At 36.2% G+C, this 144,179-nt stretch overlaps 2 protein-coding genes across 4 annotated transcripts; one reads left to right on the plus strand and one right to left on the minus strand.

The window, feature by feature from the left end:
- Positions 1-3,043: 3,043 nt before the first annotated feature.
- CDC73 (cell division cycle 73) lies at positions 3,044-120,175 on the plus strand. Of its 3 annotated transcripts, none has more exons than XR_013529043.1 (17): positions 3,044-3,373; positions 6,101-6,206; positions 10,648-10,717; positions 15,808-15,870; positions 15,949-16,001; positions 19,139-19,227; positions 22,545-22,761; positions 28,380-28,478; positions 28,950-29,028; positions 31,014-31,078; positions 80,429-80,486; positions 87,708-87,743; positions 88,004-88,091; positions 108,408-108,569; positions 108,963-111,704; positions 115,176-115,317; positions 116,112-120,175. XR_013529043.1 is itself a non-coding variant. In XM_002760459.7 (17 exons), the coding sequence occupies exons 1-17, from the start codon at positions 3,243-3,245 to the stop codon at positions 116,146-116,148; spliced, it is 1,596 nt and encodes a 531-aa protein (XP_002760505.2). In that variant the 5' UTR covers positions 3,044-3,242; the 3' UTR covers positions 116,149-120,175. The 3 variants fall into 3 exon arrangements, 2 of the variants coding, with proteins under 2 accessions (XP_002760505.2, XP_078211288.1); XM_002760459.7 differs by having other exon boundaries at positions 111,604-111,704; XM_078355162.1 differs by lacking the exon at positions 3,044-3,373 and adding an exon at positions 3,466-3,601 and having other exon boundaries at positions 111,604-111,704.
- B3GALT2 (beta-1,3-galactosyltransferase 2) lies at positions 54,492-63,725 on the minus strand. The gene is made up of 2 exons (XM_002760460.7): positions 63,129-63,725; positions 54,492-58,811 (listed from the first exon to the last, which is right to left on the minus strand). The coding sequence occupies exon 2, from the start codon at positions 58,689-58,691 to the stop codon at positions 57,423-57,425; it is 1,269 nt and encodes a 422-aa protein (XP_002760506.1). The 5' UTR covers positions 58,692-58,811; positions 63,129-63,725; the 3' UTR covers positions 54,492-57,422.
- Positions 120,176-144,179: the final 24,004 nt, after the last annotated feature.

Consider the following 144,179-nt stretch of genomic DNA (forward strand, 5'->3'; position numbering starts at 1 on the left):
ACCCAACTCTATGTTGTCCATAAGAAACCCCCTTTAAACGTAAATACACATACAGACAAAAAGTAAATGGAGAAAAATACATCTTGCTAACACTAATGAAAAAAAGGAGGAGTAGCTATATTAATCTCAGACCGAGTAGACTTCAAAGCAAGGAGAGTTATCAGGGATAAAGAAGAGAATTACATAACGATAAAGAGGTCAATTTTCCAAGAAGACAGAACCATCCTTAATGTGTACATACTTAGCAACAGAGTCAAATTACATAAGGCAAAAACGGAAGGAACTACAAGGAAAAATAGGTAAATCCACTATTATAGTTGAAGACTTCAACACCCGTGTATCAGATATGAACAGAACCAGAAGGCAGAAAAGCAATAAGGGCATAATTGAACTCAACACCACCATCAGTCATCTGGATATGGTTGACGTCTACAGACTACTTTATTTAACAACAGCAGAATAAACATTCTTCTTAAACACACATGGAGCACTTGCCATGACAGACCACATTTTGGGCCATAAAATACATTTTAACAATTTTAAAATAATAGAAATCATGCAATGTGTACTCTCAATATACTTCTAAATAACACATGGGTCAAAGAAGAAATCCCAAGATAAATTTTAAAATATTTTGAGCTACAAGAAAATGAAAATATAACTTACCAAAATGTATGGGAGGTAGTGTTTAGAGGGAAATTTGTAGCATTGATTGCATATATTAGGAAAAAAAGGAAGACCTAAAAATCAATAATCTAAACTTCTATCTTAGGAAACTAGAAAAAAAGAAGGGCAAATTAAATCTAAAGTAAGCAAAAGAAAATAAATAATAAAAGTTAAAGAATAAGGTGGTAAAACTGAAAGTAAGAAAAACAATAATCACACCAAAAGCTGGTTCTTTGAAAAGATCAATGAATCAATGAACCTCTTAGCCAGGCTAAGAAGAGAGGACACAAATTACTAAAATCAGAAAAAAGAGGGAACATTTCTACAGATCCCACAAACACAAAAAGGGTAATAACAAACGCTGTAAACAACTATATCCCACTAATTTCATAACCTAGATAAATGGAACCCCTTGAAAGACACAATCTGCCAAAACTCACACAAGAAATAGACAATCTGAGTAAGTCTACATAGATTAAAGACATCAAATAAATAATTAACCTTCCTAAAGTACCCAACCCATAATGATTCCCAGGAGTAAACTATGGCTATGTCCATGTTGTTGTTTGCTTATTCGCTGGATGGACTGAGGCTTTTCCTTGCTAGGGAGCTGTAACTCCACACACTGATCTTCCTCAAACTGTTTTTTCAAAACAGGTCAAGGAATTTGGTTATACTAATCACAAAGTTGTCTCTTTTTTCTTCCGATATGGTAAAAGAAAACAATCCCATAGGTTGGCCATAGTATATGAATTTTCCTTTTCTGTCTCTAAACGCATGCCAAGGACACCACTGAGCCTTCTGTGTGCCATTAAAAAAACTGGGTAGTCTGAAAGTGTTCTTAGTTCAGACCATTTGGGGTTTCTGTCAGAGTAACTTTCCCATTTACATCTTGGAACAGAGTCTTTTGTATATAGCTGGTACCAAATTTCCAGGCTGGTATCAAATTCCTGGGCTCAAGCAATCCTTCTGCCTCAGCCTGGGATTACAGGCCTGAGCCACTGCGCCCAGCTGTTCGTGGTTTTTTTTTTTTTTTAGATGGAGTTTCGCTGTTGTTACCCAGACTGGAGTACAATGGCACGATCTCGGCTCAGCGCAACCTCCGCCTTCTGGGTTCAAGCAATTCTCCTGCCTCATCCTCCTGAGTAGCTGGGACTACAGGTGCACACCACCGTGCCCAGCTAAGTTTTGTATTTTTAGTAGAGACGGGGTTTCACCTTTTTGACCAGGATGGTCTCGATCTCTTGACCTCGTGATCCATCCGCCTCGGCCTCCCAAAATGCTTGGATTATAGGCGTGAGCCACCGCGTCCGGTTTGTTCGTGGTTTTAACTGAGCATTTTATACGATTGTATTTTCTTTTTCTTCCTTTAACGTGGAGTTTCACTCTGTCGCCCAGGCTGGAGTGCAGTGCTGTGATCTTGGCTCACGGAGCTTCCATCTCCCAGGTGCCAGCGATTCTCCTGCCTCAGCTTCCTAAGCAGCTGGATTGCAGGTGTGCGCCACCATGCCCACCTAATTGTTTTGTGTTTTTAGTAGAGAGGCCAGGGGATTGGCAGGGTGAAGGGACTGGGATAAAAAAAGTCATCATCCAAAGAATGGAGCAGGAGGATCCAACAGTGAGGATATTTCATTGACCTGCTAGACGCGTTTACCTTATCTTTGTATTAAGCCCATTTTCTTCATTAACTAGTTGATGCTTTGCGAAGCCCTATCACTCGACCAGAGTCAAATAACTAACAAACAGCAGTGCCCAGAATTTTTTTTTTTTTTTTTTTTTTGCTGGACTCGGTCTTTTCCATTCAAAACCAATAAAAACCCCAAACTCGTTATTTTTCACATCAAAAGCAAACAATAAACCCGAACCCAAACCCCAAGGGCCCCACCCTTTCAAAAGGGCTTCTCCGGATCACTAAGCCCTAGAGGTCATTGGCTAGGCCCGGGTCCGATCTAGATAGGAGGGTAATTCCAGTGTTCTGCAAATCCTTGCCAAATGCCAACCCGGCCAAAGCAGGGACGCGGGAGCCTCTGGTCGCACCCGAGGCCGGTGGTTAAATACTCAGTGCACGTGCTGAGGATGAAAGTGCGGACCTGCCACGCAGGTACGCGCGCACCTGTCGCCGCCGGGTGCGCGCCGCGGGGAACTGGGTACGTGCTGCGCGCGCACGCGCCCGACCGTGTTCCCCGTACGTGCGCCGTACGTGGGCGCGGTGCTTCGGCGCTCAGGGTTTCGGCGAGCGAGTGGGCTCCGTGCCGAGGTGAAGTCTGGGAGGGGCCCTTTTCCAGGCGGTCGCGGCTCCCCCTGGCGGCGGACTTGCGGCGCTGGAAGAGCGCAGTCAGGCGTTCTCCGCGGGCAGCCGGCGGCGGGGCCTTGCCTCAGAGCGCGGGGTCCTCGGCGGCCTGGGCGGCTGCTGCCCCTGCTGCTGTCGTAGGCGAGGACGGCTGTTAGTGCTGCTGCTGTTGGTTCGTCGCGGCTGCTAAGGAGGAGGAGGAAGAGGGCGAGGCGACAGGGAAAGAAGGAGGCAGGCGCGGCGGCAGCGGCGGCGCCCCGGGCCGGCGGCGGCGAGGGGGCGGAAGATGGCGGACGTGCTTAGCGTCCTGCGACAGTACAACATCCAGAAGAAGGAGATTGTGGTGAAGGGAGACGAAGTGATCTTCGGGGAGTTCTCCTGGCCCAAGAATGTGAAGACCAACTATGTCGTTTGGGGGTAAGTCCGGCGTGGCTGCGGCCCGCGGGTGGCGGGGCGGACTTGGGCGCCCCCAGGCGACCTCTTTGATAACCCCTCCCCCCGTTTCCCCCGGGGATGGGATGAACGGGTGCTCGGGGAGAGAAAGTTTCTCTCGAGAGCAGAAGTTGTACTTCTAGGGCGAGGAGAGAAGGGGAGGAGCTCTGGAGCCGTCCATCCCTTTAAATGTTTGCGAAGCCCCGAGGAAAGGTACCGTGGGAGTTTCGGACTTTTCACAGTTAATTCTTAGCGGTAGGTGTCGTGGGCCCGCGCAGTGTGGGGCTGGCGCACAGGGATACCTGAGCATAGGTGCACCAGGGGGCAGACCGTCTGCTGCCGTGGGCGGCACTTGTTTTGTTTCCTTTCCCCCTCTCTTCGGGGCTGCCATGTAACTATCTCCTCTGGTCCTGGGAACGCATGGCTTATTTCCTCTCCTTTCGTTGCTAACTGTGGGGAGCCACGGCTGCTTGTTCTTGTAGAGGAGAAAAAAACAATCCACTCTGAAGTTAGGATCGGAAAGAAACTGGGTGAATTTGGGCGAGTCATTAAAATCTGTGTGAGAGAGGTCTTCAGGAATTTCTCAGAGAGTTACTGGGGAAATGGGGTTCGCTTTACAGATCTAAGAAATTGATAGTGTGTGTTTTGGGAAGTGTGTTTTTAAAGGGAAGTGCTTTGCAATGTCGGTCCATGTGAAGTTTTGTCAATTTTAGTCATTCAGAAAAACTTACAGAGATAGGTCTAACAGTCGTTAGGGGCCTTTTTAATGATGTCACATCACTGTCATTGGTGCTTCACTTAGGTAATTAGAACCTTGAGCTGGAACTTAACCTCCTCATTTTGTTTGAATGGAAGCTTTATGAAGAGTCGATGAAAAACTACAGAAATTTAGTTTGTTGGTTGGTATTTATTTATTTTTGAGAGGGAATCTTGCTCTGTCGCCCGGGCTGGAGTGCAGTGGTAGAATCTTGGCTCACTGCAACCTGCGCCTCCTAAATTCAAGTGATTCTCCTGCCTCAGCCTCCGGATTAGCTGAGATTACAGGCGCCTGCCACCATGCCCGGCTAATTTTTGTGTTTGAGACATGGTTTCACCATGTTGGTTAGGCTGGTCTCGAACTCCTGACCTCAAATGATCTGCCCGCCTCGGCTTCCCAAAGTGCTGGGATTACAGGCTTGAGCCACCGCACCCGGCCTGTTGGTTGGTTTTTAATTTTTTTGGTCTTACAATTTAATTAGCTTTATAAAATGTTGATCAAATGACATTCAGAGCTTCTGTGTTTTACCCTTCCAAAGAATTTGCATAGATAGAATTACATGTGGTTGGATTTTTAATGAAAATTTTTTTTCTTTAAACAATGGCTAAGGAGTACCTAGAATGTGAAGTGGTTCAATCTGAGGATTAAAAAAATTTCTAAGTTGTGGTTTCTACCTCAAAGGAGGTTAACTTAATCCGAATACAGGAGTTTAAACAGGTAAGTTGGTGTGAAAGGCTTTCTATAATAGCTTATGAAGACAGCAGTCACTTCTAGTTAGAAGTATTTAGGGAAAGTTCTATAGAGTTGTCTTTGGCAAGTTCACATCCAACAAAGTTTTCTTGAATGAGTGACAAATAAGCTTTAAAGGGTAGATAGGAGTTCTCTGGGTGAAAATGATGGGTTAAGTCTTCCAAGATGAGTGAACTGTATGGTTAAAGGCATGAGAACTAGAAAGTAAATGTATTGACAGCAATTCAGTGAAGCCAGTGAAAAAGGAATGCTTAGCACAGTAGATTTTAAACTTTTTCAACAGTGAATCACATCAAGAAATTATTTTTATTTTCTGTATGTGCACATGCACATGTAAATATATACACATGTAAAATCATTCTTCTTATTGCACGCAGTGCATTTTATTTTTCTCTTCTATTCTGAAAATAGAAAAAATACAGTTGTTAACTGGGTTTCATAGTACAATAATTGATAGTGGTGTGTGGTTCGAAATACACCTGTTTAGAGGAAAAGCGGGACTAAAGCTAGCTAGAAAAGTAGGTTTAGGGCCGATTACTGTGGGCCGTACGCAGATGGATTCAAAGCTATATAGATGGGACAAGTGTAGTTAGGAAGGGTGCGATTGGAATGAGGTAACAGTAGGACCTGCATTAGAGAGCTTGCACCATTAGTATATCACGTTGTTTTATCACAGGTAGAGTAGGATTTTGGTTTTGCATGATTGGTCTAATTTGAGGGATGTCATGACAGTCATATCTCTGAAATCCAGTGCTGTGCTCACTGTAAGAATGTGAAGGGTGTTGTCCAACAGTGTTTTATTTAGCAGGAGCCGTAGGGTAAATTTCTTTCATATTCAGCACTGGTGGTAACTGTGCTTCTTCTGAGCAGTTTGATTGTTTTCTCTTATGGATCCTCTTCAATAAGGATATGGTTGAATTTCTTTATTGATAAAGCCCAGAGCCTAATTTGGGCCCAATTCTATAAAGTGTATAGTACCTTATATGAATTTTTTGTATTTTTACTACTTCTTGCTTTTTCTTATTGCCTTCTTCTTTTGCGATCTTTTGCGATCACGACAGTCTATTCATTATTAGGTTTTATACTTTATTTTTGTTAGCTATGTTAAACCCATTGTTACATAGCAAAGTTGTATAGGTAAATGAATCTAGCTCAAAGAGTTGAATTTGAGTTGTGAGTAAAAAATCTTGCTTTGATTATTTCAGGACTGGAAAGGAAGGCCAACCCAGAGAGTACTACACGTTGGATTCCATTTTATTTCTACTTAATAATGTTCACCTTTCTCATCCAGTTTATGTCCGACGTGCAGCTGTAAGTAGAATTCATTTTGCTTATCCATTTATCAGTTTTATTATTTAAGAGATGGGTTCTGGCCCTTTTGTCCAGGCTAGAGTGCAGTAGTGTGATCATAGCTCATTGCAGCCTTGAACCCTTGGACTCAAGTGATCTTCCCACCTCAGCCTTCAAGTAGCCAGGACTGTAGGCATGGCCACTGTATCTGGCTAATGGTTTTTTTTTTTTAAATAAAGATAGGGGTTCTTGCTGTGTTGCCTAGGTTGGTCTTGAACTCTTAGCCTCAGTGGATATTCCTGCCCAGCCTCCCAAAGTGCTGGGATTACTGTCAAGAATCACTGTGCCTGGCCAATAATTCATTTTAGAACCTTTTTTTTTTTTGAGATAGGGTCTGGCTCTATTGCCCAGGCTGGAGTGCAGTGGTATGATCTTGGCTTACTGCACCCACCCCCTCTCCAGCTTGAGCCAGCCTACTGCCTCAGTCGCCTCAGAAGCTGAGACTACAGGCATGCCCCACCATGCCAGGCTAATTTTTATATGAAAACTTTATTTATTTTATTTTTTGGGTCATGATAGTAGGTATCATTTGATATGGATAGCTTCCTTTATGGGTTTCAAATCAAAAGAACGAAAGGTTTGCATGAATGTCTCCAGGAGAGTCAAAATTAGGCAACTGTGTGACTTACACAGATTTTTGAAAAATCTGTGATATATTTATGTAATGTGTGGGTAATGTTTATAACAGAGGAAGTTTTAAAGAGATTCATAGAGTCAGGCTTGTTAGTGCACATTGGTAATCCCATAGCTACCTGGGAGGCTATGGCAGGAGGGTTGCTTGAGCCTAGGAGATCAAGACCAGCATGGGCAACATAGTGAGATGCCATCTCAAGAAAAAGAAGACCCAGAAACACTGAAGGCATTTATAGAGATGTTTAAACAAACTTTTAAGCCTGTGGAAGGACCTTGTTACTTTAGAGCTCTAGTTTAATCTCAAGAAAAATTTTTTTTGGTTGTAAGGAACAAGATTAGTAGACATTAAAAAAAATATGTTAATAAATCAGTTTTGTGTAACTGTTTTCATACTCCGGAGAAGTTCATTTGTTTTTAGTTTTGCTTGCTTTCTCAGTATTTGAAAATTTATTACTCAGAGCAGATCTCTGGAAGCAACTTGAAAGCAACTGATTTCATAGACTGTGATGATGAGATTTTTCATCTGTAGGGAAGTATGTTATAATCAATAAAATTATAGCAGTTTATTATAATTGATAAGTAAGATTTAGAGTTATTTGGATAGGATAGCTGTATGATGTGGAAAATTGCTATAAACGTCCAAATATAATGGCCTAAAATGATTATTTATTTATTTATTTATTTATTATTTTATTATTATTTTTTTTTTGAGACGGAGTTTCGCTCGTTACCCAGGCTGGAGTGCAATGGCGCGATCTTGGCTCACCGCAGCCTCCGCCTCCTGGGTTCAGGCAATTCTCCTGCCTCAGCCTCCTGAGTAGCTGGGATTACAGGCATGCGCAACCATGCCCAGCTAATTTTTTGTATTTTTAGTAGAGACGGGGTTTCACCATGTTGACCAGGATGGTCTCAATCTCTTGACCTCGTGATCCACCTGCCTTGGCCTCCCAAAGTGCTGGGATTACAGGCTTGAGCCACCGCACCTGGCTGATAATTTAATTTTTTAAATGAGCTTTTCCCTCAGATTATTTTCGGTAGAGTTGAGCATAACATTTTTTTGAAGATATAATTGAAATAATTAAATGTCTGCTTTTAATATTTGTTGCTTTTCCTTACTCACAAGTACATACTTAAAATTAACCATGGAATGTATTTATAAATAACTGCTTTTCCCCGTATCTTTATAGTTCTTAAAACAATTTTCTTAAACTTTTCTTATAGTTCTTAAAATAATTTTCTTAAACATCATTGTGTCTGTCATTACTGGAGCTACTTTTTGAGTTACCTTACACAGTTGCTGGATCACATTAAGCTGTGTGAAACTTAACTTCTATAACCCTAGCCTCCCTCCCAACTAGAAGTAGTTAAGGTTTCTGGCTTAGGTGAGGTATCGTTCAAATAATACCTTGTTATTTAAAGCAACTGAAAGCTGGGTGTGGTGGTGCATGCCAGCACTTTGGGAGGCTGAGGTGGGAGGATCCCTTGAGCTCAGGAGTTCAAGACCAACCTGGGAAACATAGGGAAACCTCATCAAAATTAAAAATTAAAAAAAAAGCCAGGCATGGTAATGTGCACCTATACTCCCAGCTAGCTACTTGAGGGGCTGAAGTGGAAGGATCACTTGGGTCCAGGAGGTTGAGGCTGCAGTGGGCCATGATCGCACCGGTGCATCTAGTGTGAGTGATAGAGCAGGACTCTGTCTCAAGGAAAAAAAAAATATATGTATGTATGTGTGTGTGTGTGTGTGTGTGTGTGTAGCAGTTGAGAAAGTATCCCTTCACTTAGTGGCCTTTGTATTAAGCCATAAGGCTTCTGCTTTCCTGAGCAAGAAATACATATTTATGTTACATATTTAAAAACATAAAATTTGAGTGAGTGAGACTACTTGGGAAATAATGGGAAAAAATAGCATCAGCTCCCTCTTTAAAGGCTATTTTAATTCAGATCTTTAAAAACTAAGGCAGTTCTTACAGAGTTTTGTTGGATATATTCATTTTAGTGTAACAAAGTTTCAGATAGTTGGCTTAGATTTGTAGATTCTGTTACTGGGAAATGATTGTACACATAACTGATGGCTATAATTGTTACTGGGGACCTTGGGACCCTTGGTTGCATAAGATTTAACTCTTATTTTTCTTAAATATTTGTCAAATTGAAAGAGTAGGATTCTAAAATTCCAAAGTTCTATGAATTTGAGGTTGTTGTCTCCTAATTACTTTGTGTTATTTGCTCTTTCCTGTGAGCAGACCACTCTTAAAACACATATTCCTGACCCTTAGCTCCTATTTTAGTGTGAGTAGATGTAATCTTTCTCAGTGGACTGTAATGTATATATAACTCAATAGTGACGAAATCATGATGTAAGTTATTAGAAACAGTAACTTAAAATTAACTCAAATCTTTTAACTGTTTATGTTATTCCATGTAGACTGGTTTATTTTTATTTTTCATTTTTTGAGACAGAACCTTGCTCTGTCACCCAGGCTGGAGTGCAGTGGCAGGATCTTGGCTCACCACAGCCTTGCTCTCCTGGGCTCAAGCTGTCTTCTTATTTCAGCTTCATGAATAGCTGGAGCTATAGCTGGGTCTGCAGACACTTGCCACTGTGCCTGGCTAACTTTTATATTTTTGTTGAGGTGGAGTTTCTTCATGTTGCCCACAGGTCTTGAACTCCTGGGCTCCAGCAGTCTATCCACGATGGCCTCCCAAAGTGTTAGAATTACAGGCGTGAGCCACCATGTCTGGTCTAGGCTGGCTAATACGAGTGCAAAAGAACTCTGCACTCAAACTTTTAAACTCATAAGGAGACTAAAATTTAGCTTCACCTTTTTAAAATAAAAGATTAATTTTTAAGTGATTAAATACAGTTTATGTAAATCATTGAGGAGTCAGTGCAGAATGTTTGGTGCAATGAAATATAATAAGTATTCGATATAAGGTCATTGGCCAAAGATAGTAGCTACTAATTTTTCTTGCACTGTTTGTTTGTGTTTGAAACAGTCTTGCCTCAGCCTCCCCAGTAGCTGGAATTAGAGGCACCTATCACCATGCCCGGCTAATTTTTGTATTTTTGGTAGAGATGGGGTTTCACCATGTTGGCCAGGCTGGTCTTGAATTCCTGACCTCAAGTGATCCTCCTGCCTCGGCCTCCACACAGTACTGGGATTACAGGTGTGGGCCATTGTGCCAGGCCATTGCTTCATTCCTAATAATTATCTTTTGTATAGCTTCCTGGAATTTCAAAAAGAAACGTATTTATTTATTCATTTATCTATTTATTTAGAGATGGAATCTTTCTCTACTGCCCAGGCCGGAGTGTAATGGCACAATCTTGGCTCACTAACACCTCTGCCTCCTGGGTTCCAGCAATTCTCCTGCCTCAGACTCCCAAGTAGCTGGGATTACAGGCGTGTGCCACCACACCCAGTTAATTTTTGTATTTTTAGTAGAGACATGGTTTCACCATGTTAGGCGGGATAGTCTCGAACTCCTGACCTCAGGTTATCTACCCGCATCACCCTCCCAAAGTGCTAGGATTACAGGCATAAGCCTCCATGCTCAGCCAAGAAAATTAATAAAAGTAACATGTTTGATAAATTTTCAGGATTTTTATTAGGTTCTTATAGCCTAGTCATTTTTTACAAATGTGATTTAAAATATATTTTATCAAGATAATGTTGGAATAAAATTCAGACATTACATGTTTATATTTATCAAGTTGTGTATCATTGTTACTCATTTGATACCTTGTTTACAATTTTGGCTTTAGACTGAAAATATTCCTGTGGTTAGAAGACCTGACCGAAAAGATCTACTTGGATATCTCAATGGTGAAGCGTGTGAGTACTTTTTAAATTGTTCCCACCCTTAAACAGGTATTCCCCTGTGAAATAATGATGAGTGGAAGAGAATTTATATTTCCACTGAAAACATTAACCTACCTTCATTTCTGTGTGTGTGCTTATCTTTTTCTTATACGGAGAATACACTGTCTTTGGTTTTAAGGCCAGTCACCCCTTCCTTGTGTGTGAATTCCATCTCCTTTCACAGTCTCAAAGACTTTGTCTTTGTAAATTGTTGTTTCTCTCTTACATGATCAGTTTTCTACGTTTTTCTGGTTCATTCCCTTTTAGAATACCTAAGAAAGATCTCTCATGTTTAAAAAAACGGTTTTGACACCACATTCTTACTGTCTACTGCTTCATTTATCTTCTCCCTGGTATTGTAACTTTCTTTGCAAGAGTTTATGTGGTATCATTGCGTTGTCTTTACCTCTGTTTCTTTCTTGAAGCCACTCTAGTCTGGCTTTCATCCTCAGCATCCCACTAGAATCAGTAAGGTCAACACTGATTTAAGGATTGCTACATTGTTTGGTCTCTTGTACCGTACTTGACCTCTCAACAGCATTTGATACTATTGACCACTTTTTGGAAAGCCTTTCTTCATTCGGCAGACTCTTGGTCCTCTTTGTACTCCTTGTTCACCTTTCAGTTTATATGGTTACTTCCGTACCTGACCTACTTCTTGAAGTTTCCAAGACATGATCTTTTTTTTAATTGTCTCTTTTAACCCTTATTCTGTGAGTGATCGCTTTCAGTTTTATGCCTTAGATATATATATATGCTGATAAAATTCCAAATTTTTTTAAGCATTGACTTGTTCCAGGGCACCAGATTTATAAATTTACTGTCAACATGTTTCCCTGAATGTTGAATAGGCATCTGAAATTTAACATACTGAAAATGGAATGCCCAATTCCCTCTTTCCCTTCTGCCCTCACACAGAAAAAAACCAAGTCTGTTCTTTCCTCAGTGTGCCCACTTTAGTAAGGAGCAGTAGTACCCTATTCCTGCAGTTGCTTAGGCCAAAACTCAGGCGAAATCTTTGTCATATCTCACATCTATTGATAAGTTCTTTTTTTCTGTCTTTAAAATTATGACAACTTCTTAATATCCTACCCATCCTATTTCATCCTTTCTTTTTAGATTATTGCATAGCTTCCTCACAGTCCCCACTCTTTATTTCCTATAGTGTAGGCGTAGTAGAGTGTCTTGTTGAAAAAGTACATAAATTTGATTGTGTCACTCACCTGTGGCTTCCCATCACACTTAGAATAAAACTCATACTTGTTACCCCGGCCATAGCTTGCCTCTGAGTCAATCTCTGTGATTTCTTTTTCTACCACTCTTTCTTCGCTTATAGCAGTCAGTGTTTTTGGTCTTTTAGCTATGCTAATCTTAGCGCCTTTGCACTTTCTCTTTTCTCTGTCTTGAGTTATCTTTCTCTACATTATCACATGGCTCACTTCCTTACTATTTCATTTAGATCTGTGCTCAAGTGTTCTTCCAAATGTTGTTCCATCAAAGACTTCTCTGACCGGTCTATCTAAAATATAGTATTCCTTCTCTCCTTCTGTGGTCTTTATATAGTGCCATCCTGATTTATTTTTCATCATATCCCGTACATTGACCAAAAATTATGATTCTGTTTATGTGTCGAATTAGTACCTAAACAGATAGTACATAGACAGACAGTGTCTGTCTTCTCTGTCAGAAAGTAAACCTACGGGGACAGTCGTTTGTCTTGCCCAGCATTCAGAATAGTGGTACATGGTAGGTTCTTAAATGAATAATTATTAATTTACTCCGAGTACAATACATCACATAGATACATTGATATAATAGAACTATTGGGTGTTACTTTGCTGAGTGTGGAATGTAGTACCTTTAAGTCATTCACAGCTGTCTCGTCATGCATGGCTTTAAGCACTAAGAGCGATTTCAAAGAGAATCCCGTATATAATGGAAAGATCATCATTAGGAATACTGTCTTCCTATGCTATCCTCATTCAGTAAGTAGTTATTAAATGCTTATTTTTAAAGGCATTATGCTGGGTGTTGTGTAAAATGTAAAATCCTTAAGCATGTAAACATGTTTACTGTCATGGAAGGGAGACTGGATAACAAAAGTTTCGAACCCAGGAGGATTGAAGGAGGAGTCTCAGTTCTGTGAAGAGGATGGCATTGCGGAGGATAGAAGAAACTTTTTTTTTTCTTTTAGAGATGGGGTCCCACTGCATTGTTCAGGCTCGTCTTGAACTCTTGGCTCAAGCAGTCCTTCTCCCTTGGCCTCCCAAAGTGTTGAAATTGTAGGCATGAGCCACTGTGCCCAGTCTTTTCTTTTTAAATCAAAGCAAATTTGATTCTTTGGAGCAGTATTTCTCTAATTTTTTAAATGATGAGAATCATGGTTTGAAAATAGTGTGTTTTTCTAAAGTTTTTTTTTTTTTGGCTTCAGAAGATATGTAAAGTCTGAGATTCTCTATTCTTTTTTTTTTTTTTTTTTTTTTGAGGTGGAGTTTTGCTCTTGTTACCCAGGCTGGAGTGCAATGACCCGATCTTGGCTCACCGCAACCTCCACCTCCTGGGTTCAGGCAATTCTCCTGCCTCAGCCTCCTGAGTAGCTGGGATTACAGGCACGCGCCACCACGCCCAGCTAATATTTTGTATTTTTAGTAGAGACGGGGTTTCACCATGTTGACCAGGATGGTCTCGATCTGTTGACCTCGTGATCCACCTGCCTCGGCCTCCCAAAGTGCTGGGATTACAGGCTTGAGCCATCATGCCCGGCTGAGATTCTCTATTCTTATGCATTACAGGCAAGCCTGATAAATAGGCTAGTTTTGGGGAAGTGCTTTAGAACAAGTGACTTTTTTTTTTTATTTTTAAAGAATCTGAAGTAGAGTTGCTCTTTATCCATCTATGTCATTTCCTGTGGTTTCTGTAGGACAAATTTAATCATTAAGCATATTGCTTTGCCACTTTTTAAAAACTTACATAGTTTAATGAAAAGGTTGAGCAAATATTAAGACCGTATTCTTAAGGAGACATAACTGCTTAAAAAAGTTCTTAATTCGTACATTTAACATTGTCTCAATAAGAATCTGCATTTTTTCTTGAGGTAAGAGTAGAACTAAACAGGATGATTCTAAAGTTTATTGGCAAAAGTAAGGGTCCTAAAAATATGTAGAAGATCAATGAAAAAAGACTAGTCATTCTAGAGAACTTATAATAAAACCCCAATATTTAAAAAAAGCTAGATGAATAGATACACTAATAAAACAACTTTATCTGTTAGGTTAGAAATCTATATGTGAATTTAAACGTGTGAGTAAAGAGACATGTCAAGTCAGTGGGAGGAAGGTGGATTTAGTTACCAGCTGATAAAAGTAATGAAGTTCTGTATTACAAAAAACAAAAGATATGTCAAACTGAGAAGAGGCATTAATATTTCAACTCATCACAGATAAAGGACTAAGCTCACTTATATATGAAGGGTCCTGGAAATTATGCATGAAAGACCAAATGGATTATGTCATAAAATTGACAGAAAAGGTGATAAAATCATGAAAAATGCTTAATTTCATTTATCATAAGAGAATTGCAAATTTAAACTATACAGAGATAGGTTTTTGTTTTTTGTTTTTTTTACCTGATGGACAAAAATTTGTAAGTTTGATAATGTCCACTGGTGAAACAATGAGAAAACAGATATTCCACTATATTGTTGGTTATAATGTTAATCAGTACTCCCCCCATTGAAGAATTGGCAGCAATCTAACATTTCAAATTTAATGTAGAAATCCTATGTCTGGAACTTTATCCTGAAGGTATATTTAGTTTTTTACCAGTTGTAAATAACTAAAAATTACATGTGTAGGGTGAATGATAACTTTAAAAAAATCTTGCTATTATATATATACATTTATATGTTTATATATGAGAATGCATGGTGTGACTCTGTATGTGTATTAATATATCATTGTGCCATTGTTTGTAACAACGAAAGACTAAAATTGAACAGCTCATCAACAGGGACCTAGTTAAATAAATTGTAATTAGGCCATATAGTAGAGTACTCGTAGCTTTAAAAAAAGAGTGAAAGAAATGCTCTACTTACTGATATGGAGGAATATAGGAGATAAATTGTTGGGTGAAAAAGAAAGCAGGGTTCAGAACAGCACGTTTAGTATGTTACCTTTTGTATTAAAAAGTAAAAATAATTTTGATTTCTTACATCTACAGAAAACTCTGGAAGGATATATAAGAGACTAGTTGGCTGCATAGGGTGTTGGGGACTAGGTGAATGGGGACTGGTACTCCCCTTTTTGTTGAGCCATTTAAAAATTAAATAATTTAACTAAAAATTGCATGTTTAAGATGAATGCTAACTTTAAAAAAATATTGCCCTTATATATACATGTTTATGCATTTATTTATTTATATTTAGATATACCTTGTTAGGTGTCTGTGTTATGATATTGGAGTATATTCTTTTTTTTTTTTAGATGGAGTTTTGCTCTTGTCCAGGCTGGAGTGTGATGGAGTGATCTTGGCTCACCACAACCTCTGCCTCCAGTGTTCAAGGGATTCTCCTGCCTCAGCCTCCCGAAAAGCGGGATTATAGGCATGGGTCACCACGCCTGGCTAATTTTTGTATTTTTAGTAGAGATAGGGTTTCTCCATGTTGGTCAGGCTGGTCTTGAACTCCTGACCTCAGGTGATCTGCAAGCCTCGGCCTCCCAAAGTGCTGGGATTACAGGAGTGAGCCACCGTGCTGGGTGGAGCACAGTGTTTGAGATGATCGCACTGAAATTAGGAGCATATCCTTTGAAGCAACTAATTTCAGTCACATCATCTCAGTAATTTTTAAGGTAAATTGCTAAAAATTGTCCTCTTAGAGACTTTCTAGTACAGATTAATCTTCTAAATTCTTTTGCAGAGCTGCTTTAAAACTTAATTTTTTACCTAGAGAAGTCACCATACATTTAAATCACCATATATTAAAAAGCTAAAGCATTTCACTTGTAATAATGTCCAGGATGTATGTTCAAATATTAATCTTCACATGAATCTTTTTATGTCTTCAGCAACATCGGCGAGTATAGACAGAAGCGCTCCCTTAGAAATAGGTCTTCAGCGATCTACTCAAGGTATGCTTGTTGCATATTTATATTGACCTTTCAGAAGCCCATTCCAAAACGACACATTCATTGACTTCTCTTTTATAGTCAAACGAGCTGCGGATGAAGTTTTAGCAGAAGCAAAGAAACCACGAATTGAGGTAAAGAAACTTTGACAATGTAAATAATATTGTTTAAAATACTGAAATTCGGGTGTTGTAGAACAAGGATTCTTTGCAGTAACCTGAGAAGCTTTTTTCTTGGAAAAATTTTTGTGGTAGAAAGAACAATTGATTAATAAGTAGCTCAAGCTATAGTTTTTGCCCTCTCACGTGCAAGCTATGTGATGGACACAACATTTTTTTCTTTGCTCTTACAGTCTTAGTGTTGAAAATACTGGCTCAAGGGTCAGAATTCTTTTTCCTGGGTGACAGACATTCTGTCACCCAGGTTGGAGTGCAGTGGTATGATCATAGCTCACTGCAGCCTCGACTGTCGAGGCTCAGGCGATCCTCCCACCTCAGCCTCCCGAGTAGTTGGAACTGCAGGTACCTGCCACCATGCCTGGCTAATTTCTCTCTCTCTCTCTCTCTCTCTCTGTGTGTGTGTGTGTGTGTGTGTGTGTGTGTGTATGTTACTATTTTTTTTTTGGTGGGGGGTTTTCTATGTTGGCCAGGCTGCATAATACTTTATCTGTGAAAGGCCAGATAATAAGTATTTTAGGCTTTATGGGCCATACAGTTTTTGTTGCAACTATTTCACTTTAATATTATAGTGTGAAACCATTCATAGACGATACATAAATGAACAGATGTGGCTATGTTTCTGGTTTTTGTTTTTTTTTTTTTGATCTCAAGTCTCTCCCTTTTGCCCAGGCTGGAGTGCAATGGCTCCATCTCGGTTCACTGCAGCCTCCACTGCCTGGGTTCAAGCAGTTCTTTGCCTCAGCCTCAGCCTCCCAAGTAGCTGGGATTAAAAGCACCCACCTGCTAATTTTTTTTTTTTTTAGTTTTAGTAGAGATGGGGTTTCACCATGTTGGCCAAGCTGGTCTTGAACTCCTGACCTTGTGATCTACCTGCCTTGGCCTCCCAAAATACTGGGATTACAGGCATGAGCCACTGTGCCCAGCCAGATGTGGCTACGTTTTTATAAAAAACTGTAGGAAACAGATGGAGGGCCAGAATTGGTCTTTGGAATGTAGTTTGTCTGCCCTTGAAACAAGGTTTTATGGGGGCTTGCTTTACTGCTTGGAGCTGTGAATATAAAGTACTTACTACTTAAATTTAATTTTAATTAAGCATATTTTGAAACATGGATCTGAAATTTTCAAGAGAGAGTGATAATTGATTCATTGTTACTGCTGTATACTATGTGATATTCTAAGTACTTTATATGTATTAACTCATGTAATCGTATTTGCTCATAAATATATGCATAGTACTTCCAGTCCTCATGAAGCTGGTAGTACTATGCATGTCATCTCTGAGTGAATAGGCTCAGACAGAGTGAGTGACTGAGGTTTAAAGAACCAGTTGGAACCTAGGCAATCTGGTTTCTAGCCATTCCCCTGGGTATAAATTTTGTTGCAGTAAAACTGAATGTTTCACCTTACATGACAGGAGATTGCGACCTGTGGTAAACAGTGTGTGTATTTAGGGGATAACATTTATTTGATCTCAAATTCCTGGTCTCTAGCATTCTGCCCTCCTTGGCCTCCCAAAGTGCTAGGTTTACTGGATGAGCCAGTGCACCCAGACCAAGGGGTACCATTTATTTGAAACAACCTGAACGTAACAGTCTAATTATTTGAAAAAATTCAACATGGCAGAAGTCCTAATTTCCTAGGATTCTAATAACTTGAAAAATAAGCAGGAAATAGCATAATACATATGTTTCTGATCATTTCTAGGGTTGAAATGTGTTATGTAAAAAGCTGTGGATTTCATTTTTGGTTTTCAGTTCAGTGTATATTTTTGAGAACTTATAAGGAATTGTGCTAGGAAAGAGAAACTGAGGGCAGAGTTTCTGATTTGATAAAAATCTAGGCCACAGTTGTTTTTAAAATCAGCAGTTTTGTGAAGAATTTGGGTAATTTGGGCTATATCTTTATTGCAGATGGAAAAAATTGGATGCATTTGCCAAAGTATTTTTGCATTTATTTCAGCTGATGTATTCGTTTTAAGATTTTTACGTGATAGATTAGCAGTAGGACGGACGTAATTGGAACCCAGCATCTTTTTGGGTTTCTGGAGTATGCTGATGCTTTTCATAGAGTTTTGTATTCCATTAGTCAGTCATTGACTCTGGTCTGCAGTTTTGTTATTTGTTGAATGTGAGCATTCAGCTAGATCGGGGTTACCAGATTTTGTTTTGTTTTTAACCATCTGCTTTTCAGACTAAATTTTACCTGACATCATAATACATAAATTAGATAAAAGCTGAGCTACCAGGGTTGAATTTCAGATGAGATCTTGAAGTGGCCCATGAGGCATTTAGTTGGAAGCTTCTAACGTTCTAGGGAGCATCCTTTGAAAGCCTTTTGGGTTTTCTTTGGAACATTCTGATTAGTCCTGTGGATTCAGGACCTGTAGCAACAGATGAAAAAAGATGAAGATGCCAAAATGAAATTTTTGACTAGGTGAAGGCTTGTCCATAACATTTGGTTATTAACTTAAAAATATGACTTTATTTATTGTATGATGTCTTTCTGAAGAAAGGTAGCTATGATAGGGGAATAACACTTAATCATAAAAAAGTGGCTAAGCAAGTTTTTCCTAAGCTTCTGGATGATTCCAGTTTTAAAATTCAACATATATTTATTGTTATTATCTTTCTGTAGCTAAAAGTAGTCTTGAAGTTGACCTAAAGACACTGATAACTAGAATTGTAAAGGTAGGAAATTTGGTAAGAAAAAGTTACATGTAGTGGTTTTGTTGTTGTTGTTTTTGAGATGATGTCTCGCTCTGTCGTCAGGCTGGAGGGCAGTGGTGCAATCTCGGCTCACTGCCCTCCGACTCTCGGGTTCAAGTGATTAACCTACCTCAGCCTCCTGAGTAGCTAGGACTATAGATGTGTGCCACCACGCCTGGCTAATTTTTTTTTTTTTGTATTTCAGTAGAGATGGGATTTCACTGTGTTGGTCAGGATGGTCATGATCTCCTGACCTCTTGATCCACCCGCCTTGGCTTCCCAATGTGCTGGGATTACAGGCGTGAACCACTGCGCCCGGCCATGTGTGTTTTTTTCTTCCTAAATTAAATAAAAATTTAAAATGCACTAACCAGTGGTTATTTCCAGGATGAAGAGTGTGTGCGCCTTGATAAAGAGAGATTGGCTGCTCGTTTGGAGGGTCACAAAGAAGGGATTGTACAGACTGAACAAATCAGGTAAGAATTTTTTTTTAGTAGAAAGTAGATAGTTTAGATATACGTGAATGTATATGGAAAAGTAATATTAAAATAGTCTCTGCCTTTACATTTACCTCTTGGATTCATTGTATGTTTCTGTGCTCTAAGTTCGTAAGAATATGTGTGGGGGTTGGAAGTCATTGTGTCTGTCATGGTTTTTGAAAAGTCTTCTTGATTCTATTACCATATTGATCTTTCTTTTTAGAAATTGCTTTATAAGCTGAGAAATTCATTTTATGTAATCTCATTGATTATGTATAGCAGAGGTCAGCAGGCTTTTTCTAGAAAGTGCCGCATATTAAATATTTTTAGCTTTGCAGGTAATATGGTCTCTTGAAACTACTGAACTTTTGTGGTATAGGGAAAGTAGCTATAGACAATACATAAATGGTTGGGTGTAGTTTCTTCACTTTTTAAAAATGTTTTAATTTTTCTGGATTTCAGCTACTCAAAGTTGTTTGACAGCTTACTTACATTCTTTTTTTGAATTCTTTTCTGTCTGTTTATATTCTTTTATGAATTATTTTTGGATAGTTTCTGTTGTGTTGAACTTGACTAATACTTTTTCTTTAACAGTTCACTTAATTAAAAAAATTTTTTTTGGATTCTTTACCTATCTGTTATATTCTTTTTTGATTTTTTTTTTTTATAGTTTCTGTTGTGTCTTCAATTTTACTTTGTTTTCCCTGTAATCCCATGGATGTTTCATCTCCAATATTGTGGTTTTCATCTCAAGAAGTTTTTTCTTTTGAGATAGAGGTTCACTCTTGTTGCCCTAGCTGGAGTGCAATGGTGCTATCTCAGCTCACTGCAAGCTCTGCCTCCTGCATTCAAGTGATTCTCCTGCCTCAGCCTCCCAAGTAGCTGGGATTACAGGCACATGCCACCATGTCCAGCTAATTTTTCTGTGTTTTGCTCTTTTAAAAAAACAAACAAACAAAAATACTACTTCATCTTTTCATTTAACTTGTAGAAATACAGGATATAGTTCTAGTAATTATTTTCATGACTTGAGATTGATATTTCTCTTATTCTGGGTCATATTTTCATGCTTTATCACATATCAAGTGATCTTTGATCACACACCAAACATTTTGTATACTTTTTGCATTGTTGAGTGCTAGATATTGTTATATTTCCCACATCATCTTTAGCTTTGCTTTGGGACACATTTAAATCACTTGGAAACAGTTTGGTTTTTTTGGGGCGGGGTGCCTTGGTTTTAATTTATTTGAATTGGTCAGCTAGGATTATTATTCCCCACCCACTGAGGCAAGACCATTCTGAGTACTCTACCTAATACCTCATGAATATGAGGTTTCATTCTGGCTAGTGGAACAGGCACTGTTCTTCACCCTGTGTGATCACTGGACGTTACTCTGTTTAATCCACTTGGGTGGTTCTTTATTCAACCTTAGTTTCTTCATATTTATGTGCTAGTGACTATTCTGCTGGGGTACATTAGTGGGATCTCCTGTGCAGTTCTCTCCTCAGGTGTTCTAGCCTATGAATTCTAACGAGCTTGGTCTTGTAATCTGAGCTCAATTTCCTTGTATCAGAGAATCCGCTGAGTTCTACCTGGGTTCTGCTCTTAAGGCCATGTCTTGGAAACTTAGAAGGCAAAAAACTGAGGCAGTTATAGGGCTTACTTTATTTCTCATTTGTTAGGGAGTTACTATCCTTAATTGCTTGATATCTAGTGTCTAGTAAACCATTGTTTTATGTATTCCGACTGGTTGTTTAAAAGCTGGAGGGTTAATCTAGTCTCTGATACTTCATCTTGTCTGTAAGAAAAACTTACATGATTCGAAGTCCATTGCAGGCTTGATTATAGTTTGGAAAAGTACAGTAGTCTCCCAGCCACCCTCTGGGGATATGTTCTAAGACTGCCAGTGGATGCCTGAAACGTTGGATAGTCCTGAACTCTAGCCAAGAAGTACCAAGGTCACCTTTTCATTTAAGGGAAGCACTTTGGCAGAGGTGTATGCGAATTGCTAACATCACTACTCTTGTGTTTTGGGGCCGTTATTAGGTAAAACAAAGGCTACTTGAACATAAGTACTTTGATGCTGCCATAGTTGATTTGAAAACCGAGATAGCTACTAAGCGACTAATGGGCAGGTAGTATGTCCAGTGTGGATACACTGGACAATCCCAGGCAGGTATCCCAGGTAGGAGAGTACAAGATTTCAGCAGGCTACTCGGCATGGCACATAATTTAAAACTTATGAATTATTTATTTCTGGAATTTTCTATTTAATATTTTGGACTGTGGTTGATACCGGGTAACTGAAACTGTGGAAAGCCAAACAGAGGAATAGTGTATTTGAATGTGGCTTACGGTATGCCTGGTGTGCTTTAGATTTTAAGAGAAATTTGCACAGTATTACACAAAATACATCATACGCCGGATGCATATTGAGCACTACTATAAAGTTCCTTCATACCTAAAGTTAGAATAATATGTAATATTACTGTATTTAAACCTGCAGGAATTTTCGTCCTTTTTCCAGATTTTGTGTAACATTTCAAGATTTTCATCTTGTGACTAAAGTAATATTTTTGTCTACTGTTATTAAGGTACCCAAACACTTTTTAATTCCTTTTCTCATTTTACATGCTAAAAATGACATTTTGCTTAAGATTATCATTTTATGACATCTATACTTTCAGTATTAAGTCCTTTTTTTCTATTTCTGCAGACATAGTCTCTTTACTACTTTGGCTATTTGAAAAAGAAAGAGAAGAAAAAGAAAACTGTATAAAACATGGTTTTATCCTCCAGAGATTAAAAGGAGTATGTTTTTGTGGCATATAAAAGCCTAAAGCCTGTCACTTAAAATAATGTTCTGCACTGTGACATACAAGTTTGAAACCTTGAAATCAATTTCAAGGAAAACCTGGGCTTTGAACTTTCTGTACGATGAATTTTCTACCCCCTTGCAAGGTGGCTTCTTTGTGTGTGTGTTATTTCCATAGATACAGAAAATATAAAGGAAAGCACCTGTATTAATAAGTCCTGCTTTTTTGCAGGGAAGAGATGAAAAAATGTGAAGAGTTTTGTTGCATTGATATTTCTAAGACATTACTAATTTGCTCTTAGAATGATACCTTGACATGAATTCTTTCTAAAATTTTATATAATTGCAGAATATTAAGTCAGTCTTACAAATAAGAAAACCTTAATGATTGCCATTAAAGTGTTTTTACCAGAAATTTATAAATGTAACAACATATATTTATGATACATTCCAGGAATCCTTACTGTGAAAATTTAAAAAAGAAATTTTTTTTAGGTCTTTGTCTGAAGCTATGTCAGTGGAAAAAATTGCTGCAATCAAAGCCAAAATTATGGCTAAGAAAAGATCTACTATCAAGACTGATCTAGATGATGACATAACTGCCCTTAAACAGAGGAGTTTTGTGGATGCTGAGGTAGATGTGACCCGAGATATTGTCAGCAGAGAGAGAGTGTGGAGGACACGAACAACTATCTTACAAAGCACAGGAAAGGTAATTAAAATATTTTGTTCATTCATTGAAGTGAGAGAGAGAGAGAAAGAGTGAGAGAGAGGGTGGTAGAGAGAGAAAAAGTAGGAATCAAAATGCAAGCTCCTTCACATATCATTTGTAAATCAAAGAATGGCCCAATTTTCCTGTAGAGTCATTTTTGCCTAAACATGATGAACAGGGAATATTGATGGCAAGTTCTCTGGTTATTAATGCCATTATTATTTTTTTCCCTTCGTGGTAGAGAACTTACGGAAATCTGTTGCAAACGTTCATTGAGACATTTTACACTTTATATTTTGTTGTGTGGGGGTAGCAGTTTTTTCACTAGCTCCTTATTAGTGGAAATTGTTTTCTCTTGTTTTTGCTTCAAAGATTGTGGGATTTTTTTTTTTCCTTTTTTCTGTGTCCTTCCTCTTCTCTCTCTGCCTCCCTCCTCCTTCCTCTTTCTCCTCTTGTTTCCTTCTCTTCCTCTTTCCCTCACTTCCTTTTCTCTATTACGAATAATTCATTAGGAAGCATTCTTATACACATACCTTTGTGTATTTATGTGTATATAGCCAAAGGATTAATTCTTAGAAACAAATTGTTGGTCAAAGGAGACGTGCACTTTAAATTTTAAAAGATAAAAATCTGAAATACTGCATGTCTAGTATTTCATGGATCCCCAAAAAGAGGATGCATTTATCCTGATTTATGTACTTGAATTTTTCTTTTCCTCTTCTGTGCCTCAATTTCTTCTTATAACTGTTTTCTCCACTGTTGCACAGTTAATAGTGATGATCTAGTAACAGTGTTTAAGTGTGCAAGGTTACTAGTGAAACGAAATTTAACCTTGTTTTAGGCAAACTAGTGATGGTTGTAGAATTTTGGGATTTTAGCCTGAAATTTATATTGCCATTTTATCTATCTATCTATCTATCTATCTATCTATCTATCTATCTATTTTTTGAGACAGCGTTTTGCTCTTGTTACCCAGGCTGGAGTGCAATGGCGCAATCTCGGCTCACCGCAACCTCCGCCTCCTGGGTTCAGGCAATTCTCCTGCCTCAGCCTCCTGAGTATCTGGGATTACAGGCACGCGCCCCCATGCCCAGCTAATTTTTTGTATTTTTAGTGGAGACAGGGTTTCACCCTGTTGACCAGGCTGGTCTCGATCTCTTGATCTTGTGATCTGCCTGCCTCGGCCTAAGTGGTGGGATTACAGGCTTGAGCCACTGCACCTGGCCTTACTATATTGCCATTTTAATAGCAATAAAGCTATGAAAAGAGCATATGAAGAATTGTTTCTTTTTCTTTTGTACTTTGACCTGTTTTACAAAGTACCTAAGGTTGAGATTAAGAATCATTCTCCAGAGCTTAGAATTATAGAGAAATCTGAGGATCTTTGAGTGAACTTCCATTTTCGCTATTTACAATGAAATGATTTGTTGATACTGATTTTCACTGTCTAACATGGCTAATACTTGAGTAATATTGTGACTTATGTTGATCTACCAGTTTTCATTAAAATTACCAAAAAATCTGAAACTCAGAGTAGAAGAATAAAAATCGGTGATATACCCTACCTAACTTTTAGACCAAACTCTGCATTTTCGAGTAACTGAGGGGAACAATTTTCTTTGAGCTCTAGGTGGCAGGATTGTACCATCATTTGTAAACTTACTGATTTAATATTGTTGATACAACTATATCTTTTAAAAAATAAGTTAATAAAGAATTGTTTTGTAGCAAGGCTTGCCTAAATGAGTATTATTAGCATTAAAAAAGATAAAAAATATTTTGACTGATAGTCTTTCCGTGTACTGTTTTTATCTGGTAAACTCTAGAAATACTCATAGACAGGTGAGAATAGCAAAATAACCTTAGGAAGTTAAAGCCCTGTGAATTTTAAATAGACCTTCTTTATCACCAGTTATTAGGGCTTTCTTCTTTTTTGAGTTTCAGAAAAAAAAGTCAGGTTGAAGATTTCATGAGAGACCGGGTGCAGGGGCTCACGCCTGTAATCCCAATACTGGGAGACCAAGGTGGGTGGATCACCTGAGGTCAGGAGTTCGAGTCCAGCCTGGCCAACATGTTGAAACCCCATCTCTTACTAAAAGTAAAAAAATTATCTGGGCATGATGGCACATGCTTGTTGTAATCCCAGCTACCTGGGAGGCTAAGGCAGGAGAATTGCTTGAATCTGGGAGATGGAGGTTGCAGTGAGCTGAGATCGTGCCATTGAACTTCAGCCTGGATGACAGAGTGAGACTCTGTTCCCAAAAAAAAAAAAAATTTCGTGAGAAGTATAAATAAGTTGTTAGTTTTGCAAGGACCCCAAATAAAGTGACTTAGTTATATAATGCCATTTAGAAAACACACTTTTAAACTTACGTGAGTTAGTAAAAGGTGAAAGATTTATAGGTTCTGAAGAGAAACGTGTATAAACATATGAATTAGTATATGTTCAATGTTGAAAAATTGGTTTAAAAAAAGGAGATCCCTAGAAGGAAGATGGTAATAGTAGATTTATGATAATGCTCATTCTTTATTTTTAATGTAAGATTTGCTTATCATATATTTTCAACTATTTCTGTAATAAGACAAAGATGTTATGTGCATTTTTCACTGTATTGATCTTTGTAGTGATGGTGGAAAATCAACGGTTGGTATAACTGCTGGCCACGGTGTGAATCAAGGCAGTGGCACTTTACTAGTAACTATTATGTTCTTTACTCACTAATAATGTCCTTGATGGTGTTTTTAAAATTTATGAATTTTGTTAAATCTTGACCCTCAAGTATGTCTTTTTAATATTTTGTGTGATGAAATTGAAATGTAGAAAGCACTTCTGCAAATCTGTTGGTTACTCTCATTAAGAGACTTGTGCCATTGTATGAGGTCTGAGCTGAATCAACATTTTAAATTTTACTAACTGTTATTCAGACTTGGGTATTTGGTAGACTTTTTTTTTTTTTTTTTTTTAATGAAGGAAATAGATTTGTTCCTTCAAGGAAAGCAACTGATAGTATTTTTTGCCAATGATAAAAAAAATACTTTCATGAGAAAATTAGAATTTGGGAAGTTTCTTTTTGCTGCTGTCAACCTTAACAGTTTTCTAATTCTTCTCCCCCTCTCCACCATAAGTAAAGAAAGGCAGTTTTCTAATTCTTAAAGTCTTCTAGTGAGTCTTTTACAAATAACATTAACAAGTGTAATTTGTTGGTTTTCTATAATTATGTTACTATTTGGAAAATGTGCATACTTCAGTGATTGATATTTTGCTGTCAGAAAACCATGCATGGGTAAAAAGTTCATTGAAAGTACAAGAGAGGCTGATGGGCTTTCAGGTACCTGTACAGAAAGTTTATGGATGTGGTTTCCACATTTCATGAACCTTTAAGAAGCATTTATTGCATTTTGGTATGATAGCAAAGAAGACTATCCATAGTTCTGAAAAACTGTTAGAATCGTCTTCTCTTTTCCAAACGTTTGTGTGAGGATAGATTTTTCTCTGTATTCTTTGACCAGATAAGATAGCACAATAAATGTTGAATGTAGAAGCCGATCTGAGAATACAGCTCTCTTCTATTAAGGCAGAGATTAAGGAAATTTGCAAAAATTTAAAACCTACCACTCTTTCTTGTCATTACTTTTATGCATTTTGAAAAGTGATTTTTAATTTTTTTTAGTTTTAATTTTAAATTCAATAGATACTGTAACTCACACAAACTTAAAGCTCTTTGGGGTCCTTAGTAGTTTGTAAGAGTGCAAAGGGGTCCTTACATTTGCTGCTCCAGAGAATTATAGGAACTGGTTGGCACTGCAACTGGTATAGTGATGATAATTATCTTTCAAGCTGCCTCTCATTTTATATACATATTTATTTGTATTGTATTTATTTAACATCTACAAACCAAGCAAGTGCTAGTCACTGACTGGAGGTACATTGGTCCTAGTTCTCACAGAAGTTATATTCTTCAGCAGAAGTCAAAATTAAAAAGTGGTAATTATTGTGAATATTATAGGACAGACACCCAGCAAGGACAGTTAACTTAGGTGAGAATAAAGAGGATTGATACCTAAAGAATAAAAACTAGTGAGGGAAGTGAAATGGGTAAGGTGGGAAGAGTGGTCCAAGCCAAGCAAACAATGCTTTCTTTGAAGAAGAGAAATTATGTTGTATTTGAGGTTCATGAGGGCAGACCATGTCTTTTTTCATCATCATTGCACCCAAGTGCCAAGCAAGGTGTTTGGTTTAGAGGAGATTCTTACCACATATTCCTTCAGATGTTAAGTGACTGATAGGTAGCATAAGAAGAGCCCCAAAGGAGCTGTCAGACATTAGGGGTGAAACCAAGAGACAGTGGCGTCTCAGAGGCCAAGTGTCTCTGTCTGTTCTGCTGCTGTGGATATCACAGACTGGGTAATTTATGAAGACAAGAAATTTATTTCTCATACTTTCTGTAGGTTGGGAAGTCCAAGAACATTGCAGTGGCTTCTAGGTAGGGTCGTTTCATGGCAGAAGGCAGAAGCAAACAAGCAAACAAACAAGACACAGAGAGAAATGGGGCCAAACTTACTGTATCAGGAACCCGAGCCCACTTCTGCAGTAACAGTATTAATCCATTCGTAAGGATGGAGCCCTTATGACCTACCTAATCACCTCATAGACTCCATCTCCTCATACTGTTATAATGAATAAAATTTCAACACCAATTTTAGAGGAGACATTCAATCCATGGCATGAAGGAAGAATATTTAATGAAGGAAAGAGTAGTCAGATTAGTTAGCTGTGTTGACTTTTGATTAGCATGTAATTGCATCGTAAGTTGAAGAGCATTTTTACTTGTACTTTCCACTTATAAATCTTTGAAAAGTATACATTTGGCTGGGCGCGGTGGCTCAAGCCTGTAATCCCAGCACTTTGGGAGGCCGAGGCAGGTGGATCAAGAGGTCAAGAGATCGAGACCATCCTGGTCAACATGGTGAAACCCCGTCTCTACTAAAAATACAAAAAATTAGCTGGGCATGGTGGCGTGTGCCTGTAGTCCCAGCTACTCAGGAGGCTGAGGCAGGAGAATTAATTGCCTGAACCCAGGAGCAGGAGGTTGTGGTGAGCCAAGATCCTGCCATCGCACTCCAGCCTGGGTAACAAGAGCGAAACTTTGTCTCAAAAAAAAAAAAAAGAAAAGTATACATTTACTTCTAATAGTATCTCAGAATTGTGTAATGTGTAACAATCTGAAATTAGCACTGAAGTTTATTTAACAGAGAGGAGGATATAGTAGTTGATTTTTTTTCTCAACTAGAAGCATCTTTAGACAAATGTGTTATATTTTAATTTTATTTATGTTAACTTGTTTTCTGATTATATATTTGAATAGATGTAGAATATGAATACATTTGTAGCAGTTTAAGTAAAGTGAAAATAACGAAATGAATACCATGGGATTTATAATAGTCTCTGGGTCAATATATCAGTAGTGGTTTTTATATATGTGTATAATAATGATACCTTATGATATATATAGTAAAGAAGAACTGAGAGTAAGATAACTGAGTCTTAAATTATTTATCAAGTAACTTTACTATTGTGTGTTTCAGGTGGGCTTAATTAAAATCCATTTATATTTTAGAATTTTTCCAAGAACATTTTTGCAATTCTTCAATCTGTTAAAGCCAGAGAAGAAGGGCGTGCACCTGAACAGCGACCAGCCCCAAATGCAGCACCCGTGGTAAGAATGCTTTACTGCTTTACAGCAATTTTAATGAAGTTGCCACTTATATTGCAGTGTAGTAATGTTGAAGACATCTTTACATTTTAAAATCAGTGGATTATAAACCTTTTGCTGCTTCAGAGTATCTGAAAGATGTGAAAGCCCTCCCCAGTATTAAAAGTTACTTACTTAGGCAATACTTCTTAACTAGAGCAGTAATTCTTAACATACCTCGGTCAGAGTCTGAGACAAAAAAATCTGTTGGGTCAGAGTCTCTTAAAAAAAAATTTTTTTTTAAGTTAGCTGAGTGTGGTGGTACATGTTTGTGGTCCCAGCTACTTGGAAGGCTGAGGTGGGAGGATCACTTGGGCTTAGGAGGTCTTGGCTGCAGTGATCTGTGATCACACTGCTGTACTCCAGCACATTAAATAAGTGATATTTAAAAATATTAACATGTTACTCATAATTAAAAAAAATTTTTTTTAACAGGATCCCACTTTGCGTACCAAACAGCCTATCCCAGCTGCCTATAACAGATATGATCAGGAAAGATTCAAAGGAAAAGAAGGCAAGTTGCTTAATTCTTATCTTCCCCTTAGTGGGGTTGTGTTGAACTTGAGAGGCAGTATGGCCTGATGTTTAAGGGTGAGGGTTGGCAACGTAATGTCTGCAGGCCAGATCTTACCCACTACAGTTTTTTGTAAATAACATTTTGTTGGGACACAGCCACACCCATTCATTTATGCATTTTATGTATGGCTTCTTTGGCTTTGTGACTTCAGTATTGAATTTTCAGCCTACAAAGGCTAAAAATATTATCTGGCCCTTTACAGAAAAAAATTGGCCAGTCCCTGATTAATAGCATGGATTCTGGATCCAACAGCTTATGTTGCAGTAACTTTTTGTGTGAATTTTAATGTTACTTTTAACTGCATTCTGTCTTAGTTTTCTCCTCTGTATAATTAAAATACTATTATAGTACCTGTTTCTTCTGGTTATTCTGAGTATTGGACTGGTTAATAAATATTAAGTTCCCAGAATAGTATCTTATATGTAAGTAAATTATCTATACATATTTGCTGTTATTCATACTGCTTTTGTTTTTAAATAGAGACTCTGTATGTTAAATCGTGTTTCTGAAGTTATAAATGTGCACATTGTGAACTTGGAAACAGATTTTGACCAATGATGGCAGGACTTACTTTGTGATAGCTTACGTGGTATTCTGGCCAATGCAATAATAGACCATTTCTGCAGTTGTTGGGTGAAACTAATGTCAGGGTAACTTCCTCTTGGGATCTTCATTCATTATGACTTGATACATGAAAGTAAGGTTTAGAAGCAATGGAAGTTAATGGTATTTTAAAGCATAATCTGAAGTCTTCCTTTAAATTTTTTTTAAAGTGTATGTAACCTTGATGCAATGAATTTTGTGTGCCAACTTCATTTAGTTGATAAAGGCATGCACCGGATATGTGCCATAAAAAGACAATAGTCCATGCTTTGCTTCACACTTTTATGTTTTTCTTGGGGAATGAATTATATAAAGCAGAGACTGGTAAATTACAGCCCTGAAACTAAATACAAACCTCCATGGGGCAAATTGGGCTGCCCCCAGTTGATCACATATATTGTCTATTCTGCTTTTGCACTGCAACTGCAGAATTGAGTAGTTGTGACAGAGATTTTAAGGCCTACAGTATATAAACCGTTTACTATGTGACCCTTTACAAAAGGCGTATTGGGATTCTGTCCTGTCACTCCAATCATTATTTACAACATTACTTTCTATAGAATATGTAATATGGTTGGTTGCTGTGGCTCATGCCTGTAATTCCAGCAGTTTGGGAGGTGGAGGCAGGACGATTGCTTGAGCTCAGTACTTTGTGACCAACCAGCCCGAGCAACAAGGCAAGACCCCATTGCTACTTAAAAGTACAAAAAAATAGCCGGGTGTGGTGGTACATGCCAGCGGTCCTAGCTACTCAGGAGGTTGAGGTGGGAGGATTGTGTGAGCCTGGGGAGGGGGTTGGGGTTGGTAGTACAGGTTGCAATGAGCTGAGATTGTGCCACTGTACTCCAGACTAGGTGACAGAGACCCTATCTCAAAAGAAAAAAAAAACATATATATAAGGCATATATAAATAAGTATATGCCTTACGATTGAAATTTTGGAACACTACTTTTTATAACTGGGTCTTCTCATGATATTAGGTGCTTTTAGTGGTACTATCATTGAGTGTTAGTAAGTAATTTGGGGTTATAAAGTATTCAGTCTACATTTTGAATGTAATTGCAGAGATAGTCTTAATCAGCTTCTACACGGTAGGCTTGTTGGTCTCTATTTAATATATTAGTATTTTTGAGCCTAGCTTCCTTTTTAAAGTTTTTGTCTTTACAAGTATGTAATTTAATTTTACATAGTAGATTGAAGGCTTTGTTATACTATTGAACCATCAGATACAGTGTAGATTATTACTTTAGATTTGTTACAGATCATAAGATGCATGATCTATAAAATCTTAACAGCAAACCTCTTTTTTTTTTTCATAGAAACGGAAGGCTTCAAAATTGACACTATGGGAACCTACCATGGTATGACACTGAAATCTGTAACGGTAAGTTAATTTGGCTGTAGATGCTCTTTTGTTCCAGGGATTTTATGTGAGTAGCACATGTTGAAGAAAATCTTTATTTCCTCATATTTTTTATTTCAAACATTTTTCTTTATTGATCACTTGTGCTGATTGATCTGTGTGGTGTATTATTTGATTCATAGGTATCCTGTTTCGTTTTTCTTTTCCTTCGAACTAAGTTGAGTATGTGTAAATAAAAGTGATTTGATTAACTTGCAAGTAGGGCAATGCACCTGGTCAGTATTTAAAACTATTGAGTTGCAAAGTCAGTTTGGGAGAGCTTTTTGCCATCATATCATTTGTTTTTAAAAATGTAATATATTACACTCTTTAAAGGGATGGAATATAGTGATTACAATGCTTACAAAGTATGTAATTGGTAGAACTAAATATTTAGGTGTCTGTGAATATAAGCCTTTGGTTCATGTTTAGCAAACTTTATTTTTTAACCTCCAAAAAATGGTTATTTCTGTATATTCTGACAAAGCCATATTTAACACTTTAAATTTATATTTAGTCAGTGATTGGTCTTGGTATTGTAGAACAGGAATTCTCTTAACCTCATTTTTTATATTTATATTCTAGATCATTATACCTTTTGTACTTGTATTTATATTCTAGATCATTATACTTTTAAAATACTATGCATGTATATTAGATAGAGTATGCTTAAGACAGTAATACCAAACTTCTGTCTTTGCTTGTGATCATCAGATCTTTATGGACTCTGTATGACATGGAATCATTATATATTTGCTGTGATTTCTCAGAACTAACATACATCTTTATACCTATGTGGGATTTTTCAGGTTTTATTCACTTATTTCCAAAAGCAAATAAGTACAGAGATCTGATTTTAAGTTTGTTTTTTTCTGAACTTCAAATTGGGATTGGATATTAGATATTTTGTTAATATACTTGTTTTTAAATTGCTATTAGATTTGATTTTGTATTACTAAATTATATGTAGACTAATGAATTCACTCAGCAAGTATTTATTGAGCATTTGTGTCAGAGCCTGTTGTTGCTGGTCATACAGCTGTGGGTAAGACAGATGAGGCTTCCTTAGAGAAGTCAGAGATACTTCTCTGAGGAGGCAGCAGTTGAGCAGACACTTGGAATAGCATTCTTCTCCATCAGAGCGGGAAAAAGACTGAGGTCCATATGGCAACAGCAAGGAGGCCAGTGTTGCTGGAGGTCAGAGAATTAGGGGAAAAGTCAAGCAGGATTAGATACACTCAGCTTATGTGATCTGCCTGGTTCTTCCTGACTTCAATATATGATTCATGGCTGAAGATTCAGTTTAAATTCTTACGTGATTTGATTACTGACATCTTGGGAACAGAACTTGCCTACTTAGGGAATGCCCTAAGTACCACAGAACTTGCCTGCTGATCATTCCCTAAGTGAACTAGTTATGGAATGAAATCACTATCCTTGGGGAGTCATCAAAGTAAGTTTGTGCTATTGTTGTTGTTACTGTTTTTTTACTTTTCTTATCCATCCCTACAGCTCTGAAATGCCATGAAATGGTTTTATTATCTGAGCTTCTTTGCAAATAGTAAAATCTGTGATTATTTTTACGTAGTCTTTGTACAGAGCAGTATTTCTAAAATTTAAGGATAGCCTCTTAATTGATCAGTATGAGAATGATGTGATTCTGCATCATCAGAGACTGTCCCTAAATGTACTTCAAAGAGAGGTGAATTTAAGCAAATTTATGCTGCGTGATTTTAAAGAATAATCATGAAAAAAGCATTGTGTAGGAATGCAACAGAAAGACTAAAAATGGTTAAATTGCTGATAGCTTTATTATATTAATACCAAGTTTGAATCTGTGTTGCTTGTGATCTGATTTATGCAGTTGTTAGAATGAATAAACAGAGAAGTTTGAACTTGAAAGCTTTGAAGTTCTCAGATAATTATTTTTTAGTTGTGTCTCAGACTTACATTTCCAATTTAATATTCTTTTCTCCTCTTTTCTGCTTTGTACTTATTACCTGTTTGTGAGCTTATGAGTTGCACCAACTTTCTACCTTATTCTCCAGTCAGGAAAGTTTCTCCTTTATCATATCCACCCAGACATACAAAGATGTTAAATATGTGTTAGAAGGCTTTGCTGCCCAGATGCAGCTTCCTTTGCAATTTATGTATGGTTCATTTTTGCTGTCATTTTTCTCCAAGGTTTTGATATGCCTAGTTGATAGACATAGTGAATAAAATTAGGATGAATCTATGTATCTTTTAAGTTAAGCATCAGATTTATATTATATGCAAGACTAAATTAGGCAGATGGCCAGAATACTTTATACCAATAGATTATTTCCTATATATATTATGGAGAAGGATATACCTTTTGTTAATCATGTTTCATAAGAATCATGAAGTTAGTAAAATCATGAGTAGAATCATGAGTTAGTAAAAATTTTTATAGAAGTAAAGGCCCAGGGAGGGTGCTTTCCTAATACTTTATGAAAATGAGAGTTATTCAAAATTATTATAGCAACAGAAACCCAGGTATCTTTAAAGTTACAAGTTTGTATAGTTGGGTTTCTGGTAAACTTTTGACTTAGATCAGGAAATATGTTTCATAGTAAAGGTTCCAGAGGCCCAAGCCATGAAATAATTGATTTGCTAGAGAACTTTTCCAAGTTTGGAACCTCTCCCCAAATTTGTTACTTGGGTTCTATAATGTTTAAGAAACACTAGGTTATGTCAGGTGCAGCGACTCAGGCCCGTAATCCCAGCACTATCGGAGGCTAAGGTGGGCAGATCACTTGAGGCCAGAAGTTCAAGACCAGCTTGGTCAACATGGCAAAACCTCATCTACTAAAAATACAAAAATTAGCTAGGGCATGGTGGCACATGCCTGTAATCCCACCTACTCAGGAGGCTGAGGCAGGAGAATCACTTGAACCCAGGAGGCTGCAGTGAGTCAAGGTTGCCCCACTGCACTCCAGTCTGGGTGACACAGCAAGACTCTGTCTCAAAACAAAACAGAACAAACAGAAAAAAACCAGTTGATTAAACAGATTTTGTGGTTCAGGAACCTCATTGTTTTTAATGTAAGAGTATCTAACTTTGAAGAATTTGCATTCTTTGGCAAGCTTATTTAACCTTCCAAGTTTACCTCTACCCTAACACCTAGAGAAGATTCTTGGAAAGAACTAGTGTTGCATAGAATCAGGTTAAGTGAAACTATCTCAGAATTATATGTTGGACGTAGAAACCATTCAGTGGCGGAAATAACAGTATTTTTCATGGGTTCGTTTTGTGAAAGGTTGTATTAGTCAAAGAAAATGTCACTTGAGAAAGTTTTTTCTTGTATGGTAAATAAGAGAATATGATGAAGACCTGTCTTTGTTAGCTGTAGCAAGGAACCTATTTATGGTTCCACTGGAGAAAGAGTTAGAAGATGATGATCACAGTTCACTCTTGTTAATAAGGATTTGGTAGTTGCATTGAGAACCACTTCATTTTAACCTGTCTGGCCTGTTCTGTTTAATTGGAAGGGTTACAAACTCTAACCTCTGTATGTTTTTAGTAGATATCATGGACTCTTGATTACCTTACTGTTCTCATTTTTGAAGAAGCATCTCACATTCTGCAGTTATAGAGATTAAAAGCTTTCCTTTAAGATCTTTACTTGAATTTATTCCAATAGTCATCATAGTTCTTACAGTGAGTATGCTTTGGGTAATGAGTTTTCTGATAGTAAGTAAACTTTGGTAGATTTATATAGAATTTGTTAGAGGTGTAATAATATTACCATCAACTCTCGGGAGATCTAGAATCTCAGTCTGTAAACCGGGTTATATTCTAAAAGCAGGAACACATACATTAGTACCCACCCCACCCCACCACTGTTTTATAAAGCCTTCCTTCATTCTCATTTGGTTGGTTAATTTGTTGTTCATCTCTGCTTGAAGTGTTATGGACGTGCTATAGTGGCAGTAATGTTCTGGAGTTGAGTGTAGAGTTCAGTCCTGCAGATAATGGAAAATTTTTCAAGGCTGTCTTCCTTAGGGCTCTATTTCCTTTAGCAAATATTTGTTTAGTGCATGCCGTGTGCCTTGCACTGTGCTGGGTGCTGGCACATCAAAGATGAACAAAACCAGACATATTCTTATGGACTTTATGATCTGGTTGGGGAGGGACACATTAGTCACACTGTAAAATTGTGACTGTGCCAAGTGTTAGAGGTACATTGTGCAACAGGAGCCTAAAATTGGGGGATTTACCGCAGGAGTCAGAGTACTTCATTGAGGAGGTAATGAAGATCAGAACTTTACGTAGGATTTAACTTGGTGATGACAGGAAAACACATTGTAGGAGCAGTGAACAAAAAGCAGGAGTAAAAGCCCTGTGATGGGGAGAGCATGGGGACTAGAAAGATTTGAAAGGAGACTGGTTATTGTATAGGTTTTAAGGATGCTGGTCAGAAAGTTTCTTCTTTCTTTCTCTTCCTCCTAACTGCTTGTAGGTAAGTTTTTTCTTTCTCTTCCTACTGCCTGCTTGTAGTCAAGTTTCTCTTTCTCCTGCCTGCTTGTAGGAAAGTTTCTTTTTCTTCTTCCTGCCTGTTCAAATGTTAGTGCATTATGGCATTACATTACACTAACATTTATGAACAGGCAGGAAGAAGAAGATGGTAAGGTAGCATGCTTCTGGAGTCATTCATCGTGCCAATCTAAATGTGGCCCCAGATATGTTTTATTTGGCATCCATTGTAACTTAAATTTTTATCTTATTCATCACCATTTAAAAATAAGAGCTTATCACATAAACAGTCTGGATTTCTATCTTCTTTAAAATCTATCTGGTATGACTGGTACGGGGTCTGTAGTCTCACATGGCAATAGCCACATCCACATGAGCAGGAACTCCCTCCTTTAGAAAAGAGGTTTTCTCTAGATTGCCACAGGCCTCACCGCTCTGTTGTCTTTTATATAGCCTTCTTTTCTTATTTCTGCTACATTCCTAGACTGTTTTGGCCAGCCAGTTGGAGCACTCTGTGTTCTAGAGGCAGTGCCAGTTTGTTAAAGATAAGATAATCAGTTGGAATTACAACAAAAATGAGGCTTTGAAGTCAGTCCTGGCTTTGATTCTCAGTTCTACCCCTCATTCTGCTGGTGAAGTGGAGAAGGTTGTTTAACCTTTCTCTCAGTGATCTTGTTTTTATTTTACAATAAATATAATAGAACTTACGTAATAGTGTTGTTGAAGATTGAAGGAGACACTGATAAAATGCTTAGCACAAAGGTTTAACAAATGATAGCTACTTATATTACTAATTTATAATTCTGTAAACTCAGACTTATATGTAAAATGTAGGTAGCTTTATAGTGTTCATAATTTATTGTATTACTATAATATGCATTTAATATTGTTAGTGATACAATTTTCATTCAAAGTTATGAAGACTATATAAATATTATGATAATCTTTTTTCTCTCAAGTAATTGGTATATTTTTACAACAGTTTTGTATTGTTATAGCAGAGATCTTTCACCTTTGAGAGAAAGTAGCTGCAAATAAGTTATATAAGGAGGGTAATAACTAGGTTAGCTTTTTCCGTCCATTAGGACTCATACATAGAAAGAAATGTTATTTCTTTAGTTTTAAGTTACTGACTTTCTGGCCAGGCATGGTGGCTTATACCTGCAATCCTAGCACTTTGGGAGGCTAAGGCAGGAGGGTAGCTTGAGGCTAGGAGAGCCTGTGCACAGCAGCAAGACCCTATCTCTAAAAATAAAAAAAAATTGATTAAGTAACTTTCATCTGGAAAGTATATAAAGTGTTCAGGATTTTAATATGTAGTCAGAATTATAAGTAGGAATATTACTTTTATAAAATGGATTTTTTGTACTCTGTGTTTAGACTGGCATATTTTTCTTTGAGAATATTATATTACACTTGAAATAATTTTCAAAACTTGTTGCTTGTCTTGATATTTCAGGGAACAAAGTGGTTCTGTCATGTGTCCGCCGAAGCAGTATAAAGGTGGTGTACTCCTTAAATGAAGCATTATTTTGTTTTTTATTATGTGTGTAAAAACTGTTTACAAAATGTAAAAATTAAAATAGTAATCCCAGCTGTTAATCCCAGGGACATTATTGTCCATCGTATCCCTCAAGTTTTGAAAGTTTATTTTTTATACTTACTACCTGCTACATAAAGTCATACTTCGGTATTAACATATTGTGTGTTCTGTACAGTTTTTTTGGTTATGCGTTTTCATGGACTTTTCTAAGAAACCATCACTAAAGTGAATAGGGAATTTTTTTTCTCTTTTAGCACAAATAGGTTCAACAAATAGTACTCATAAAAAATCCTTTATATCTCTTTTATAGTAATCTTCCCCCTTGTGATTTTTCCAACTTTTTATGGGGGGAGGGCAGATAATGTTCTGGTTATAGATTTGGACCGAGTCTTACAGTAAGGGCGATACCAGAGAGAACTTTCTATTATGATTTGCTGCAAATCAAGCCCCAGTTTCTCATCAGAAAGATGATGTAACTTCCTTAGGGATTTGTTTTGAGGTTTAAATGTGTCCAGTTATACCTTGTTTAGCATTGTCCCTTTCACTGCTTTTTAAAAAAATTATTTTATTTTATTTTTTGAAACGGAGTCTCCCTGTCTCACCCAGGCTGGAGTGCAATGCTGTGATCTCAGCTCAGTGCAACCTCCTCCTCCCAGGTTCAAGTGATTGTTCTGCCTCAGCCTCCTAAGTAGCTGGGATTACAGGTGTGTACAACCACGCCTGGCTAATTTTTTGTATTTTAAGTAGAGACCGTATTGGCCAGGCTGGTCGCGAACTCCTGACCTCAAGTGATCTGTCTGCCTTGGCCTCCCAAAGTGCTTGGATTATAGGCATGAGCCACTGTGCCCGGCCTGCTTTCACTGCCTTTTGATTGTAGTATGGAATTAATTGTAGTTATTGCATAAATATTTTTATATTAAAATATATAATATTTTGTAAATGTTTTATACGGAATAATGCAGGTATAGTCTTATTCTCTAATTCACTAATATTTAGACAACGTTTATTTAGATGGCTAAATATTAAATCATTTCATGCCTTTCTTGTGGTAAGAGGTGTTACAATCTAACCTTAATGTTTTGTCAACATAATTAGCATTTTGGTGCTAATGTACTTCAAGAAAAATGAGTTACAGCAACAGAACATACTAACGTGTCAGGAAATTTTAATACATGTAAAGCGAAGATTATGTGGTTTCGTTTCTGTATCTTAACAGATTTTTTGAAAATCCATTGCACACTCGTTGGGTTTATGTAAACCTGTACAATTGAATTCAGTTTAGCTTTGTATTTTGTTAAAGAATGACTGTTGGTTTACCCAAAACATGTTAGAGATTTTAGTTAATATATGTAACATAAAATTATTCTACCAATGACTGTGGAGTTAATGCCACAATCACAAAACACCAAAATTTATTTTAGAAAGAAACAAAAGTTATTGTTGGCACATGTATCAGAGTAATCTGGAAATAGTATAATTTTTAATAATAAATTTAACATCACCTTGTCTTAAAATGTTGTAATACTGATCGTTTTAAGAATAGGAAACATAGAAACCAGTTTTGAAATGTATTTTGCTAGATAACAATTTATACTATGAAACTTCATTTTGATTACATGTATTCTCTTAATTATAGTTCAGTATATAATGCAATTATGTATGACTCTCAGAATTGCATGAAGATTTTAGTTTTCTTTCAGCTTAATAGAGCTTTTAATTCCAATTTCTGTTAAACTGTATCAGTGCAACTTTAATTCATTAAATTTTAGCAAAATTAGTGTCAGTGTTAAACATATTTTATAACCTTTAACTTCTGACACCTCCTTGTATTTTAGATTAGCCACTACTGTTCTTTAACATCTAAATGCTCTTATATATTTCTCTTTATTATTTTGACGAGCAAAGATTAATCTTTAATGTCTCCTTTAACTTTAGGACAGATGTTTTAAATCACTTGATTCAGATGAAAAAAACAGTGTATTTAACAACATGTCATGTTTGGGGGTTTGGGTATGTCCTTGATGGGAACTTTCCATTGGCTATCGCTGACTGAGCTTTAGTTTGCTAGATCAATTTCTGGGTCTTTTGTAAATTGATTGAGATCTTGAGAGACCTTTCAGTCTTTTATGTAATTCCTGCATTCAGATTTTTAAAATTAATTGTCTTAGTATTCACTGGAGTGTCTAGTTAGTTCATCCCCTCTCCCCTCTCCCATCCTACCAAATCTCATTTGATCTTTAATTCTAGGTTTTGGTTTCTTTTCCAGGTCTTTTTCTTGATGGATGTTTCTTTTAGTGTTGTTCTTCTTGTCTTTCCTGCATCTCATGTTCCTCTGTGAGTGACTGTTCCCATGTTTATTTTAAATACTTGTTTTTAAACTCTTACTTGCTTCTGTTCTGCACATATCTTGCTATTTAGAAACTAAGTTCTTATTTGAAATTTCAGAATGGTGCTTTGCACTGAATCCATTGAAGACATATTCACTTGAAATGCTTAGAAATGAAAACTTTAGTTTTAATTAGAGACAAAAGTTACCATAGTACTCAGGTAACTGTTGTGCTTGTCATATTTTGTAGTGTCATTGAAAAAGCTTTTATTTTTACAGTTAGATTTTTGCAACTGCATATAAGATCAAAAATTGGAGTTTTATTTTGAAATCAAGTCAGTTTAACTTTATTTATTTATATACACAGTCTCGCTCTGTCACCCAGGCTGGAGTGCAGTGGCGTGATCTCAGCTCACTACAGCCTCTGCCTCCCAGGTTCAAGCAATTCTCCTGCCTCAGCCTCCCAAGTAGCTGAGATTACAGGCATGTGCCACCATGCCCTGGCTAATTTTTGTATTTTTAGTAGAGATGGGGTTTCACCAAGCTGGCTGGGCTGGTCTCGAACTCTTGATCTCAAGTGATCCGCCTGCCTTGGCCTTCCAAAGTGCTAGGATTACAGGTGTGAGCCACTGTGCCCTGCCAGTTTAACATTTTTACACATTACAATTAGAATTGATTCAGTCTTTTATCATCCTTTACAGTGAATTCTGGACATTATCAATCCTATAATCATTTACCACCCCAAATTTGGTATTTGTGGTTAGATGCTCCCATTTTCCTACAGTGTCTTTCTGTCATTTCTACCTTATGTGTGGTGCCATAAATATCCTGGAATTGAATTCCTAATATATTTCAGTATACCAAACTCGGGAAGTAAAATTAAGCAGCTCTTTGATCTTTCAGAAGTTACTGCATTCTTACTGTGCTCTATAGATGGCTTTTAGAAAATAATCCTTCATTTAGCTACTGATATGATTATAATATTTTAGCAATCTTAAAAGGCCATACAAGATATTTCACAGTATCTTAGGAGTTACTGAATTTTAAATACAGCAACAGAATAATAACCAATTACTCTGATAGCAAATTTGTAGGTACATTATAATTCATCAAGAGCTTTGGGGATGTGTGTGTGCCCGCGCGTGTGTATGTGTGTGTGTATTTTTTTTTCGTTTCCCCCTCCTACAAAAGTTAACAGGCTGGGCGCAGCGGCTCATGCCTGTAATCCCAGCACTTTGGGAAGCTGAGCCCAGAAGTTCGAGACCAGTCTGGGCAACATGGCAAAATCCTGTTTGTACAAAAAATTCAAAAATTAGCCGGGGATGGTAGTGTGCATTTGAGGAGACTGAGGCAGGCAGATTGATTAGGCCCGGGAGGTTGTGGCTGCAGGGAGCTGTTATTGCGCTACTACACTCCAGCCTGGGCAACAAAGGCCTCCCTTCCCCCACTCAAAGAAGCTATTTTAAGAAGAAATTCACAAACTTAACTATTTATGTAACTTGATATTGGAAAATAATTTTCTTCAGCTAGGTTAAATGCAGTAGATATAAATGATCTAATACTTTCCAATAAATTGATTTCAATTTTAGGACACCTGTGATATACATTTGTATTATTTCTAACTTTTCTGAGTCATTATTAATATTATGTATAATAATACAGTAAGTTTGTATAATTTTTTTAGTGCTTTAAACATTAGTGTAAAAGTTATAGTATAATAGATTTTATGAAACTATGCTTCATTATGTGATACTGGTAGTATTACATTTATGTTTTATGTTAGAACCCTTTTGTAGATGATTTGAGACCAATCCACAGTACATAGTAACTGGTTCTACATATCTGCACAGTTTCAGTCAACATCTTTTCTCTGTGACAGACCAAAGGAGAAATAACTGCTGGTGATGAGCAGCAGTTAAGAGGTTTTGTTGCCTATGGTTGATCAGCTGCCTGAATCTCAAGTTGTCTCATAGGGTGGCTTTAAAGTTAGTAATTTGCTGTAGCCCAGAGAAAGGCTGAGAAACTAGGTAATGTTAGTGTACCATGAGAAATTGATTCATTTTAATTAAGCTTATGAGAGTAGCATTTGAAATCAAATACTGATTTATTAATTTTCAGTGATAAATGTAATTAACAAGGGCACTGGATTCTCACCTCTAGCCACGTACATGTTCTCTGTGTAAAGCTGCATTGGAAATCATAGTATACTGCATAATGAGTGTATAATACATTATGTCCTTCAGAGGCTTAATGGTGTTGAAGTAGTCTGTTATTTTTAACTCTTCATCAAAAAAGACTTGTTGCCAGGCCAGGGTCACTTTCCCCTTGGGCACTGCTTAGATGGGTTTTGTCATCTTTTGCCATTGTGATTCCTGTTCCATGTTGTGTCTGACTAATCCCTCTCCAGTTGGAAATGATGTATTGTTTCTTTAAATGTGTATATTACTGAATCAACTTTAGGACTGTAGTTCATTTCATTCTATTTGATTTGTTAAAAGTGTTGGTGAGGGAACTAGCTCTTTTGAATTTGGAATTCATATGTAGGTATCCAAAGGATCTGATTTATTGCTGGAGAGGGTAGGAGCAGTAGAATGACCTTGCTGCAAGTTTGAGCTGTAAATTTAGGATTAGTCACATTTAGTTCTGTTGATTTGGAAGGGGAAAGAACAGCAGGGATTTGGAAATCTTTCTTTCTAAAGAGATGGGGTCTGACTCTGTTGCCCAGGCTGGCCTGGACTCTGGGCTCAAGCTGTCCTCCTGCCTTAGCCTCTCACATACCTGAGACTACAGCTGTATGCCACTTTCCTCAGCACAGAAATCAGTTTCTCTACCTTTCACTTATTAGAGGGTGACAGTCAAATTAAGGAGGTTACTAAACCTTACCCTTCCGGTTAGTCATTTCAGTGCTGCAAAGATATCTACAGTTTGTTTCTTAGCAATGTATAAAAGTACTTAAGATTTGGAATGTAGTCAGTATGAGTAAAAAATCAAATATGGTTAAAGTACAAATACAGAAGTATAAAGAAGACTTTATGTATCAGTAGATAAATAATAATTCTGTGTTGTGATGAACGTTTTACACAACCTCAGGATGGCCTCATTAAAAAAATTCTGAGACGTGTTTGAAAGATGTGAAGATTTGCATAGCATAATTGCAAAGCATGAAATAGTTTTCATAAGAATGATTGGTGGATTGTGTAGAAAATGTTGTTTACATTTTACTCATTTGGTTATACTTATATAAAGTGTATTTAGTGAAATTACCAGAACCATTTTCAGTAAGACAATAATCTGTCTTTTTCCCTCTTTCACCCTTATATGCATGCACATGCATTCACACCTCTCTCTCCCTCCCACACATGCATACAATTGATCAAAATGTGGTTGAGGTCTCCATTGGTACATTTAAACTGAGCATACTAAGATTTGGTCTATAAGGAACAACCTACCATTTTTATATGGGCCTTTATTTACTTATGCTGTATTGATATTTGGTGTTTGCCCATAAAAAAAAGCCAGCCATCCTTTCATGATGAGTTTTACATGTAAGGGCTGTTATGCCTTGTAATTTTAGGTTGACTTCTTTAAAAAACAATTATCAAGTCTGTCATAAAACTTAATTTCCAAACACCATTTGGTGTTTGTTATCTAAGCTGAACTCTTAGAAACTTTAATGTGAATTTTTTTTAAATGAAAATATAAAAATGAAGAGTCAGGTATGAACAAAAGTAAATAATACAGCAGGAGTTTGTATACTTTAAGTGCCCTTTCTTTCTTTCCTTCCTTATCTCTTTCCTTCTCTCTCTTTCTCTCTCCTTCCTTCCTTCCTTCCTTCCTTCCTTCCTTCCTTCCTTCCTTCCTTCCTTTCTCTCTCTTTCTCTCTTTCTTTCTCTTTCTCTTTTTCTCTCTTTTTTTTTTTTCTCTCTGTCTCTCTTTCCTTCTTTCACAGGGTCTTGCCCTGTCACCCAGGCTGAAGTGCAGTAGAACTCATTGCAGCCTCTGTCTCCTGGGTTCAATCAGTCCTCCCACCTCAGCTGGGACCACAGGCATGCACTGCCACACCCAGCTAATTTTGGTATTTTTTGTAAAGACAGGGTTCACCATGTTGCCCAGGCTGGTTGCTAATGATCCTCCTGCTTTGGCCTTTGAAAGTGCTGGGATTACAGGTGGCAGCCACTATGCCCAGCCTTAAATGTGTTTTCATTATTGCCTTACATTGTTTTAGTATACAGTGATTTAAAATGGTTTAAATGTAGTGATTTAAATTGCGGATTGAGAAACATCTTCTTTAAAGGGCCAGAAACTAGTATTTTAGGCTTACAGCCGATAGACAAAATCAAAGAAATTATGTAGGTACTTATGTAACGAGAGGTAAGTCAAATTTTCACAAATTTTTAATGGCAAGTACAATGCATGATAATCATCTGTAATACTAGTTTGATAATGACAATAATGGAATTTCTTTTTGGGTGGAGAGATAACATTTTTCTTAATTGAAGTTCCAAGTTAGTATTCTCTATTAACAAAATTCATTGCAAACATTCATTAATGCTGGTTTATAATGAGATTTTATGTCTTATTTAAAAATTCATTATGTAATTGGGAACTTCCACATAACCCTCCATTGGTGGTGATAAATCAGCAAATATCAAGAAAATAATCAAGTAGAATTATTAGATGGACTAAATTTGCCCAACTAAGCTGTTTTAAGCTCCACACATTTTTAACTACCATTTGTTGTGGTAACACCAACATCTTAATAGATTCTCTTTCATTAGTGTTTTCTGAACTACTTTGAAATTATTCCTGCCTGTAGTTGTTTTATGTAGACTACTAATAGAGGCTAATTCCTCAGCCACTTCAAAACATGACTTGGACTCCTCGAATAAACAGCTGAGTGGTATTAGTAACATGTTAACAAGAGTCAAGGACAACAACTCAGTCATTTTCCTTGACTTCTGATTGACAATTGGTGTTGCTACACCGTGACGTCAACCATTAAGCCCCGTAGTGAAAAGGCTAATAATAGTCGTAAACAAGTTTATTTTCTCTGAATACATTTTTTTGGCTGCTTCAATCAAATCATATTTAATTAATTCACCATCGATTAACCATTTTCCTTACTTACCTAACAAGGAAGCTCTCGAATCTGCTTCACAGCCTAATTTTAATTTTTGTAAAGAAATTTTATGATGAGATACTCCATTTTAAAGTTTTTCATTTTTCTGACCATTGCTTTCATGTCAGTTGGGAATATTGTGATGAGTGCCTAGTCTGGTAATATTTATGTTGTATTATTTTAGTTCAGTTTTAGTGTCATTGCATTAGATGGTAAACAGTGCTTTGCTGTCTTAATTTCACAGTACATTAAAGAGTATACTACTTTTCTCGTGTGTGTGTGTGTGTGTGTGTGTGTGTGTGTGTGTTTTGACACAGACTCTCACTCTGTTTGCCCAGGCTGGAGTGCAGTGGGTGATCTTGGCTCACTGCAACCTCTGCCTCCCTGGTTCAAGCAATCCTCTCACCTCAGCCTTCTGAGTAGTTGGGATTACATGTACACAACACCACGTCTGCCTAATTTTGTATGTTTGGTAGAGACAGGGTTTCACCATGTTGGCCAGGCTGGTCTCAAACTCCTGATCTCACGTGAACTGCCCACTTCTGCCTCCTAGAGCTCTGGAATTACAGGTGCGAGCCACTGTGCCTGGCCTCTTTTTGTTTTAATATGATGGGTAGGTACCAGCCACTTTTTGTTTTAATGTGATGGGTAGATATCAGTAATTAAGATAAAATTCAGATGTCCTTATATGGCAAAATGCTTGGCACACAAAATGCTGTGTTTTGCATTCATCCAGGAAATGTTGCGTTCCTGCTGTGTACTAGGCAGTGTTGCAGGCCTTGGGGATACAGAGATAAATAGGAGGGAGGACAAACTAAATTTAGTGAGACATACTTTTTGGAGGATTAAAGTAAGGTAAAGAAATATAATTGCGTTTTTGTGATTTGTATTGTGCCAACTAAACCTGAGAGTATCACATAAGGTTTCTGTTGTCCATATTTAACGCTGCCCTTTTTTTTTTTTTTGAGACAGAGTCTCACTCTGTTGCCCAGGCTGGAATGCAGTAGCACAGTTGTGGCTCACTGCAACCTCCCAGTTCAAGCAATTCTCTTGCCTCAGCCTTCTGAGTAGCTGGGATTACAGGTGCCTGCCACCACAGTCGACTAATTTTTGTATTTTTAGTAGAGACGGATTTTCACCATGTTGGCTAGGCTGGTCTCAAACACCTGATATCAGGTGATCCACCTGCCTCAGCCTCCTAAAGTGTGTGAGCCACCATGTCGTGCCACACTCTGCTGTTTTAAAGGCAGTCATAGACAGTAGGTAAATGAATGAGTTTGGTTGCATTACAGTAAATCTTTATGGATGCTGAAATTTGAATTTCATATAATTTTTACATTTTAAATAATGTTTTTGATTATCTAGATTTTTTTCCCCACCATTTAAAAGTGTAAAAACCAGTCATGGCCTGTGAGCCATACAAAAACAAGTAGTGGTCTGAATTTGGCTCATGGCTATATTTTACTTACTCTTGACTTACATTTTTATCAATGGATATAGAGGCAGCTTTTTTTTTTCTAATTCAAGTAATTAGTACTTGTCCAATTTTGCATCCTTAGAAATTGATGTTCAGATGAATTTTAGGAAGGATGCTATTTAAACACACCCGTACCTGGCATATGCATTGAGTAAAAATATGAACTTATAATGTTAAATTTGTGAGAATGAGGCTGGGCATGGTAGCTCACACTTGTAATCCTATCACTTTGGGAGGCCAAGGTGGACAGATCATTTGAGGCCAGGAGTTTGAGACCAACCTGGCCAACATGGTGAAACCTTGTCTCTACTAAAAATAAAAAAAATTAGCTGGGCCTGGTGGCACATGCCTGTGATCCCAGCTACTCAAGGGGCTGAGGCAGGAGGATCGCTTGAGCCCAGGAGGCAGAGGTCACAGTGAGCCAAGATTGCACCACTGAACTCCAGCCTGGGCGACATAGCAAGACTGTCTCAGTCAGTCAATCAGTCAATCAATCAATCAATCAGTAGTAAGAATGGAGGTAGCTGCATAATGGCTAATGTATATGTACTGTGGATAAAATTACTTTTCTGTTTATCTTATGAGATGCAAGAATATTAAATGAAATTTGTTAATGATGAATTTGGATTTTATAAAGCAGTAAGAGACAGTGTGGTGTAAGATGTATTTCTAAATGAGTTTTTGAAAAAAAAACCTGACATGTATTTTTTCTTAGTGTGATCCCTTTTGTAATTGTAATTCTTTTTTTTTTTTTTTTTTTTAATTTTAAGTTCAGGGGTACATGTCCAGGATTGTTACATAGGTAAACTTGTGTCATGGGGGATTATTTCATCACCCAGTGGGGGTTTCACACATGATTTCATCACCCAGGTATTAAGCCTAGTACCCATTAGTTATTTTTTATTTTTTCTGATCCTCTCTCTCCTACTCTCCACCCTCTGATAGGCCCCAGTGTGTGTGGTTCCCCTTTATGTATCCATGTGTTATCGTCATGTAGTTCCCACTTATAAGTGAGAACGTGTGGTATTTGGTTTTTTGTTCCTGTGTTAGTTTGCTAAGTATAATAGTCTTTAGCTCCATCCATGGCCCTGCAAAGGATATGATCTCATTTTTTATGACTGCATAGTATTCCATGGTGTATATGTACCACATTTTCTTTATCCAGTCTGTCATTGATGGATATTTAGGTTGATTCCATGTCTTTGCTACTGTGACTAGTGCTGCAGTGAACTTATGCCTGCATGTGTCTTTATAATAGAATGATTTATATTCTTTTGAGTGTATACCCAGTAATGAGATTGCAGGGATAAGTGATATTTCTGTCTTTGGGTCTTTGAGGAATCGCCAGTTTCTTTCACAATTGTTGAACAATTTACACTTTGACCAACAATGTATAAGCTTATCTTTTTCTATACAACTTTGCTAGCATTTGTTATTTTTTGACTTTTTAATAGCCATTCTGACTGGCGTGAGGTGGTATCTCATTGTGGTTTTGATTTCTGTTTCTCTACTAGTTAGTGATGTTGAGCATTTTTTCATGTGATTCTTGGCCACATGTATGTCTTCTTTTGAAAAGTGATCATGCCCTTTGCCTGCTTTTTAATGTGTGTGGTTTTCTTTTTGGTAAATTTGTTTACGTTCCATATAGATGCTGGCTATTAGACCTTTGTGGAATGCAATGCATAGTTTGCAAAATTTTTCCTGTATTTTGTTCATTGTCTGTTTGTTGATAGTTTCTTTTGCTGTGCAGAGCTCTTTAGTTTAATTAGATCTTATTTGTCATTTTTTTGCTTTTGTTGAGTTACTTTTGGTGAATTAATTGTCTCATCAAATAGGGGCTACCCCCTGAACTGGAGACAGCATCTTTCCAAACCACATCTGTGAGTGGAGGGGCACAGCTGCATTTTGTGGGAGATGCATTTCAGCATCAGGAGGCAGTTAAGTCTTCACAGGTCATCCAGGGATTATATGGATGATAACCCACAAGTGTTTACACCTTAATTTCGTAGAAAAGCTCTGTGTGATTACTGCTGTCTTCCAGCTGTGGAGACTGGGGCACACACAGGCAAGCAAATTACTTTAGGAACGATGGGCAAACAGGATCAAGAAATAACTCGCCTCTGTTGAACACTGCGCATGGTTGAGACTGTGTCCCAGATATCAGGGTATCAGTCTGTCTAGGTCCCAGCTATATTTCCAGTACCTGGCAGAGCTCCTGCGACAAACTAGATACCTCTGTTCATTTTCTATTGTCACAGTAACAAATTGCTTCAAATTTGACACCTTGGAACACTTACTATCTGTAAATCCAAGTTTCAGATACATTGCGGCTAGGGAGAGGCCTCTGCTTAGAGTCTCACAGGCTCAAGTCAAGGTGTTAGCAGGAATGTGTTCCTTTTGGGAAACTGAGGGGAAGGACCAACTTCCAAATTCATTCTGGTTGTTGATCAAATTCAGTTCCTTGTGATGTTAAGACTGAGGTCCTTGTTTGTTTGCTGGATGTAAACCGAGGGCTAAACCAACCTTCAGGAGGCCACCTGGTTCATGGCCTCCTTCACCTTGAAAAGTCAGCAGTGGTGGATATAGTCCCTCTCATACTTTGACTATGCCATGTTCTCCTCTTGTGCTGTGTTTCTCTCTGACTCTTCTCCCTCTTAAGGGTCCATGTGATTATATTGGATCAGTCAGGATAATCCAGGGTGATCTTCCTATTTTAAAATTATTTGCAAAGTAACTTTGCCATGTAATGCTAAAATACTCACAGGTTCTGGGGGCTAGGGCATGGATACCTTTGAAGGGCATTCTGCATCCTGTAACAATCAATATTTTTTAATAAATGAAAAAAAAGATGTATTTCTTAGTGTTGGGAGAATACAAACTTTATGAGTTTTTGGTTGCTTAATGTTAGACAGAGTTGATTTTTGTTTGCTTTTTTGAGACAGTGTCTCTGTAGGCCAGGCTGGAGTGCAGTGGCATGTTCTCGGCTCACTGCAACCTCTTGTTTCCTAGGTTTAAGTGATTTTCCTGCCTCAGTGTCCCCAGTAACTGGGACTACAGGTGTGTGCCACCATACCTGGCTAATTTTTATATTTTTAGACTAGATGGAGTTTCACCATGTTGGCTAAGCTGGTCTCTTGAACTCCTGACCTCAAGTGATTTGCCTACCTTAGCCTCCCGAAGTGTTGTGATTACAGGCAAGAGCCACTGCACGTGACTCATTTTTGGTACTCTTTTTTTTAATTACTTATAATGAATAATATTTTTTGCTAAGATATCCTGATTTATAACAGCATATGATTACAAAGTTATAAGGTATTTTTTTTGTTTGTGTTTGTTTTGTTTTTGTTTTTTGGTATTATCAGCCAAGCTGAGAAAAGACTTACAATGGAAAGACAAAGAAGCAGTTGATGGGAGAGAGACTGTTGAGTTGTAGGACAGTATAAATAGGGTAGGGAAGAAGAGAGGATTAGTGAGCCAGCCTTCCTGCCGGGTGTGGAGCCTTTTATGTGTTCCTACCTTAAATATGCTAAGACCAGAGAGATGGACAGTTCATCCCAATTAACATAAATGAAAAGAGTTCTCTTTCAGTTCTTGTCATTTTTTTTTTTTTTTTTGACAACCTGGGAACCATCATGTATGGCCCACTTGCCTAAGTCAAGCATTCTGTCACTCTTCCATTCAAACTTTTTTCTATCAGTTGTGAAGTCTAATGTTACCTAGCACTGCATCCTTTTTCCCTCTTCCTTTTGCCATCCCGTGTTCTGAATTGTCAGATCACCTAAATAGAAGGCTTAAACTTAACTGGTACTTGGGTAGCTTAAGATTATAAGATTATTATTCCTAAACTATTCCTGTTTCTGATACCAAGATGTACTAGTTCGATGAAATACTTAGTTTTCTAGGCCCAGACAGCTGATATAATGGATTTGGGTTTATATTTTCTTTGAAATGTGTGCGTGAGTGCCTTTAGATAGAGTATATACTCACAAGGTATGAATACTGTAGCAAGTTTTAGGGATTCTTGTGGTCTTCTTGAGCACAGTGGTGGAGAAAAGAGGAAAATCCCTGGTTACGTCGCACACTCAGGTCATGCAACCTGGCCTAGGGCAACATTAGCCTAGAGAAAGGAGCTGCCTTCTCTGGTTTGCTCTCTGCAGATGGTGCCTCTGTGATCCTTTTGATTTAGAGAGGCTCCTTATTGTGATGTGGCTATTAAACTGCTATGCCTTAGTCTACTTCTTTTTGTTTTCTTAATTCCTTAACTATAAAACATTTCTAACAGAAATATAATGAGAAAATAGCACATGATCTTCTATCTTCCCATCTCACAGATGCTATAATTACCATTTTAAAGGCTCTCCTTATCTGTTCCACCTCTTCCTTTTTTCCTGAAGCATTTAAAAGCAAAAATGAGACACTGTCATTTTGTTCCTACATACTTAGCCTTTCTTAAACATATGGATGTCTTTTACCCAGCCACAGCGTCATTGTATGCAGCAAAATAAATAACGTTGATGTAGTCTAACACAGAGTTCATTTTACAGTTTCTTTGATTTCCTGAAAAATGTCTTTTTGTAATTTATTTGTTGGAAATAGGACCCAAACAAGCATCGTAAGTTGCGTTTACTTGTTAGGAATCTCAGGTGTCTTTTACTGTAGTTGATAATCTTCTTTTTGGTGCCATTGTCGCATTTGGCAGACTGGATATCCTGTGAATCTTCTTCTGAATACTGTTTTTAGTGCATAAAAGAAAATATATAAGATAAAGCCAATTGTATTAAAGATATTTTTTAAAAACACAATTATGACATAATTTTGTGCTTCTTTACTAATGTATTATATGACACAATCTAGTGACAAATTTGATAAATACCAGATTTTAAAAGTATAAAGAGCATACATAATTTCAGGATATCTTTATTTTAATATGAAAGTGAATTTTGTTGGTGACAGTCATAATCATTGCTAATATGAATATTGTGGTTTATCTGCATTCATGAAGAAAATCTTAATTTCCTTTAGAGATTAATCCAAATAAAATTGTACATTTTTTTCCCCATTAAAATTCTTCTGAACTTTATCCATAGTTCCATGCCCTAAAGAGACAGTACATATTAAGAAAAGTCTTGGCTATAGGTCTTCTTTGGTGGCTTTTTCTAAGTTTGTCAACAGCTTATCAGGTTCTTCACCTCTTAGCCTTTGTCCTTCCAGTTTCTCTGGAACATTCTTCCCCTTTCTCTTAATAAGACTGATTCCTTCTCATAATTCAGATCTCAGTTCATCAGCCACTTTGTGATCCGCCCTTTTTCTTCTACTTATCTTGTTAATTTGTTTTCTTTGATTATCTTTAAATATATGAATTCGAAGGTAGAAACCTTGTCTTTCTTGCCTTTCACTGTATCTCCAGTGCTGAGAACAGAGTATTTGGCATGTAAGCATTGCTTGAAAAGTATTATCAAATGAATCTGAAGCCTATATTATACATTATATTTTTAGTTATTTTCCATTCTTTCATCTGGGTGTAGAGTGGTAATTATAATTCATTATTATTGTTAATGATGCTTTGTAATATATAGGCCCTCAGTGCCACTTGACAATTCTTTTATACCTTGCTTGATGATTCTTTATTACATTGTTTCTGGCAAATTAGGTTCTTTATACAGTGTTTCCTCTCTCAGTGAATGGCACTGTCAGTGTTCAGGCCAGTGTCTTAGGCATCAGCCTTGCCACTTACTCCCTCTCATCTCGAGTAGCCAGCCATCACGAAGGCCTGTAGATCTTACTTCCTGCCATCTCTGGAATCCCTTCTGTCCATGTCACTACTATCCTTTCTCACTGTAGGGAAAACTTTGATACTGTAAAACATTTTCCTTTAAATGAAATGAAAATGCTTTAAAAGGGTGAGACTGTTTTATTGAGTCAAATTTTAATTCACTATTCCTTATTCAGGAATTTTTTGTTTCTTTTAAATCAGTCTCAAGGGAGAGAGAGATAATAATTTATGAGTTAGAAGGTGTGAATGGGATCAAAAGATTGGGTAGAGGGATTAGCTTTAGCAAGGAAGAGAATCATTTATGGACCTTGTAGCTGGCCGAGGGTTTACAGATCTTGGTATTTACCCTGAGTACTTGAGAAGCCATCCAAGCGGTGGGACAGCATGCCTAGCTTTATGTTTTGAAAGTAACTCTGACTTTCATATTGGCAACAGATTATGTGGATATGAGGAAACTGGTTAGAAAGGTATTGCAGTAGTTCAAAAATAAGTGATGCTATTTTAAAGAGCGGCAAGATGAAGAAAAGTAGATGGATTCCAGTAAGGATCCAAGTCTTTGGGTTAAATGGATATGGGCAATAGCAAGAGAAAGAAGTGGCAAAAGTGATTTCTGGTATTCCTGTGTGCCAGAATACAGGAATAGTCAGTGCATTGACTAGGGTTAGCCATGCAGTGAGATAGAGAATGCTGTAAAAGTACTAAGTTGGGGATGATGGAAGATAACTTAGGTTTTAGTTTATATTAAGTGTACATAGATTTATAGACATACAGATACAGTTGGCACTCCATATCCATGGATTCCACATCCGTAGATTTAACCAACTGCCAATCAGAAATATTAAAAAACAAAAAAACAAACAAAAAAACCCTAGAGTGCCTGTAAATAGTACAGACTTTTGTGTGTTATTTTTTCTTAAATAATATAGCATAACAACTATTTATGTAGCATTTAGATCATGTTAGGTATCATAGGTAATCTAGAGATGACTTAAAATATGCAGGAGGATGTGCATATTTTATATGCAGACAGTATGCCATTTTATGTAAGGGACTTGAGCATCTGTGGACTTTGGTGTCTGTGGAGAGTCCTGGAGCGAAACCCCCACAGATACTGAGGTATGATTGTACTTTACATTAGAGGTTTTGCTTATGACCTTTGATTAAAACTTGTTTTACTTTTGTAAAATCAAGTTTACGTGTTTTTTTTTGTTTTTTTTTTTTTGCCCAGTTATTTGCTTTCTCTCTGAAGTATATAGGAGTCATTCTCTTCTCTCTTGCATGAATCTCTTGGGAAGAAGATTGTAGTTCCCTCCTCCCCCCCCCCCCCCATTAACCCTGTCAGAAGACAAACAGACCTCTGACAAAGGAATACAATTTAAACACATTTTTAAAACAAATTTTATATGTTAAGCAAATTTGAAACAGTGGGATAGTTTTCTTTGTTCATTAATTTCTAGGCTCAGACAACATGTTACATTGTATCAGGCCCAGGCATTCAGTTTTGTGGTTACTTTTGAGACTGTTGGCCCTTCTTCCTGGTGGTGTGACCATAAGAACATAGTCCCCTAAACCCTGTTTCCCTGATCTTTTCCCAGTAATAAGGCATTTGTTGCAACATAGTCTCAACTCCATTATGTTGTATACACAAGAACTGTTTTGCTTTTTGAGGCTTGGCTGTGGTTACCTTATGAACAGACACAAAATCTTTAGCCCTTTCTCTTTATGAGAAGATGTTCTTGGATTCATTTGCCCAGCATTTGTTCAGGTGGCATAGCAGACAGAGGACATGGCCTTACAGAGCATTAAAGAATCATCATGGGAGCAGCAAACAATTTTATTACTGGAAAATTTGGTGGTAGTAGATTTTCTGTCCCATTTTAGTATGTAATATACATACATCATCTGCCTTCTGGGAGTAATATATAAATGACATATTGAAATTCTTGGAGATAGCAATGTATGTCAACAGGAATTTTTTTTCTGCTTTTTAAAGCTATGTTAATCTCATAGTGAAATTTCCTAGTTAAACAGTAAAAAACGGAAAAAGAAAGTTTACCTAAATAGACTGGAGAAACTGGTTTTACCTTCTCATGACAAAATGATAGGTGACTAAACAGTGGCATGGGTGAATGCAGCACTACTTTTATCTATTAAAAATTATCAATTGTGCTTTAAAAATAAGCATATTTTTTAACGTCTGAGTGCCACCTGCCTGCTGTTTACAGTTGTGCCTCAGGGCCCAAAGATGCCAGAGATAAGCAGTAATGCGGATGCTTTTCTTTCTTTCTCCCCCCCCCCCCCGCCCCCAAGTGGGAGTTTTGCTCTTGTTACCTAGGCTGGAGTACAATGGTGCGATCTCCGTTCACCACAGCCTCCACCTCCTGGGTTCAAGTAATTCTCCTGCCTCAGCCTCCCGAGTAGCTGGGACTATAGGTGCGTGTCACCATGCTCAGCTAATTTTTGTATTTTTAGTAGAGACGGGGTTTCACCATGTTGACCGTGATGGTCTTGATCTCTTGACCTTGTGATCCACCCGCCCAAAGTGCAGGGATTGTAGGCGTCGGCCACCGCTGCGCCTGGCCAGTGCAGATGCTTTTCAAAGATTCTTGTCACGTTAAACAGCAACTGAAAAGAAGGGAAAACAACTTGGGGATCAGATATACTTTCTTTTCTCTTGTCTTTATTGCTCTTAATATCAGGTGCCCCTCCAGTGTGTGAAAACAGTATGAAGCCTGGAGGCCTGGCGAAGGATGAAGAACAAGCAGAGAATGGGAATATAAAGGGACAGACCAGTTTTGCTCAGCCCTTGACTTCTTTTTAATCAGCTGTCATGTTTGTCATGTCAAATAACAGCAGAACAGTGTAATGATTAAGAACATGATCCTTGAAATGGAAACCTGCTGCTTGACTAGCTGTGTGAACTTAGGTATTTAACCTCTTACATGAGTCTTTGCTATGTTAGTGTTGTTCATAAGGATTGTATGAGATCATGTATGTCAAGTGCTTTAACACAGTACCAAACATACTGCTTGTACAGTCAGCAAATAGTTTCCACTGCTGTTATTAATGATACTATTTTTGTAGAATTTGCTAGAAATAGAATATTAATAAAATTTCACTTGCGATTATATGTAATTATGCTGTATACAAAGAAGTGGGGGAGAAATCTCAATTATTTGGTTGAGTTAGAATTTCAGCACTTATATACTTGATCAGAATAAACAAGTATTGAAAGTTATTGTGTTTTCATCTTCTGAAGTACCGATTAACACTTTGAACATAAAGATTTCATGGTTTCCATACCCTTTGACCAAAAGCAACGGTGTCATTTAAAATTATATTTTTATGTATCCAAAAATCACATAGTATTGGGATGAAAAAGGCACAATTAACAAGTGGTGAAATGTTTAATACACTGTCAGCTTATTTTGCTTAAAAAAAAGACTTAAATATTGTGGGAAAGTCAAAAGTAAATTAATAGTAGAATATTTATTTTAAAGTAAGGATTTTCAACAGTACAGAGACACTTTACTATTTGGTCCAGTCCCCTTTGAGGACTCACAGTGTCTAATGTCAGATAACTATTTTTCAAGATAATTTTAAAAATAGAGAAATTTGTATAGATTTTATAGATTTTAAATTGAAGCTTGAGATAGGAACAATTTAGATGTCTGTGAAGAAATCTGTTTTTCCAGTCATTTAAAAAAAAAAAAAGAAACTTTTTCCAGCTGAAAATTACTGTCTTTTAAAGATCCTGCACTGTAGTAATAATTTGGACAAATAGCACTCGAGTTCTCTATGTATACATCCACACATACTCTTTTTTTTTTTTTTAAACTTTTGAAGCATAAATCAGAGAGCATTGTTCAACACCGAGGGAAGGAATCCTTTTGTCTTTTGTCAGACTTACTGATCTAATTTGGTATTATCCTCTTGTGTGTGACTTCTATTTAATAATTCTGGTGTTTCTGTAGTCATATAGAATAAGTGAAAAACAGACTTAAACCAAAAGCTCTGGGGCATGTTACACAGATCAGCTTTCAGAATCACTTGATTTACAATAGAACGCTTAGGCTACTGATTTGAAATAGAGATAAGTACTTAAACGCTTTTTGTGTTTTCAAGTTTCACAGATGTTATAATTGTCTTTCTGTGATTTATCCTTTAATAATAGAATCGGGGTAAAAAATGATTATTAGAATTAAGAAACATTCTGACTAAATTAAGATTGACAAATTTACATACTTGTATGGAATAAAAACACTCTTTTAAAGTTAGTAGGTTAGTTATTTCTTGATTTTAAAATTCATGATAGAGTCCAACAAAATTACTGTGAAAATACTTGTATCATAATACTCAGTAAAGTTTTTTCTTTTCCTTTATTATTAAAAACTTGATAAAAGTGCATTGTATACATTGTTCATCCTAAATTGTGTTTGTCAAACATTTGTAGTTTTCCCCATCCCTCCCAAGAAGGTTTTTAATTGGTGATGCAGAATATTTGTCATCTACCAAATTAAAAACTGCAGGTTTGTAAACTTGGCACTCCAAGAAAGAAATAGGTGCCATGAAATGATTAAGTATTGGCATGTGTATACCTGCTGTCAGGAAATAAACTTCCCATATGTTGCATTTTAGCAGACATGTGTCTTAAAAATGTACTGAATGAAACGGTACCTGCGCTCTTTAGCTTTTTTCAACAGTACATCCGATTTGTGCCTTTAAGTAATTACTTTTGCTTCAGTTACTTTTACAGATATATTCGAGTCAGATATACATGAAATTAAATGGTGGTACTGTTTAAGAGTGCAGTAATGGGTCTAATCGAATAACTCATTGAAATAGTTTGGTTCTTAACACCAGTGAGGAAACAAAACTTATCTGTTTTGAAACATTTAATAACTATAAAAACTTGAGCCTGAGACACGTTAATTTTTCACATTTTATCATGTCATGTCAAAATAATTTTCCCCGATATATGTATTAATAAAAGAAATTTAAAAGAAGATCTCAATTATTTTTAAAAAGTAAATACTTTCATGAGAACTGCGTTGATGAAACATCTGAATTTTATAATGTGTTTGTAGAATAACTCAACTAAATCTTATTGCATTTAGAACCCTAAAAAAGGTCAAAAGATTTGTCCTTTGCACAATTACAGTTTCCTTAAAATTGATAGTGATGTTTTATTTACATTTAATTATATATTAAAATGAAAAGCTAGATCTAAAATGAAGGATCTTTTGACAGGCTTCATTTCTTGAATTAAAATTTATGTGGAAAATATATGCAGATACATTTTATTGGCCCTAACAGAAGACTTAAACCACTGATTTATGCATGCTTGTTATTGCATGTTAATACACAGAATCCTCTTACACAGTTTTTTAAATAGATTCTTTTGGGAAACCTTTTGTTATATAATATTATAGTTTTCAGAATTACCTTCTTTAGAAATTAAAAAAATACTTTCTGAATTTCTTTATGTGATGAGTTTTAACTAAAACTTGTCCTATGGATGTAATCAGTTTTAACTATACATGCTTTTAGCAATATTTACAAATTGCACATCTGAAAAAAAATGGTCTTTTCTAGTGTAGTTTACGGTGGCGATACCGGCCTGCCTTTTCTTTTGCTGCATTGGCACAGGCATTGTGCTTATTTTGTTGTAAATGGTTCCAGTATTTTATCAGTTCACTAGGCTGGAACTGATGAGAGGTAATTAGGTGACTGTATTTACAGCTTGAATAAGAAACTCGCCAGTGATTGAACACAAACTCATTGGGGGGGGGCACAGGATCGATTCTCAACTTGGCCAGACAGATCCCTACATACACATCTTCCAAGTGCAAACGGCGGATACCTAAAGAAACTTTAAAAATCTTTTCTGCCAGATCTCCAGAAAAAACATAACCAGTTCCAGAACAGAAGACAGGATAACGCTCACTTGGGTAGAGGTCTGGTGGCATGTACCACTTGCTATCTTTGTTTCGATTGGGTGCATATCCTCGCATTAGGTAACCAGTAAAGTAGTTACGTCTTGGAGGCAGATCTGGCTTCAGTAACTTATGTATTAAATATTCAGTGTTGACAAACATGTCACTGTCAGTTTTCATAACATACGGAATATGTGGACAGTATGTTGCGACCCAATTCATGCCCATTAGTGTTTTAGTGGTCAAATTATAGTACGTATCTAAGTATTCCTGTTGAATTATATCATGATATTGTCTGCTTTCTTCCAGAATTGCACGTTGAAGGTAGCCATTTGGCTTAATACTTAAGCCCAACAAAAATATTCTTGTGATTTGAATACCAGGTGCTAGACTTTCATTGCCCCAAGTTTGCCGAATAGCTCTTCTAGCTTCTATTTGTCCAGGCTCTGCAGCTATTAGTAGTATTAAAAAAGGGCTTTTCTCTTGGCATTTTTCAGGCTCATTAATAATATATTTGAAATGGTAAGAATTTGGATGTCCAGTACCTTTTTCATTGTAAATACTTCCATTGGCACCAAGTGTATTCTCCAGGCCTGTAACTCCCTGTGGTGACAGGTCTGTGTTATTAGAGTTGGTTGCTGTTTGAGGCCTCAGAGTTTGAGGGACTGTTTCTTTCCAAATGTTCCGAAGGGAGCTGTGGTTTGTCTCACTTTTTGTTGACCGAAATCCTCGGAAAGTGTATGTCACAGGGTTTTCTTTGAATCCAGCTCTGCCTGGCAGCCAGTCATGATGATTGAAAAACAAAAACATAGCAAAAAGAAATACTAGAGAAAGTACTCCAATAAGATGAGTGCGGAACAGAGACCTCTTTGCATTCCAGGTCATCTTTGCAAAGCAGCAGTGTCTTCTCCTCCACTGAAGCATGTTGTAAATGTCCAGTGGTGGGATATGAGAGATTGGTGACCAAAAATGTGCTCTTCTCCTTAATATTTTTCTTTGGCAATCATTTTCCAATTGAGTCACATTGTGTCTCTTGCAGTCATTCTATAAAAATGAAGCACAAAAGTTTACAAAACTGCCTGAAAGGGACTTTGGATACTAATATATTCAGGGCACATAGGACTGTCTTAGGTTCTAAATATATAACCCAGGAACAAAGCTTATAATTTATTTCCCCTTGGCAGCATAACTGAGAACAAGATTGATTTATATAAAAATATACCTTTGTTGCACAGTGAACATTTTAAAGAGATAAAGTAATGGATTAATTTAATTGTCTTGGTACACTAGTCATTTGTACTTTTGACTCAAGTTGAAGATTTAAAAGTTGCATGTAGTAGAAAAAAATGTTACTAGATTTCTGGGAAAGATTGTGTAAAAAGGCCTTGAGAGCAGACGGAAAATGTATTGGCATTAATTAAAATTGATTTGACATACTATTGGTGGTATGGTGCACAGTCAGAGGCCTTTTTTGTAAAATGGTCATGTGTCAGTTATGGGACAGACGGTGCAAGGTTGATTATGGCAGAGTTCTGTTAGTCACAGTACACTGCTTGGCATGTTTCCATTGGCCCCTACTGTGTTGAGAAAGTCAGTGAGAAGATGCACCTGTCAAAATTAATTTTCAGCATCCAATAACTTCAGTGTAGGATTTTTAGGCAGTAATAAATGATTAACACTTCCAAGTATTTTTTAATTTTAACTTTTCATTGTATATATGAAGTATTCATGATGTAATTGTTCTTAGACTTAAGATTAATTTTAAAACATAGCATGTAATTGTCTTTATCAGTGGCTTTGGCAGAACACTGTAACGCATCTTGCTTGAGTCTCCATGTTAGAATTAAAAGAGCTACTTTGAAACTATTTAAAATTCTGAATTTCACATAATATATTTTTAAATATTCTTGAGTTGTACTTTATTCTGAATTTACAAGCAGAGAATTTCTTAAATTTTTAGAACTTGTGATAGCACAGTTAGGGTCCTATATTTTAAACGGTTATGAGATGGCAATATGTGAGGTTCATAATGCCATATATTAAGAACCGGTTATGTATCTTGCAACAAGGTTTTCAGTGCATCACACAGATTTGTTCATGTTTGTTCTTAGTGTTTCTGTTGTTTTTAGTTTTGGGGGACTAATATATTGAGGGAGTAGAGATGGGCAAAGAGCTGTAGTTTAAAGGAGGATAAAACTTTCGGCAAGAAGGCGTGATGAATATGTAACTTTAATTTTTCCAACTTTTTATTAGGAAAATGATTTCTTTAAACAAAAGAAATCAATTGAAAAGTTTTAATACAGGAGAATTTATTTTAAATTACAGTGTATACATAAATACATGTATGTATTTAGCCTGTAATATTGAGATACTCACGGTTAGTAATTTGTCTAACCTTGGCATAAACTTAATTACCTTTAGGAAGTAGAATTTACATGGAAATTTGCATGTAATTGAATAGTTATAAAGTAAAATTCACATACATAATATTAAGTACTTTGAAAATAGTGATTGAAAGTGTTAGGCATAAATGAATGAAAGTACTATTATAGAAACAGCCACTAGGAGGAGCAAGTAGTTGGGAATTTGAACAAATATCGAAGGTCTAACCGTATAGGACCAGCATTTGAAAATTTCCAGTTTCTGAAATTACATAGAGTACTTTTAGAAGTTATAATATTTCTAAAATGTAAAAAAATTATTTAAGCATTTTGAAAGATACGAACAACATTTTTAAGTTTGGAATTTTAAAAGCAAATAATTGAGTTTGCTATGTTAGAATTTATTTACGTGAATTTAAACTCAGCATTACTATAATGAAAACCAAGGCTATACACTGTACCAACAAAACATAGTTCTGCTGTGAGCTAAGCTGGAAAGAATACAGCTGAGCATTCTGTTTTAGAAACACAGTGTTTTCCTTCTTGTACTTGTGAATAGTTGACTCTTCTTTTTAGACCAGGGAACTATTTTGAAGCTTTTATTTCCAAATGACATATTTGGTAAATAGGAGTGACTCTCCCCCTACACTTCATAAAGACACCGGTAAATATAAGGGTTATATATGTGAATTTAAAAGAAACAAAAGTTGCTTTTAAAATTTATTTGATAATCTGTTTTAAGTATTAAAAAGGTAAATCAAGTGTATCTATTTTCTGCTGATAAAATAACACTTGGAATCTGGTTGAAGTCCAATCATTTAGATTTTTTTTAAAGTGTAAATTTATGGTTTAAGAAGGAGTAAACAATGGCAGATGTTTGAATGGATATTTGAGTAAAGAACTGAGTAAATGAATGATGGAAAATAATCATAATTTATTTTATTTTTTTAAGAATGTACCTGATGTGATGTCTCCAAAGTATTTTAGTATTACAGAAAACAGCAAATTATTGCATACTGTAATCTAGCATAAATACATAGTTTTAGTCTTAATAAGATTTTATAACAATGTGTGATAGAGGTGCATCTTAATTTAGACCTCGTGGCATTTGTATGTTTGTAGATATTCAGCTATTGAGTTATTAAATCTATATATAACTAGAAATGAAGTGCATTTGTCTAGCCTTAAAAAAATTTCTTATTAAAAGTTTCTCAGGTCTTATAAAATTTTTTGTTAAAAAGAATAAAAATAACCATGCCTCCTTTTTATTAAATGATAAAATTATTCTCCAGTTATTGCCTGTTGTATTTTAATTCTTAAAAAGAGAGTGTAAGACAGGAAAGCTCTATAGTATGCAAAATAGTTTTGCACTTTTACATTTTTAGAAGAAAAATAGCTTTGGTTTATCTCTTCTTTTTTGATAGTATCTATATGTTATTAATGTGTATTTACATTTTATGGATGAAGTTAATGGGGAGAATGTTACTGTAAAATGCTGTTCAGTACACACACACACACACACACACAGTTTTTATCATTTGGCTTTTAAAAGTGTTGATATCATTAGTCTATTGGAATAGTCCTAGATTTAAATGGTGATGGTTTAACAGAAAAACTTATTTTGAGATGTATAGGTTATAAAACCACTTAATTGGTGACTTTAATATTGAGAGATAAAGGTACCAAGAGGGACTTGAAATTTTTACAACAATATTTTTTTAGTACTATTTGATATTAGTCTTTTATTAGGATAAAAATTCATCGTTGAGAGTGATGTTTGTCTGGTAAACTTGTTTAATCTTCATTTTGGAATGCAGTACTTACATATTTTTTTAAATGTTTGCCTTTTGTTATTATTAGATAATTACTGAGTTGTAGAATAAAATTCAGGAGAAATCAGGATCTTTGATTTTGTAAAATTTTAGAAATATCTTTGAATTCTTGAACCCTAAGTTGCTATTCTAACTATCATTGTTGCTGGAATAGTTTATTTGATTTTTCTGTGCCCTGTACTCACATATAGTGGCAGTAGTTCATTATTACATATTTACATAGCCTGGAAGCATATTAGCTACGTTTATATTTAATTTTTTGACCTTGTATTGCTGTTTGTGGATATTTTTATATCAGTATTTTCATATTATGTTTTTGATTTTCACTTTTAAAATGATCATCAGCAACAACCTTATATTTGATCATTTGGAATTAGTCTTTTACATAAAATACAAGCTCACTATTTCAAATAGTGAATTTTTAAAACAACCATTGATGTCTCTTTGTTTAAAGTTCTATTCATGGACACTGTAATAACACCAGACTCTATTGTGGTGTTATGCATAAACTCACACTTCCTTATGTGGTCTTATGCTAATGCTTTCCTTTTAGTATCTTCTTGTAGCTTGGTAATACTTAAAATTTGTTGGATATTCTCTTTGTCTGTGTTGATTATCTTCATTTAGGGAGATGTTGGAGGGAAGATTTTGTTACTAAAAGCTGTTATATATTAAGATTTTGTTTTAAAGGACTTTGAAAAAAAAGCTCTTAAGGTTATCCTGGCTACTATTTAGTGTAATTTCACTGCATTGTCTCTTTTGATAGCCATTTTAAAGAGAGCATTTAATTTACTAGATAAGGATTCAGTATGACCTAATTTGGTAGGATATTGCTGTGTTTTCCGTGAAGGGCTACATATTTTTTTATTTAAGTTCTATTTCTTAAGGAATCCTTTAAACACATCTTATTTGCCTTTTCCCTCTGATGTCTGTAACCCAGAATTATTCCACGCTACATATTTAGCTGAATAAAGCAGTGACAGCTTGTCTTCTAAACAATGACAAATTTTAAAATCATATATTAAGAAACCCTTTCATAGTTTCAAGGGCAGTGAACTGGATGAACTTGCTTATCAGGTATTAGTGCCTCCAGGGCTATAAAAAGGTAACACATTTAAATGACTACCATACACAAGATATTAACATACCTTCCTTGGTCAGGCCATTTATGTGGAGAGGATTATACCCACTGAAAATACTTTTGGCACGCCATCACTTCAGCAAAAAAGATGCTATCGAACATGCGCACATCCCCCAACAGTCTGCCTCCTGCGATTGCTTTTCACAGTATCCAAAGTGTCCATCTGTCTTCTCGTCTTCGAGTTACCCTCCTTCTTCATATGGGTCCTAGTCTTCTGAAATTTTCCCTTTCTTTCATTTTCTCTCTCTTTCGTTAAACAAAAGGGCTATAGTTGTCCGTTCTGCTTGTAGCACTGTTGACTCTTCCCGACAGTTGATGCATTGAAGCTTTCTACATCTGCTGTTTTCCTGGCTGGACAATGCAGTGCTGTGTTCTCGTCTCAGTATCCATATTTCTAGTAATAACGCTGAGCTGCAGTGTAAAGCAGCCAGAGCTAAAATATAGTGCTTCAGTTGTGTTGGAAAAGAATAGGATTTACCTCTCTTCTTTCGCTGTTGCCTGGCAGCTGCAGGAAGGATTTTGAGCAGTTTTAATGGGGTTTTAGTCTATAGTATGAAATGCACGGTTCCTCAGCTGCTGCACAGGCAGGCAGCAGTTTAAATGTGGGCTTGACAGATGCTCTCTGTGACAGAGCAGAATTTAACGTCACTGCTTGGCTGAATCCCACGTGATTGTTTGCATTCATTTTGACTAAAATCCTAAGGTAGGGAGAAGCTTAGAGATTTTGCTTTTACATGATAAATTATATATGTTCAATGCAAGTGTAGTAATGAGTGAATAATATGAAAATGTGATGATTATGAAATGAATGGTTATGATTTTATTTTTTTCAGCTTATTTCCTTTTTTAAACTTTATTCTTAAGTACAGGCTTTCTAAATGTTTTCTGTGTTAGATGTTGGCTTCGTGTTTCTTACATGTTTCTATAGGGTTTAAGCCGTATAAGCTTTTCTATGTAAGTTGGTATAATTTAACCCCTTCAGTGCATTCTCCTCTTAAAGTTTTTTTTTCCTGCCTTCAAATTGCTCTTGATTTTACTAATATCTAGTTAAGACCTATGGTTTCTATTGAAACCATATATCTTTGTAACTTAGATCTCCTCCCCTTTTTTGCCCACCCCACTGAGTTTTCTGGGTTTATATAAATAAGCTGTCATGGATTACTTTACTAATGCATGATGTGATACAGCCCTTTTTTTTTTTTTCTCTTATGTGGTTTTTGGTGTTCTTGATGGCAGAAAACTTTATTTTAAATGACTTTTTAATGTTGGCATTTACTTGTTGTTTTTTTTTTTTTTAAATTACATGTATCATAGAATTCAATGAAATGATATATAATAGATATAGCACACTTGTGCAGGATCTTCTTGGGGGTAATTAAGTTTTACTAATTACTTATTCTAATGTTTCAGGAAGATTTAATAACTTGCCATGAAGCAGATTTTATAAGTACTGCATACTCACTGAGATGTTTCTGGGGCTGGCACCTTTCTTCTTTTATTACTGCCGAGCAGTGAGGAAGGTTTGTTTTATTTTTTATTTTTTTTGTTCTAAATAGGCTTTATTATCAGTTTTTCCTCTGAGACTACAGGGACAGTAATCCAGTCCTAGAAAGTTACAGTTTGGGAGCTTAAGCTAAATGTTTACAGTTACATACTCTTCATCTTACCTGCCTCCCCCATTAATATCTGCAATTTCAAATGAATATAGATTTCTATTTTCTCTGATATTTAAAAAATTTTTGTCCACATATTTTTGAGCTTTGCTGATGAAATGTACTTTGTAGTTTTAAGAACCCCCACTGTATTAGAAATATTAGAAGGAATGTTAAAGGAAAAAAAAAGAATTTTATAGATAGGAAACCAAAGCCTAGGCTGAGCTTTGACTTCTCCTAGTTAAGTTTGAAGGAGAGGACTAAAACCCAAGTTTTTCGTAGTATGTATCCATCCATACTACCATTCTCACTACGTTTTAAAAAATTCCTTGACTAGATAACAGAACCTACTTAAGATAACTTATTTTCAAGAAGTACAGGTTCATTTTTGTAGATCAGTATTTATTTATCGGATTCCTTATATAGGACTTGACTATGAAGCTAGCCACAGTGACCATTTATGGAGTGTTTGCTCAAAATCAGATTGTGTGCTAAGCTTACTTGAGCTGTTATTGCAAATTTTGTTATTTTATTATTGTAATACCCACTTAAAAGATGAGGAACCAGTGCCTAGAGTTGCAAAATAATTAGTCCAGATATCAGTTAAATACTAATAAGAAAAGAGGCCAAGCTGGGAATTGAAGAAGGATTATCTAAATTCTTATTCTGTGTGTGTGTTTTTTAATCAATCAATTACTACCATTATTCTCTGTTCTTACATTACACGGATCTGCTAGAGAAATTGTGGAATTTTTTTTCTAACACTGGCACAGCATACCCAGCAATCATTAATAGAATAATAAATGAATGTTTTATATTTTCCCTTTTTCAACAGATACATTTTATCTGTTGAAAAAGGGAAAATACAAAACATTCATTTATTGGTTAACTACTATGTACAACATTTGTGTTTAGGCATAGCTTATTAAGTGTAGGTGATGCAAAGTTGATTTGGAGACATTCCCTACCTCTTTCTCCAGGGAAGGACTAAACAATTTTATTTTTTTTTGGCCAGTTCTTTTGATTGTATTTTTTTGATGTCTCCCTGGATTATTATACATCTTGATTATTAAGAGAGCCTTATGGTTAACCTACTCATTAGTGCTTCTCTACATTATTGAGTTGAGTCCCTGAGTTTCCACTGGGTTACCCCCACCCCCCGTACATGCTTGTTAAGGGGCAAGTATTTAAACAGCAAGAAACTTCTAAATATTACTAACAAAAGGTGCCTGTGTACTTAACTGGAATTTACTTCAAACTTTAAAGTACACCTGCAACCTGTCTCCTCCTCCTCCTCCTCCTCCTCCTCCTCCTCCTCCTCCTCCTCCTCCTCCTCCTCCTCCTCCTCCTCCTCCTTCTTCTTCTTCTTCTTCTTCTCCTTCTTCTTCTTCTTCTTCTTCTTCTTCTTTTTTTTTTTTTTAGAGACGAAGTTTCACTCTGTTGCTCAGGAGTGCAGTGGCACAATCTTGTCTCACAGATTCAAGAGATTCTTGTGCCTCAGCCTCCCAAGCACCTGGGGTTACAGACAGGTGCTACCACACCCGGCTAAGTTTTGTATTTTTAGTAGAGATGACGTTTTACTGTTATCCAGGCTGGTCTCAAACTCCTGACCTCAAGGTAATCTGCCTGCCTCAGCCTCCCAAAGTGTTAGGATTACAGATATGAGCCACAGTGCCCAGCCAACCTGTTTTTTAAGTTTAAGTTAACCTGCTTAAGAACTTTACGTAAAGAACAGAAAAACAAGGCAGATGTGAGATTAAAGTTACTTTGGTAACTTTTTCTGGCAACCTACATGTTTCCAGTCAAGAGAAAGTAAAATTATGACAGGAGAGTTTGTAGAAGTTCTTCCTTTAGTCTAGTTTCTTTTAACATCTGAATTCTATGGTTAAACTAACTCAGTAAGTGTGACAGGTTTCTTTGTCAGACTCAGCAAATTGGCAGCTGTTTTGTTAAGTGTTATAGTTATAAATGGTTTGTAATTATCACTTGCATAAGTCTATTTTTAATCTTGTAATGCATCCGTGATGAAGAAATAGGTACTATGTGCATCATGGCCAGAGCTGTCCAGTCCAGTTTTAGTATTTTCCTGGCCATGTCATTATAGACCTAAAGGAGTCAAAATTTAAAGACAGGAGTTGTAATGCCTCCTAATTCTCAGTTTTTACTGGATGTAGAAATAATTATTTTTGTATTCATGTAGTTAATGGTTTTGAATGATTATTGCATGTTGAGTCATATGTAAATCTGTTTAAGTGGCTACTAAATGGTAACTCATGGAATTACATCATCTATTTATCTATGCCTATACATTCAACTATATGTCCTTGGGGGAGGGCACTTCAACCCGGGTGGATGGTTTTCATTTAATTGGAATGAGCAGATATCCTCGAGTGACATTAGAAGGGAGACATGAATCTGGTCTTCCTATATTGGTCTCCATTTCTGTTTGTGCTTTATTATGAGTGGCTGGTCCCTGAATTCAAGGAATTTATTTCAGCTGGGGCTTACTAGAAGTACCAGCTATTTTTCCCAATGCTGGACAAAAATCTTAATGTTTTAGATTAGGTATAATTTTCACTATACTACTCTGAAAACTGTCACTTGACACAGTTATTTAGAGACCATTTTAGTTTTATTGAGATGACTAGAAAAGTTTGCACGATGTTTTCCTGGAATTTATTTCTGTTGACTGTTTTTATTTAAAATCAGATGCAGTCTTTTTCATTACATAAAGGATTTGGCCAAATGGCTTGTTTTTGGTTATTTAATGTTAGTGTAGGTAGTTTCCCCTTTTTGAAGGAAGGTAAAATGTTTATTAAAAGCTTGTAATTTTCCTCTAAGTCAATAGATGATTTATGAACCAGCTTTACTTACCTTGAACTCTCAAAGCAGGAATTAGCCTGATTGCAAATAAGCAATCTCAGAATGACCACAAGTGTCAGTGTTTGCCTGCCTTATTTTTCTCCTTCAGTTTTCATCAAGTTGTGCTGCAGATATGCATGTTGTTTAAGAATTTCTTTTGACTTGAAAACAAAGCTAAATTTAAGTGTCTCTTTCAGAACTAATTATAGACACCTTTATCTGTTTTAATTCATGCAAACTATTAACAGTGAGCATTTACAATCAGCAGTTATTTGGCATATACTTTATTATGCTTGTATATTCCTTGATTTTGCTGTAGCACAGCTGTTTCAGTCAGAAATAATACTCTTAGAGCTGTGGTTCTCAAGGGGGCAGTGCTAGGGGTAGTACTGCTTTCTAGGAGGTGTTCCAGCAGTTTGTGAGGGTGTTTTCAGTTAACAGGATGATTTTTAAGGGCATTTCAGGACCAGTGCAGGTAGTGATCCAGTGGTAGGTGGGACAGTCTTTGTAAACAACAAAGGCTAGCTCTGTATTCTGCAGGACTTCTGAGTGTTTCGTTGGGTATATTTGTAGGTGAAACACTTTTTTATAATTAAGTAAATTTAAAACATAATTGGAACATAAAGTATATTTTGTTCAGTTTTAACATGCCCTGGATGTTTCTAGACATGTAACTACAGTGTACAATGAGGGAAGCTTGTACTTTGCTTTGTTTTAAGCATTCCAAGGGTTCACCATTTCAAAAAATCAAAATTACGTTCTTGGCATTTGAGTCACCAATATAATATACCAGTCTGTGGGCATTTGTTATTGTTACATTCTGTATGACTTTGTGTATAGGAATAGCATCTGGTTAGTATGTCTTCTGGTATAATCCTGTCTGAGACTTACATACTGAAATGCACATTTTTATCATAAGTCCCTTTCTCTCTCTCTCTCTCTTTTTTTTTTTTGATACAGTCTTGCTCTGTTGCCAGGCTGGAGTGCAGTGGTGTGATCTCAGCTCACTACAACTTCCACTTCCACCTCCTAGGTTCAAACTATTGTGCTTCGTCAGTGTCGTGAGTAGCTGGGATTACAGGCATGTGCTACCACACCTGGCTAATTTTTGTATTTTCATTAGAAACGAGGTTTTGTCATGTTGTAGGCTGGTCTCAAACTCCTGACCTCAAGTGATCTGCCTGCGTCAGCCTCCCACCGTGCTAGAATTAAAGGCCTGAGCCACTGCACCTGGCCTCTATCATAAATCTCTTTAGAAGTTTTATTTGCATTAGTTTATTAATTTTTAAATTATATGTGTAGGCTGGTTATATTACCTCTGCATTTCATTTCAGGTAGTTGGGTCAGTGTAAAGTATTTCTTATATAAATACTTGTTCCATGCAAATTATATATCTTGGAATAAATTATTTCAGGCAGCTTACTCTCCACTCTTTGCAAACCCAGCATATTGTTGGTATTTAAAAATAAACACTATTAATTTATTTAAAGTATTAACAATGTATAAATTCAAGTACATGTAAACTATTGAAACTTAAAATTCTATTGAAACTTTGCACAGAAGCATAGTTACCCAAATATAATTTATTAGTATCAGAAAATATTTTAATAGCTGTAGCAGATAAGAATAGAAAGCAACTGTTGGGAGCCGAGCATGGTGGCTCACGCCTGTAATCCCAGCCCTTCGGAAGGCCAAGGCAGGCGGATCACCTGAGATTGGGAGTTCGAGACCAGCATGGCCAACATGGCGAAACCCCGTCTCCATTAAAAATACAAAAATTAGCCAAACGTGGTGGTTCATGCCTGTAATCCCAGCTGTTTGGGAGGCTGAGGCACGAGAATCACTTGGACCTAGGAGGCGGAAGTTACAGTGAGCCGAGATCGTGCCACTGCATTCCACCCTGGGTGACAGAGTGGGACTCTGTCTAATAAAAGCCAAATAAATAGATAGCTAAAGCAAGTATTGGAAGTAAGTAAATAATTTTTTTTTTCTAAAAGGCTTTTTTGAAGAAAGAAGGGAACATTGAACTTGCTTGATTCATGTAGCCGTCTTCAGTGAGATTGGTTAGGGTCTGATTAGCAATAGGGACTTCAGTGTAAAGAAACTTTGCAAAGCAGACAAGAGACGTGCAGAGGTTATAGGTTACAGACAAAGACATAATGCTTGACTTTTAGGGTTTAATTCTCTGCCCGGTCCCCAGCTTCTTAGGCTCTGTAAGGGGTTTGCTTATCTTTGGCAAATATTAGGCATTTTTTATATACAAGCTACAGGGGAATGTGAGGTGCATCATTAGGTTCCTTTCTTTGAAGAAATTGATAGCCTTGATGGATAAATAGATTGTTATAAAGGTAACAAAATAATTGAAAATAAGTATTATTTATATTTTGCCTTTCATATAAAAATGGTTATGAAATTCATATAGTTTTACCCATTTTCAGTGTTTTGATACTTTTGGTCTTTCCAGTTGAACTTGGTTTTCTATTATTATTAATTTCTCATACATTTCTTATATTTTCACCAACTTTTAAATAAGATATGGTCTCACAGAAAATAGAACTTCTGAGTTTTATTGAGCCAAAAAAAGAAAAATGTAGTATTTCTATTTGTATCCTCCATTTATCCTTAATTATTTACTAATGAACATATTGTGTATTTATTTTTCGTTTATTTTTCTCTCACCTTTGAGTTTTGTATACATTTTCTAACTTTTCACAGAATTTATTACTATTTCCAGAATTTATAATGTTCCAGAATATTTCAGTTAACTGTCTTATTTGATATGTGTGTGTGTGTGTGTGTGTGTGTGTGTGTGTGTGTGTGTGTGTGTTGTGGGGGTTTATGGGCTTCTGGTGGTTAAGTTTCAGTGTAGCTTCCTCAGTTTATTGAATCATATTAAATGTTTTCTTTTAAAGCTTGCAATATTGTTATTTCTCTATCTGTATTCCAGTAACTGTAATTCTGTAATTCCCAAAACAACTAAATTAATAGCTGATTACAAACATATACCCTTTGATAGAAGGAACCGGGCAGGGGAATATGTTTTAATTTACATGGACCAAAGAAGAGCAAATCGATATGGTATACCATTCTACCTTTGAAGAAACCCATTTTCGATTATGTCTTCATACTTAATCAGCTGGTTGCACATTCCAGGTTGTACTGCAGGGCATTGTTGCCAATGAAAAAAAGGTATTACATACATTAGAAAAATGAAGCTTTAGAGCAGAATTAGACCTTTGAGGGCATCTAAAAATTTACTTTCCTCACTTTATAGGTGAAGTAACTAAGACCATGAGAGGCAGTGATTTTCTCAGAGTTCCACGCTTTATGGCCGAGTCAAAGCTGGAACCTAGATCTTAAGACTTACAGGTCAATTTTCTTCATGCTGATTGACACTTCTGGTTACATTGGTACATTCTTTTAGTGTTTGGACCCATATGCTACACAAATGATTATGTGTACTGGATCTACCTTATCCATGTTTCTCTGCCACTGTAAAAATAATTCTGCCAGATTTAAATGAACATAGTGCTTTTATTAAACCTCAGAGAGACGTATGACAGAATCGTTCATCTGCACCCTAAGATATGAGATCATTATACACTTTAATATTAACGGAGAGTAATACATATGCTTTGGAATTTTGCAGTTCTGTGATAAAATATTTCAACTACATTAACATGGATGCCATTTTTTAATCAGTAGATAAATGAAAAAAGTTTTTCTAATATGCAGGAGTACCCTTTTTAAAGATTTTGTGGTCTATATCACATTTTCTCTGTTTTGATTCCAATTTGAATTGCTGTATTAGTCTGGGTTCTCCAGAGAAACAGAGTCAGTGGAATCTGTTTTCATCTAAGTCTGGAAATAAATCTCTTTATATGTGTATATACATATATGTGTATATACACACACACACATACATAAGATTTAGTGTATTAGTTATTGGTATTTATTTTACTGGTGGTTTAACACACAAACATGCATGCATGCATATAGTGTATATAAACAGATTGTTACAATGAATTGGCTCACACATGTAATGGATCCTGAGAAGTCTCAGGATCTGTGTCAGCAAGCTGAGAGTGCATTTTCTTCCAACTCTGCCCTGTTGTAATATTCACGCCATCATTGACCTTGATGAGGCCTACCCACATTAGGAAGGGGGATGGATCTGCTTTACTCAGTCTACCTATTTAGATGTTAATCTTATCCAGAAATACTCTCACAGACCCACAGAGAATTTTTTCTTTCCTTGGACCAGCCTGTTTCATGTAGTGTAATGTTTTCAGGGTTCATCCAGGTTGTGGCATGTTTTAGAATTCAATTCTTTTTTAAGGCTAAATGACAAGCCATTGTGTATGTATGTAGAGGTGTGTGTGTGTGTGTGTGTGTGTGTGTATACACATAGGTACACATATGTGTATATATACACACAATTGTATATGTATGAGGTGAGTGTGTATATTATTATACACACACATACATACACAATTTTATGTATATAATTGATCTGTTCATGTGTCGATGTTGCCATTTGAGTTGTTACTACTTTTTGCCTATTGTGAATAATGCTGCTATGAACTTGGGTATAAAAATACCTGTTAAAAACCATGATTTCTGTTTTTTGGGATATATATACTCAAACAGAATTGCTGGATCATATGGTACTTTTTTAATTTTTTGGAGTATCATCATACACTTTTCACAGTAGCTGTGTCATTTTATGTTCCTGCCAGTTGTATGTGTGAATTCCAATTTCTCTGTGTTCTCTTCTATACTTGTTATTTTCTGATTTTATTTTGTTACTAGATTTTGATAATAACCATTCTGATGTATTTGAAGTGATAACTCATGGTATTTGATTCGCTTTTCCCTAACCATTAGTGATGTCCGTATTTTCATGCACTCACTAGCCATCTGTATTTCTGGAGAACTACCTAATCAAGTCCTTTGCCCATATTTCAATTGGCTGGTTTGCGTTTTGTCATTGTTGAGTTGTAGGAGTTCTTTATATAGTCTGGATATTAATTTTTTACATTTGTAACTTGCAAATATTTTTTCCTTTTCTGTTGGTTGCCTTTTCACTATGTTGATAATACCATTTGAACACAGGTTTATAAATTTTGATGGAGTCCAGTTTATCTGTTTCTTTTTTTGTTGCCTGTACTTTTGGTTTTATATCTGCTACATCAGTGCTAGCAAATTTAGTTTCATGAAGCTTTTGCTCTCTGTTTTCTTCTAAGAGTTTTATAGTTTTCACTCTTAGGTTTAGGCTTTTGATCCTTTTTGAGTTAAATTTCTATATGGTTTAAGGTAATAGTCCAACTTTGTTCTCTTGCGTGTGGTGATCCTGTTTCCCCAGCACCATTTGTTGAAAAGGCTGTCCTTATTGAATGGTTGGGACACCCTTGTCAAAATTAGTTGACCATATATGTGAGAGGTTATTTCTGGGTGTTCTGTTCCATTAATCTATATGTCTGTCTTTATGCCTCTTCTTTTTATTCTGTTTACTGTTGCTTTGCAGTAAGTTTTGAACTGTAGAAGTTTGAGTCCTCAAACTTTGATCTTTTTCAAGATGAGTTTGGTTAAATATTTGAGATCCTTTGAGATTTCATGTAACTTTTAGGATGAATTTTTCATTTCTGCAAAAATGGGGTCTTGATAGGTAGAGATTGCATTGAATCTGCAGGTCACTTCCGATAGTATAGAAATCTTAATATTCTTCTAGTCGATGAACACAAATGTCTTTCCATTTGTTCGTGTCTTTAATTCTTTCAGCAATATTTTATAGTTTCGGTGTACAAGTCTTTTGTTTCCTTGGTTAAGTTTATTCCTACTTTATACTTTTTAATGCTATTGTAAGTGGAATTGTTTTCTTAATTTACTTTTTGGACTGTCTGTTGTTAGTGTGTAGAAACACAACTAATTTTTGTGTGTTGATTTTATATTATTTTTTCCAAACTTGTTTATTATTAATATAACTTTCTTTGGTGTCATCTCTAGGTTATTTAACATACAAATCTTGTCACCTGCAAACAGATAATTTTACCTCTTCCTTTCCAATTTGAATGCTTTCTGTTTTTCTTGCCTAATTGCCCTGGCTAGAACTTTTAATACTGTGTTGAATAGATGTGATGAAAGTGGGAATCCTTGTCTTATTCCTGATCTTAGAGGCAAAGCTTTTTGTCTTTCACCACTGAGTATGATGTTAACTGTGGGTTTTCCATATGTATCTGTATTATGTGGAAGACATTTCCTTCCAGTCCTAGTTCAGTTTTTAAATTTTTTAATGAAAGGGTATTACATTTTGTCAGTTTTTTTTCCCTACCTCATTTGAGATGATCATGAGGGTTTTTTCCCCTTTATCTGTTAGTATGGTATATTATTAAATATTAATAAATTGATTGTTTCATATGTTGAACCATCTTTGCATTCCAAGAATAAATCCCACTATGTCACGGTATATAATACTTTTAATTTGCTGCTGAATTCATGTTGCTCGGTCTTTACTTATCCTTATATAAAAAGTGTTGAAAGAAAATTAAGTTTAACAGTTATCAGTCCCACTTTGTTTTTGCCAGTGAGCTGAAAATACAGACAGAAACACAAAGACACATTACAAGTAGCTAAATACATAATTGTATTAATAATTTTTTAATTTGATGTATTTATTATTAATCTCCTTCATTAGATTGCAAGCACCATGAAGGCAGGGACTTTGTGCTCTTGTTTATATTTCTTCACTTCTGTTTTTTTATTTGGTACTTGCTATGCTTTCAGTAAGTCTGTGTAGAGGACAGGTGCAGTGACTCACACCTGTAACCCCAGCGTTTCGGGAGGTCGAGGCAGGCTGATCACTTGAGGTCAGGAGTTCAAGATCAGCCTGGCCAACATGGTGAAACCTTTTCTCTACTAAAAATACAAAAATTAGCTGATGTAGTGGTGCATGCCTATAATGCCAGCTACTTCGGAGGCTGATGCACAAGAATCACTTGAACTGGGAGGTGGAGGTTGCAGTGAGCTGAGGTCACGCCACTGCACTCCAGCCTGGGCAACAAAGCGAGATGCTGTCCCAAGAAAAAAACCAAAAGAAGTGTATGTAGAATGCATGACTGTTTTATTATTATTATTATTGTGTTATTCTCTTAATTTTTTGTGATAGTTATTTTTGCCATATTCATTTAACAGATAAAACAGTTTTTACTCAATGTAATGGTCATGAATCAGTGATTCTAAGGCAAATAGATTTGTTTTAATTAGTCAATATATTAGTGATTAAGCACCTCCTATGCACCTGGCTGTATTAGGCATTGGAGGAGTAATAATTTCTGACCCAAAGTAAATTACCTTGCAGTCTGATTGGGGGAAGCAGATATTGTATAGTATAAGGAGGTGTTATGCCTCTGAATGCCTCTCAAAGTTTATGTGTTGAAACTTAATCCCCACTGTGTGATATTAAGAAGGTCGGACCTTTTGGAAGGTGATTAAGTCATGAGGTCATAGCCTTTATGAGTTAATCAATGCCCTGTAAAAGGCGTGGCAGGAACTAGCTTAGGTCCTTTTTTGCTCTTCCACCTTCCACCATGTGAAGACACTGTCCTCTCCAGAGGATGCAGCAATAAGGCATTGTTTTGGAATCAGAGAGACAAAACCTGTTAACCAGACACAAAACCTGCAGGCGCCTTGATCTTGGACTTCCCAGCCTTCAGAACTCGAGAAATACATTTCTATTATTTACAAATTGCCCAGTTTGTGGTATTTTGGTATAGTGGCATAAATGGACTAAGTCATGATAGAGGTATGCACAAAATGTTAAAAGGTCACAACAGAGGAACATTTGAGTTATGGGAAGAGAGAGAATGAGTACAGAGAGTAAGTAAAGTTTGTTAAGAGAAGTCTTCAAATCAGAGGTAACGAGGTATTAGTAGTTCGGAAGCATAAACTTTGGATTCAGAAAGGCTCAGATCTGTTCTGCTTACTAGCCATGTGACCTGGGACAAGTAACTTTTTTTTTTTTTTTAAGTTTAATTTTCCCAGCTGTAAAATACATACAACATCTACCTTAATTAGTTTGTTTAGAGGTTGGGTGATGGGAGAGAACATGTCCAGCCACTTAAGTAGTTACTTCTCTGGAGAGAATTTCTAGGCTTCGGGAAAGAAAGAGAAATCTATTTTTAAATTTTACAGCTGTTTATCTGTATATTTAAAGGGAGGAAAGTACTATTTTATAAGTGTGTTAACTGTTTTCTGTGCTAGCAACTTGTTCTTTATATATACCTCCAGGTTATAACAAGTCTTAAAAAAATTGTGCCTATTTTTTTGTGTCGAAGTGTTTTGCCTCTAAGTTTTTTTTTATTTTAATGCTTTTTAGCCTTATTGTAATTTGTACCCAGAATCGCTGTTTCCCTTTTCTACAAGTTTTCCAAAACATTCTTTTAAAAGACTAGTTGGCACAATGGATCTCTCCTGTAATCCCAGCACTTTAGGAGGCCAAGGTAGGAGGATTGCTTGAAGCCAGAAGTTTGAGACCAACCTGTGCAACAAAATGAGGCCTGATCCCTTAAAAAAGGAGACTCATTCAATGTGTAGAAATTCAGGCCGGGCGTCATGCTCACATCTGTAATCCCAGCTCTTCGGGAGGCAGAGGTGAGTGGATCACTTGAGGTCGGGAGTTCGATGTCTCTACCAAAAAGACAAACATTAGCCAGACATGATGGCATGTTCCTGTAGTCCCAGCTACTTGGGAAGCTGAAACAGGAGAATTGCTTGAGTCCAGGACATGGATGTTGCAGTGAGCTGAGATCGTGCTACTGCACTCCAACCTGGGCAACAGAGCAAGACTCCATCTCAAAAAAAAAAAAAGAAAAGAAAAGAAAAAAGAAATTCACATGCATATTTAAACATCTTAAACACCCTAATATTTGGGAATTCTAATTATCAAATTCAGATTTCATAGGAATAAGTTACTTTTTAAAATAAAGGTAAAAGCATTCAAGGTTACAATTTATATTTAAGTAATTTTTAAAACGTGACTTTTGCCCTTGTTAATAAAACAGAAAAATAGATTGGAAACTCCTGGAGTCTACATATATATTCTATATATGTTTTTTTCATAAAAAGTTTTCAGGCCAAGCCTGGTGGTACACACCTGTAATCCCAGCACTTTGAGAGGCTGAGCTCAGGAGTTTGATACCAGCCTGGGCAACGTGGTGAAACCCTGACTCCACCAAAAATTAAAAAACAAGTTTGGCATGGTGGTGCATGCCTGGAGGCTGAGGTAAGAGAATTGCATGAGCCCCAGAGGTCAAGGCTGCAATGAGCTACGATTGTACCACTGCACTCCAACCTGGGTGAAAGAGTGAGATCCTGTTTTTAAAAAAATAAAGTTTTCAGTATCGCACTGTTTTAGGTAAAGAGAACATTTTAAAATTAAATATAATGTATATAGTATATTCTTTTTCACTTGCAACAAGTATTTTTTTCTTGTGGCATTATTTATTAACTATATTCTACCTGTTTAAGAAGCACATACTGGTACTTTGTAAGTATCAGAAGATTGTAGATTATCTCATTTGCTAAAATAATGTTAGCAAGGATTGCTTGTAAACAGCACACTTTGTTTTGTATTTTCTTCGCAAATGTGGTTCTCTCACTGTATTTCCCTTCTGTGTCAATTCAGTTATTCCTTTTCTAGAACGCCTCAAGTCTTGGTGAAATTATAATGCTTCTGACTTTTAAAGAAAAGCAGGTTTTCCTTTCCAGTTAGCACAACTTGTTAGCTCTTTTGGTTGTTTTTGTGCCGATACCTTTATTTTCCCGGCTGGGTACTGTATTTTCTTTCAATCCAATTACATCTTTAAAAATATAGATTTGTCAGTCTGTTCCATATTACTGCCAAATTATTTTTCCTGTTTCGTAATACATGCCGTGTGTGTGTGTGTAGCCTTTGAAAAATGACTTCACCTTTGTCTCTACACCTTTAGGGTAGAGGGTGGTGGGGTTTTCTGCAGTCCCTTATGCAGTGACTACACCAGCTTTACTTAAAAATTATGGAAATCAGAGTAGAATGTGCTTTTAGCCTCTTGGGAGTCCTAGAAATCAATTCATGGCGTGATTTGCAAAGAAATTCCCAGTTTTCTTCCAAGAAGCTCATATTCTACTGTTGTGTCATTAGTCTGCTGTTATGTCCCAGCTGTATAACTATTTCTATGTGTGTTGGGAAGGTGTATACCAACTCAAAAATTAAAGTTTATACCACACTGACCTGACAAATGCGATTTTCAGTAAGCCTGAGAAGACAAAATTAGATATATTTTTTTCTGTTGCATCTGACAGCACTTTGGTATGTGGGGGTTTGCAGAGTGCTGAGTTGGGAGATTTGAGCTATGTAATCAAGAATGGTTAAAGGTAAAGTAGGTCTTGCAGGCCACTAGAAATAGATAGTAGGTATTATCAAGGGTGTTACATTCTTCCTCTTTTCTTGTGTTTTAGCTTCATTCTCTCTTTCTGCCAATACATTTTCTCCACGAGTCAAGGGATATCACCATCAGTGATTTTAGGCTTATTTTCTCGTAGCTTTGTAGCTAGTGTTTTTAACAGCTAGCTCTTGTCTATAAAAAATAAACCCAGAGAAGGACTCTTGATGGATGTAGTCTAGGATTTATATACTCTTCCTAGTGACGAGGGGGATAGAGCTTATTGCCAAAAAGGAGTGATTGGGTCATCAAGGATTATTACTGGGCAAACAGAAAATACTCATTATTGGTATTTAAAGGGATCAAGTTTTGAGCTTATTCAAAAGTAGATAAAAATTCCTACGGGTTACAGTTTGTAGTGGAAGAAATTTTTTTTCCCCATATTATTTCCATATGCTTACACCTTTTGCCTGACCCATGTTGTAAATTCTTATTCTTTGTTATATAGTACAGGTATAATTCAGTAGTTAGTTGGATCACTTTGGGTTTGTGTAGTCTGTGCACATGATTTTTATTCTGGTGGTTATGAACTTAGACCACTCTATGCCAAAAAAAGAAGGGCTTTGGTTTGAATCCAGCCAGACTTAGAGGTTAAATGTGGACAGAAGGTGTCTGCATCCATGCGGGCCCATTGTTTTTCTTCCCATTTCATTTCCTATGTTTTTCCTCTTAAATCACGTCTCCATGAGTCAATATTTACATATTGGAATAGGTAAGTCATCTGATTAGTTTACTCTTATTATATAATGTGTAGTTGATTGTTTATTTAGGAGCTAATGTTTCTTTAAATGGATTCCTATTTAAGGATTATCCCCTGGCTTTTGATTTTTTAAAAATCTTGGTGCAGTTCAGTTCAACCAGCTGCAGTGCCCAGAGCCTACTATGCTCCTGGTACTAGACTTACAAAGAAGAATAAAAACAGTTGTGTTCTCTAACATGAACTTAGAGACAAATACAATCAGAAGGTTCCCCCACATAATAATGATGCTAAATATTTGATATGCTCTCTACCTTAATTATGACTCAATTTTTGGTTTAACATTTAAAGGTTTACTTGAATGTAATATAATTGGAAAAGACCATATCATAAGTACACTTGATAAATTTTTACAAGCAATGCATCTATGAAACCAGCACCTAGAATGACTCAGTAGTGAATATACCAATATATATTAATAACCAAATGCACAATAGTGAGAATATTGGATTTTTTTTTTTTTTTGTGCTACCTGCTCCTGTGGCTGTTAAGTTTCTTATAATATTATAATATAGAATGCTTTCTGTGCTCTAACTGATGGCAAGAATACCACTGTAGTGAAGTGGAGTCTTTTTTTCTCTTGTACTAATTTTTATAGTCATTTAAAAATGCTGTTGTATAGCTTACTATTTCAAACAGTTTTATGATGTAAAATCTTTGAAGAGAATGTAATATGTAATTATAATTAGCATTTAGTGGTATTTCTTCAGAAATGTTTCTTGTGATGTTAATATTGATTTTTATTTTTATGGATTCATGTACCTCCCCTGATATTTGTCAAATTAATGTTATGTACAACTAGAGGAAAATCTTTATGAATTCATAGTTACAAAATTTACCTTTGCAACTATGAAGAAAAATGTATTGTGAAATATCGCTGTGAGTATGGTTGAAACTTTTGTTTTAAAACAGACATTTTAAGAATCGTAAGCATTTCAGAGGCATATTGATATACTTCAGCACTTAGCATATTTCCTTGTATATCTTACATCTTCAGTAATTAGATGAGATTTGTTATTTAGTTTTAGGATACTCTCATCTGCTCTTAATTCAAATGTAACAAATCTCTTCTTAAAGGCATTTAATTATTTGAAATGTTTATGGTTTTTTAAAATAAATTCCAATATAACAAATTTTAGGTTTCTCTAACAGAAGGGCATATATCATTTATTTATTTTGAGATTGTTTAAGAGGAAAAAAGATTGGCTTGATTTTAAAACAGACAATGACATTTCTGAGAATATTAAATTGTCAGCAGTTAAGCAAATCATTTAAAAATGTTGCAGGCTTACAGTAACTACTCTGTAGTAACTGAATTTATTTTACTCTAAAGATGTTTCTTATGATCTCATAACTGATAGCATAAAAGATCAGGAGAGATTTAATATTTATTTTTTTCCTTAAACTGTAGGTTTAAGAAAAACCTGTTAATGGAGTAACTGATTGAGTGAGAATAACAGAGAAAGAGACAGAGAGATATGAGATTTTTTTGCACTAATTAAAGTGTTTATTATGTAAAGAAACTTTGATCTCATTTATAATTCTTATTCTTTTAAAGGAGGGTGCATCTGCCCGGAAGACTCAGACTCCAGCAGCCCAGCCCATACCAAGACCAGGTAAAACTATAAAACTTTGGTTTGTGTTTTATTTCAAAAGATCATAATGGTGTGGGTTTTTTGGTATGTGTATAATGCTTTGAATAAATTGAAATTTTACTTAGAATACATTGCAAGGTCATGTTTCTTTAAACACTTGATTCTGCTTAAGCAGATTTTGAAACTGTGATAATATAAATAAAATGCTTGCTAAACTTCAGTCAGCATCATTAATAAATCTTGATGTTCTTAGCAGAAAGACATAAAGGAATTAAACTGAAAAGCATATTAAATTATTCATTTTTGTATAGTGCATTAATTAGCAGCTCAACTTGATTTTGTAACATTTTTTAACTGAAGTACTATTTTTCGCAATTTGATTCAAGGGTCATTGATAACATAGGTTTTAAAGCATTGTTTTTGAATAATGAAGTTATACTGTAGAACATTTACTTGAATAAATAGGCATAGCGAAGAGTTAAAAAAAATTTAAGAAAATGTTTCTATTTTAGTTAAAATTTGAGAAAAGTGTTTTAAAACATTTTTAAATGTTTAAAAGCTATTTATGTATATCCATCCTCTCACCAGTTCTGTTGCAGTTCCATGGTAGTATGTACAGATGTGAATTTTTTTCCTACAGCAGCACAGAATTATAATTTTAATAGACTCATATTCAACTTTGATGCTTAGAATTTCAGGTATCTGTGTTTAACACCTAAATTTCAGTATCATTTTAAAAAATATGTGTTAAACAAAGGTAGTATTGAAGTTATTTTAGAAAGATTCTTCCCCCTATTTCCAGTACCTAAAAAGATTCCTCTTTACAGATCATTTAGATAACAACACTATATTTATTTTTAGTCTTTTGAGTTTGTTTTTGGTGTTTCGTGTTTTATTTTTACATTTATTTAGCATAATTTCAGTGTCAGGCTATACCACTTGTCTTTTTTCTTTTTTTTTTTTTTAAATAACCTCATCAGTACTGTTGAAAGTAAGTATGAAGAAGGAAAATAAAGGATTGGAAAGCACAGGCAATAACTTAACTGGATCTTCTGTATAAGTTTCACGGTATCAATAGTATAGATTTGGATATCCTCTTATTCAAGGTATGTTTATACACAGGCTAACTCTAAAATTATGTAGATGATGAATATTAAATATTTTCTGGAGGCACTTCAAAAGTACAGTACATGGTGCTTATATTGGGATGGCTTTGCAGGGTAATTTCCCTGTGTCCTGGATTCATTCTCCTCTTAGATGTGGCTAGTATTTCCTTGTTTTCTTTTTTTTTAATTGACAGTAGATTTGTTTGGAAATTTTGTCATGACTGTTTCCAACAGGAGTGGAGAAGAGGAGTGCGCTGTCAGCCTTGTTACAGTCAGACGAGACTGTATATAACTGGGGGTGACAGGACTGCTTTTCAGCAGAGATGATGATACCAGAATCCATTGTGAGAGTGTAAGGAAGAACAGTTACATTCAACAAATAGTATTTGAATTTCCGTGTACTAGGCTCTTGTCCAGAAACTAAGAGAAGCTGAAGAAGCCTTTTGCAGGAAGGAAGAAAAAGGTGAAGGGAATAGGGATGGACAGATGGGATTGGGTCCAAAGAATACTAACATGAAGTATAGTAATGTTGTGTGGGCAGTGGAATCACAGATAAGAAAATTGTTTGTTGTTCTTTGGAAGATAGGGATGGCAGGTTATGGTTTGTCAGAAACGGTATAATATAAAAGGGGAAAAGCCACCACCTGAGGATTCTAACGTAGAATCTGTGATGTAAAATTTTTTCTATTTTACATTTTGTAAAGTAAGTTAGTATATAAGGAAAGGGCAGGGGAGGCACTGATGTCCAAACAAACCGTTTTGTTCAGATATGTCTTACGATAAAGTGAAGTAGAAGGGATTGGATTCTACTAGCCAATTACGTGGCTGGGGGAAGATCATATGTGTAAAGTAAGGAGTTCTAAGTCTTTTTCAGTTGCTCTGCTAAAGTGAACTGGGGATTAAACTGATAGAAATTTAATCTGAAGTAATGTCTCATCACATATCAGATGCTCTAATGCCCATCCATGTGAACTTCCTACTTTCACTTACTGCTTTACACCCATACATCCACATTTTCTACCCACCATTCTAAAATAATTAAGGTTTTTGCTCTCATTAAGCAATAAGACTTGATTGGAATGGATAGTAGCAGTTTGAAGTCTTTATTTTTCATAATTAGTGTATTATATTTTGCTTCTGAAATTTTAAATGCATCTGCTTATGGGGGTACAGCTCCGTTTTGAAGGGATATTGTTTAATATCTGACATGTTCACTAGTATTTCTTTAAAATGTGAAAGATATGTGTGCCCAAAATATATATGGCCAGTGTAAGAAGGGGGATTATAGATGTATAACTGTTATTTGTTGGGTAGAGTTTGGATAATTTTGAAATGGAGGACCGAACCACCTATTCTCTCCTTGAGTGAGATGCCTCAACGGTGGAGTTCTGTTTTTGAGCATTTATAGATTTTTATTTCTCATTTCCTCAAATATTTACTTAGTGCAGTTGTGCTAGGCAAGTCTGGGTAAATTTAATGTTTTAAAGTGTTAACAGTTAAACGTTTTACACCTCTAAAGGTCTAAAAATTTCCACTTCTCAAAATTCGTTTAGGGAATATGACTAACAAGAGGCACATGTTTTCTAGTGGATTCATAAATACAAGCATTTGAAAAGCCATAGTTTAGAATTCACTATCATTTCCTTTTTAAAGCCATATTAAATTTCTTGCCCATATCCTTGTCTGTCTTCTCTCCTCTTTCTTAATGTATACACCATCCATACTTCACTAATTCATCATTCTTTGGAGATGAGTGGTAGCCTATGGTACTAGCTTATCTGCTTAACACCACTCATGTGAGATTGAGAGAGCGAACTAGCTTCTGTATATGTTATACAGATTTCTTACACTGTTCAGTCATGTTATTTATAACCTAGCTATTGGTTGGAGAACCTCTCCTCTCATCCCATAGTTATGAATCTATGTGCTGACGATTTCCAAATTTATGTCTCCAATTCAGACCTCTGGTATCTTCTGTTAACTGTCTGTGTAACATTTGGATTAGCCATAGGCATTTAAAAACGAATTAAGATAATTTTTTTCCCTGCTGTTTCCCCCCAGGTCTCTTACTTTATAGTTTTGTGCTTTTTCATGGAGTGATACCACCATCAACTTTGTATCTTAAATCAAAAACTTGGGAGTTATTCTTTATTCATCACATTTCCTTACTCCTTTTCTCATCTGTTGGTGGGTTCTGTCAGATGTACCTTTTCTGTATTCCAAATTTATCTATTTTCCTTTGTCTCCACTACCACAACTCAAGTAGACACCATTATCCTCTCTCTAGACCAGTGGGTCTCAGTATGGTTGGCTGCCTGATGTCAGCCTATGACCTCTTTATTTCTGGTGTCAAGAAAATAGATACAGAAATTAAGGGTAAAATAGTGTCATAGCATCTAAGTACATAATCATCATTCTAGAAATTCATTGTTATTATATTTTATTCAATTGGCTTTGAATTGGAATTTAAAACAAAAACTCATCTTAACCACACATAGTTGGAGTAGCACCTTTGTTGACTGTTGTAATAACCCTAACTGAGCTTTCTGCTTTCACGTTTGTACCCTTCTCAATCCCTTGTCCAAATCCATTTTTTTTTCCTTTCAGAAGTGCGACATGAAAATAAAATCTTGTCACTTTCTAGCTTAATAGTTACAAGACTTCCCAGTGGCACTTAAATGTAAACTTAATATTTACATTTAAAAGGCCCTAGATGATGAATTGGTCTCTGCAGGTATTTGTTACCTCATCTCCTGCCATTCTTCTTTTCTTCCCTGTGGTCTACACATTGGCCTTGTTTCAGTCCCCTAAGTGTGGCAGTTTCTTCCTGCCTATGGTATTTGCTTACATTTCTACCTCTTCTCTGGACTGTTCGCATACTTGTTCTTGTCAGGTTGGCTTGTTTTCATCTTTCAGATTTCGGCTTAAATGCCACCAGAAGCTTTTTGCGTTCTATCTAAAGGACGCTTTTCTGCCAGTGTACACTCAATTTGTTCCCTTAGAATGTGTTCCAACTAGTTTATGTGTTTGGTTGCATTTTTGTTTATGGTCTGGGCTTCCTTACTCTGCTGAAAGCTCTTTGAGGGCAGGAATTACTTCTGTTTTGTTTGCAATTTAATACTAACTTGGCGATCCTTGTATGTAGGCTCTGAATAAATATTTCTTAAGAATCTAATTATATTTGAAATCAAAGCAACAATAATTTTTCTTATGGTTATTCTCAGCTTGTAAATTGGCAATTAGCACGCTTGCTTGAGTGGTAGTAGAAGTAAAGCAGCAGCAGTTAACAGTCTACTGTAGTTGCAAGATTCAGGAAATGCTAAATATGTGCTAACATCTGGTTAAGGATTTGAGCATGCATTATTATTTTTTAAATTCTCACAGCAATATCAAGATAACAAAACTACTATCTCTTTGACGATCAAGGAAGCTGAGGCTGAGCAAAGTTGCCTGGACAGTGGCAAAATAGGATGTGAACTAAAATTACCTGAGTCTAGACCTTCGCTGTTGATCACTCTGTCATACAAACTCTTTAAGATCAAGTTTCTCATTGACATGTCCATCACAGTGTCTCAGTCTTGGTCCTTACATACTAGGGAACTTATTTATATTATTTTTCAGCTTTTTAAAAACTAAACCTCTAAACTTTATTTTTAACATTTGTGGCCAGGGGAAGATCATATGTATAAAGCAAGGAGTTCTAAGTCTTTTTCAATTGCTCTGCTAAAGTGCACTGGGGATTAAACCTCTAAACTTTATTTAGAGCTTTAGTATTGCCTTTTTTTTTTTTTTAAATATTGGGTCTTCTCATCTTTGTTTAGTAACTGTTTGCCTAAATACCTGAGAGCATTTGTGGGTTTTCTTACAAAATCAAACAGTACTTAAGTCACAGATTTCTCCCTCTCCCTCTTTCTTCTTTCTTATCTTCTTCTCTTTCTTCCTTCTATCTCTTCATCACAGGGACTCCCTCCCTCCCTCCCTCCCTCTTCCCTTTTTCCCTCCCTTCCTTCCCTTCCTCCCTCCCTTCCTCCCTTTGTTCCCTCCTTCTTTTCTTTCTTCCTCTTTGTTTCTTTATAGTTCCCTTTAGTCATAATAGCAACTCCAGTTACCTGTTTATCCATCCTGTTATTCCTTTATCTCTCAACAAATACCAAATATTTACTGAGACTATATCATATTCCATATTACACTGTCTAGCTAATTAGATTTATCTGTGACCTCCCATTTCTTAAAATGATTTAAGAAAATTCTGGTTATTTTTTTCTCAGCAAGAAGATGAGAAAACTGTAATAATAAAGGCATGTATCTCAGCTTGTATTTGTTTATATAGTTATCTGCTTTCTGTGGCTGGGAAGACCATACTACTGAACTTGATGATAGTTTTTCAAAATGAGAGAGCTATACAAAGAATTAGTTAAAATGTAGCATTTTGCTGCTTTTTAAATAGAACATTTTCCAAAGGTGTGTGAGCTATGTTATTCACTTTAAAGATGGTATCTGTTTTTAAGAACTGACGTTGAATTAGAATTTTAAGTCTCCTAAATTTTTCTTTACTTTTGTGATTTAAAAAGCAAAACTCCAGCACAGCCTGTGGCACATTGAGTTATTGTATGGTCAGATACTGAAAATAAAACCTGCAGTACTTTTTATCTTAAGACATATTCATCTTGTGTTAGGTCATTATTACCATTATGTCAACAAATATTTCTGTGCGTTAAAAGTTCATTGCATATAAACATAATACAAAGATATGGGCCAGGCTCAGTGGCGCACCCCTGTAATCCCAACACTTTGGGAGGCTGAGGTGGAAGGATAGCTTGAGCTCAGGAGTTCAAGACCAACCCTGGGTGATGTAGTGAGACTTTGTTTTTGTTAAAAGGAACAAAAAAAGATAGGAAGATTTATGTATTTATAATGTGATCACAATCAGTTATATGGTCATTTTCCGATAATATACACCTTCACATATATATATAACTGATTACCTGTAATGCTGTATTTCTCACCTAAAAAGAGACAAGAAACAATTTTTAAAAGAAAGAAAAAAAAATAAAAGGAATATTTTAGCCTTAGCTCTCAGTAACTCTTTCCTTTTCTTCCAAAATGGTTAAACATATTCCCTTTCCATAGTATTATTTGCTCTTAGACTCTGTTTTTACATTTATTACAGTGGTAATCAGCTTATTATGAAATTATTTTTATTTATTTATTTTGCTAGATCTGAACATCCATGAATATAGATAGATACTCAGTGCCTGGCATTGTAATACAGTAGTCCCCACTTTACCAAACCCGATTTGGTCAATCAGAACATGGATCTTTTTATGTCTTCTATAAACTTAGTGCCTTTTCCATCTTAACACCATCACTCACTGTGGCTGAAACTTTTGCAGTTTGAGGTTCCAAGGCAAAACTAGCATGAATTTCTTTTTCTTCCTCACAGTTACACGGATGGGATGGGAGATTGACTGTTTTTAATGTAGATGTTAGCAATTTTGGGATGTGATTTTTTTTTTTTTTCTTACTAAGTAGAGATTTTCATGTTTTCACCTAAGGGAAACACTTAATGTCTTTTCTTTGGTAGTGGCATATCCAGATTGCCAGCCTTCTCACTCTTGGTCTTTGAGGCTGTTCGTACGTCAAATAGGAGCTATTTGAAACTAGCACTGTGCTAAGTGAGGGAGATGACTACTAAGTGAGTAAAGGGCAGGTGGAGTAGAGAGTGTGGATTTGCTAGATAAAGAGAGGGTTCACATGCTGGGTGGGAGTGTGAGAGTTCATCATGCTACTCAGAAAGATGTGCAGTTTCAGTCTTGTGAATTGTTTGTTTCTGGAATTTCCTATTTAATATTTTCAGACCACAGTGGACTGTGGTTAACTGAAACTGCAGAAAACAGAACTGTGGATATTGTATCTTCACTTTCTCCTTTCGACTACAGATTGTTGAATAATGCATTTTAATATTTTTATGAAGCAGAATGTTACTTGAAAAGAGAGTAAGTTGTAAAATATGTCTTCTGATTTACAGTTAGTCATATGTGAATACAAATAATTTTTAAAATACCCTTATTTGTAAGTTTGAAAATAGGAATATGGTTTTTATAATACATCGTGTGATTTCTTTTCTTCTTTACAGTTTCTCAAGCAAGACCTCCCCCAAATCAGAAGAAAGGTGAGGTTGTGCATATGATTTTTAACTTAAATTTAAAAAGTAAATGATGCAGCTATGTCACATATTTGTGCGTGGTATCCATTCTGATTAGTCAGTGCTCAAGCCACACTGATTATTAAATATTTTTTAATATCCACTGGCTTAAAATATTTTTTAGATCAAAAGAGTTAAAATTATAATTTGTAAACTTTTAACTTTTAGTAGAGAAAGTGTAATTCCTAATAACGTATTTTCTACCTGTAAAATTTTTTTCTTTATAGGATCTCGAACACCCATTATCATAATTCCTGCAGCTACCACCTCTTTAATAACCATGCTTAATGCAAAAGACCTTCTACAGGACCTGAAGTAAGTAATTTATTAAATAGTCCTGTTCATAGGACATTGAGATATCATTGGAAAATAATAGTTACTGAATCAGTGTTATTTGGAGAAAACAATTTCAGTTTCTGTGCTATAGGCTTTACATGTAGTATGAAGCATAATTTTTCAAAACAGAATATATTCTTTTATATTTGGATCCTTTAGGGAAACTTACAGAAACTTCTGGCTAAAGTCCTAATGAAAAAAGATACTGTCATATTAACTTTTTATATGAATTGGTTTTTTTTTGAAGTTTTTCTGTGAGAGAGCTTGAGGAAGTTCTAAAACAAATTCAGGTTCTCTCTGAATACTAGATGTTACATCCTAATGGAAAAAAGTAGGTCGGTGGGTAGGGGCATGGTTATTTAACCTAGATAGCAGTAAAAGTTAAAGAAGTGAAAATGAAACCTATACATGATGATACAATTTTCAAATGCTTAACTTTTCAAAATTTTTAATGTCTATTTTCCTCCCCATTTTCTTATTAAACTAAATACAGTCACACTTATACCCAGTTTGTCCTAATGAACATGCATCATGGTTATTGGACACAAAGTAAATCTCTTCCTCCCCAGTCACTTTCAGATTTAAAATTTAAGTCGTTTATATATATTTTCCCATAGCATTTCTTCTGTTTATGAATATGAGTAGACATACCACTTTTAAGTATCATAACTACTTTTAAATCTGTATACTAATTCTTGGGTTAGTTACAGTTTACAGAAGAGAAAGGCAATATAAAAATTGTTTTAAATAGCTTCAGTGATACTTAACAAGGCTTAAAATGAGCCATGTTTAAGTGATTTTGAGAATGCTGTCAAGTTTTTTAGACACAGTTGCAAATAGTTTTTCCTCAGATTTTTTTGAGTCATATTCATTGTTAAAATTGGCGAATATTGTAAATATTCATCTAGATACTATTGGCTGATGTAGGATTTTAAGATAGTTCCTTCTATCTGAATGCTTTTTATGAAACAGGATAGAAAATGGAAGAACTCAAAAATTGTAATAGATACTATTTCAGAGGATAAGAGAGATACTGTGATCACTAGTTGGAAAGAAGGGGTTAACTTTATTCTGCTTTAATATTTTCGTATTGTTTGTTATATTTTCCTAGTACTTCTTATGAAACAGAAACTGTCAAATTTTCCTGTTGAGTTACATACCTGGTTATTTAATTTGGTATTTGTTAGAAATTTGGATGGTTGCTCACTAATCTTAATTAATAAGGCTTTATTTGAAATAGTACTGGCTTGAAGGCATGTCCTTCCAGAGTGATTTTGTGATTGCTTTGCCAGGTGCTTCAAGAACATCTCAAGCTTTTAGTTGATTTTTGTGTTAAGTATTCAACATGAGGAATTCTAGTCCGTCCTGGTAGGATATTCAAATTTGAATTAGATCCGGGTGACATTGGCTGACAAATTATCTAGGAGCCCCTTTTCTTTCCCTGTTCCAGAGGCAGATCAAGATGGATATGCTTCCCTGACATTTAACTGGTGATAGTTTTTCCCCCTAGTTTAACCTTTGATTGATTGTGTGACTTTTCTGTGGCTCTAGTTGTAGCTCCTTTGCGTCCTTTCCCCATGTAGGTGGTAAAAGCCAATTCTCAGTACCGCCTACACTTTTCTCATGGGCAATACCAGTGGACTTTATTGGTCCTCAGCATTTTCTTCATTTGTAGCCCATGACTATTTTCTTTCTAGCTCAGCTATGCGTTTCATGTATCTATGACATTGTATTTAGCATTTTCAGGTGTTTGTGTATAAAGTTCCAGTTCTAATAATGTAGTATACCAGATAGTATAACCCATTTTAGTAGGAAGTTGTTAGTCTGACAAATGTAGCAAATTTCTTAATTCATGTTTCATAATTGTTTGAATTGTACCTGAGGAGAATTAAAAATGAAGATTATTTTATAAGTTATTTACCTACTTAGCTATAGATTGTTTGCAGTTGGGATACACTAGACGTTAGAAATAAGTTTTAATGTTTTTCAAATCAGTGATGTGATGCCTTAGCTATGAGACAGATTCAGATGAATTTAGTGATAACTCTCATTTGGGGAGATTGATGTGTATATTGGTTCTGTTCTTTCAGCTAACATCTACAGAGCAATAACTAAAAAGTCAATTACTCTGTAGACAAATATACCACAAACCCAACCTTCTAGGAGCTCACATGATAGTGGTACTGGTTTGTCATTAATTATAGCTGCTGAGAAATAAAATATGTTTAGCACTTAGTCTAAAACTCAGTTTCAATGCCTTATTCTAAGTACAATGAAAAATACTCTGTCTTTTGACTGGGCAAACTTGAATCACATTCTGAAGATAGATTCAGAAACAAATTAGACCTCAGCAGTTATCAGCCTTTAAATGCTTTATCTGGCTTCTCTCACAAATTATGTGCTATTAGTGAGAATGTGTATGATAGTGATTTTTCATAATATATAAACACTTGAAATTTATTTTCTACAATTTGAGACCTAAAAATGATATACAGTATATCTAGTTCGACCCACACTTATTCCTGAACAAAAATACTGATAGATAAACTTAGAGTTTATTTTAGCCTTTTATCCCTATCATGTAGTTGCAGAGCAGGAAATACAACCAGGTCTCCTGATGATGAATTTAGTAGTCTTACTATTTGTACTGTGGAGATACCTAACAAACATTCAAATTAAGAAATTAGGTTTTTATTTAATTACATGGAAATTGAACAGCCTGCTCCTGGATCAATTTTGGGAAAAGGATGAAATTAATGCTTCTTTTTTTTTGAGTACGGGTCTTTCTCTGTCGCCCAGGCTGGAGTGCCATGGTGCAATCTTGGCTCTTTGCAACCTCTGCCTCCAGGGCTCAAGCAATCCTCCTGCCTCAGCCTCCTGAGTAGCTGGGACTGCAGGTGTGTGCCACCACACCTGGACAATTTTTGTATTTTTTTGTAGAGACTGGGCTTCACCATGTTACCCAGGCTGGTCTCGAACTCCTGGGCCCAAGTGATCTGCCTGCCTTGACCTCCTGAAGTGCTGGGATTATAGGCATGGGCTACCATGCCCGGCCTCAAAAAACTTCTTCGCAACAAATGAAATCAAAGATAGAATGTACTGGAATCTCTGGGACACAGCTAAAGCAGTACTGAAAGGAAAGTTCATAGTGCTAAATGCCTACATCACAAAGTTAGATCTCAAATTAACCACCTAATATCACATTTGGAGGAACTAGAAAAACAAGAGCAAACCAACCCCTAAGCTAGCAGAAGAAAATAACCAAAATCAGAGCTGAATGAAATTGACATGTGAAAATCTATGCTCATCTTTACAGAAGATCAGTAAACCAAAAGATGGTTCTTTGAAAGAATAAATAAGATTAATAGACTGCTAGCTAGATCAATAGAGAAAATAAGAGAAAAGATCAAAATAAACACAATTAGAAACGACAAAGGGGCATTACCACTGACCCCACAGAAATACAGAAAACCTTCAGAGACTACGAAGACCTCTGTGCACACAAACCAGACTACCTAAAAGGATAAACTCCGAGAAACATACAACCTCTCAAGATTGAATTAGGAAGGAATTGAAATCCTTAACAGACCAATAATGAGTTCCAAATTTGAATCAGTAGTAAAAATAAGCTACCAACCAGAAGCCCCCCAACCCCAAACCAAACAGATTCACAGCCGAATTCTACCAGATGTATGCAGGAGAGCTGATGCCCATCCTACTGATACTGCTCCAAAAAATCAAGGAGGAGGGACTTCCCTAACTCATTTTATGAAGCCAGCATCATTCTGATACCAAAACCTGGCAGAGGGACAATAAAACACAAACGCAAAAAACTGCTGGCCAGTATCCCTGATGAGTATAGATGCAAAAATCAACAAAATACTAGAAAATTGAATCCAGCAGTGCATCAAAAAGCTAAAACACTATGATCAAATAGGCTTTATCCCTGGGATGCAAGGTTCATTCAACATACGTAAATCAGTAAACATGATTCATCACATAACCAAAACTAAAAAATTACATGATCATTTCAGTAGGGGCAGAAAAGGATTTCAATAAATCCTAGCATCCCTTCATGTTAAAAACCTTCAACAAACTACCCATCAAAGTAACATACCTCAAAATAATAAGAGCCGTCTGTGACAGTCCCACAGCCAACATCATACTCAACAGGCAAAAGCTGGAAGCATTCCCCTTGGGAACCAGAACAAACCAAGGATGTCCACTTTCCCCACCCCTGTTCAACATAGTGCTGAAATGGGAAAGGTTTCCTTGCCCCCCTTGCAGGGCATGTAGTGGGGGCATGCGTTGCTTCCTCAGTGTCCTGCTGCTCACACCTCTAGGGGAACATATAGATGGGCAGGCTGTGGGGCTCCGACCCCACAGTGGTGTCTATTGGTGAGTGTTTACAGCTGAAGCCCCAGTGGGCATGTATTACAGGGTGCTCTTTTGATTTGCCCTGTAGGCGGCTTGTGTTAACAAGCTAGTGAGACCCTCTACCTTATCACAAGGACAGAGGGATTTCTATATCCCAGGATTTCTTGCCTTGGTATAGCAGAAGAATTGGATCACACATGGGCTTGGAGAATGAATGTAAGGTTTTATTGAGTAGAAGCAGCTCGCAGCAAATGGGGGAGCCTGAAAGGAGATGATTTTCCCCTGGAGTTGGGCTGCTCCAGCCAAACTCTGCATCACTCTGATGGCCTGTCAACCTGCCGGTGCCCATTGGCATGCTCTTCTGACAGTGTGCTCTCCACCACCATGTGTGCTCTTGCTATGTCTTCTTTTGCCAATGCATTCCTCACAATGTCCAGCCACTTGTGTCTTCTGCTGATGTGCTCCTCTTGATGTCTGGCCACTTGTGTGTATGCCCACTAGGGTCTCGGGTTTTTATAGGTCCAAGATGGGGTCGTGGCAGGACAGGGTGGTCTTGGAAAATGGAACATTTTGGCATGAAGACAGAAGTGCCTTGTCCTCATGTAGATCTGTCGGGGTGAAGCCCTAGCCAGGGACCAAGCTCTCCTCTGTCCAGCACTTGCCTTCCCCCAGTCCATATCATTTAAAGGGACCATGCTCCTCCCTTCCCAGTATTCCTGTATCAGTACTGGAAGTACTAGCCAGGGGACTCAGGCAAGAGAAAGAAATAGAAGGCATCCAAATAGAGAGGAAGTCTGTCCAACTATCTTCCTAGACAATATGATTCCATTCGTAGAAAACCTCATACTCTCTGCCCAAAGGTTCCTAGCACTGATAAACAATTTTGGTGAAATTTTAGGATACAAAAATCACTGTACACAAGTAGCATTTCTATACACCACTAATGTCCAAGCTGAGAGCCAAATCAAGAATGCAGTCCTATTCACAGTAGACACTCCCCCCATCGTGTCTCTCTCTCTCCCCTGGCTAACCAGAGTTGAACGAACTCTGCAACAAGCATTACAAAACAATGCTGAAAGAAATCAGAGATGACACAAATGGAAAAACATTTTATGTGCATGGATAAGAAGAATCAATATTGTTAAAGTGGCCATACTGCCCAGAGCCACTTACAGATTCACTGCTACTCCTAGCAAACTACTAAATTTCATTTTTCTCAGAATTTGAACAAACTATTCTAAAATCCATATGGAAACAAAAAGGAGGCAGAATAACAAAGCGTCCTAAGCAAAATGACCAAAGTTGGGTCACACTACACAATTTCAAACTATACAGCAAGACTTCAGTAATCAAAAACAGCATGGTACTGGTAGAAAAAAGGCACACAAACCAGTGGAATGGGTAAGAGAATCCAGGAATAAAACTGTCCACCAGGAACCATCTGCTCTTTGACAAAGTCGACAGGAACAAGCAGTGGGGAAAGGGCTCCTTATTCAGTGATGGTAGGATAACTGGCTAGCCAAATGCAGAAGATTGAAACCAACCCCATACTTTTACCATATACAAAAATCAACTTGAGGTGGATTAACCTGAAACTGTAAAAACCCTAGAAAAAACAGGGTATACAATTCTGGACGTAGGCCTTGGTAAACATTTTATGATGAAGTCTTCAAAAGCAAATGCCGCAAAAACAGACAAATGGGAGCTAAACCAAAAAGCTTCTGCAGTTTAAAAGACACTGTCAGCAGAGTAAACAGACAACATACAGAATGGGAGAGAATATTTGCAAGATATGTATCTGATACAGGTCTAATACCCAGAATTCATAAGGACCCTAAGCATCAAACAAACAATCCCATTAAAAACTGAGCAAAGGACGTGGACAGACACTTCTCAAAAGAAGGTATGCACATGGCCAACAAACATAGGAAAAAATATTTAACATATATTTATGTTAAAAAATTAAATATTAAATATTAAAAATATTTAAAATATATTAAATAATAAAACATATTTAATATTAATCATTAGAGAAATGCAAATCAAAACCACAATGAGATATCATGTCACACCAGCCAAAATGGCTGTTATTAAAAATATCAGAAAATAGTAGATCTTGGTGAGGTTGTGGAGAAAAGGGAATGCTCAAAATGCTGCTGGTGGGAATGTAAATTAGTTCAGCCACTGTGGAAAGCAGTTTGCAGATTTCTCAAAAACCTTTAAACAGAACCATCATTTGACCCAGCAATCCAATTACTGGACATATACCCAGAGGAATATAAATCTTTCTCCCAAAAAGATACATGCACTCTTATATTCATTGTGGCATGTTTTACAGTAGCAAAGACATGGGATCAACCAAGATTCCCATCAGTAGTGGATTGGGTAAAGAAATCTGGTATAGGTATGTCATTGGAATACTATGCAGTCATAAAAGAAAAAACCATGTCCTTTGCAGCAACATGGATACAGCTGGAAGCTATTATCCTACCAAATTAACACATAAATAGAAAACAAAATACTGCATGCTCTATGTGGGAGGTAGACATTGAGTACATATTGTACACAAAGAGGGATACCAAAGACCAGGGCTTACTTGCGGGTAGAAGGTAGGAAGAGAGAGGAGATCAAAAAACTATCTGTTGTGTACTGTGCATATTACCCTGAGTCATGAAATAATTTGTGCACCATATCCCAGTGACATGCAATATACCCGTGTAACAAACCTGCACACGCATCTCCTCAACTTTTCGACAAAAGTCAAAAAAGAATACTAAATAAAAGGAAAGAACAGCAAAAGAAAGAAAGAAATTGGATTTTATTCTGGCCTTGATAGTTGTGTGATTATAATCCAGAACAAAACAAAGTCTTCTGCAAGATTGAAGGCCTAAATCAGTGTTAGAACAATTATATTTTGTAATCTGAATGCTCTGCTTAAAATTTCCTGCTAAAAATTTTACTTATCACTAGGAAAACAGTTTTATTTAGCAACAGAATTAATACCCGAAAGAGGAATGTAAATGCTCTGGCTTCTTTTTCAGTAAAGTAACAATGATAACTTTTGAACAAAGAAAAGCCCCTTCATATGGTGGGGCGTGGTGCGGGAAACCATACTGCTTTTAACTGATTCAAAGTGAGAAACAAAACAAGTTGTTGTATTTGTGGATTTCACGTTTCACTAAAGGCAGAAATGAATTTAAAGTAGCTTTCTTTGCAAAGTGTAGGTATCCTGGAACATACAAGTATATTCATACCTGAATTCACTTTTGGTACTTTTGAATGACAAAATATTCATTGAGCTCCTTTTCATTAATAGTATGGCTTTTATAGAAAAGTTTTAGTATTCTGGCAGATGTGAGTTTTTTGATTGCATATGTCACCTGAGCTTAAGTAATTTACAGTTTTGTGAACAAGATATACTTTTGGTCCTTGAAATAGATTTGATAATATAACAAACTGTCAGACTCATGAAAATGGATTACATTAACTGCTTCGAAAAACTGTTTAGTTTTTATATTAGCTTTCCACCTTTTAGTCAGTATACATGGTTTTTTATGATTTATAATCTGAAATATATGCTTTTTTTTGGTGATAGTTTCTGTGTCTGGTAGTCTATCTCTGTTCTTTCCAACTACATTGTGATTTCCTCAGAGACAAGGGTTTATTATTTTATTGCTATTTGTAGCTACGTCGTTTAAAACAGTGTTGGCCTAATAATGAGTACTAAGAAAAAGAAAAAGAGAAGGGGACAATTTGAAAAGAAAAGGATTGGAGAGCGGGGTGGGGGGGGTGGGGATTTATATACCTGAAATTTAACGTTTCGTTTTTGTGTATGTATGTTTGTGCAACCTGTGAATTAATTTATTGCATTTATTTTCAAATTGAAATACCTTTTTTGATATATAGTAGTCTCAGCCACACTTGGGACTTGATTTTACTTCCCATGATGCTTCATTATACTTGTAGTGTGTTTATTGTTTTGTTTTGTTTTTTTCATTTACTGTATTTTTTAATCCATTTTATGATTTGTGAATTTGGTATTTTCCAGTTCTCACAAATTTTAGTAATTGACAACTTTTTAAAAATAAATATGTTTGGCTGGTTATACAAAATTTACAGTAAATTTGTGGAATGTTAAAAAAAGAAATTGACTTTCATTCTCCACTCTCAAGAACCTTTGCAGTATTCATCTGATTGTATTACAAATCTAATATTAAACACTGTTTTATAGCACAAGATAGTAAATAGTGCAAGAAATCACAAAGTAAATTTTAGTGTCTTTCTCTTTAGTCTTGTTTACTGGGAAAGCCAGACAATTAAACAGACCACATTCTTAGGATAGACCATGCCTAATGTTTCTTCCAAGTTTAAAACACTCCCTTCATTGTTTAACACCTCATTGCAACTGACATCTCCCCTACAGTTTGAGTCAGCTGGAGACTTTGCTATGTAATTAATGCATAATTGAAACCTCCTCCACACAATTATGGTACTGCCTGTAACTCATAGCTCAAGTTGGCATAGATTCTATTTGGTTTTATGTAAAATTGAGGATTCTTTAGTTTTCTGTCCCTTCAAGAAGTAAATGAAACAAAACAAAACCCTTTAACATCCTAACAAAATTAAGATTATATTATGGAAATATTAAAGAAGTACACAATACATCTGTAAACATGATCTTGAAAGTTGTTTAGTGGAACTGTATGGTTATTTAAAATAAATGATTGGATGGAACTTCCTGATTTGGGCCATGTTGGCAGCCACACGGGGCCAAGTTCCAAAGAGGAGAGATTGTGCACAGAAAGAGCTCAAAAGCTATGTACAGGGTTCTCCTTGCATCCACCAAATACTGTTCAGTGCATGCATGTGAGAAAACTGCTTGAGGCTTGGGAAACAGTCACTGGGAAGGAAGCAGGCAGAAAAATTACTGGAATTTAGACTGGACTGAGAATAGTACTTGTTCCCAACAGCCCCAGGCAATGCAAAATGATATTGCCATTTTGGAAAGTAATATGGGAGTTTATTTTTTCCCCCATCATATTGAAAATACTACTCCACTATCTTCTAGCTTCCTTTGTTTTGATGATGAGAAATTGTTAGTGTGGTAATCATTCCTATGAGGGGAATCTGTTCATGTGGTTATTTTAAAGATCATTTTAAATCTATCTGCTATAGCTAGATACAGATTTCGTTTTTATATATACCACTTGTAATTTGTCCGAATTATATCTGTGTATTGGTTGTTTTTCATCATTTCTGAAAGTCTTGGCCCTTACTTTTGATAATCTGTGAAATATGATATGCTTTTTTTGGGGGCACATGTTCTGTTCCTTCTCCCCCTCTTTTTGAATCTCTTTCTAGAACTTAAATGAGACATACTTTAGACCTTCTCATTCTGTCTTCTGTGTTTCTTAAATGATTCTGTTTCCTATTTCTTTTTCTCTGTTGCATGCCTTTTTCATCATTTCGTTAAATTTGATTTATAGTTGCCTATTTCTTCGGCCTCACTTTAATCTGATCATGCCTATTCATTGCATCTTAAACTTTGGTTGCTTTATATTTCAGTTTTTTGGTGCTGTTCAGTTATTTTTCCAATGACCTGTCTTTGTAATTCTTTTTTACTGTACATATTTGTAAGCTTGTTTTATAAGCCTTGATTTTTGGTAATTGTAGCATTTGGAGTCCTCAGTCATCTTCCTTTGAATGTTGTCTCCTACATGATAACTTGTTTCCTTGTGTGTTTAGTTTGTTACTGTTCATTTTACTGGTTTTTATTTTGTTAATTTACTAATTTAGTGTTCATTTTCCTTGGAATTACTTCTGTAGAAATTCTTTGATCTCCAAGTGAATATGAGGGAACTCCAGAGAAGATGTGCATCTGTATCTGCTAAGCACCTGGGAGCTTTATCAATCTAGCGTAACTTTAAACTCCCTGTTGGAGGTTTTTATTATCTAAATATTGTTGTTCTTGCTGCAGATTCAAATGAGGTCAGTTTTACCATTTGAGACATTTGATTTGCCTTGCAATTGTCAAAATAGGGGTTAGGGCTAGAGTTAGGGGTTGTGGGGGAAGAGGGTGGACAATGAGTTTCTTTCTAGTTTGCCGTTATGTTGAACTTAATCCCTGAGTCTCAGCTTTATAAGGAAAGAAACTCTTATTAGATTTTCTACATTGAGCAGAATTTAGACTTATTTTCTATTTCAGGAGCCCATTGAAATATAGTGAAAAACCAAGCTTAACTTTAATTGGTTTGCAGATCCCTTCCATGGATAGCAGTCTGCAGTGTTATTCTTACTTCTTTGAGTTCCTCTCTTTTTACTTAGTCTTTGGCCCACATATTTTTTATACCTTGGTAGCTAGCTCAGATATGCTTTTAAGACATTTTTTTCTTTTTTCCTTTTTTTTTTTTGTATTGATACCTAACAGATCCACATATTTTGGGGTACATGTAATATTTTGATACATTCTTACAACGTATAATAATTAAATCAGGGTAATTAAGATAGCCATTACCTTAAACACTTACCTTTATGCTGAGAATATTAAAATTATTCTTTAATAGGTATTTTGAAATAAACTATAAATTATTGTTTACTATAGTCATGCTACTGATTTATTGAACACCGGGTCTTATTTCTTCTATCTCTATTTCTGTATCCATTAATCAACCACTCTCTAGCTCCTCCACTCCCCCATCCTTCTTAGTCTCTGATAACTACCAGATTACTCATTTTGAGATCCACTGTTTAATTGTTTTCTTTGGAATTATTGTTGCAGTTACTTAGGGGATCTATCATATTATCCTACCAGAAACAGAATAAAGCCATAGTTTATAAAGGTCATAATTTGTTGGTATTTACTCATGCCATTGTTCCTTAAATCTTTATATACATATATGTGTATGTGTATGTATATCTATATGTATATGAATACAATTGTCATAGTTTCCAAACGATGGTCTCAGAGGACTTAGAAATCTTAAATAACAGGCTGGGCATGGTGGCTCACGCCTGTAATCCCTACACTTTGGGAGGCCGAGGCAGGCAGATCATGAGGTCAAGGGATTGAGACCATCCTGGACAACATGGTGAAACCCCTTCTCTACTAAAAATACAAATATTAGCCAGGTGTGGTGGCACATGCCTATAGTCCCAGCTACTTGGGAGACTGAGGCAGGAGATTTTTGAACCCTGGAGGTAGAGGTTGCAGTGAGCCAAGAGTGCGCCATCGCACTCCAACCTGACGACAGAGTGAGACCCTGTCTCAAAAAAAAAAAAAAAAAAAAAAAAAAAAAAAGAAAAGAAAAGAATTTGAATAACATGGTTTTATCAAAAAAATTACTTTGGACCAATTTTTTAGTTAAACCGATGTTTGAGGATGCTGAATGTGTTTTCTTTTTTTTTTTTTTTTTCCTGTTGGTTTAAAGATTTATTGTGTTCCCTAAATTTATCTTTTTAACTTTTGTGTTAAAAAACAATTGATTTCCATAAGTTTTGGGGGAACAGGTGGTATTTGGTTACATGACTAACTTGTTTAGTGGTAATTTGTGAGATTTTGGTGTGCCCATCATTGGAGCAGTATACACTGAACCTGATTTGTAGTCTTTTAACCCTCACCTCCCTCCTACACTTTCCTCTTGCATCCCCGAAGTCCTCGTGTCCTTCTCATGCCTTCACATCCTCATAGCTTAATGCCCACTTATGAGTGAGATCATTCAGTATTTGGTTTTCCATTCCTGAGTTACTTCACATAGAATAATAGTCTCCGCTTCCATCCAGGTTGCTACAATTGCCATTCATTCCTTCTCTTTTATGGCTGAGTAGTATTCCATGGTGTGTGTGTGTGTGTGTGTGTGTGTGTGTGTGTGATCAGTTTATCCACTCATTGATTGATGAGCATTTGGGTTGGTTCCACATTTTTACAGTTATGTATTGTGCTGCTATAAACATGCGTATACAAGTACCTTTATGTATAGTGACTTACTCTGCTGGATCAAATGGTAGTTCTACTTTTAGTTCTTTAGGAATCCCCACACTGTTTCCCATAGTGGTTATACTAGTTCACATTCCCAGTAGCAGTGTAGAAGTGTTTCCTTTCCACCTCTTCAACACCTACATCTATTATTTTTTGATTTTTTGACTATGGTCATTCTTGCAAAAGTAAGGTGAAACCACATTTTGGTTTGATTTGCATTTCCCTGATCATTAATGACGTTGAGCATTTTTTCATGTTTGTTGGCCATTTGTTTATCTTCTTTGGAGAGTTGTCTATTCATGTCCTTTTTCATGGGATTGTTTGTTTTTTTTCTTGATAATTTGAGTTTGTTGTAGATCCTGGATTTAGTCCTTTATCAGAAGTATAAATTATAAAGATTTTCTCCTACTCTGTGAGTTGAGTGTTTACTCTGCTGACTGTTCTTTTAGCAAAAGCTCCTTAAGTCCCATCCATTTATCTTTGTTTTTATTGCATTTGCTTTTGGGTTCTTTGTCATGAAATGACTAAGCCAGTGTCTAGAAGGGTTTTTCCAGTGTTATCTTCTAGAATTTTTATAGTTTCAGGGCTTAGTCCTTGATCCATCTTGAGTTGATTTTTATATATGGTGAGAGATGATCCAGTTTCTTTCTTCTACTGTGGCTTGCCAGTTATCCCACCATTTATTGAATAGGGCATCCTTTCACACCACTTTATGTGTTTGTTTGCTTTGTCAGAGATCAGTTGGCTTAAGTATTTGGGTTTATTTCTGGGTTCTCTGTTCTGTTCTGTTGGTTGGTGTGCCTATTTTTATACCTGTACCTTGCTGTTTTGGTGACTGTAACCTTATAGTATAGTTTGAAATCAGGTAATTTGATGCCTCCAGATTTATTCTTTTTGCTTAGTCCTACTTTGGCTATGTGGGCCCTTTTTGGTTGCATATAAATTTTAGGATTGTTTTTCTAGTTCTGTGAAGAATGATGATAGTATTTTGATGGAAATTACATTGAATTTGTAGATTGCTTTTGGCAATATGGTCATTTTCACAATATTGATTCTACCCATCTGTGAGCATGGGATATGTTTCCATTTTTTTTTTTGTCATCTACGATTTCTTTCAGCAGTGCTTTGTAGCTTTCCTTGTAAAGATCTTTCTCTTCCTTGGTTAGATATATTCCTAAGTGTTTTTTTGTGTGTGTGTGTTTTGTAGTTTTTTTTTTTTTTTTTGTAGCTATTGTAAAAGGAGTTGAGTTCTTGATTTCATTCTCTGCTTGGTCGCTGTTGGTGTATAGGAGAGCTACTGCTTGTGTACATTAATTTGGTATCTGACAACTTTGTGGAATTATTTATCAGTTCTAGGAATTTTTGGAGGAGTCTCGGGTTTTCTAGGTGTACAGTCACATAATAGCAAACAATGACAGTTTGACTTCCTCTTTACAGATTAGGATGCCCTTTATTTTTTTCTACTTTCTGATTGCTCTGGCTAGAACTTACAGTACTATGTTGAATAGAAGTGATGAGAGTGGGCATCCTTGTCTTGATCTGGTTCTCAGAGAGAATGCTTTAAACTTTTCCCAATTCAGAATTATGTTAGCTGTGGGTTTGTCATAGACGGCTTTTATTACATTGCGGTATGCCCCTTGTATGCCAATTTTGCTGAGAGTTCTAATCATAAAGCGATGCTGGATGTTGTCAAATGCTTTTTCTGCATCTATTGAGATGATCATGTGATTTTTGTTTTAAATTCTGTTTATGTGGTGTATCACATATATTGACTTGTGTGTGTTAAACCATCCCTGCATCCCTGGCATGAAACACACTTGATCATGGTGGATTATCTTTTTGATACATTGTTGGATTTGGTTAGCTGTATTTTGTTAAGGATTTTTGCATCTGTGTTCATCAGGGATATTGGGCTGTAGTTTTCTTTTTTGGTTATGTTCTTTCCTGGTTTTGGTATGCGGGTGTTATGGGCTTCATAGACTGATTTAGGGAGGATTCTCTTTATCTTGTGGAATAGTGTTAGAAGGATTGGTACCAATTCTTTTATGAACTGGTAGAATTCAGCTGTGAATCCTTCTGGTCCTGGACTGTTTTGGTTGGTAATTTTTAAGTTACCAGTTCAATCTTGATGCTTGTTATCGGTCTGTTCAGGGTATCTAATTCTTTCTGATTTAAGCTAGGAGGGTTGTATCTTTCCAGGAATTTATCCATCTCTTCTAGGTTTTCTAGCTTACGCACGTAAAGGTGTTCATAGTAGCCTTGAATGATCTTTTGTATTTCTATGGTGTCAGTTGTAATATCTCTGGTTTTGTTTCTAATTGAGCTCATTTGGATTTTCTCTCTTCTTTCCTTGGTTAATCTTGCTAATGGTTTGTCAATTTTATTTATCTTTTCAAAGAACCAGCTTTTTGTTTTATTACCTTTTGTATTCCTTTTTGTTTGTTTCCATTTCATTTATCTGTGCCCTGGTTCGGGTGCTATGTGTAAGGTAGCACGCTAGCTGATGTGAGTGCCATATAGCAGAACCATTGGCTCTGTCTTCAGGAACCTGAAGTCTAGGTCTGCCATGGTACCTCATGCCTGTAATCTCAGCACTTCAGCAGGCTGAGATGGGAGGATTGCTTGAGTCCAGGAGTTCGAAGTTTGAGACCAGCTTAGGCACAATAGCAAGGCCTCATTTAAAAGGAAGAAAGAAAAGACAAAAATAGAAACCTGAAGTCTAGTAGGGATATGACAGACTTTGTAGATTACCATAGTAACAATAAAAAAGTTCATTGTAAAATTGTAGAAAATTCAATTGTACTTTGAAGAAGATAAGTTCATAGTGAAATACATATGGCTTAAATTTAGAATTAAGTAAGTGCCTAAATATAAACAGACATATTTAAAGTTTTATAGCCTAGGAAATGAAAATTACAATATTCATCATATTTGAATTTCAGATGTATTTTTACCTTTTGGATGCTACCTTATAGACAGCTGTGTTATTATGTATTGATAGACCAGAACCAATTTGTTCAAACTTCTTGTGCAAGAGGAGGCATAGAAATAGAGTACTGTTATTTGTCATTTAAGGCTTAAGTCTGGGTAGTACTTGATAGGCTTAAATTTTACCCTCTTTAGCATCCTAAATTATATTCCATCTGGTCATTGCTGCCATTAGCTGATGCTTCTAAGCTGAGAGTGGAGTTGTAGTAGAACAGGATACATTGGCAGTTGACCTCGTGTAGCTAAATTGATAACGTAATAGATAGCACTTTGGTCACATTCTTTGTAAAATTTAATTAGGTCTAGAGTGTTACATACTTTAGACAGTTACTTCTCATGATTTAATATCTGAAATTGTGAGATGCCATATAATTGATGTTATCTTAGAGTTTCTGTGGCTAGGTGGCAGTCCTGACATAGTTTTATTACTGGCACATGCACAGAATAGTGATGGCAATTCATAGTTTCATCAGTTCTGTGAGATATGTGCATAGATGGCACTATATATGTTGAATTTAAATGTAATGCAAAATGTCTTCAAAAAAGAGGCAGTGCGATTTAACATTGAAACAGTTACTATGGAGGAACAAAGAGGGAGGACATACACTACCTGATTTCAAGACTTAGTATCAAGCTGCAGTAATCCACACATTGCACTAATGATATAAAGATAGACAGGTAGATGAATGAAAATAATGGAGATTGCATAAATGGGCCTGTACTATTTTGACAAAGACGTCAGTGCAATTCAATTGAGAAGTTAATGCCTTATCAACAAATAGAACTGGAACAATTGGATAAATATATGAGTGGAGAGGAACGACTCTCAACCATTACCTAACACCATACACAAACATTTATTTAAGATAGATTATACACACAAACTTAAAAGCTAAAACTTTAAGGCTTCTAGAATAAAGCATAATAGGATGTTTTTGTGACCCTGAAATACTGTTTTTTTTGTTTTGTTTTTTTTTTAAGGGTGAACCATAAAAGAAAGAAATTTTAAAACTTCCGTTCATCAGAAGACACCACTAAGAAAATGAAAAGGCCAGGCACATGCTGGGGGGATATCTTTTTATTGCACATTTCTAACAAAAGATTTGTATCTAGAATCCTGTGTGTCAATATTTTTAAAAATCCAGTTAAAAATAAGAGATGTTGACACTCCACAAAAGAAGGTATACAAATGGCCAATAAGCACATGAAAAAAATTCTCAGTATCATCAGTCATTGAGGAAGTAAAAATTAAAATGATCTTGAGATACTATTTCACATACCCATTAGAAGGACTAAAATTGAAAAGACTAGAACTCTCATACATTTTTAGTGGAAGTATAAAATGGTTTAACTGCTTTGGAAAACTTCATGGCAGTTTCTTATAAAATTACACATACCCTGTAATTCACTCAAAGGTATTTGTGTAAGAGAAATGAAAGCATGTGTTCACAAAAACACTTACAAAGGAGTATTTACATAGGTGTGGGTCCAGACTTTGAAACTATTCTGCTATAGACTGAACATTTGTGCCCTACAAAATTTGTATGTTGAAACTTAGTCACTAATGCTAGGGTATTTGGGAAGTAATTAGGTCACAAGGGTTCTGTCCTCACAGTAGGGTAAGCACCCTTATGAAAGTGATCCCAGAGAGCTTCCTTGCTCCTGATTCCAAATGAGGACACAGCAGAAATACTGTCTACAAACCAGGAAGTGGGACCTCTCTAGACACTAGATGCGCCAATATCTTTATCTTGACTTCCTAACCTTCAGAACAGTGATAAAGAAATTTTTGTTGTTTACAGGCCATCTCAGTTAGTCTTTGCTGTTTCTATTATTGTGCCCTGTACGTACTAAGGCACATCCAAATGTCCACAGCAGGAGAATATATTCTTATCATTGAAATCTACTTAGCAGTAAAAAAGAATGAACTACTGATAACACCCCACTGCAGTTATGATGATCAGAAACATTACCTTGAATGAAGGAAGCCAGGTAGAAAATAATACATCTGGTATTATGAGAATGTGTATATGAATTCCCCAAACAGGCAAAACTAATGGAAAGCAGAACAGTGGTTGCCTGTTGGGAAGGAGAATGGCATTTGACTGAAAGGTATATATGGAAACTTTCTGGTTGATGCAGATGTTCTTTATCTTGATTGGAATGCTGCTTATACTCAGTATACGTTTATCAAAACTTGTCTATTTGCACATTTCACCGTATGTAAATTTTATGCCAATTAAAATGTTGTATATTCAAGAATACACTGAAATGAAGCAGTGGAGTGCAAATTTGATATTTGAATTCTTCCGCATTAGAAGAATGATTTCCCTATTCCTTTTTATTTTTCTGAGGCAGAGTCTCACTCTGTCACCCAGACTGGAGGGCAGTGGCTTGATCCCAGCTCACTGCAACCTCTGCCTCGCAGGTTCAAGTGATTTTCTTGCCTCAGCCTTCAGAATAGCTGAGATTACAGGCATGCACCACCACACCCGGCTAATTTTTGTGTATTTAGTAGATAGGGTTTCACCATGTTGGCCAGACTGGTCTCAAACTCCTGACCTCAGATGATCCACCCACCTTGGTCTCCCAAAGTGCTGGGATTATAGGCATGAGCCACCATGCCTGGCTCTAATTTCATATATATATTTTATAAAGCAACAACCAGGTGCTGTATGGAACCTAAAAAGGGAAGATGGCAATAGTAGATGGACCTATTTTGCCTGAGATACCTTTGAAACAATTGCCTATCACACACATTCAGCAGTGCAGCCGAAGCCAGAAGAAATAACCAGTTTTCTGGAGGGATGATGACTGATTTATGTAGAATATATAGTTCAATTGGCAGTATTTTTTTTCTTTCATAGTGGTACAATATAATGGTACAATATGGTACAATATAATGGTGTATCTCACAGTCACTGGTGTCTTAGATTTGATTAACTGCAGTAGGGTGAACAGGTAAAACTTATATTGACTCTGGAATACCAATCTTTTTAGTAGACTTAACTTTAGGGGAAGAGGTTATAAGATCTATCTTTATGTTATCAAATGAGATCCTTGCTGACATGCATTATGAAATAAAGCTTCTTTTTTTTTTCTTTTTCTTTTTTAACTGCTAATAGAAGTGACTACAATTCTAAGAAAATACCTAGATATAATCAGAAATTAACATGCTAGAGCATCTAAAAATTCTAGGATGGTGGTTAATTATAAAAACCACGTTAATGATTCTGAACTTTTATAAATCATCAACTGATGTGTAGACAAGCTATAACTTATTTTTTAGGCATCAAAAGTTGAAATAGGTGTATCATAGACTTTTTGTTAGTTTGGTATTTTAATCACTCATTTTTAGATATTTTATATTCTAGCCATTAAAGTTTGTAAGTAATTTTTTACAAGTAAATTTATGCTTTAATACCATGTTAAAATTTCAGAAGCCAGAAAAGAGAGATGCAGTCTTATATTTAACAATTTAAACATTTTAAATCCCATGTAGTTACAGATTGAGATAAAGCAAAGCATTTTTCTTGGCTGTAGAATCCCTTTGTTCTGTGTGTGTGGAACATAAGTTCAAGAGGGCAGTCACTGTTTTGTACAGCTATGTATATTGTGAAAGTTATAGCATGATATATTGCACGTAGTATTCACTTAAAACATTTTTTGTTGTGGCTTTTAAAAAAGATTTATTAATTTTTTTGGCTGCTTGCTTGCTTGTGGCTTTTTGCTAGTACCCTGTTTCAAATAATGTACACTTACTAAAATTTTTAAATTATGTGTTTCCTTAACCAAAGTGTTAGTACTATCTTTGGCATTTTCTAAGTGAGCTTGATTAATAAATAAACCAAATGCCATAGGAAGCAAATTATTATCTGGGGGAAATTTTTAAATGATATAGAAATCTTAACTTTTTAATCAAATGTAAAATGGATGTGAGAACAATCAGCTCAGAAACAAAGTTTGGTATCATCATTATCACCATGAGCTAAAAACTTTCTAGACCATAAAATTAATACCACTTTCTGATGAATCCAATATGTGGAATTGAAGTTTTTCAGAGAACTCTAATTAATGCAAGTTGTCCTGTGTTTTTTGGTCCTTTCATCTTTTCATCTCTCTTAAGCTTTAGAAGCAGAATGGCACTCTCATACATTGATTGTATTCCCTCCATTTTATTGGAGAGACTAGGTCATAGCTAATAAAATATGTTACTGGACTGTTAGGATTATGTATATATTTAGAAAATAAGACTTGTAAAATACTTTGTGAACGTTAGCAAATTATAGAGTTGGCAACAGCTATCCAGATTGTTATTTTTAAAAATATCTGTCTTGAGAATTGATCCACTTAAGTAAGTCGATAAATGCCACTAGTTGATAATAATCGCAGTGTTTCCTAAAATAATCATCATACACTGATTTAATTTTCATACTTTAAAATTTTCAAAGCTCTCTGAAGTTTGATGGTGTTTTTGTAATTTTGCTGAAGCATAAAATGTTTCTTTTTTTTTTTTTTTTTTTTTAAAGTGTTTTGTGAAGTTCCTGGATAGGCTAAGTCACATAAAGAAGCCTGCTAGCCACAGCAGCCTTTTCACTTCAAGTGACCTTTTGATTTCTAATAAAGTTTCTCTTATCATGAAGTTTCCCTCTAATAGAATTTGAGAAATTAAGGATTAGTATGGAGAATGCTAAGTGCTAATTGAATGATTATAAATTGTGTGTTGATACACATACACACACACCAACCTAGAGTCTGAGTGAGCCTGCGTTCTGTTTGGTGAACAAAGACCCATACTCTTCATGATCTGTACTTGCAGAGCAGGTTTATTTAAAAACAAACATCTTTAGTTTAAAACTATTAATGTTTAAAAAATTATTTCAAAATAGCGTTTATTATTCCATTTTCATCACATGGAATACATTTGACTTTTTCTCATCTCTGTTTTTTCAAAGATTTGTCCCATCAGATGAAAAGAAGAAACAAGGTTGTCAACGAGAAAATGAAACTCTAATACAAAGAAGAAAAGACCAGATCCAACCAGGGGGCACTGCAATTAGTGTCACAGTACCTTATAGAGTAGTAGACCAGCCCCTTAAACTTATGCCTCAAGACTGGTAAGATAGTCTATAGATTTCTTTTTACAGGCATTACACCCAAGAGAATGAGTGTTGTTATTGCCATTGATGATGATGATGATGTTTTTTAAGAGATGGGGTCTTGCTATTGTTGCCCAGGCAGAGCTTGAACTCCTGGGCTCCATCGGTCCTCCTATGTCAGCCTCCCAAGAAGCTAGGACTATAGGCACAAACCACTGCACCTGGCAGTCTATATTTTTTAAATATTTGTTTTCTGTATATCGTTGGTTTTTTCTTGTGTGAGCGAGTATCAGATATTATCATGGGTTCTAAATAGAAAGTGTCCTTGAAAACTATGTTAATATATGTTAATTTGGTCATCAATAATGTTAACATTCTAATAATTCCTTGGTAACTTTATATTTTGGATAGGAAAACTTGATTTTACTTATAAGAAGAAACATTCTAACTTCTGGAAAACCCAGTATAAAAAATTCTTTCCACATGTTCATTCTGCATCAGCTTGCAGACTAATGTTGTAAGGTAGATTTTAGATTTTTGGTTTGGAGAATTCTCATTTTCTGGTAAGAAATGGTAAGTGAAGACATATTTTTATTGTAAAGGAATAATTTAATAGAAATAATAGGAACAGCTCTTTTATCATGGTTTAACCCCTTTATTGCTTTAAAATGTTCTTTAACAAAATAGTAAGCTGTTTATAATATAAAGTGCCTCTAAATTTAGACACACAAATTACCTCATTTCTATAAACTGGAGTAGAAGTTGAGTATATATCTGTGATACAGAAAATGCAATACATGCATGACACGTTAGTTGAATTTATCTTTGAAGTACTTGTGAATTCAGGTATTAGGAAGTCAAGGCACTGAGAATATTAACATTAAAATTTTTCTAAAGAATAAAGAGTTTTTAAGTTATAATTCTCCCCGGACACCTAATAGATACTTTGAGTGATACAGAAAGTAAGATGAGAATTTTAGATATCAAGCTTAAAACCAAGTAAGAAAATTATATCCTTTGTGTTTTGTGTTTGCAGTTATTTGCAGAAATAATACAGTGCATACAAATGTCATCACTATGCTGTAAAATACTGCTCGTGTGTATTAGTTAACGTCTCCAGCCATTGAAGCCTACTTCTTTATTTCCCTTTAATTGTCTTTTCAAGAATTCATGGGGAGTAACATTTTTATTATCCTGCTTCCCTGCTGATCCTATGAGACCCAGTAGAATATAGGTGACCTCTGTCCAGCAAATTCCCTTTGCTTTGGCAAGCATCGTGGGCTTTCAGCTGTTTCAAGTTACATCATAAAATTGAAGGATTATTTAATAGTGGATTCTGCATTGCCAAAGATGATTTTGACAGTTTGAGGCATGTGTCCCATGAAAGGAGAAATTTTTTTACTCTAAGATTTAATTTTAGCCTCAGAGATTTTGAGCAGGTAACAAATTTTAAGCTTGCAGTTTTTAATAGTTGTTACAGGTCTTCTCCTTGAATATAAGGTAACCCTGGTTTAATGTTTTGTTTTGTGTCTGCAGTCGTCATTAATGCAATGGTTACCCAAGTGTGGTCTGCAGACCTCAGGGCGTTCCTAAGACCCTTTCACGGAGTTGCAAGGTCAAGACTATTTTCATGATAATACTGAGATGGCTATTCTCATGATTTATCTGCTCTCAAATAGGAACAGTAGCATACCCAGTGCCCCGGCATCATAATTTATTCTCCTCCTTCCCTTCCTCCCTTCTTCCTTTTCTCTCTACTACTACTTTCCACGTTTCTGTTCTCCAGTATGCCTACACACTTGTTTCTTCATTTGTGCAATGAGGATTCTAATAGTATCCAGCCAGGTCATTGGATCGTTTTGAAGATTAAATGTGTTAACATAATAAGTAATCCATAAAGTCCTTAAAATGGCACTTGACATATAGTAAATGTTCATAGTAAATGTTACTAATGTTAACTATTATTGTTATAGTTGTTTTGTTCCCACCCCTTTAGTTACTGGCTTTAAGTGTCTGTGGCAGTACTACTTATAATTTCTCAATTTAATTAAATATTTTGTAAAATAATGAAATTTGAGGGCCTACAAAGAAGTTTGTTCTTTCTGGGAAAACTAGGTTGATTGGTTGGAAGAAAATTGCTTTAAAAAACACAAGTTTGGGGTGAATGAAACAATTGTAAAACAGTTGCACAAATTATAAAAGTCTAAATGATTTCTATACTCAGATTACTTCCCAAGTAATCACAAGAACTCAGATAAGGCCATGGGGCCTCATAAAATGCTTGATGAGTTCCTATAATGTAATGTTTTTAAAGTAAAATATTTAAGATGTGCTTAAATTTTAAATAATTTTTTAAGCAAATTTTTGATTAATAGTTATCAACCAGGCCACGCGTGGTGGCTCACGCCTGTAATCCCAGCACTTTGGGAGGCCGAGGCAGGTGGATCACGAGGTCGAGATATCGGGACCAACCTGGTCAACATGCTGAAAGCCCGTCTCTACTAAAAATACAAAAATTTAGCTGGGCATGGTCGCGCGTGCCTGTAATAATCCCAGCTACTCAGGAGGCTGAGGCAGGAGAATTGCCTGAACCCAGGAGGCGGAGGTTGTGGTGAGCCGAGATCGCGCCATTGCACTCCAGCCTGGGCAACAAGAGCGAAACTCCGTCTCAAAACAAACAAAAAAAAAAAATAGTTTTCAACCACTATTCCCTATTGTGTTGGAATAGTGGGCCCCTGCTGTAATTAACAGAAGGGAACAGAAAAGGCAAACAGGATTACATACAAGTATTATCCATGCCATTACGTTTAAAAAACTTAGATGTAAAAACCAGATGCATGGGAAGTATAACAATGATTAATACACTCTAATGACAATATCATATTGAAAAGTTGGTAAGTACTTACTGTATTTGCCTCATAGAAGGATTGATAAGACTGTCACATGAACGATTACAGGACTGTTGTCTAAGGGATTTATAGTAACTAAAGCTCAAGTTTGAGATAATCTCCCTCTGTCCTCTACCTCCCCACACCCCCTTTTCTACTTGTAGGGACCGCGTTGTAGCCGTTTTTGTGCAAGGTCCTGCATGGCAGTTCAAAGGCTGGCCATGGCTTTTGCCTGATGGATCACCAGTTGATATATTTGCTAAAAGTAAGATTCTCTTTGTTGCTGAATGTTCTCACCTTGTTTAGAGAGTCACATGGTTCTGCACATGCGACGTGTATCTGAAAGGATTGCTGTTAAGTAGAATATACTGTGTGAGTATTTAAGCACCGGTGACGTGTTTTTAAAAGTTTGATACATTAGTACTTTCTGGATAGGTATATCTGAAAGTGAGTATTGCCTGTCCACAACATCAATAATTATTTTTAGATCACTTAAAAATCATCCATACTGTTGCATGCCCATACATTTTGATTAAAATTAATGCCAGTTTTAAATGGGTTGGCTTTTGATGAACAGAAATGTGTAAATTAAAATGCCATAATGACGTTTACCAGCTCTTCCTTTCATCTGAAATGATTGTAAGTTGACTTTTTCTCTTCATTCAGAGCTCTGCTGAAGTGTTTTCTCTTTGGTGAATCTGTCTCTGACTTTCTTCTTTCAAATAACTATCACCATCTCCCATTTGCTCTTTAAGCTTTTTTATTTTCTTGATAGCATTTACCATTCCTAGGCGTTTTCTAATTGTTATATTTTTATTCTAAGTGTTCCCTAGCTGGAATGCAAGTTTCATGATGGGAGAGTCCTCCTGTGCCTTATTTACCTTGAGTCCTCAGTACAGAAGAGTGCCTGGCACAGAGAGGCTTTCAGTAAATATCTGCTGAATGAAGCATTTCATGCGTGTTTAATGTTTATTAAACATATGAGCATAAATTGATATAACAAAAGATTAATTTCACCTGTTTATTTGCTGGAAGGGGTATTCCAACAATTCTTTAATTAATTACAGTATTCAATTAAATTAGTAACATAAGTAAAATTTATTTTAAAATGTCATTTTCATGAAAAAAGTATATTTATTAGAAGTGACAACTTTAGGCTGGGCGCCATGGCTCATGCCTGTAATCCCAGCACTTTGGGAGGCCAAGGTGGGCGGATCATGAGGTTAAGAGATCGAGACCAGGATGGCCAACATGGTGAAACCCCGTTGCTACTAAAAATACAAAAATTAGGTGGATATGGTGACTCGCGCCTGTGGTCCCAGCTACTCAGGAGGCTGAGGTGCTTGAACCTAGGAGGTGGAGGTTGCAGTGAGCTGAGATTGCACCACTGCACTCCAGCCTGGCGATAGAGCAAGACTCTGTCTCAAAAAAAAAAGTGACCTTAGTTATTATGAATGTTGATTGTACTACGAACAATCCTGTGAAATGCCCTTTGTTTTTAGCAGCCCCAGTTTTTGTTAGTGGTACCATCATTTTTCCATAGAAAGTACCCAAGCTTGAAAGTTGTAGTGTTCTTCTATTACCTTCATTCATTTAAAAAAAAAAAAAAGAATTCTATTATTACATTATGATAGCTTTTTATGTTATTTTTGAAACTTGAGTAAGGCACGGAGTTGGTAAATAGAAAGTTAAATAAAAAGAATGGGAATTTGAATCAAAGTAAAATGTCAGTGTGTATTGTTTTACCTACTTGCTTGCCTTGTTGAATAATAATATTTCAGCAAAATGATTAGAGTGTCTTCAAGATATAAATGTATGAAATTCATTAAGAATATAAAAATGTTTTTTATTATTTTGTTCAAATTGTTAGTCTTTTGAAATTTAGATAAGAATTTAGAGAATTTTCTTTTAACGGTCATCATTGATTTACTTTAATTAGTTATTCTTTCTCTTTCACCTATTCCTTCTACACTGACTCCTCTCTCAGCATTTAAGAATACTCTTTCCCCTTCCATCTTAAACAACAAAACAAAACCCTTACCCTTAACCTCATCCTTTCCCCTTGCTGCTTCTTTTTCCTTTTATAGCTTCACTTTAGAAAGAATTGTTTCTACCAACTCATTTTCTGTTCAAATCCCCTGTAGTCTGGCTCTTGCTCTGTACTAAAACTATTTTCACTAAAGTTTCCAGTGACTCAGGGTTCAGTGAATATTTTGAGCTACTGTTGAGACCTACTGCTCAGAAAGATTCCTTTCAAGATATTATTGCTGATTGATGATGTACCTACTCACAAAAGAGTTCTGATGAAGGTGTTCAAGGAGATGAATTTTGTTTTGATGACTACTAACACAGCATCTATTATTTAGCCCATAGATCAAGGAGTAATTTAGACTTTTCAAGGTTTTTTTTTTTTAAGAAATAAGATTTGAAAGGCTGTAGCTGCTATAAATTGATTCCTCTGATGGATCAGGGAAAAGTAAATTGAAACTTTCCTAGATTTACCATTCTAGATGCTATTAAGAGCATTTGTGATTAATAGGAGAAGGTCAAAATATCACCATTACCAGAAGTTTAGGAGAAGTTGATTGCTACCTTCATGGTTCATGGATGACTTTGAGGGGTTCAAGACTTCAGTAGAGGAAATAACCGAAGATAGGTTGTGGAAATAGCAAGGGAACTAGCAATAGAAGTGGAGCTTGAAGATGTGACTGAATTGCTGCACTCTCATGCTGGAACTTGAATGGATGAGGGAGGAGTTCTTTCTTACAGATGAGCAAAGAAAGTGATTTTTTGAGATAGAATTCACTCCAGTGAGCACTTTGGTGAAGATGCTGTAAACATTGTTGAAATGACAACAGAGGATTTAGAACATGACATAAATATAGTAAAGCAGCAGGGTTTGAGAAGATTGAGTCCAGTTTTAAGGAAGTTCTTCTTTAAGTAAAATGCGGTCAAATATTATCACATACTGCAGAGAAATCTTTTGTGAAAGGTAAATTCAGTAAGTGCCAGAAACTTTATTATTATCTTATTTTCAGAAATTGCTCAGCCACCCTAACATTCATCAAAGACCACACCCTATTAGTCAGCAGCCATCAACATTGAGGCATAATCCTACACCAGCAAAAAAAATTAGAACTTGCTGAAGGCTCAGATGATTGTCAGCATTTTTTAGCAACAAAGTATGTTTTAATTAAGGCATATACATTGTTTTTCAGACATAATGCTATTCCACACTTAAGGTAGACTATGACATAGTGTTAATGTAGCTTTTATATGCAGTGAGATAGCAGGAAATATGTGTAACTTACTGTATTATGGTACTCACTTTATTGCGGTGGTCTGGAACTGAACCCACAATGTCTACAAGGTAAGGTTGCACTCTTGGGTTTCTGTAATAACCTAGTACCCTTACAGTCTTTCTTATTGTCCTTCACTGGACCATATGCATATTATCTTACCTTATTCCTCATTTTAGTCTCCAGTGCCTGGCATATATAAACCCTGAATATTTTTAAATATAATATTTTTAAAAAATCACTTTGGTTGTACTATGGCTTCAGTTGGTGGAAATTTTTTCTTTTTCTTTTTCTTTTTAGGTTTCAGTTTAATGTCTTGAATTCATTCCAGATATTAATTGGATTTGGATTTGTAAAAAATTTTCTGTAAAATGTTTTTATAATTTTGTTTATATTTTGAGTAAAAAATTCTTTCTTCTCCCCACCCCACACTGTAGTTAAAGCCTTCCATCTGAAATATGATGAAGTTCGTCTGGATCCGAATGTTCAGAAATGGGATGTAACAGTATTAGAACTTAGCTATCACAAACGTCATTTGGATAGACCAGTGTTCTTACGATTTTGGGAAACATTGGACAGGTAATTTTTATTCTAAAATGTGTTTATCTGTGGTTTATTGTAATTTTTCTGTCTCCTCAATTAAATTTTAAGTTCCATAAAGTTGTGAATCTTACTCCCTATTTTCCTTCTTTCAACATTAATTTGATGTTTATCTTCAGTAAATAATTAACAAAATTTTATTGTATAATTACTTTAGAAAGGGATGGAGAGTTAATAGCCTGATAGAGGGAACACTAAATTGAGTCAGAAGACTTAGACTTGAGTCTTGCTTTTGTAATCTCTAATGATCTGTGTGACCTTTTTGAACCTTATTATCTGTCCAAGAAACTTTGGATTAAGCGCCCTATGTTTTTGCAAGTACTGAAAGATCTCTGATTCTGGGTTCGTCTGTGTTACACATAGTTCATGAAAAGAAATGAAATTTTAAAATTTATTTTGATTACTAGTATAGTGTTGATAAAACCCTTTAGTAACAGTTTTGTAATTGGCAGATTTAAGAACAGCGTATGTTCACAGTGAGTACCACTGAATCCATTCTCTTTGAGGTGTGCTCCTTAAAATCTGTAACATCTTGGTGTAAGTCTCTCACAATAGATGTGAAAAATATATATCATTTTAGCTAGAAGCTTTTAGATTATATTACTTAAGAGGAGTGTTATTTCTAGCTTATTCCAGAAGTCCTTATATTTTCAGTTTTCTAGAAAACAACATTCTGTTGATTTAAGAAATGTCAACTTATTTTTACATGCGTTATTCTAAAAATTCCGAAATTTCTATAGTCATTATGACCTACCATCATACTTTTTTTTCAGGTACATGGTAAAGCATAAATCCCACTTGAGATTCTGAATTATTTGGCTCCTCTGTTTCTGGAAATTGAGACTCAAGCTTTATGAATTTATCAAGAACTTAAAGATGAAGAAGGTCACAGATTGATCTTTTATAAAACCTTACTCGATGCTTTGTGCTTCAAGGAGATGATGCCTGTCATCCATATAAGCAAACTTTTTGGCTTACAACTATTTTTTTAATACTAGCCTTCTAGTCTGTAATGGAAATTGTATATTTTGATAGAAGTTTTTTCTCCATTGGTTAAATTAGCATTACTTAAAAAATTTGTTTCTTTAGAAAATAAATGCAGGTTATAAATGTGTGTATATTTAGAGATTATAAGGCTCTCTGAGCCATCTTGCTTCTGATTTTTCATTGCTCTCTAATTCTTTTTACTGAAAATACTGTGTGATGAATGGTATTAAATTTTAGTCTCTGGAACATCCAAACCAAGCAGAGGGATGTGACCATTTTGAATGAATCAGAATGTCAACCTGTATGTACACTATATCTACACTTACTCTTTATTTAAAAAGAATAATGAAAAATCAAGAACAACTCTTCAATTTGATTGAACTGTTCAGCCTTTTCAAGATTTCTTTATTTACAAATGATAACATTTAATGAATGTACGTTCTTCTCACTGACTGGTGATTTTTGAAACTTAGAATGATGTGTTTCTATCTGTGATATCTTTCCGTTTGAAAAAAATTTCAAAACACAGATTAAAACCATAATAGGCTGTAGTATTTTTTATTTTGGGAGCCACAGTATGATTTGGGGAAGGAATATGTATCAGCCCTATTGCAGTATGTCTTTAAGCTCCTTTTCTCTTTAGTCCACCTTTGATTCTAATTTTTATGGTATAGGATTTTGAGTCTTCTGTTTTAGGTTTAGGCTTGTCAGTCTTGGAGTTCTTATCTTCCATTATCCCTCAATATTGATAAACTCCCAGACACCAAAGAACACATTTGCTTAATTGAAAAGAAACAAGAGAAAAACACTGGTATTTTTGTGTGTGTATTAAATATGGTATAAAATATAAAACCTATATTTTAACTTAGTAAAATATTTTACTATTTCTCTACTTTAGACAAAATGTTGCCTCCAAGGTACAACTGACCATTTTCCTTGAATCCTGATTTTGCTCTTTTTACTTAAAAGCAACTGGAAAGCTTTACTTTCCCAAATTGTTTTTGCCATCAGAATTTTTGCTGATCACAGTCTTAGGTCATTTTTTTCTTCCTTGTTATTCCCAGCAGTTCTTTCCTAGGTTAACATATTGTTGGCAAACATTTATCCCTTTCATAGGTGTTAAGCTGACATTATCTAGATTCTTTATGAAATTTAGCACTGTCACAAAAACGAGAAGAAATTATTTACTTTTAAGTAATCACAAAGTCCATACCACTAGTAACTAGAAAAGGTATTTATTTACACGGTATCTACAAGGCTGTTCAGAAGAGAACAGTTGGCATTTTAAATTACTGGATTTTAGCATACCTAGAAAGTTTGAATAGATTCTACCCGTTTTCCTCCCTTTTTAGTGTCTTCTTTCCTTAAAGATAAAACTCAGATTTTTTCCCATTGGGCTTTCTTAGCATATAGATCTGTTTCCGGAATAAATTACGTGTTGTGTAAACTTTCTTCATGATGAAATAGTCAAGGACCAGAATCTGTGATATATGTATGTAAGATTACTTGTCAAGACTACTACAAGTCAATATGAACTACCTTCCCGTAAAGATTTTTGGTATTTATACTTATTAATGAACTTTACTTGATACAGAATATGGTTAAAATTAGGAACATCTACTTTGAATGAGGTTTATTTTTCTATTTTGAATTTGCCTTATGTATATTCAAAGGCTTATGGAAAAACTATAGAGGAACTTTAGGAAAAGGACAAATATGTGATGATCATCTATCTGAAAATCAGATCCTTAGCATAAGCACTGCTTTTTTTCTCTTTGACAATGTAGCTTCTTATTTAGGTCCATGGAATTAAATTTCATTCCATTACTTTTTCAGCTAATCCCTATTCATTCTCCCATGACATGGTCTGATAGCAGTACTTAACACAGTGCCTTGCACATAGTAGGCATTCAGTAAATACTTATATGCATGAATGAATAATGTATTTTCAGTGTAACAAATTTATTACAAAAATGTAGTTTGACTCTACTTGGTTTTGGAATTTGAGAATACAGAATTACAGGGAATGAGGAGAGGTATAAGTAGATACTTTAATGGAAATGAAGTATAAATAACTTACCCATAAGTTACTTCTAACTGGAGATACCCATGTATGCCCAATCTGTAAAGGAAAGTTCTATTTCTACATTTATAGGACATTCTTCTCAGTCAGGGAGCAGTAAGAAGTATGTAGGTTTCAGTCAGTTGCTCTCAACCCTGACTGCATGTTAGGATCATTTGGAGAGTTTGAAAAAAAACCCATGCCTGAATCTTCATTCCCATTTTTATGTAATTTGAGACCTGGTCATCAGTATTGTTTTTAGAAGTTCTCCAGGTAATTTGAGTGTGCAGGAAGGATTCAGAACCACTGGTTTAGTTTGTTATTGGAAACAATACCAGGATTAAATGTGTTTCCTCTTCCTTCTTTTCTGTATGTGTGTGTTGTTGTTGTTTCGTGGCCACCCTTTGCACTAGACCATCCCTGTTACTGGTGGCGTTGGCCTGTATTCCCATTGACAAATGCAATTTTTAATTATTTATTAATATAGGAGTATTTGACTTTAATATTTAAATAATGTTTAATGTATTTCATTATTAACTAGTATTATAGCTTGTTTTTTTCTCCGTGTGTCCATAACCTTTACTAACTTTTTGTTTTTAGCAGCACAACAGTAATTCATATAGAAACAAGTAATTCATAATGAGGAGAATCTCCTAATTTTTAAGGCAGAAAGAAATATTAATTTTTGATCTGCCATGCGGAATGAGACAAACACAGTTTGCTTATGAAAGGAAAGTAGCATACTTTTAAATTGGTCTACACAGAAAAGTAAAAGTAAATTATTCATTTAACTAAGATTCATTATCCAATAAATATTGAAGGGAATATTTTTTCTAAATAAAAATTTTTGTGACTGCTAACAAAAATTAAAGTTATTACATTTTTCTTTTTTTGTGGGGGGGGGAAGAATATTTGTTGCACTAAAGTATATAAAGTTTTTGAGACTAGCAGTGTGTTTTATAATATTACAAATAGAACAGTTACAAAAGCTGGTCAAATTAATGGCCTAGGAGGTAGCTTTATACTTTGTGTTTTGAAATTGCTTAAGTGCAAAGTTATGAGTAAGAGAGAAGTCTTTTTAAATTTTTTATTTTTAATTTTTTTGGAAGTTTATTAAAGCCCTTCATATACACATACTTTTTTAAAAAAAGAATCTTAATAAATTATTGGTTTGTCTGGTTAAAGTCCATATAGAATGCTGAGAAGTAATTTATAAAATAAGAACTATGGAAATTTGTTCTCAACTGAAAATTTGGCAGCTGCTGTTTTTTTTTTTTTTTCCTTTTTTAAAGTACAACATGAAAATTTAATTACATTAGCCTTAATATTATTTAACTGAATTTCTACTATTTATTCACTTGTGTTTGAGATTCCCCCAGCTATTCTAATGATAGTGTATTAACTTTAGAAATAAAAAGTGGAGAAATGACTGAAGTTGACTTAAGAGTTCGAGTAGGAATTTTGAAGTGCCATGTCCTTTGTGTTCTGGCATATTGTTCCCACATCTGGAAGTATGTTGATTCCAGCATTGTTGATATCTGTTGGGATAATAACTGACGAAAAATGGAAAATGTATAATAGATGTATAAAGATATACATTTAGTAAGTACGTAATAGATAATACTTGCAGAATTTTTATGTGTTTTGGGATTCTGTGTATTATTTTAGGTAGTCTTTATAAAGGCATCTTGGAAGTTATAAATATGTGCCATTTACTGAAAAGCGTAAGCATTTTTATATGAGTAAAGCTAATGAAATAAAACTACTTTTATTGCCAAAATTCAGAAAGTGGGGTTGATGCTGTGTCAAATTTAAGCAAATGATCTGTCCAAGGATTTTGTTTGCCATTGAATTCCCCATTTCTATCCATTTTAAATTTACTTAAAGCTGTTTAACCTCTAAGTTTGATTACAGTGCTTAGTAAGTAATGCAATTCATGTACATGGAGTAAGCACTATAAGTGATTTTTAACTACCAGTTGGAGCTGTTTCTCAAAGTGGTTCTTGATTAGACTTTTAAGTTTTGGGTGCCATGCGAAGTAATAAAATGTTCTCATTCTTTTTGTTTTTGTTGTTTGTTTTTGAGATGGAGTATTACTCTGTTGCCCAGGCTGGAGTATAGTGGTACAATTTCAGCTCACTTCAGGCTTCACCTCCTGGGTTCAGATAGTTCTCCTGCCTCAGCCTCCCAGGTGCACGCTGCCACACCCATTTAAGTTTTGTATTTTTAGTGGAGATGGAGTTTCACCATGTTTGCCAGGCTGGTCTTGAACTCCTGACCTCAGGTGATCTGCCTGCTTTGGCCTCCCAAAATGCTGGGGTTATGTGTGTGAGCCACCATGCCTGGCCTGTTCTACTCATTGGATTCCAGTTTGGTTTGGGGGCTTTTAAATTTTAGGTTTAATTGTCAATAAAATTAACATGTTGCCGTACTTTATTTTAAGAGCACTGGGGACATTTCCACTCTTCCTTTGTCCTCAATCCCCCAGAAATATTTATACCAAGAAGTTAGAAGCTGTATTGTGGGCTGGAACGTTATCTTTACAGTAAAAGATTATTGAGATTTGTCAGGCATAGTATTTTTCTGAGGAATAAATGAATAAATACTTTGAAAACTAATGAATTAAAGCCATTTACAGTTTCTGTTAATGAGTCAAATAATGTATATAATCATAGTTCATAATGGTAGCCAGCTTCATGCCCTGCTGAACTTACAGTTTGATTATGGTCAAATTTTCCATGTTGTTATTGTAATAGAATTAAGAGTGTGTCCTGGTAAATTACATTACCTTTACAGTTTGAGCATTTTGATTTTAACATTTTATAGTTTGAAAACAAACTGTACTCATATAAACAGAGCATTAACAGCATCATCATGTCAGTGGTGCCAATAATTGTGAATCTTCTGCAACAAAATTGCTTTAATGATGAGTATAATGGGCTTCTATTCAAACTTAATTTTTGTGCAATTCATAAGTGCCCACTAAATATGTATTTTATTCTGCTATTCTGTTCCTTTGATTATCTGCTTTTCGTTGAGCATTGGCATAGCTAAAATAGATATAGCATGCATTGTAAATGCTGTTGAATTTTTTTAAGGCTCAAAGGTGCTAGTATATAAATAACAACACATTGCCAAATAAGCATTTTTTTCTCTCATTTTTAAGAGTACTTTTATATTTAATCATGTAATGATCAGCATTTATGGTGAATTGGAAGAATTTTTTCTCTTCATTTTCTTAAATGACCCTAGAAAACATTATAAGTAGCTCTGAAGAAGGCTTTATTGTTGAAGCTGTCTCATAATTACTTGTGTGGATACTTTGACACAGAATTACTTATAGTTTATGATTCACCCTCATCTAGAGAATGCGGATTTCTATTACATAACTAATGTAAATAGGGCTGAGACTACAGTGGAGCAGAAGACATTTGAGAGATATTTTTTATTACATTTGGATATTTTATTGGACTGTGATGATTTTGCCAACAAATTACAAGTGAAAACATTGGGTTATACAGCATACTTACTTTGATAAAATATGGTAATGTCTACTCCCAGAACTGCCTTCATGGAGTTTATAATGTTAATACTCTAAATGGTCATCTATTTCTCTCTCTTAAAATTGATAAATAATATAAATGTTTTTCTTTAAAGTGGAATAGTTTGAAAGTGTTTATCGAGTCAGTGTATGTTCATGGTTGGGGGAGATCAAGTGAACTTCCTTGTGGCTCATTCCGTTGTTTTAGCACAATTGAGCATCACTAATGTTTACAGTATTTGTATTTTTAGATAATGTATTTTTATTCCGTAACGTACTACTGAGGAGAGAAAGGAAGTGTAACGGTCACTGATGTTGAAATGAATTGAGATGCATTATAGTAGTTTGAGGTTAAAGCAGTTTGATGTGGGAATTTGAGGAGGAGAAAACTTCAGCTTAATAGGAAAATACTAATTTGGACAGCATTGTATGGTTTTGGGGTTGTCTTGAATTTAAAGCTAGGCAAACCTAGTGTGATTTTTTTTTTCCCCCTCCTGTGACATTTAGCTGCTTGATTTCAGGTACAGAGAATTGCAGTTAGGGCCGGGTGCGGTGGCTCACGCCTGTGATCCCAGCACTTTGGGAGGCTGAGGCAGGCAGATCACCTGAGGTCGGCGGTTCCAGACCAGCCTGACCAACATGGAGAAATCCCATCTCTACTAAAAACACAAAATTAGCCAGGTGTGGTGGTGCATGCCTGTAATCCCAGCTACTTGGGAGGCTGAGGCAGGAGAATCGCTTCAGCCTGGAGGCGGAGGTTGCTGTGAGCGAAGATCGCACCATTGCACTCCAGCCTGGGTAACAAGAGTGACACTCCATCTCAAAAAAAAAATGATGAGAATTGCAGTTAGATTTTTAAGCCATTTAGATGGAAGTAGAAGCAAGCCAGCCTGGGCAACAAGAGTGACACTCCATCTAAAAAAAATGATGAGAATTGCAGTTAGATTTTTTAAGCTATTTAGATGGAAGTAGAAGCAAGCCAGGGAGTTGAAGATATTTTCCAGGTGATGATTGTAGTTCTGAAACATACATGATAAAGAGGGAGGTGGTGAATGGTGAGAAAGTGGTGCTGTGAACTGATAACAGCAATGAAGTGAAAGATGGGAGGTGGCGGTCAGAGGATGGGATGTGTGAAGTCAGGACTTTAGAGGTGATTCGATATTGATGAGAAAAAGTCAAGACCTCTGAAGTAACAGAGGGGGACATACTCTTTGAAATGAGGAGTCAAGGATCTATGGGGCTGCAATTCATGTAAGTGTTGAAATGAGAATGACAGGCATAGGAGTGAGAAGAAAGGGCAACAAGGAGAAGGTAACTGTTGGCACTAGCTTTACAGGATCCATGCTTTAAAAACTGGTTAGATATTTAAAGATGAACTAATAAAATGTTAAAGATATGGATCATTTCAGTGCCTTTCTCCAACATCCAAATTGTTAAAAAAGAATTATTGTAATCCCAGCTACTCAGGAGGCTGAGGCAGGAGAATTGCTTGAACCCAGGAGGCGGAGGTTGCAGTGAGCCGAGAGTGTGCCATTGCACCCCAGCCTGGGTAACAGCAGCGAAACTCCGTCTCAAAAAAAAAAAAAAAAAAAAAGAATTACTATGTGCTTGTCCATCAGCCCAGATTATGAGGGCTTTTACCAAGACTTGACAGCCTTCCCACCCTCTGTGAATCTTATTTTCTAAGTTTGCTACCATGTGAGGCTAGTTCTTGTATTCTTTGCTACTTCTATAGCTTAATGATACTGAAAGAGGGTAACACTTTTGTTGGAAAATCTGAGCTCTGCCCTGTTAGGTTTCGTTAAGTGCCAGTGTTGGGCTCACTTCCCCCAGTTCTACGTGCAGTCAATTCCTAAGATAAGGGAACATCCTGAGTGGTTCTCAGTGGTGGGCTGCTGGCTAAAAGGAATCCCTGGAGATTTTATGGGAGGAAAAGATTTTCATTTTTGAGGATTGTTCTTTGACTTTTCTATGGGCTGCTGATTTCCTCAGTTTGCTTGTTCTGGGTTTTGGGGGAGAATTCTTAGGAGGTTGTGAATTTTCTTTTCTGACAGTGATGTAGGAAATGAACTACATGGTGGTTAGATGCTATTCTGAACTTTATCTAAATCTTACCGAATCCATTTCCATATTAGCATGAAGTTGTTTTATCTTTTCTTTTTTAGCAATTGATTTTGAATTTTTCCTTCTCACTCCCTCCCTTGCTGGTTCCTTAGTTATGATCCACCTGTTATCCAGCTTTACACTGTCTTCACCCAGAAGTGACCTCACCTTTTCATGACAGAGGAGACAGAAGCCATGGACTTCTTAACGCTGTATCTCACAAACCTGTATGCATGTCATAATCTTTTCCTTATTTCCTCCTATGCTGGTGTCTTAAACACCCTGTCACCCGTCAGGGACTTGTCCATTCATACATATTTTATCCTACACCTCTCCTACTCTGTCATGTTTTGCACTGTGACTGTTTTCTCTCTCTCTTGTATTTTCATCTTGTCACCCTGTACTTATTTTTTTTCCACCCTCTTTTAGTTACACCTTTCGTTTTAAATAGGTTCTAGGGAGATGGTTTGATTATGCATCTTAAATTCCTTCCCCTCAATCTTAGTTTCCATTTGGCAGCTACCCTCTCGAGCTGCTTTGAGCCTGGAGCCTTTGGGCAAATAAGAGTGGATACAGCCCCTTGATTGTACAGAATTTGGAAAGGAGAGCTTGTCTTTGAGTTTCTTCCTCTAATCCAGATGAAGGTCTGTAGATGGCAGTTAGGAAGCCTTCAGCAAGGATCTGAACTGAAAGAGCCTCACTTTCAAAGATACATGGATTTAGAGGAAAAGCGTCACAGGTCACATGTATGGTACTAGGAAGACTAGCTTCGGAGGAGCTGCTTGGTTTGCTGTGTGGTGGGCTCAATTCCACATCTCCCCATGAGGCTGTGGGAGGGCAAGTAAATAGAAGGAAAAAGAAAGTTTGGAAGAGATTTTATTCCTGTCATCTGTGATGAGGAGTGGCGACTTTCTGGTTAGTAATCAGCCTACAGAAGAGAACTGCCTTCTCTTGCTCACAAGTTTGTTTCCTCTCAGAGTGTCCCACAGTTTGATTTATGCCAAAGGAGGAGTGAGTGGACAAAAAAGAATAAGGAAACCTAAAGAAAACAGTATCTACAGAAAGCAGGAAGACAGAAGAAATGGATGGTAAAAAAGAATTGCTGGTGGAGATGGCTGACAATTTTAATTTTGAAAAAGCACCTGAGAAAATTCTGTCAGTATAAATAAATTTTCGAGCAATTAAACCACGCTAAAATGTGGTACAAAAAGAGAGGCATGGCCACTCTTGGGTACTCAATTAGTGGCCTGCAATATCGTGTAGTAGTTATCTCTGGGAAAGTAAAAACCCAAAGACATGGAGATTTCAAAAATGAAAATGCCTAGGAGTCTAAAGTATTTAATGTGAGTAAGTGAAGAACCACACGGAGAAAAAGGGAAGCAAGATATAGGAGGGCACAAGTACTTAATACTACAGGGAGATGTAACAAGTTCGAAAGGGCTCTCTAATAGGTTCCAAGCAACAGGGTGGGGTGGGGTGGGGACACACCTGGGCGGATACTTCATTCAGATATTTATTGTTTTTCCTGCAGTGACAAGTATAGTTGAGTTGCTGGGAAAACGGTAAAGAAAGCAATGGTAGTTCCCTCATGGGGTGGAAAGAAGTAAATGAATAAACATGTCTCAGGTGGAAATAAGTAATACAGAAAAAACTGAAGCATAGGAGGATGACTAGGTTATGTTTGGATAAGGTGGTGGCAGGATTTACTATTTTATATGAATGGTCAGAGACATCTCAGGTGAGACATTTGAGCAACAATTTTTTTTTTTTGAGACGGAGTTTCGCTCTTGTTACCCAGGCTGGAGTGCAATGGCGCGATACGCAACCTCCACCTCCTGGGTTCAGGCAATTCTCCTGCCTCAGTCTCCCGAGTAGCTGGGACTACAGGTATGTGCCACCATGCCCAGCTAATTTTTTGTATTTTTAGTAGAGATGGGGTTTCACTCTGTTGACAGGATGGTCTCAATCTCTTGACCTCGTGGTCCACCCGCCTCGGCCTCCCAAAGTGCTGGGATTACAGGCTTGAGCCACCGCACCCAGCCTGAGTAACAATTTGAAGTGAAGGATCTAGTGTGGTAAATATGGGGGGGATGCACTCCAGATAGGGGAACAGGGAATTTAAAAACCCTGAGACAAGCCGAACATACCTGCCATTTCAAGGACTGTTAAGGAGACCACTTGGCTAGTGGGGAGGGAGCCAGGATAGTGAGAGCTGAGGGCAGAGGCAGCAGGGAACAAGATTACAGAGCCTTACAGATGAATGTAAGCCTTTGACTTCAATTTACTGATAAATACGGGAAGCCATTTGAGGAGTTTTAAGCAGAATAGTGATGTGATTGGAGAATAATTGACTCAACCTTGTTGAAGAATACAGTCTGTCTGTTGGTAGCAGAGGCAGAAGCCAGGAGACCAGATTATTGGATATTGCAATAATACAGACAAGAAATGATACAGGCTTGGACCAGTGTGGTATCAGTGGAGGCAAACAAATGGTGAGATTCTGTAAATATTTTGAAAGTAGATGGATAGGATACAGTGTGTGAGATATAAATAAAAAAACACTTTTTTTTTTGCCTAAATAACTGAAAGGATGGAGTTTCTGTTTATACTATGATATGTTTATACAAAGATTGTATAAAATCAGATTTTGCAATGGTGGCAGCTGGAATCAATTTAGTTTTGGAATGTTGAGTTTGAGATGGTGTTACACATGTAGAAGATACTAAAATTCTTAAATTTCATGATAAAAAGAATTTACAAAGGAAAAAAAAATACGTATCTAGACTTTAGAGAAGACAGCCACCAAGAATCCCTTTTTCAGGGAAGATCATCTTGAGAATATGCACTGATCCAAATGGTACATCTCTATGTGTATTGCTTCCCAAAAGGTAAATAAGAACTTTAAACAAGCAACAAATTATAACAAAGACCTGTATTCTTTGACAGAGTAATTGGGTGTTTATAACAGCAAGTGTTAAGCAGTCTTCAAGTAGAAAAGACAATACATGGAAAAATCTCATACCAGTAACTATCAGTCTTAGTACTGATAAAGTAAGTGTCTCAGCAAAATGTAGAAGTGATGGCTGAGCCAGAGGAGTAGAGTGAATCAAAGCATTCTAAATTTCTCAACCCTGGTGAGAACAAACGTTTGCCTTCATGGAAGATGAACAACATTTGTTCTTGCAACTAATCAGAACTTACGTATTTTTAACAAATAGCTTTCTATAATCCACTGAAACACTTTGGAATATTTTTTAAAGCAACTTCTATTGAGGTTTTGGAGATTTTTAAATAGGTCAGGAAATTATTTATAAGTTGTTATATTGTGAAGATACAAAAGTTTTGGTAGGTAATATGTTTTCATCCACAAAAGCACAAAATACAGTATTTTTAATATTCAAGATGTTTCAAAATGTTCTTAACATAGCACAAACTTTTTTCTAAAAGTATTCACAGACTGCTGGTCATCTGATTTCATAGTTTTTATCCTCGTAATTTGGCACAGAGCTAGTTTAGATTTAGGAGAAGGGTTAACTGTCATTTCCTTGTTCCCATATGCTTGCATTATTACTGTTATCTTTTAATCTATTGATTTCTTTTTAGAAATCTTTTCATTTGTGCAGTGTCTGTAAACTGTTGTCTGTCATGGTGTGCTGACGAGGGAATGAGGACATCATGGTCAGGTCTTGTCCTTCCCTCACATTATATGCAAATCAAATGAAGGAATCTGTACCCATATATTAACTATTAATAAAGTTTAATTTAAGTACAAATACATATTTTTGTATCTTCTTCTAGCACCCCACTGAATTATCATGCGTGGTCCCTGAGGTGTGTATGCCCTACTTTGGAGACCGATAGCAGTAAGTAAAAATGTTTTTAGACAGTATTTATCATATGTGGGTCATGAGCATTAGCATCCAATGGTAGGTAGTTGTGTGATTAAAATGCAGATTCCTTGGTCCCTGCCCCAAACTTTTGTGGGCTATAGCCTAGGGATCTACATGTGCAAAATTCAGAAAACCCACGGCCTAATTACCTTTCAGCCTTACTCAGGTAATGCTTCCCTCCCAGAGACGTGAGCACCACATACACTGTTTTGCAGCCTCTCAACACGTCATTCCTTTTCACAACTCCATACCTCAGTAAACGTTTCTTTCCTGCCTGGAATGTGTTCTTACCCTTTATGACTCAGCTGAAATTCACATCTGTGAAGTCTGCCTTAGTTTGTGCATATCAAATAACAGATGTGTGTTTTTGTGATTCTTTACATTATGAACAGCATAAAGTATTTGCCATTGTTAGCATTATCCCACATGAGAAAAAAAAAGACCAGAATTAATGCTCTTAAAACTAATCGAACAACGATATGTTTACATTAGTGTTATCCACGCTCTCATTGATTTATGCAAATCAAATCATTTTCCACACACATACTAAAAAACCTTGAAATCTACCTGTATGGGGATGATCTCGAATTGTCTCTGAAGAAATGAATACACATACAAAAATATATATGGGGCCGGGCGCAGTGGCTCACGCCTGTAATCCCAGCACTTTGGGAGGCCGAGGCGGGTGGATCACGAGGTCAAGAGATCGAGACCATCCTGGTCAACATGGTGAAACCCCGTCTCTACTAAAAATACAAAAAATTAGCTGGGCATGGTGGCGCGTGCCTGTAATCCCAGCTACTCGGGAGGCTGAGGCAGGAGAATTGCCTGAACCCAGGAGGCAGAGGTTGCGGTGAGCCGAGATCGCGCCATTGCACTCCAGCCTGGGCAACAAGAGTGAAACTCCGTGTCAGTATATATATATTTTTATATATATATGGAAGACTAAGAAATTATGCCAATATCTAGTAAGGAGTAACTAGAAATTCACATTTTCTCCCTTCCATACTTTCATAACATTGGCACATCATTAAGTTATAGCACTCACCACGCCGTAATTCATTTTACTTCAAAATTGTGAGGTGTACCGCTTATCAGTTTGTCATCTCTGAGCACAAGTGGCCACCTGGCTTTGCAAGATTGAAACCGGACCTTTGTATAGGTTTCTCCTCTGCCAGCAGGGTCAGTGTTAGGCGTTGTTGTTGGAGGGACACGGTAAGGCTTCTCTTTCTAGTTCTGGTGTGCCGTTATTTGATTGGCTGCCAGCAGATTGGCCTGTAGAAGGTCAGTCTCACCTCAACGACCTTCGTGGATCAGTCTTAGCCCACACCTTCCTTCAAGTTTCTCTGCTGATAAAATGCCCCTACAGAACACCTCTGGCCTACCCAGAACCTCCAATGATTCTGCCCCTTGGTGAGGTGCTATGCTTCGATCAGCTCTGGACTTTTCCTTGTGGTACATTTCTTCCATTTACAACCCAACTTCCTGTGGCAACCATGCCCTCTCCAGAGAGTTCTGAATCTCAGCCCTGGAATAGTACTTGGGGATGACTCATAGTTCTTAGTACTCTTTCTCCCATTGTTATTTCTGTACCCATTAGAATCCTCTTTATCACTCTTAGTAAGCCATCTTTTATTAACAATTTTTCATATTTAATTGTCTCTATTTGAATTACTGGTTGGTGCAGGATCTCAGTAATGATGCAGACTGATGGATGCGGATGCTCATGAGAGATTTCTTTAAGAGTGGTAAACAAACTATGTCGTAGACAGTATATTGCAACAGAAAGGGTGACGTGTTAGAATTGTGGTTTACCTTAATATATAGTGTCAGGAGGAGCATAAAGAGGAAAACAGCATTGTGGCAAAGTAATCCTGTGGAAACCAGAGGGAGAGAGAGAGATTTGATAGTCTTGGTGATTGGCCTGAGTATGAAACCGGGGTGATGGTAGTGGGAATCTTTAGATTAATAAATATTGATTTATTCATATGCTACAAAATGTAAAGGGCACCCAGTTTCTCTTTCTGGAGGTAGTTACTATGTCCAGATTCCCAGGACCTTTCCAGCCCTGTTCTGTAGAAAATGAGCTGATGTGTAAATACCTCTCTTTCTTCCCCTCTCTTAACACAAATATAAGTATTCTTCTGTATCTTACTTTGTCCTCTTAATAGTGTATGTTTTTTCCTGTCTTCTTAAAAATTTGTTTTTAATTGAGGTAAACATTCATTATATAGTAACTGTCTTGTTCCTTTTAACTGGGCTCATACTCCATCAACCTATGGCTGTGCCAACACTGAAGAGTCTGGGTTGAGTACAGTCTTTTTGCCATTATAAACAGGGTTGCAGTGAACATTCATGTGTATACTTCTTTGTACATACGTATGAGTGTATCCTGGATAAATTCCTAAAAGTGACACCACTGGGTTGGAGGTCATTGTTTTAAACTTTTAGTTTTGAAATAATTATAGATCCATAAGAAGTTGCAAAAATAGGACAGAGAAGCCCCAATCCCCCTTCACCTAGTTACTCTCAGTGTTAGTCTGTTACATAACGAGTACAGCATGGCATGTCATATCAAACCAACACATTGGCACAATCCGCAAACCTTATTCAGATTTCACCCATTTCACATTCCCTCGCATATGTGTGTGTGGGTATGTGTCTGTGTGGTTATGTGTGGTTTTATTAGGAGCAGATTTGTGTAACCACAGCTACAAGCAAGATGCAGAAGTGTGCCGTCAACACGAAGATCCCTTGTGCTACCTCACAGTCGCACCAAACCTCCTCCTTTTGTCAGCGCATTCCTAACTCTTGACAACCAGCCAATCTTCTCCATCTCTGTAATTTTGTTATTTTGAGAATATAATAGAAATCATATAGGATGTAACCTTTGAGATGGGCTTTTTTCACTCACTGTAATTCCCTTGAAGATCCATCCAAGTTGATGCATGTATCAATAGTTGTTCCTTTTTCTTCCTGAGTGCTGTTCCTTGATATGAATGTACTGCAGTTTAACCATTCACCCACCGAAGGCCATTTGGGTTGTTTCTAGGTTTTGACTGTGGCCACTGAAGATGCTGTGAACGTTCATGGACACATGAATCTGTAGGCATAAGTTTTTATTTTGCTGAGAGAAAAGCTCAAAATGCAGTTGCTGGGTTATATGGTATTGTATGTTTTTTTAAAGAAACTGCCAAATTATTTTCCAGAATGATTGTACCGCTAGTATATTCTTACTAGCTATATATGAGAGATCTAGTTTCTCCAAATCCTCACCAGCATTTAATACTGTCAGGATTAAAAAGAAAAAGTTTTTTACTTGTTCTACTGGGAATTTGGTTATATAGCATCATGGTTTTAGTTTGTCCCTAGCAGCTGAAGCTGTCAAGCATATATTCAGGTATTAATTTGCTATCCGTAATATATATTGTCTTAAGTAAAATGTCTGCTCGTGTTTTTTGCCCACTGTGTAATTCAAGATATATATATATATATATATATATATTTATTATTATTATTATTACTGTTGAGTTTTGAGAGTTATTTATATAGGCAGCCCTCACTTTGCACAGTTCCAATATGCATGAGTCCCACTTCCCATGGCTTAAATGGTTGAAATTGAAGTTACTGTGACATATTAACTGTGAGTGATTGCATACTGTACTACTTCCTCAGTCTGCAGATCACAATATAACAAATGTGTATACGATCAGTGACCAATCACTTCTTTGAAAGTCTGTTCATGACTGACCATTGCACATCTCTTATTAATACAGAAAGCGAATGCTTCCTTGTCTCCCAGTAATAAACCCACTTGACATTTTACAAAAATGGATAATTGAAAGACTTGGCCACAGAGATGAAAGTACAGCACAGAAACAAAAAGTCACAGCACTGGAAGTGAACTTTGAATTAACCATTTGTGGAATTTTAGATGAAATGGCTGAGAATGTTAATCCTGCCGCCATTCAGGCAAGAGACTGTACGTATGCATGCAGCCAGAGAAGTTCAGTGACAGCAACACTGGTGACATAAGGAGAGAAGGAAGATGTCCGAAAGAAGTGAAATACACCTTCACATTTAAGGAATTCTTAAAGGTATCTCCTGACACTGAAAATGCAAAAGGTAAAACGTCAAAAGCGAATCCAAACCTGGAGAGGAATATGACAGTTCACCAAGCAAAGAAAGGATGCTTGCTCTATTTTAAGTTCTATCATGTGGAGGCACTGCTTAAACTATTACTGATGTTTTTTTACAAAGATTTAAATCACTTTAATTCTAAAAGTTTCTAACGCTTTAAAGTGTACTAAGTAAATATTAGTTTTACTACTTTTAAAATTTACCTGTACATTTGTTGCCAATAATAAAGTTTTAACAAAAGTTTAAAGGCCATAGAATAATCATAACTTTTCCCACTAAGATTTAGATTGAGTTGTGTGGTTTCAGCTTGTATGGCAAAGCAAGGAGTGAGTGCCTGTGTATTCAAGATACAAGTCCATTGTCACATTTGTTTAGCAAATATTTTCTCTCAGTCTGTAGCTTGTCTCTTCAACCTCTTAACAGGGTCTTTAATAGAGCAAAGGCTTTAGTTGAGATGGAGTGTAATTTACCTTTTTTTTTTTTTTTTTTTTTTTTTTGAGGCATAGTTTTGTTCTGTCGCCCAGGCTGGAATGCAGTGACGTGATCTGGGCCCACTGCAACCTCTACCTCCTGGGTTCAAGCGATTCTCCTGCTTCAGCCTCCCGAGTAGCTGAGATTACAGGTGCCCACCACCATGCCCACCTCATTTTTTTGTTTTTAGTAGAGACGAGGTTTCACCATGTTGGCCAGGCTGGTCTCCCTGACCTCGTGATCCACCCGCCTTGGCCTCCCAAAGTGTTGGGATTATAGGCATGAGCCACCATGCCTGGCCAATAGTGCCTTTTGTGTCATATCTAAAAACTGGGGTTTTTGTTTGTTTGTTTGTTTGTTTTTTGAGACAGTCTCACTTTATCACCCAGGCTGGAGTGTAATGGTGCGATCTCATCTCACTGCAACCTCTGCCTCCCAGCTTCAAGTGATTCTCCTGCCTCAGCTTTCCAAGTAGCAGGGATTACAAGCACCTGCCACCATGCCCAGCTAATTTTTGTATTTAGAGGCGTTTCACCACATTGGTAAGGCTGGTCTCGAACTCCTGATCTCCGGTGATCCACCCACATTGGCCTCCCAAAGTGCTGGGATTACAGGTGCGAGCCACCGTCTGGTCAGAACTCTTTACCTAGTTATAGGTCCCAAAGATTTTCTCCTATGTTTTATTTTAAAAGTTTTATAGGTTTATGCTCTAGGTTTACTTGTTCAAACCTATGATCCATTATGCATTGATTTTTATATAAGATATGAAGCTTGTATTATTTTTTGAGTTTTTTGTTTGTTTTTGCCTGTAGGTGTCAGTTGCTTTAACACCATTTGTTGAAAAGACAATCCTCCCTCCACTCACAATCCTTCCTTTGCACCGTTGTCAAAAATGAGCTATCCATCTATGTGTGGGTCTATTTCTGCGTTCTCTATTGTGTTCTGTTGATTTGTGTATTTAACCTCTCAGTACTATACTGTCTTGGTTACTGTTAGCTATATTGTAAGATATAGTATTGGGTAGAAAGTTTCCTCCCATTTTATTCTTTTTAAAATTGTATTAGCTAGTCTAGTTATTTTGCCTTTCCATGTAAACTTTAAAAGAAACTTGTTTATACAAGATATTTATATGAAGAATCTTGCCAAGATTTGGATAGAAATTATGTTAAACTTACAGATCAATTAGAGAAGAACTGCCATTTTTACTGTCTTCTAATCCGTGAACATAATTTGTACATCATCTCCACTTACTTAGGTTTTCTTTCGTTTCTTTCATCAGCATTTTATGGTTTTCAGCATATGATTCTTTTCAAGTTCTGTTATATTTATAACTAGATATTTTTTTGAGCACTTGTAAATGACAGTTTTTAAAATGTCAGTTTCCATATGTTTATTGCTAGTATGTAGAAATGTAATTGATTTTTAATGTTGGTTTTATACCCTTGCTAAACTCATTTAATAGTTCTAGAAGTTATTTTCACTGATTTATTGCTATTTTCTATGCAGATCATTATGTCATCTACAAATGGGTCCAGTTTTCTTTTTTCCTTTTTAATCTGTGTGCATTTTATTTGTTTTTTCATGCCTTATTGTGCTGGTTAGAAATTCTGTTACTATGTTGAATTAGAGATGTACCACTTGAAAAAAAAAACTACAAAAACCTACAGTCAAAATCTATACCAAGCATTACAACTCAAAATACCCATATGGTCTGGCAAGTAACGTGTACATCGGGCTGGTTAAAATAATAGGAGTTGGTAGGAATGCAGCATACTGAAGGATATGTATACCTCTCAAAGGCAATCAAATCCAACGCTTTTAAAAATACTGTTTGTTTACCAGCCAAACAAAATGTATTTTTAAAACAGGATTTGGCTTTGGTGGTCTCTAAGTGTCTGCATAGAGTTGCATTCGAAGAAAACACAGTTCCACCTCCACAAGCCCTAAGCAATTAGATTCTATATTTACCAAGTATGGACCCTACTTTTGGGGGATTACTATCAGAATCATGTTCCTGAGTTAAGGGTTAAGACTAAGCTGGCAATGAATGTTACATTGCTTAGCTATTCATACAAAGCATACCACTCGCAAACCATTATTGCTTTTTAGTCTGTATGGGCAATCAGTTTCTTCTGGGCTTGCTCTTAATCTGGGCTCTGTTTAGCTAATCATGGCTGGTTTATGCATACATCTGCAGTAACCTCGTAAGTTGTCTGCAGCCTGGCTATTCCAGAATAAACTCATTCTTATGTCTGGAGTTAGCTTGCTCATAACTAGAGCAATAGTAGGTAATTAGGCTGCATGTCTCTCGTTATCCAGTGGAAGTGTGCAGGCATGTTCTTAGGGCAAAGACTGGGAACCAAGGGAGAGCAGAGGCCTGGTCTCAAAATTGTCACACTTTAATTTTTCCCAGTTTCTGTTGGCTGTAGCAAGTGACAAGTCCAGCCTGGATTTAAAAGATAAGGAAATAAATTTTACTTCTTGATTGGAGAAGTTTCAAAGTCATATTATGAGGAAGGTAGAAACAGGGAGGTCATTAATTTGGTCCATCAATGTACTGCAAGCATGTAGGTTCTCCTTAAGGTTTGAGATTATTGTTCATCTTTTCATTTCCTTATCAGAAAAACTCCTTGTACAAAGCAATATGTACTCAGGTAGTTTTATGTACTCATGTAGTTATATGTATCTGCTTATTAATTCTTATAACCCTATGAGATTAGTACTCTTACTGTAATTTTGCAGATAAGGAAAGTAAGGCACAGAGAAGAAACTTGCTTGTGGTCACACAGCTAGGAATCACTACATTTTTCATGTATTCATAATTGTCAGACCTAGGAGTATTAATACTATTGATAATAACTGTTATTTTCCATCTCCATTTCCAAATAGATGCCCTTTGACTGGAAGAGTTGTCATTCTGTTGTGAAAATATAAGACTTTAACTTAACTATTTGCAAGCTGTAGCTTTGCATTTTTGCATGGAAATGTCAACAATGATACCACCAGATAGAGTCTACTTTTCCTCAAAAGGTATAGCTGTGAATCTGCTTAAGTACTTATATAAGTCCTTGGTCAAACCACATCATGGAAGTGGGATTACAATTAGCTTAAATTATTTTAATATAGGTATTTAGAGCTGACCTTGTTACCTATACAATAACTTCAATATGTACACTGTGAAATTAGTAAAACTTCTGGTAGAACTTCCTGAAACTAAAACAGTATTTCCAAGTTAATGAGTTAATTGCTTTGGTGAATGAGTTTATGTAAGACAGTCTATTAAATGTTAGCTAATGCCTACAAAATACAATTATTTTGGTTTGGGTCAGTTATACCTTCTAACACTAGCTATTTAACAAGTTTGATTGCATTTAAACATGTTTTCTCATCATAGACAAATCACATCAATATTTTAGAGACCCGAGGCTTCCTACAGTAAACTTGCTTCCAGATTCACTAACTGAACACTTCAAACAAGTAAAAAGTAGACTGTGAATTAAAATACAGTCCTACACCTTAATTCTGTATAATATCAAACCTAATTCCTCTGGTACAGACAGGAATACAATTCCTAATCTATTTCCAACAGGGGTATATTAATAATAAGCTCCAAAGTTAGCCTACACTGTATTGAAGCCTCATACCTGATTGATGATCATAGGTGGTTCCTGCCTATAGAATGAAGGATGATGAAAAGCTTACGAATGCCCCAAAGAACCTTAAGTATCTTCTAAGAGAAAGGCATACTACAGTAGTGATGAATACTAGAATTATTGTGCTTCAACCTGTATTTTATACTTCAGAGGGAAAGAGAGGTTATAATAGGTCAAGGGAAACTTTCAAAAATTAAATTGAACCTTATGCAAATGTCCTGCAAATTGCTAAATGCCTCTTCTCTTTCTATTGGTGTATAGTGTTATTGGTGTCCTAGGGCTGCAGTAAAAAGTGCTATAGACCGAATGGCATGAACAACAGAAGCTTGTTTTCTCATAGTTCTGGAAGCTGGAAGTCTAAGAGCAAGGTGTCTCTGGTGTTGGCTGCTTCTGAGTCCTCTCTACTTGGCTTGTAGATGACCATCTTCTTGTTCCTTCACGTGGTGTTTCATCTCCTAATGACCTCATTTTAAGTTAATTACCTCTTTAAAATCCTATCTTCAAATATAGTTACACTCTGAGGTACTGGGGGTTAAGAACCTCAACACAGGAATTTTAGGAAATACAATTCAGTCCGTAAGCATTGGATAGGAAAAAGGCACTGTGCTTTCCTACAGAACCTTAGAAGTTCTTCAGATTTAAATTTCTACAAAATGTATTTTTATAAATGCAGTCTATGAACTCGACATTATTAGTGTTATCAGTATGTTAAGTAAGCCCAGCTTGTGATGTGGCCAGATTGCAATTTTTCTTGTGTAATCTTTTATTTTTCTTCAGACGAAAATTTTAGCAAGCCCTTCTCTTTTCAGTCACCTCTTAGATAACAATACTATCGTTAAAGTTAAGTCATAAAACAATCTTAATTCAGATATTAAAACATATAGGTAATCAGAACTCTGGAGCGTGATTATCAGTCATCTGCTCCACACCAGTGACGTCTTGCTCTTACACTTCTCTGCAGATCCGTCTGTAATGTTCTTACCGTGTGCGGCAGCTCAAGACTGCAGGAGCAACTTTGTGGTGCTGCCTTTGTAAATTATGCAAATGCTGATTGGGTTTTGGAATTCCACATATACTGTATCTTCTGACTTCAAAACTTTGATTTTAAAATTCTGTTACATTTCTTTATTACCTGGGTCTTCTTCAGATGAAAGCCGTCAGATTATCAGTGTGGAAACAGCAGCTTATCTGAGGTCTTCTAGGCTACTATAAGAGGCACATATGAAGTAATCTTTTCCAGTTTATAAATGAGAGAAAAATATTTTTCACTGAAATGCTCAGAAAGTATTATTAGTGGTTTACATTCTACATGGTCATGCTAATATTCTGTACCTAAACACTGGAAAATTACTTTAAATTCATTATTTGGCCTGCCAGATAAGGTGATGAGAAAGACTTAGAACTTTGCCTAATGTGGGGATGGAGGCAGCAAACCACCTTGCCACGTATGTCCCTGTGCAACGATCCTGCATGATCTGCACATGAACCGCATCACCTAAAGTACAAAAAAAATTTTTTTTCAGAGGAAAAAAAACATTTCTAAAAGAAGAATCTGATTTCTTAGTCACTTGAGTAAACAAAATTTGCCTTTTATCAGTTTAGAAATGTGGAGAATCACAATCAGTTTAGCAAAGTTCTTGATAGCTGTGGCTTTTATGTGCAAAATACTTTTCTATAAAAATGTACTTAGCTCTTTTTTTAAAAGGATATTTTTATTAACTCTTTAAAAGAAATTAAGCCCTAGAATTTAAAATTAAACTTACAACAGTCATCTTCTTATAAACTCCTCTCTTATTACTGTAATCTTCTAGTTATTTTATTTCTCACTTCAACTGGAAAAATTTCTTTTTCTCAATATTGGTGATGCTTTTAGCCCTTCTATTATCAACAGCTAGTATTTCAGAGGAAGAGTAGCTTTTACTGTGTTCCAAAGCACATCAAACTTCATTGTTTTCAAACAATAGGCAATTATTATTTTTCATGATTCTATGGGTTGGCGGGACAGTTTTTCTGGTCTGGACTGGCTTGCTATGGGCTGGATAGTCTCCAGTGGCATCACCCATGTGACTGGCCATTGTTAGGCTCAGCTAAGACAACTAGCCTGTTGCATGTGGTGACTCATCTTTCAATAGGTGGTCTCAGGAATCTAGAAAAACGTGGAGAAAGTACAAGCTCTAATGCACAAGCGCTTTTCACACATCTAGTTACATCGTGGATACTGGTGTCCTCTTGGCCCAAACAAATTCCATGGCTACACTCAGATTCAAAAACAAATCCGTAGACCCTATTTCTTAAAAGAAACAGCTGCAGAGTCGCACTGTGAAGGCATGTGCATCCGAGAAAGATATTTGTAGCCATTTTTGTAATTTACCACAGGTGTCTTAGCCTCATTTTCTCCTAGATTTTTCATGAGGCTGCCCTTGAAAACAAAAACAACATCTTAGTAAAGCAAATATACTCAACTTTAGAATCTGTATTTTGTTATTTTTTGCCTTCTGAATAAAGTCGTATTTTCTCATTACCCACTTTGTGTTTTCCTTTATATTCATTCTTAATCAACATATCCCTTTGATTGTAGGGTTTAGTGCCCACAATCCATTAGCAATTACGACAACTAAAACAAAGCTGATTCTTTTTTTCTGTATGTACTGTTGGGTGGCAAGAATAAAATTTTGATTTACAGTTGAGTTAGCAAAATGAAAATTTAAAAACTGAAATAACTGGCAAATATGCTTTAAAACTACTGTTTTAAAAACTATGTTGTACCTATGCAATTGAGGTTAATTGACAAAACATTTATTGAGGCTCTCTCTATGCTAGACCGTGTTCAGATACTGAGAATACAGTGAACAAAATGAATAATGACCCTACTTTAACAAAGCTTAGATCTAGTTGGGGAGGGCAGATAATAAGCAACTACGTAAGGTAATTTCATATTTTTATTTGTTTTTTAAAATCAATAAATACGTTTTGAGAAATGGCATCAGGTATCACAGCCACTTGAGTGTATCAGTTGCTCATTAAATTTATTAGTTGAATTGCTGATTCCAAATAATGTCAAAGTGTGAAGAAATCAATTTTGAACTTACACGAGTAAAAAGGCTGGCAAATAGGGGCATACAGTTCTAAATATAACAGCTGTTCCCTACTCCTGTTTTAGGAAATCTGAGGAAATAAAATAATGCAAGTGCATGTATATAGTAAGCATATTTATATTAAACTTCAAGAAAGCTTACGCTAGTGGTTTTTGGTGGCATTCAACCAAACTCCATTTTTTTCTTTATTTTTGACATTTTTTTATATTTTTCCATGAGTTACTGGAGTACAGACGGCATTATGTTACATGAGTAACTTCTTCAGGGATATTTCTGAGGTTTTGGTGCACTCATCACCTGAGCAGTATACACTGCACCCTATTTGTGGTCTTTTATCCCTCACCTCCCTCCCACTCTTCCCCCCAAGTCCCCAAAGTCCATTGTATCATTCTTATGCCTTTGTGTTCTCATAGCTTAACTCCCACATATCAGTGAGAACATACTCACTGAGTTACTTCCCTTAAAATAATAGTCTGCCATCTCATCCAGGTCACTGCAAATTCTGTTAATTCATTCCTTTTTAATGGGTGAGTAATATACCATCACACACACAGACACACACACACAGACACACACACACATACACAGTTTCTTTATCCACTCATTGACTGATGGGCATTTGGGTTGGTTCCATGATTTTGCAATTGTGAATTGTGCTGCTATAAACATGTTTGTGCAAGTATCTTTTTCATATAATTACTTCTTTTCCTCTGAGTAGTTACTCAATAGTGGGATAGCTGGATCAAATGGGAGTTCTCCTTTCAGTCCTTTCAGGAGTCTCCACGTTGTTTTCTACAGTGGCTGTGCTAGTTCACGTTCCCACCAGCAGTGCAGAGGCATTCACTGATCACCACATCCACACCAACATCTACTCTTTTTTGATTTTTTGAATATAGCCAATCTAGCAGGAGTAAGTTGGTATCGCATTGTGGCTTTGATTTGCATTTCCCTGATCATTAGTGACGTTGAGCATTTTTCATGTTTGTTGGTCATTTGTTTATCTTATTTTGAGAGCTGTCTATTTATGTCCTTAGCCCACTTTTTGATGGGATTGTTTGCTTTTTTCTAACTGATTTGTTTGAGTTTGTCATAGATTTTGAATTTTAGTCCTTTGTCAGATGTATAGATTGGGCAGATGTTCTCCCACTCTGTGGGTTGTCTGTTTACATTGCTGACTGTTTCTTTTGCCTTGCAAAAGCTCTTTATTTTAATTAGGTCCCAACTATTTATGTTTATTTGTATTGCATTCCCCTTGGGTTCTTGGTCATGAAATCCTCACCTATGCCAATGTCTAGAAGAGTTTTTTCTGTTGTTATCTTCTAGAATTTTTATAGTTTCAGATCTTAAATTTAAGTCCTTAATCCATCTTGGGTTTAGTATAAGGTGAGAGATGAGGATCCAGTTTCATTCTCCTACATGTGGCTATCCAATTATCCCAGCACCATTAGCTGAATAGAGTGTCCTCTCCCCACTGTATGTTTTTGTTTGCTTTGTTGAGGATCAGTTGGCTGTAAGTATTTGGGTTTATTTCTGGGTTCTCTATTCTGTTCCATTGGTCTATGTGCCTATTCTTATACCAGTACCATGCTGTTTTGGTGACCATGGCTTTATAGTATAGTTTGAAATCAGGTGGTGTGATGCCTCCAGATTTGTTCTTTTTGCTTAGTCTTGCTTTAGCTATGTGGGCTCTTTTCTGGTTCTATCTGAATTTTAGAATTGTTTTTTCCAATTCTCTAAAGAATAATGGTGGTGTTTTGATGGGGACTGTGTGGAATTTGTACATTGCTTTTGGAAGTATGGTCATTTTTATGATATTGATTCTACCCATCCATGAGCATGGGATGTGTTCCATTTGTTTTTGTTATCTATGATTTCAACTCCTTGGTTACGAATTTTCCTAAGTTGTTTTTGTTGTTGTTTTGCAGCTATTATAAAAGGCGTTGAGTTCTTGATTTGATTCTCCACTTTGGTGTATAGAAGAGCTACTGATATGTGTACATTAATTTTGTATCTGGAAACTGCTGAATTCTTTCATCAGTTCTGGGAGCTTCCTGGAGGAGTCTTTAGGGTTTTCAAGGTAAACGAGCATATCATCAGAAAACAGTGACAATTTGACTTCCTCTTTACTGGTTTGGATGCCCTTTCTTTCTTTCTCCTGTCTGATTGCTCTGGCTAGGACTTCCAGTCTATGTTGAAGGGGAGTGGTGAGAGTGGGCATCCTTGTATTCTGGTTCTCAGAGGGAATGCTTTGAACTTTTCCCCATTCAGTATATGTTGGCTGTGGGTTTATCATAGATGGTTTGAGGTATATCCCTTGTATGCTGATTTTGCTGAGAGTTCTAATCATAAAGTGATGCTGGATTTTGTCAAATGCTTTTTCTGCATCTATTGAGATGATCATGTGATTTTTGTTTTTAATTCAGTTTATGTGGTATCCACATTTATTGACTTGCATATGTTAAACCATCCCTGCATCCCTGGCATGAAACCCACTTGATCATGGTGGATTATCTTTTTGATATGTTACTGGATTCGGTTAGCTAGTATTTTGTTAAGGATTTTGGCGTCTATATTCTTCAAGGATATCAGTCTGTAGTTTTCTTTTTGGGTTATGTCCTTTCCTGGTTTTGGTATTAGGGTAATGCTGGCTTCATAGAATGAATTAGGGAGGGTTCCGTGATTCTCTATCTTGTCAAATAGTGTCAAAATGATTGGTACCAATTCTTCTTTGATGTCTATTAGAATTCTGTCATCAATCTTTTGGGTCCTGGACTGTTTTTTGTTTGTAATTTTTAAATTACCACTTAAATCTTGCTGCTCGTTATCGGTCTGTTCAGGGTATCTAATTCTTCCTGATTGAAGCTAGGAGGGTTGTATTTTTCCAGGAACTTACCTGTCTCTTCTAGGTTTTCTAGTTTATGCATGTAGAACTAGTTCGTAGTAACCTTGAATGATCTTGATTTCAGTGGTATCAGTTGTAATACATCCTGTTTTTGTTTCTTAGTGCGGTTATTTGGATTTTCTCTCTTCTTTTCTTGGTTAATCTTGCTAATGATCTATCACTTTTATTTATCTTTTCAAAGAATTAGCTTTTTGTTTCATTTATCTTTTGTATTTGTTGTTGTTGTTTCCATTTCTTTTAGTTCTTCTTTGACCTTTGTTATTTTCTTTCTTCTGCTGGGTTTGGCTTTGGGTTGTTCTTGTTTCCCTAGTTCCTTGAGGTGTGACCTTCGAATGTCAGTTTGTACTCTTTCAGTCTTTTTGATATTGGTGTTTCGGGCTATGAATTTTGCTCTTAGCACTGCATTCACTGCATCCCAGAGGTTTCAATAGGTTGTGTCATTATTATTGTTCAGTTTGAAGAATATTATAATTTCCATCTTGATTTTGTTTTTGACCTAATGCTCATTCAAGAGCAGGTTATTTCCATGTATTTGCATGGTTTTGAAGGTTCCTTTTGGAGTTGACTTCCAGGTTTATTTTACTTTGATCTGAGAGAGTGCTAGATATAATTTCACTTGTCCTAAATTTATTGAGGCTCATTTTATAGCCTATCATATGGTCCATCTTGGAGAAGGTTCCATGTACTGTTGAATAGAATGTGTATTCTGGCTGGGCGCGGTGGCTCACACCTGTAATCCCAGCACTTTGGGAGGCTGATGTGGGCAGATCATGAGGTCAAGAGATCAAGACCATCCTGGCCAACATGGTGAAACCCCATCTCTACTTAAAAATACAAAAATTAGCTGGGCGTAGTGGCGCGTGCCTGTAGTCCCAGCTACTCAGGAGACTGAGGCAGAATTGCTCGAACCTGGGAGGCAGAGGTTGCAGTGAGACAAGATCGCCCCACTGCACTCCAGTCTGGCACCTGGTGACAGAGCAAGACTCTGTCTCAAAAAAAAAAAAAAAAAAAAAAAAAGAATATGTATTCTGTAGTTGTTGGATGAAATGTTCTGTATATATTTGTAAAGTCCATTTATTCCAAGGTATAATTTAAATCCATTGTTTCTTTGTTGACTCTCTGTCTTGACGACCTGTCTAGTGCTTTCAGTGGAGTCATGAAGTCCGCCACTATTCTCATTTCTTAGGTTTATTAGTAATTGTGTTTTAAATTTGGGAGCTCCAGGGTTAGGTGCATATAAGTTTAGGATTGTGGCATTTTCCTGTTGGACAAGGCTTTTTACCATTATGTAATGTCCCTCTTCGTCTCTTTTAACTGCTGTTGCTTTAAAGTTTGTCAGATATAAGACTGGCTACCCCTGCTGCTTTTGCTGTCCATTTGGCTGCAGTGCCTTTTTCTACCCCTTTAAGTCTGTGTGAGTCCTTCTCTGTTAGGTGAGTCCCCTGAAGGCAGCAGTTAGTTGGTTGGTGAGTTCTTTTTTTAAAAAAATATGTATTTTATTGCATTTTAGGTTCTGGGGTACATGTGAAGAACATGCAGGATTGTTGCATAGGTACATACATGGCCATGTGGTTTGCTCCCTTCCTCCCCATCACCTATATCTGACATTTCTCCCCATGTTATCTCTCCTTAACTCCCCACCCGCCACTGTCCCTCCCCTAGTTCCCCCCCACAGACCCTGGTGTGTGATGTTCCCCTCCCTGTGTCCATGTGTTCTTATTGTTCAACACCCGCCTATGAGTGAGAACATGTCGTGTTTGATTTTCTGTTCTTGTGTCAGTTTGCTAAGAATGATGGTTTCCAGGTTTATCCATGTCCCTACAAAGGACACAAATTCATCGTTTTTGATGGCTGCATAGTATTCCATGGTGTATATGTGCCATATTTTCCCTGTCCAGTCTATCATCAATGGGCATTTGGCTTGGTTCCAGGTCTTTGCTATTGTAAACAGTGCTGAAATGAACATTCGTGTGCATGTGTCCTTATGGTAGAACGAT

Source organism: Callithrix jacchus, chromosome 18 (genome assembly GCF_049354715.1).
Source record: "Callithrix jacchus isolate 240 chromosome 18, calJac240_pri, whole genome shotgun sequence".
NCBI classification, from domain to species: Eukaryota; Metazoa; Chordata; class Mammalia; order Primates; family Cebidae; genus Callithrix; species Callithrix jacchus.

What these genes read in the sequence shown, in the direction of transcription:
- CDC73 (XM_002760459.7), top strand. Translation starts at nt 3,243, where the DNA reads ATGGCGGACGTGCTTAGCGTCCTGCGACAGTACAACATCCAGAAGAAG. An exon ending in CAAAGAAACCACGAATTGAG is followed by an intron (nt 16,002 to 19,138) that starts GTAAAGAAACTT and finishes GGTTATTTCCAG; the next exon opens with GATGAAGAGTGTGTGCGCCT. An exon ending in AAACTTATGCCTCAAGACTG is followed by an intron (nt 108,570 to 111,603) that starts GTAAGATAGTCT and finishes TTCTACTTGTAG; the next exon opens with GGACCGCGTTGTAGCCGTTT.
- B3GALT2 (XM_002760460.7), bottom strand. Translation starts at nt 58,691, where the DNA reads ATGCTTCAGTGGAGGAGAAGACACTGCTGCTTTGCAAAGATGACCTGG.